Below are 144,179 nucleotides of genomic sequence, written 5' to 3'. Positions count from 1 at the left end.
TGTGGGAAGAAACCGGAGAACCCGGAGGAAACCCACACAAACACGGGGAGGACATACAAACTCCTTGCAGATGTGTTCCTTGGTGGGATTCGAACCCAGGACCCCAGCTCTGCAAGACTGCAGTGCTAACCACTGAGCCACCACAAGACTGAAGTGCTAACCACTGAGCCACCACAAGACTGCAGTGCTAACCACTGAGCCACCACAAGACTGCAGTGCTAACCACTGAGCCACCACAAGACTGCAGTGCTAACCACTGAGCCACCGTGCTGCCCTAGGCTTAAATATAAGCCCTACCATGAGAATAAGCCCTAGCAGGAATTTTTGGCCTTTTTGGAGTAAGGCTTAAATATAAGCCCTACCCCGAAAATAACCCCTGGCAGATTTTTCGGGGCAAAAAATTTTATAAGACAGTGTCTTATTTTCGGGGAAACCCAGTATGTGTAGGGAGCTCCCTCTAGTGGTCGTTTAAGGCAGCCAGAATTTTTGCATTTTACTTTTTGGCAGTACAAAGAGGATGTGGAGCTCTTGTAACAGATAAATGACTCCTGAACCACATAAATATATATTGTAAAATTAATCAGCAGAAAACTGTGAACCTACTTAGAAGCAGTCAGTGAGTGCGCAAGAGGCAGAATGCGGGAGAGGATAGCTGAGAATTGCAGCACTTGACATACTTAGTTATTACTAACTTTTTAATGCACATTTTTATATATATATATATATATATATATATATATATATATACACATACTGTATATGTATATATATATTTTTTTTTTTTTACTGGACCCATTAATATTTAATAATGTGTTGCCTATTAGAACTGCAGATCGCCCTAACAGTCTTTTATTTCTTTTCCCCAGGTTTGGCGCAGATGAAAGTAAGTTTTTATGTAGTTATAAACTTCATTTCTTATTTGCTGTAAGTTTCTTCACACTTTGGCAAATAAACGAGAGAAATCTATTTCCTTGCTGTCCGTTGCACATGGCTGGCTGCAGAATGAGTTACCTAAGAATCCATCAGTGAGCGCGTTCTGATTGGAGAGTTTGCAACTCTTTTGTCTGTCTTTTTGTGAAGTTCTGTGTTGATCTATCACTATAGACCACATCAAAATTGAATAGACCTTTGATGTGGTCATAAATCAGCTCCAAAAAACAAAGGGTTACCCCCCCCCCCCCTTTTGGGAATCCCCTGTGTGAATGGGGCCTAAAGGCCCCTTTACACACTGAGACTTTCAGCGATCCCACCAGCGATCCCAACCTGGCCGGGATCGCTACAAAGTCTCTGGTGAGCTGTCAAACAGGCAAACCTGGCCAACGACACAACAGCGATCCAGACCTGCAGAACGACCTAGCTAGTCAAACACTGGAAACGAGTGATGTGTCACAATATCTGTCAATCACTATTCTCCGTCAGTCGGTCTCTCCCTCTCGGTCTCTATTCTCTCTCTGTCGGTCCATCACTATCTCTGTCCCTCTCTCACAGTCTATCAGTCATTTTCCCCTCCTCTCTCATACTCACCGATCCCCGATTACCGGCGCTGCACGGCATTCACACTGCTGCGGCGGCTTTTACTATTTTGAAAAAGCCGGCCGCTCATGAAACAATCTCGTATTCCCTGCTTTACCCGCAGTGAGACACAGGTGTCTCACTGCAACCAATCACAGCAGCCGGTGGGCGTGTCTATACTGTGCAGTGAAATAAATAATTAAATAATTTAAAAAACCGGTGTGCGGTCCCCCCCAATTTTAATACCAGCCAGATAAAGCCATACGGCTGAAGGCTGGTATTCTCAGGATGGGGAGCCCCACGTTATGGGGAGCCTCCCAGCCTAACAATATCAGCCAGCAGCAGCCCGGAATTGCCGCATACATTATATGCGACAGTTCTGGGACTGTACCCGGCTCTTCCCGATTTGCCCTGGTGCGTTGGCAAATCGGGGTAATAAGGAGTTATTGGCAGCCCATAGCTGCCAATAAGTCCTAGATTAATCATGTCAGGCGTCTCCACGAGATACCTTCCATGATTAATCTGTAAGTGACATTTAAAAAACACACACACCTGAAAAATCCTTTATTAGAAATAAAAAACACTAACAAAGTCCCTCATCACCAATTTAATCAGCCCCAAAAAGCCCTCCATGTCCGGCGTAATCCACGGACCTCCAGCGTCGCTTCCAGCTCAGCTGCATGCAGGTGACAGGAGCAGCAGAAGACACCGCCACTCCTGTCAGCTCCACGCAACTAATGAAGACAGCCGCGCGATCAGCTGAGCTGTCACTGAGGTTACCCGCGGCCACCGCTGCATCCACCGCTGGATCCAGTGACAGCGGGTAACCTCAGTGACAGCTCAGCTGATCGCGCGGCTGTCTTCAATTGCTGTGTGGAGCTGACAGGAGCGGCTGTGTCTGCTGCAGCTCCTGTCACCTGCATGCAGCAGAGCTGGAAGCGACGCTGGAGGTCCGTGGATTGCGCCTGACATGGAGGGCTTTTTGGGGCTGATTAAATTGGTGATGAGGGAATTTGTTTGTGTTTTTTATTTCTAATAAATGATTTTTTCAGTTGTGTGTGTTTATTTACTGTAATTTACAGATTAATCATGGAAGGAATCTCGGGGAGACGCCTGACATGTTTAATCTAGGATTTAGTGGCAGTTATGGGCTGCCAATAACTCCTTATTACCCCGATTTGCCAACGCACCAGGGCAAATCGGGAAGAGCCGGGTACAGTCCCAGATCTGTCGCATCTAATGTATGCGGAAATTCTGGGCGGCTGCTGACTGATATTGTTAGGGTGGGGGGCTCCCCATAACGTGGAGCTCCCCATCCTGAGAATACCAGCCTTCAGCCGTATGGCTTTATCTGGCTGGTATTGAATTTGGGGGGAACCGCACGCCGTTTTTTTTAATTATTTATTTATTTCTATACTCCATAGTGACACGCCCACCGGCTGCTGTGATTGGGTGCAGTGAGACACCTGTCACTCAGTGTGGGGGCGTGTCTCACTGTAACCAATCATAGGCGCCGGTGGGCGGGGAAAGCAGGGAATATGAGATTGTTTAATGAGCGGCCGGCTTTTTCAAAATAGTAAAAGCCGCCGGAGCAGTGTGAATGCCGTGCAGCGCCGCGCCGGGGATCGGTGAGTATGAGAGAGGAGGGGGAAATGACCGACAGACTGTGAGAGAGGGACAGAGATAGTGACGGACCGACAGAGAGAGAATAGAGACCGAGAGGGAGAGACCGACTGACAGAGAATAGTGATTGACAGATATTGTGACACATCACTCGTTTCCAGTGTTTTAAGTCCCCTTTACACACTGAGACTTTGCTGCACAGCGGGAAACAAAGGACCAAAGAATGGTCCTGAACGATTTGTAGCGATCACAACTTCACAGCAGGGGCCAGGTCGCTGATGTGTTTCACACACTGCAATGTCGCTGGGGAGGTCGCTGTAACGTCACAAAACCGGTGACGTTACAGCGATGTCGTTTGAGATGTTGCAGTGTGTAAAGCCACCTTAAGGGATACCGAGCATGAAATGGATAACATTTCCTCAAAAGGGAAAAATAACGTTTTTTAATCTTTGATGGCCTATACTTAGGATAGAGCAATTTTTAAAAAAACTTCACCCTTGCCTGAATTGCATTATTTCCCCAATTTGTGTCAACCGAAATATACTCCAAAGCCTCCAGTTACTCTAAAAAGACTTGTGTATCCCCACTCTCCTTTCCTCACACACTAGTCTTCCTCACCATTGTGCTTCCTCATCCTCTCTCTATGGCTAAGCTGTGACGTCTTCTCACTATCCAGGATTCCACACAAATGGCCGCTGCATTCCCTGCCTCGGCTTTTATACAGGCTAAGATAGTCTTTCCTGAATGGTTACACTATACCATGCGATACGATTGCTGCAAAGCATTATGGGAAAATCCTTCTAAGGTCATGTGAGCCTTCTCTGGCAAAATGGCAGCCCCCTTATTTAGCCGATTCAAGTGAATTGCATACTGTTCAAAATTCAATTGGATCAGCAAAGTCTCATACAAGTCAATTTGCTCATCTCTGGTCCTCAGTATCAGATTGTGGGGGGCTGACACCGGGCACCCCCGTCCAATCAGCTGTTATTGTGTCCAGTGATGGCTGGGTTAGCACAGCGCCGTACACTGTGTTGTGGCCGTTTTCAGGTACTGCAGCTCAGTTCCCTTTGAATTGAACAGGATCTGAGCTGTAGTACCGCTGAACGGCCACTACCCAGTGTACGGCGCTGTAGAGCTCGAGTGTTCACAGCAAATAGCTGATCATAAGCAAACACCATCAATATGAAAGTCCTGGACAATCCCTTTAAAAAGTTGAATGGTCTATTTAAAGGTCTACTAGTTAAAATGATGAGTGATCCAGTGTTTGTATCCTTTAAACCTCCAGCATGCCGGCAGCGAGGGGGAGCTCTTCCCATCCACGACTTCTTTGCAGTCTTCGGACAGCATTTGCACTCTGGAGTCCTGTATCCTGGAGGCCACCGGGGAAGGTGACGGCTGCGAGGACGATCCCGAGGACTCGGCCTTCTGTTTACCAGAAGACGCTCTCTCTGGTAGTCTATCCATCACGGATGAAATCATGGAGCTGCTGAGTCAGAGAGGTCTCCGCTCCGAGCCGATCAATGGAGAAACCAAGGCTGCAGAGACGGAAGGGGCAAAGCCTGAGGATCAGCAGCAGGTATGTCTCCGGGCCTGAGCCTCCTGCTATCGCTGTGCAATAAGTAGCCATATTCAGTGGTTGTAAGTAAAAAGTAAAAGGGATCAGATCATTAAGAGCACAGCAGGGGGCGCTCAACCTGCCATTCTGTGGCCCCAACAGTCAGGACCCAGACACATTTGTCTATGTTGCAAAAAATCAAAAAGACTCGGCTGTCAGGTAACAGAAGCATCTGATACGGAGAACAGAGCGCCCCCACAAGATGGCAGACCTTTTCTATTATAAATAACTGTGCCAGGAAAGATTTATGTGAGCGCCCTCTAGTGGAGGATGCTGTCATGAACATGGACAGATAAAAACCACTGCGTGGTTGGCACTGGTATAAGGACACAATGTAGTGGGTACTGGTGTAAGAGCACAGTGAGGTGGGCACTGGTGTGAGGGAAATATGTGAGGGCACAGTGTGGTGGGCACTGGTGTGTGGGCACTGGTGTGAGGGCACAGTGTGGTGGGCACTGGTGTGTGGGCACTGGTGTGAGGGCACAGTGTGGTGGGCACTGGTGTGAGGGCACAGTGTGGTGGGCACTGGTGTGTGGGCACTGGTGTAAGAGCACAGTGAGGTGGGCACTGGTGTGAGGGAAATATGTGAGGGCACAGTGTGGTGGGCACTGGTGTGAGGGCACAGTGTGGTGGGCACTGGTGTGTGGGCACTGGTGTGAGGGCACAGTGTGGTGGGCACTGGTGTGTGGGCACTGGTGTGAGGGCACAGTGTGGTGGGCACTGGTGTGAGGGCACAGTGTGGTGGGCACTGGTGTGAGGGCACAGTGTGGTGGGCACTGGTGTGAGGCCACAGTGTAGTTGGCACTGGTGTGAGAGCACAGTGTGGTGGGCACTGGTGTGAGAGCACAGTGTGGTGGGCACTGGTGTGAGGGCACAGTGTGGTGGGCACTGGTGTGAGGGCACAGTGTGGTGGGCACTGGTGTGAGGGCACAGTGTGGTGTGCACTGGTGTGACGACACAGTGTGGTGGGCACTGGTGTGAGGGCACAGTGTGGTGGGCACTGGTGTGAGGCCACAGTGTGGTTGGCACTGGTGTGACAACACAGTGTGGTGGGCACTGGTGTGAGGGCACAGTGTGGTGGGCACTGGTGTGAGGCCACAGTGTGGTTGGCACTGGTGTGACAACACAGTGTGGTGGGCACTGGTGTGAGGGCACAGTGTGGTGGGCACTGGTGTGAGAGCACAGTGTGGTGTGCACTGGTGTGACGACACAGTGTGGTCGGCACTGGTGTGAGAGCACAGTGTGGTGGGCACTGGTGTGAGAGCACAGTGTGGTGGGCACTGGTGTGAGAGCACAGTGTGGTGGGCACTGGTGTGAGTAGCACAGTGTGGTGGGCACTAGTGTGAGGGCACAGTGTGATGTGTAGTGGTGTGAGAGCACAGTGTGGTAGGCACTGTTATCAGGGGCACTGGTGTGTGGGCACAGTGTGGTGTCCAGTGGTTTGAGGGCACAGTGTAGTGGGCACTGGTGTGAGGGCACAGTGTGGTGTGCAGTGGTGTGAGGACACAATGTGGTAGGCACTGTTATCAGGGGCACTGGTGTGTGGGCACAGTGTGGTGTGCAGTGGTGTGAGGGCACAGTGTGGTGGGCACTGGTGTGAGGGTACTGTATGGTGGGCACTGGTGTGAGGGTACTGTATGGTGGGCACTGGTGTGAGGGCACTGTATGATGGGCACTGGTGTGAGGGCACAGTGTGGTGGGCACTGGTGTGAGGGTACTGTATGGTGGGCACTGGTGTGAGGGTACTGTATGGTGGGCACTGGTGTGAGGGTACTGTATGGTGGGCACTAATTTCTAATCATTAATCATTCTAATTGTCTGATAATAAGAGTGCTCAAAAGTCTTCTGTACAGAACAGGAAGTATGACTCTTGTCTAAGGGCTCATGGCCAATAAATAACTTGCAAGATTTCTGGTATTTTTTAGTTAAAACCTTTTGAAAACTGAAAAAAAAACTATCGTAAAAAAATTAAATATAGAAACCATAAAATTAGATTCAGATAATAGGTGATTTTCTGATGACACATCCCCCTTTTACTGCAGCCTTTGACTATGGTACGATTTGTGGTCCTCACCATCAGAAATTGTTGTACATGTCTGCCGCAAGCAGTTAAAAACGTCACCTAACCGTCTAAATAACATTTGTTTCTCAAATAAATAAAAATAATATATTCTTACTTCTTCTAGGAATCTGAAACCCGAGATCTGAGACAATCCAGATCCACAGAAGATCTAGCTGAGACTGAGAAAGCCAGTTCTGCCTCACTTGGTGAGACACCAGAAGTATGCTCGAGTGGGGCGTTTGCTTCCTTGGATTCTGCGAATGAGTCAAGATATTTGGAGCCAAGTCAAGATGGCCCCAAGGTTCCTTCAGACAAAGACTTGCAGAATAAAGAGAATGGAGAATCTCCTGTGGAGGAGAATAAACCACTGGAAATGCCCAGGCAAGCAGGTGGTGAAACCATCGTCTGCAGAACAGATGACACTAAACTTGAGAAGGTTCAGCTCTCGTTGTTGCCCGGTGAAGATGAGGGTGAATCGTCCAAGACTAAAGAGAAGGACGAAGGAAAGGAAGTTACTGAACTGCAAGATAAAGCGAAGATTGTTCCGGAAAAGAAAGAAAAAAGCATGAAGGTCAAAAGAGATTCCACCCTGACCCCGGATGATCGACTATTGATTGAAAGGATCAAAAACTACTATGAGACTGCAGATGCCGGAGCGTCGTACCTGAGTAAAGAGGAAAGCATTTCCTACATTCCCACCGGTGTGGTTAAAGACTCGATCCTGAGATTCAACTACATTCTACAACAAGAGGTCAAGAAAGACCGTGAAAAGAGCAAATGCAAGACAAACGGGTGTGCCACTGAGTCAAAGCAAGCCAACTGCCAAAGGAAACCGCCATCCCAAGCTTCTGAAGTGTCCAGAATCAAAGCAGAACCCAACAAAGAAGGATCGGAGCAGGAATCAGAGTACAAATCCTGTGCCGAAATACGAAAGGCCTGGAAAGAAAAGGAGAAGCCGACCAATGCGGAAATAGAAAGAGTGCTGAAAAGAGGGAAACTGAGGAGGAAAGATGCGGAAGAACCCGGCGGTGAGCTGGTTATTGTTGAAGAATCGGATTTAGAAACTGGGGGCCAATCGCCAAGAGATAATCCTCCGAGGAGAGAATCGGTGAAGGAACCACAGAAGGTCACCTTGGCAGAAAATATCAACAAACTTGACTCTCAGGCAAAGACCGGATGCGACAACTTGCCTGCGGACACCAATAAGGCAACTTTCTGTTCTTCCGGTATTGGCCTCTATGACGCGGATGATATATGCCTCATTGAAAACTCAGAGAAAATTATTAACAAAGTGCAACTGCTGGCCAAGATGTACAGCGAGAAGATCGGCAGGATGAAGACTCAGAAGAAGAACGGGGGCACCAAGACACCGGAGACACAGAAAAAAGCGACAGTAAAGACCCAACCTCAGGTCATGGAGGAACATACTGGTGAAAGAAGAGTGACAGGTAGGAACAATAGGAGGGTTGTGATATACAGAGGGATGTGAAAAAGGACAATATCCACGGGCAGCATGAAGTAGTGTCAGACGCCCTAATTACATCAGGGAATGTCATTTTTTCAAGTAACAATAGTTTTAAAGGGACTATTTGAGTGGGAGGTCAGACCCCTGAAAAGCTCAGTTACACATTTACTGTCCAAGAAGAGTGCATCATTACTAGTGATGAGTGGGCACTACCATGCTCAGGTGCTCAGTACTCGTAACTAGTGATGAGTGGGCACTACCATGCTTAGGTGCTCAGTACTCGTAACTAGTGATGAGCGGGCACTACCATGCTCAGGTGCTCAGTACTCGTAACTAGTGATGAGCGGGCACTACCATGCTCAGGTGCTCAGTACTCGTAACTAGTGATGAGTGAGCACTACCATGCTCGGGTGCTCGGTACTCGTAACTAGTGATAAGCAGGCACTACTATGCTTGGGTGCTCGGAACTAGTAACTAGTGATGAGCGAGCACTACCATGCTCGGGTGCTCAGTACTCGTAACTAGTGATGAGTGGGCACTACCATGCTCAGCTGTTCAGTACTCGTAACTAGTGATGAGCGGGCACTACCATGCTCTGGTGCTTGGTACTTGTAAAAAGCAGTTGGCTGCTCAGATGGGTGCAACTTGATTACATGAGTATAATAGTGTCATGGCTCCACTCTGGGGTCCGAGCCGGTGATCTCTGGTTATTGGTCAGTTTCCCTCTTGGTTGGACCTGCTGAAGGATCTCTTGCCTTTCTCTCTTATTCTCTGTCTTCCTATCTCCCATCTATTCAGGTGTGGGCATTTTCTCATTTGGTTTTCCCAATCACATTTTGGGAGGGGCTATTTGTACTCACTACTCATATATATATATATATATATTCACATATAATATTTCTGTGTGGATGATTGACTGGAGTCCCAGCTCCCCAGTTAAGGTTTCCTTACTGATCCATTGCTATTCCCTGCAGTTTTTTTGTGTGATTCCCTTCCCAGTTATCTCCTATTTTGTATCACTTTGGATTGGGAGGGTTTCCACGTATTCTGTTATTGTTTTTGGTTTCCTTTATTCCATCATTCCTGTATGACTGGGTTTGCACGTTACCAGCCCTGTGTCTCATCCTCTGCTTGTGTGCACTTAATTTATGTTTATTGTTATTTTTGTGTTAACTTAGTTAATAGGTTAGGGTGCAGCTAAGGACACTCGGGGTCAGCCGTCAACCAGTGGGGGCACTATTATATCACCTTAAGGTGCCTACCCCCACTGTCAGGTAGGGACAAATTAGGGTCAGGTCTGGAGCAAGTTTTGGAACTTGTGGATTTCTGGTTTTCATCTTCCCTAGGGCTCAATCATATCCATAGAAGTCCATGGAAACCTTGAGCATTTTTCCAAAAGTTTTTCAGGAAATATGCTTGCCTTCCCCATTGACTTCCATGATACTTGGCTACTCGAGTCACGCACATCTGAGAATCCAACTGCTCGTTACGAGAATTAAGCACCCAAGCATGGTAGGGCTCGCTCACCACTAATTATTACATATTGGTCATTCAGATAAATGGTCATCTATGTAATGCATTGTAGCTTTCCATTGTGGCACATTGAAGTTGGGAATTCTTCTTGTCCTCTTCTTTGTGCCTCATAGGTCATGTGGACAGGGTTTCTATGTATAGAACAACCCTTTAACACTATCGAGTGCTAGGCTCGGGGACAAGTGTCCACTAGGCGGCTCCCCACTAACTTCTCTTTGCCTGGATGATCACGATTGACTGGTCTCTCCCATGGAGAAGCCAAAAAGGGGGCACCACTGGATGTTTTTTCCTGAGGTTGTCTCTTACTAAAACTATAATTCCTCAAAAACAAATATAACCGATAGAGCAGAGCCATTTGAACTTCCTTCTACCTACTGGCATCTCCGGCATCTCATGATTAATAGGACGTCATCAATGCACGCATGATCACATTCCCCCTAAACCGAAGACGCGCCAAGGATGCCAACAAGTCGGAGGAAGTTCATAGGCTCCGATCCAGCAACCACAGACTACCAAGTTTTGTCCTCCAAACCTTTTTGCTAAACTATATATTTTGTTTTCATGCATGTTTTCTTTTCTTCATGTAGAGCCCAAGATGTATGGACATCTGATGATTCATGAAACTTTGCTTCATATTAATTGTGTCCAAGAAAATGGTGTTATCCATCCTGCAATTCGAGAGAGTGCTTTGGATCTTCTCAAGAAAGAGTCATTAATGACTCCGTACCCTGAAAAGGAACAAGCCCCATTACTAAAACCACCTGAAATAGATGAAGTCGTTTTACCAACACAGGAGATATCTCCTACAGAAATAGACGAATGTTGGGAGTTTTCGATTGTTGAGGGTAATCGGGGAGAAGAACTCCCAGTGAATTATGACTCTGCTCCTCACCCAACATCAACATCTGAAGAAAGCGTTTCAGACAACTTCAGTGCATCTAAAACATACTTTGTAGACGATAAGGAGACTCCTGTGATCTGTGAAGATTGTGAGGAAAGGGAAACTTGTGTCTTAGAGATTAAGGTGCCTGAGAAAGTCAACCTCTTAATGGCACCAAGTACACTTCATGTTGAACCAACGTCGACCATTCCAAAAATCTCTGAAGAAAAGGAGATCGAATTATTGACCTCTGAGGGATCCAATGCTCTTTACCCTACAACTAAGATAAGTGAAACTTCTGATGATGTCCCACAGACAATAGGTATCATAAATACGAGGAACCATGACGATATACCGCAAAAAACTAAAGCCACAAGTGATGAACCACAAACAGATCTACCAATTACTAATTCATGTGAAACAAATTCCCCTGCTCCCATATACACCCCAGAGACTAATAACCATTTCAGCTCGGACTGTAACAGTGTTGCGTCATACAACACACCTGAAAGTAACACCTCCGACTCCCAAAAAGTCCAGAAAGCCAAAGGAGTGTCCTCAGCAGTTATGGACGTGATGCAGCGTCTGCAGCTCGACTCCTCACTTTCTACTCCATCCCCCAAGAACATAAACAGCTCAAAGAAACTAAATATGGCTACTCGTTCATCATCCTTTAAGGGAAACACATCGACGGCCAAAGAATTTCAAGCCATAGCCAAGCCAAAGTCTCAAAATAAGAAACAGCAGGCAGTTGTAGCAACCCCTGGCCTTTTATCTCCTTCCATTTTGCATAGAAAATTGTCTAGAGCAGTAGCAATGTCCAAAAATAACCCTGAGCCTCAGCAGGCCCTTCCAAGAAGACCCCTCATGACAAAGTCTAGAAGTTCCGACAGCGACACACATACTCCGGTCATAAAGTCCCAACCCTCTGTTCCTGGCCCATCACCATACAGAAATTCTCTTTATTCTGGACTTTTACTTAGTGATCCAAAACCCAGAGTTCTTAAGAATACAGTTTTGGCAGAGAACCAAAAAGATGGTGAGGCGAATCAATTAAATTCCAAAATAACACAAAGTATTTTATCAAATGAAGGATCACTCAAGCCTTTATTGTCAGGCTACAAAAAGGGAAGTAATACAGATAGACCGGTTTGTCTTTCTCCAGGTTCACCAGTCCTCATTGCAATTCCTTGTCCTCCACCCATTAGACAAACTCCAGCATCCACAGTTTCTGAACCAAATTCACGGGTCCAGTCCCCTCTGACATTACGCTCTAGAATGTTTTCTCCTCCCCCAAGTCAAAACCCGGTGTGCCCTAAATCTCGAGCCCCTTCCTTCTCTAAGACAAGATCATGTTCCTTCACTCCACTCTCCTTTAGTAATTTAGAGCGTTCATCTTCATCATCTGCAAACTCTACTCCAACGTGCACAAGTCCTCCACCTCGACCCTGGTCTCCTGGATTCCCTACCCATTCCAGAAGATCCTGTGGTAGCAGCACCGGAGAAAATCCTATCAGCCCAAGGGCACTGTATTCACCAATCGGGTCCTCGAACGAAGAAAATAAATTTTGGTGTTCGAGCAGATCACCTCCATGTTTGGCTTCTGATTCGAATTCCCATACCACCGGAATCAGTTCTCACGAGTTAACTAGCATCCACTGGCCCGATGTCCGAGAACTACGCACAAAGTATGGGCCCTTCAAAACGCAGAAATCGTCAAATCTTGAGAAGACGTATGATCTGAAGTCTTCATCTTCATTCAGGCAATGCAAGTCTCTGGATGAAGGACCAAACCTATTCTTCAACAATTCGAGTGCTTTGAATTTCGCAGCTTCGCATTCCCCGACGGTAGAGCCTAGCGAAATCATGGCGCTTTATGAAAGTACAGAGAAGTTGGACTCTTCTGACCCAAAAGAAAAATCCACCTTCAAAGCAAGTTATTCTACCACCGTTAACATACAAATCGGTGGGAGTGGCAGAATCGCGTCTTTTAGTAATGCTCAGGTGAGTCTAACGCACCCCCTGCTGCAAGCTCCAGAGACACTTTCTTCAAGGAAGATAAACATTAACGGAAGCACCTTAGAGCATAAAAATGTGAATTACAGAAAAAAATGAGGTGGGAGGGGGGTCTTCAGTATAAGACCCAGAGAAGAACAATGATAGATGCCAAAGATAAGTCACAATATTTTACCAGTCTGCACTTTCTTCGTAGAGCTTTGTTATCATGTGCCAATATGGTGGACCACAGGTCTGTCGAACAGAAGGACTTTATAGTAGTAGGTTCATTGACGTTGCACTTAACGATCTGTCTGAAGGTCTTCGTTTTGCCGAATGTACCCGAACGAAAACATGCGTTAACCCTTGGTACATACCCTACATCCACCCTACCAACGTGGACGCGAGACAACCTTTTACAACAGTCATTTTATTGCGTTGTGTTGAGAATATAATGGATACCCTTATGGGAAACACACTGTAGAAATCACTGATCATACACATAAACATGTACCATCTACAAAAACAAAAATATTCACAATTGGAAGAAATGCTTGTTGCGATTTTGTTCTTACTCCTGGTGAATGTTCCTGTTTCACCGGATCCATGTTGGACTCCTCTTGCACCAAAGTTGGTTCCACCTAAGTTCTTCTGCTGGACCTTCTAGGTGCTGGTGTACAAATGTCAGCGCTTTGGACATCCAGGGGAACCACTTGACTTCTCTTCTGGTGGGTGGGTCTGACACTTGTACACAAAGGGTATTTTCATTCGTCAACATCAGTTTTGTGTCGTCCATCGTTTTTGCCATGACATCCTGAGTTTACGTGAAATGACATCAGGGATTTTTTTACTGATACAGGTCACACCATCAGTATATAAAGCGATGATTTTGTCATACAGGAAGGATTCAGGGTTTACTCCCATGAAAAAATACTTACTGAAAGGTCTGTAAATTCTTTAGTCTTAAAGAAAGAACATCCTCAACTGCGTTTGCTACAAGGAAAGAAGTGAGCCATTAGGGAACAAAGTGAGCCCATTGTCTGTAGACAAAGCCATTCAAATTTTCACCATATGCGCCCCGTCAACTGCATACGTGCCCCGTCAACTGCATACGTGCCCCGTCAACTCCATTCGTGCCCCGTCAACTCCATACGTGCCCCGTCAACTCCATACGTGCCCCGTCAACTCCATACGTGCCCCGTCAACTCCATACGTGCCCCGTCAACTCCATACGTGCCCCGTCAACTCCATACGTGCCCCGTCAACTCCATACGTGCCCCGTCAACTCCATACGTGCCCTGTCAACTCCATACGTGCCCTGTCAACTGCATACGCGCCCCGTCAACTGCATACGCGCCCCGTCAACTGCATACGCGCCCCGTCAACTGCATACGCGCCCCGTCAACTGCATACGCGCCCCGTCAACGGCATACGCATCCCGTCAGTTGCATACGCATCCCGTCAACTGCATATGCATGCCGTCAACTGCATACGTGCCCCGCCAACTGCATACGTGCCCCGCCAACTGCATACGTGCCCCGCCAACTGCATACGTGCCCCGCCAACTGCATACGTGCCCCGCCAACTGCATACGTGCCCCGCCAACTGCATACGTGCCCCGCCAACTGCATACGCGCCCCGCCAACTGCATACGCGCCCCGTCAACTGCATACGCGCCCCGTCAACTGCATACGCGCCCCGTCAACTGCATACGCATCCCGTCAACTGCATACGCATCCCGTCAACTGCATATGCTTATCTTCAACTGCATACGCATCCCGTCAAGGGCATACGCATCCTGTCAACGGCATACGCATCCCGTCAAATGCATACGCATCCCGTCAACTGCATGCGTAACCCGTGAACTGCACACGCATCCCGTCAACTGCACACGCATCCCGTCAACTGCACACGCATCCCGTCAACTGCACACGCATCCCGTCAACTGCACACGCATCCCGTCAACTGCACACGCATCCCGTCAACTGCACACGCATCCCGTCAACTACATACGCATCCCGTCAACTACATACGCATCATCCTGTCAACTGCATACGCATCCCGTCAACTGCATACGCATCCCGTCAACTGCATACGCATCCCGTCAACTGCATACGCATCCCGTCAACTGCATACGCATCCCGTCAACTGCATACGCATCCCGTCAACTGTAGAGCCCCATAACCAGCATACCCCGACATGTTTAACCAGAGGACAATGGCAGAGTGTGGTCACATCTAAGCTGTCTACACACATTAGATTTATGTCAATCAATCCAATTTCTAAAACACAGCGTCTGGAAATAAATTCTTCAATTTAGGATGAAAAAGTTTGTAGATGTGTTACATTCTCGAGCTGCATTTACAGTTCTAGGAACTTCACAGCTGACATCAGCTATTGAAGTTTTTGGACATCTTTTCCACCATTTTACAGTAACTAGATGGATAATTTACTGTACAAGGAAATCTGGGACAGACGTTGCTTCCTCCATATTTTGGGCACTTACCTCATTTTTTAGCCGATCTTTTTTAGGCAGTCATACTTTCATTTCGCACTTCACAAAGGGAAGTCATATCTCTACCAAAGAAACAGCTATAAATCAAACAAAAAATGACAACTCAATGTTTACAGGTCCTCGTCCTCGGGAGAATCTCAGGACTCTTCTTCTTAGCCGATACCTCCAATAAGCTGCGGTGTGCAAAGGGAACCACAGTTGTACGTAAATTCTTGATGAGGACAAATGCAAATAGCGGCTCTACAGTGAAGATGGACACTCGCTGCCAAGTTTCCCCCACAGGTTGTAGCTGATCTCCGGGGGTCCTAGGAATAGATGTAGATAAGTCCCATAACAGAACCTCTTTGAGATTGTTTTTTAGAAAAGGTGAAAAAGTTGGTTGCAAGTTTAGAGAATGTAGAGAGCGTGTGATGTAAGGTAAGGTATGTGTAGAAGAAGGTGAGTGTGCTCCGTCCTGGGGTTATTACCTATCCACAGGATACATAATAAATGTGTAATCATTGGGGTCCGGCTGCTGGGACCCTCCACTAATGCCAAGAACTGGGGGTGGGGAACCAAAGGTCACTAGATGAATGGAGGAGCAAGTGAGCATGTGCAACCACAACTCCTATAGACAGTGGCGCTATGGTGGTCGCACGTGCTCACTGATGGTCTGGTCACACAGGGGCTATGGGACTCTCATTTTCCCGTAATCGGTTTCTCAGAGTCAATATATTTATTACTTATCCTTAAAAGGGATGTCCAGGACTGTACCACTGATGGCCTCTCCTTCGGATGGGTCATCATGGTCTGGTAAGGGTGCCATACACAACATCCCCACTTATTCGATATTGTTGGTGCCGCCGGCACCGGCCAGGACTACTCCATCACAGCTCCAACAATTGTATAGTGGCCATAGGTGGGTACTGCATATTCGCCCCCTAGTCGCATTAATAGGGGCAGATGTGCAGTACCCAGCCGCAGCCACTATTCCATCGTGCAGCTCCGCAACCAAAAAGTTATGGCCAGCGGTGGTGGCACTGGGAACAACGGATAGGTGGGAGTGTTGGGTATGGCTCCCCCACCGATCAGACAATGACCTATCCTAAGGAGAGGTTATCAATGTTAAGGTCCGGACAACCCCTTTAAGAGTCTTTAGGACCTATCAAACCAAAAGCTCTAGTAGACTATCTGGAGAAAAGTTATTTATTGGGGAAAATCCTTATAATTTAGGATGAAAAACTCTGGCAATGTATGTGTTATATTCCTGAGCTGTATTTGCAATTCTACAGACTTCAGAGCCGACATCTCCCAGCATACCCAGCTGACTCCGTACGGGACAAAAATGTAGACAAAAGTAACTGTTCCTCCGCCCCTTCATTAGGCTCTCAAATGACCTGTCAGCAGAACTATGAATGCAGCTCTGGATTATATAATACAGGTTAGGACTTGGGATCAGCTCAAGTTGAAGAAGTAATGAGCACATTTTTACACCTCTGGCCACTTTTTGGAGGCAGCAATGAAAGTGTGTGAAGGTCAGCATGCGGAGGAGGGCAGTGTGCGCCTCTTCATACATCCGACATAATGCAGCATACATTGCAGTATAAAACACCAATATTAATAAATTCTCCCCTATATTGGGACATTAGCACTAGTGAATGTACAATCCTGATCTTATCAAACCCACCCGCTGAAACAAATATATCTTAGTGGTGTAGATGTCTCTTGAGAAAGCCTTTGCAATTTTGTTGGGGGAAATCTCAAACTAATAGATCCTCATGACTCAATTCTGTCATAGAGGGGCGCCCTAGGCAGAGGAACCCCGGAAGATGTCTTAACAAAACAACCCCTTTCACTATTCATCTGTAACTCTAAAATTCTGTGTCCTGACACTGAATCACACAGCTCCACCTGCCTCTCTCACTCATCCAGTGATTATTATAGCCTTATATATCACAGGCTTCAAAGGCCCCATCCACATTATACTAAAGTTATCTGAACCCACCGATAATGGTGAGATTGGAAAACAGTCCGATGTGTATGGAGGCCTCTGGGTAGATGATGGAGAAACGGAGCCAGCTGGTTAATTTTCTACAGTCCGGTTGGTATTTTACCAGCCTGTAAGTTTTCTACCAGCCGGTTGGTGTTCTACCAGTTGCTTGGTGTTCTACCATCCAGATGGTGTCCTCCAGTCGGTAGGTTTTCTACCAGCTTGTTGGTTTTCTACTAGCCTGTTGGTTTCCTACCAGATGGATGGTTTTCTATCAGCCGGTTGGTTTTCTCCAGCCGGTTGGTTTTCTCCAGCCGGTTGGTTTTCTACCAGCTTGTAGGTTTTCTCCAGCCTGTTGGTTTTCTCCAGCCTGTTGGTTTTCTACCAGTCGGTTGGTGTTCTGCCAGATGGATGGTTTTCTATCAGCCGGTTGGTTTTCTCCAGCCGGTTGGTTTTCTACGAGTCGGTAGGCTTTCTACCAGCTTGTAGGTTTTCTCCAGCCTGTTGGTTTTCTCCAGCCTGTTGGTTTTCTACCAGTCGGTTGGTGTTCTCCCAGATGGATGGTTTTCTATCAGCCGGTTGGTTTTCTACCAGTCGGTAGGTTTTCTACCAGCTTGTTGGTTTTCTACCAGTCGGTAGGTTTTCTACCAGCTTGTTGGTTTTCTACCAGTCGGTAGGTTTTCTACCAGCTTGTAGGTTTTCTACCAGCTTGTAGGTTTTCTACCAGCTTGTAGGTTTTCTCCAGCTTGTTGGTTTTCTCCAGCTTGTTGGTTTTCTACCAGTTGGTAGGTTTTCTAACAGCGTGTTGGTTTTCTCCAGGTTGTTGGTTTTCTCCAGCCGGTTGGTTTTCTACCACTCAGTAGGTATTCTACCAGACGATCCTTTTGTTCTTCGGGAGATGAGTTGCCACTAGAATAGTCAGACACCGGCTCTCAGACGACACAGGGGTGCTCAGCCGAGTATTCAAGCGTACGTGGGAGTGATAGTTGTCAGCTATCTAATATGTATGGGGGGTTTCATGCTTTAGTACTTCAATAATAATAAGCACTTTCCCATGTAAATCCATATTGTGTTACCCCTCAGATTGCAATATAGTCAAATAGAGGCGCAAAAATGCACAATACAGACAATATAATGCAATAGTGAAGGATTAGAAAAATATCTCTGGCTCCTTCCAAAAACAACATCACCCTTCTTACAGCGTCACAACCTGTCTGTGTTTTTTTTGGTAGATGGCACCCCAGTATTTCTAAGCTAGGACAACCCCATTAATCTGTAGTAACCCTCATTTTCAGGTGCATGTGTCGGTATCATCCATGCTGATAGCTCCAGGACTGTCGGTATCACCCATGCTGATAGATCCAGGACTGTCGGTATCACCCATGCTGATAGATCCAGGACTGTCGGTATCACCCATGCTGATAGATCCAGGACTGTCGGTATCACCCATGCTGATAGATCCAGGACTGTCGGTATCACCCATGCTGATAGATCCAGGACTGTCGGTATCACCCATGCTGATAGATCCAGGACTGTCGGTATCACCCATGCTGATAGATCCAGGACTGTCGGTATCACCCATGCTGATAGATCCAGGACTGTCGGTATCACCCATGCTGATAGATCCAGGAATGTCGGTATCACCCATGCTGATAGATCCAGGACTGTCGGTATCACCCATGCTGATAGATCCAGGACTGTCAGTATCATCCATGCTGATAGATCCAGGACTGTCGGTATCATCCATGCTGATAGATCCAGGACTGTCGGTATCACCCATGCTGATAGATCCAGGACTGTCGGTATCATCCATGCTGATAGATCCAGGACTGTCGGTATCACCCATGCTGATAGATCCAGGACTGTCGGTATCATCCATGCTGATAGATCCAGGACTGTCGGTATCACCCATGCTGATAGATCCAGGACTGTCGGACCAACCCTGATGTCATATATTATTTTTAGGCTTTTGTATTAAAAGCCAAACTTTAAATATGGAGAGTCTCTTTTACATAACCAGACCAAATCAATCCGCGCTCTACAAGCAGGTCTGGGTTGTAATTTGGGGAGCGGGTGACGAGTGCTCACCCTATAGGGTTATGGCGGGGGACACAATCTCACCACTATAGAGTATTTGAGGACCAATACTACTCCACTTCCAAACGGTACGCAGTGATAGTGTGTTGTGAATGCACATATTCTCGCCCTCCATTGTGGTCTCAGACTGTGCTGAGGGCTGCACCCCTGGGTGTGTATACAGGGCCGGTGTAATATAAACTCACCCGTGTAAATACATATGAGCAGATATTAATCCTCATTACTTGCTGGCTCATTTTATATACGTGTACATTACATTTCTGTAATCGTTTTGTATTGTCCATTAAAGAAGCTCTTACCATTACCAAAACGCTCTGTGCTCATTTATTCAATGGACCTTCTAAAAAGGGACCATGCACACCGCCGGGACCGGGAAACGAGCCCCATACAGTACCAGAGTGCCCATAGTGACAATACCCCTCTACAGATGTCATCAGCAGCAGCAGGGGGGCAAGGACCGGGAAACGTGCCCCATACATTACCAGAGACCCCATAGTGACAATACCCCTCTACAGATGTCATCAGCAGCAGCAGGGGGGCCAGGACCGGGAAACGTGCCCCATACATTACTAGAGACCCCATAGTGACAATACCCCTCTACAGATGTCATCAGCAGCAGCAGGGGGGCCGGGACCGGGAAACGTGCCCCATACAGTACCAGAGTGCCCATAGTGACAATACCCCTCTACAGATGTCATCAGCAGCAGCAGGGGGCCCAGGACCGGGAAACGTGCCCCATACAGTACCAGAGTGCCCATAGTGACAATACCCCTCTACAGATGTCATCAGCAGCACCAGGGGGCCCAGGACCGGGAAACGTGCCCCATACAGTACCAGAGTGCCCATAGTGACAATACCCCTCTACAGATGTCATCAGCAGCAGCAGGGGGCCCAGGACCGGGAAACGTGCCCCATACATTACCAGAGACCCCATAGTGACAATACCCCTCTACAGATGTCATCAGCAGCAGCAGGGTGGCCAGGACCGGGAAACGTGCCCCATACATTACCAGAGACCCCATAGTGACAATACCCCTCTACAGATGTCATCAGCAGCAGCAGGGGGGCCAGGACCGGGAAACATGCCCCATACATTACCAGAGACCCCATAGTGACAATACCCCTCTACAGATGTCATCAGCAGCAGGGGGCGTACCCCGGTCCACCGCCAGCTCCCTGCTGCTCCTGTCTCTATGTTTTGGATGCAGTGATGACATCATCACCTCACCACTGCAGCCAATCATTGAGATCAGCGGCTCTGCTGATGTAACTGACACAAGCGCCAAGCTCAGTGATTTGCTACAGTGGTTCTGCAGTTGTGACATCACTGCTGCAGCCAATCACTGAGATCAGTGGCTCTGCTGATGTAGAGGACACAAGCACCAAGTTCAGTGATTTGCTGCAGTGCTTCTTCAGTTGTCACATCACCACTGCAGCCAATCACATAGATCAGTGGCTCTGCTGATGTAGATGGCACAAGTGACAAGCACAGTGTTTGGCTGCAGTTGTGACATCAGTGCTGCAGCCAAACACTGACATTAGCGGCTTTGCTAATGTATACAGTACAAGCTCCCAAGCTCAGCGATTGGCTGCAGTGGTGCTGCAGGTGTGAAATCACCACAACCGAACACAGTGGCTCTGCTGATAAAGATGGCACAAGCTGCCAAGCTCAGTGATTGGCTGCAGCAGTGCTGTAATTGTGAAATGACCACTACAGACAATCACTGAGATCAGCGGCTCTGCTCAAATAGATGGCACAAGCTTCCAAGCTCAATGATTGGCTGAAGTGGTGCTGTGTGGTATATTAGTAATTACCACTGCAGCCAATCACTGATGCTACAAGCTCAGCGATTATCAGCAGTGGTGATGTAGTTGAGAAATCACCGCTGCAGCCAAACACTGAGATAAGCCACTTTGCTGATGTAGATGTCACAAGCCAATAAGGTGAGTGATTGGCTGCAGTGGTGTTGTGAGCTGGAGTTGTGACATCACTACTACAGGCAAACACAGAGATCAGCGACTCTGCTGATGTAGATAGCGCAAGCCGCTAACTTCAGTAATTGGCTGCAGTGGTGCAGTGCACTGTAATTGTGACATCACCACTGCAGCCAAACACAGAAACTGGAGCAGCAGCAGGGGAGCTGAATCAGATAATGGTGAGGACTATTTGGTTTTAATTTTTTAAAAGTATCCAGTCATTTGGAGGCGGGTCTTTATCTCTCCACAGGAAGTAGAGGCGGGACTTAGGAATTGGGGTGGGGGGGGGGGGTTATCTTTACAGGAAGTGAGAGCAGGGCTTTTTCTCTACACCTAGGGTGGGTTTTGTCTCACTGCTACTATTGCTCTATTGTCTGTCTAATGCAAATGACATAACAAAGAGGCAACATTCAGTTCAGGGGAAGCCAACTAACTGCATGGACGATTCCCTCATTAATCCCTCAATTAAGCAGATAAAAGGTCTGGAGCTGATTCCAGGTGTGGCATTTTCATTTGGAAGCTGTTGCTGTGAACCCACAACATGCGGTCAAAGGAAGAGAAACTGACCATCATTAGGCTGAAAAAGAAATCCATTTTTTACCATGTTTACTATATGGCAAAACGGACCTCGCATTAAGATTCTTCAGATCGGAAGGAGTACGTAGATAACAAACATTTAAACATTTTTGTATTTAATTGGTGAAAACAATTAAAAAAAATTGTAACACAAAATCAAAATAAATTTGTTTTTGTCGCCATTTTCTGAGACGCACAACATTTTAATATTTCAGGATCTGGGGCTCAGTGACGGCCCAAAAAACATAACATTGGCCTTTCAATTTTTTTTCCTGTTACGCCGCTTACTGATCAGATTAAACTATTTCATATTTTGATACGTCGGACATTTATGGATGCGGCAATATCAAATAGGTTTTTTGGTTTTTTTTAAATTGGGCAAAAGGGGTGTGATTTTAGTTTTTGTGTTTTTTTCAGCTTTTTTTGAACTTTGTACTGTGTTTGATAGCCAACTCAGCTGCAATCGTCCGATCACTTGTGCTATACACAGCATCAGCATCAGTACCAGTCACAGCACCAGCATCAGTATAAGCACCAGCAACAGCACCAGTATTAGCACAGGCATCAGCACCAGTGTTAGCATCAGCACCATCATTTCCACCACCATCATTACCAGTGTTAGCATCAGAAACACCAACAGCATAGCACCAGCATCAGCATTAGCATCAGTACCAGCATTAGCACTAGAACCAGCAACAGCATCAGTATTAGCAACAGCACCAGTATTAGCACCAGCATTAGCATTGGCCCCAGCATCAGCACCAGTGTCAGCATCAGAACTATCATTACCACCAGCATTATTACCAGCGTTAGCATCATAATAGCATGAGCATCAGTACCAGCAGTAGCATCAGTACCAACATTAGCACCAGACCCAGCAACAGCTTCAGTACCAGGAATAAAACCAGCATCAGTTTTAGCATTAGTACCAGCACCAGGATTAGCACCAGTACCAACAACAGCAACAGCATTAGTACCAGCACCACCACAAGCATTAGCAACGGCACCAGTACCAGCATCTGTACCAGCACCAGTATTAGCACCAACAACAGTACCAGCAACAACACCAGCATTAGCACCAGTATCAGCACCAACATCAGCATTTTATCATTACCACCAGCATCAGTACCAGCATTAGCATCAGCACTAGCATAGCACAAGCATCAGTATCAGCCTAAGCCACACGGCGAGAAAATCGGTGCGAGTGGAGTGCGATAAAACATCGCATTCCCCTCGGACCAATTCTAGCCTGTGTGACAGCACACATGAGCGATTATTTTCTCAGCCCTAATCGGACCGAGAAAACAATCGCAGCATGCTGCGATTGTAATCCGAGACTCTTTCTCTCGCACCCATTCAAGTGAATGGGGCGAGAGAAAAATCGCACTGCACTCGCGGTACACCGGTGTACCGTGCGTGCAGAGCGAGAATGTCTATAGCCGGCTACACAGGCGAGAGGGAGAGAAATCCCTCCCTCCCCTCCTGAGTGCCGGCCCGCCCCCCGCAGCTGAGGTCTGCTCGCACGAACGGACCTCAGTTGCAAGGACACAAGCATGAGACTCGGCTCTGCTGTACTGCCAGCACGAGCCGAGTCTCATGCAAGGGGATCGCAGTAGTCCCCGTGTGGCCCCAGCCTTGCTAAGCCACACGGCGAGAAAATCGGTGCGAGTGGAGTGCGATAAAACATCGCATTCCCCTCGGACCAATTCTAGCCTGTGTGACAGCACACATGAGCGATTATTTTCTCAGCCCTAATCGGACTGAGAAAACAATCGCAGCATGCTGCGATTGTAAGCTGAGTCTCTTTCTCTCGCACCCATTCAAGTGAATGGGGCGAGAGAAAAATCGCACTGCACTCGCGGTACACTGGTGTACTGCTAGTGCAGTGCGAGAATGGCAATAGCCGGCTACGCAGTAGAGAGGGAGAGAAATCCCTCCCTCCCCTCCTGAGTGCCGGCCCGCCCACCGCAGCTGAGGTCTGCTCGCACGAACGGACCTCAGTTGCAAAGACACAGGCATGACACTCGGCTCTGCTGTACTGCCAGCACGAGCCGAGTCTCATGCAAGTGGATCGCAGTAGTGCCCGTGTGGCCCTACCAGCAAAAGTATTAGCAACAGTACCAGCAACAACACCAGTATTTGCACCAGCATCAGCACTAGCCTCAGCATTAGCACCAGCACCACTGTAAGCACCAGCAATAGCACCAGCATCAGCCCTGCCCTCTACAGCAAAATCATCTCCATCTCCTATGATGGTCGCTCACTGACAGTGTTCACAGGAGAATCATATTGCCAGGCACAGGGGGCTTCAGGTGACCCCCATTTGTCATGATAACCCATCGGTGCCCCCCGATCACGTCATAGCAGTGCTGATGGGAGCAGGGAATGCCACGCTCCCCACCGCCGCATTTTAGATCCCGCTGTCAACCTCTGACAGCCGCCAGATTATCTCCGATCCACCTACAGCTCTTAAATGTAACAGGTCACCAGTTTTTTCACTATTAAACTAAAAGTCTCCCCTTCTGCAGCCCCCTGACAAAGGCTTCATCGCCGAAACGGCCGTCGGGTTGTACATAGGCTCCGTTTGATCACTGTATCTCTCCAAGTAACAATGACAATTTGATTTGAATTGGTTGTGTCTCTTCTGGCGTTTGGGGCGCCAGGGTCCCTTTCTCACTCCTGCACCTTACACATTGTGCAACCTTCTATAATGCCAATATTTAATATGCATCTCATATGGTTGCTATGATCCTCACAGGAGGTAATTTGTGTAGATTGTGACCCTAATACATTGATGCTTAAGAGTTTTTTTGTTCTTCCTGGAGGACTGCTGACTTCTCTATTATACACAAACTATGTTTCATATGTTATTGTATATTACATGTATGGATTGTCAATGATCTGTCAGCAGTTGGGTAAGATCCCTAACATTTAGTGATCACCTGCCTATGTTCACACTTGGTTTGTGCCGCTCTGCACCTATCCATCAAATAAAGTTTTTTCACTTTTTGTACCTTGGACTTTGGTCGTAATTTCTCTTGTTTGTACTCTTTGACAGTCTGTCTCTCTCTCTGTCTCTTTCCCTGTGTGCGTGTGTCTGTCTGTCTCTTTCCCTGTCTGCTCTTACTCTGTCTGTCTCTCAGTCTGTGACTCATGGAAGAAGGGAAGGAAAAAATGAAGGCACAAAAAGGAGCAATCGCTCAGCCCTTATAAGGGTAACTGTCTATAATATTTTTTACACATAAACAAAATAGAGTCTGGTATAAGGGGCGTGAAATTCATGGCACTTGTTACAAGCCAAAAAAAAACTGTCCAAAAAACCCTATTTACCAAGCCTGCCCTTGTGGCCAATAACAACCAATGAGAACACAGCTTTTATATTTCCAAACCATGTTTAACACTAGAACTACTGGACTCGTGACACCTATATAGAAATACATGGTGCAAAGTAGTCAAAATGACTACCTCAGTAGTTCTAGTGTTAAGGATGAAAGCTGCGCTCTGATTGGTTCCTAGCCACAAAAAGCTTTTAGAAACCTTTTTTGCTCCAAGGACCCTCAGCATTAATGCAAATTTACCATTAGCTCACAAAAAAGCAGCCTAAAAATGTGTGCACATCACACTTACACTTGTGCTGCCAATAATGCAAGGAGTGAGAAGAACAATATCCTAAAAAATATTTTCCCCTCTTTTGAATGTGGACAGAGTTAAAATGAAACAATCCCGCACCTTCTCCAACTTCCGTTATTCAGCGACTACTTTGCAACAGGGTCTATGCTCTTCTTCTCTGATTGGTTGTCTCGTTCCACGTGGTAGACTAGTGTTCTTACGTCACATCCGGCGCGCCGCGCTCACTGAGTCGACTCGAGATCACTTCCTGTTTCTGCGCGCCGCTGATTACGTCACTTCCGCTCTAGTAGACGCTGGTCTGGATGTAGTGCGGCTGGCGAGCTTTCTGTACGGCGGGAAAACTGTCGGTTCTGAGCGGTGAGTTTTGTGTACGGCGCCGTGTGTGCGGGAGTATGGCGGTCTGTGGTAATGTACCGGGCCAGGAACCGAGAGTGTACGTGCTCTGTGTGCCTCTAACCGGACTGCCATCTACTGCAGCCGCTCTGCAGGGCCTCACCAGGCGAATCTCCATGTGTGACGAGTCCTCAGCTGTGTACTGCTCCCTGGTCACGTGTCCTCACTGCTGTATACTGTTCTGATGACGGAGGCGGCGGATAGCAGTATTATAGGTGTATTATAGGGGGGTGCGCTATACTGTGCTGCTCCCCCTGTCACTGCGCTGCTATACACTGTACTGCTCCCCCTGTCACTGTGCTGCTATACTGTACTGCTCCCCCTGTCACTGCGCTGCTATACACTGTACTGCTCCCCGTCACTGCGCTGCTATACACTGTACTGCTCCCCGTCACTGCGCTGCTATACACTGTACTGCTCCCCCTGTCACTGTGCTGCTATACTGTACTGCTCCCCCTGTCACTGCGCTGCTATACACTGTACTGCTCCCCCTGTCACTGCGCTGCTATACTGTGCTGCTCCCCCTGTCACTGCGCTGCTATACACTGTACTGCTCCCCCTGTCACTGCGCTGCTATACTGTGCTGCTCCCCCTGTCACTGCGCTGCTATACACTGTACTGCTCCCCCTGTCACTGTGCTGCTATACTGTACTGCTCCCCCTGTCACTGCGCTGCTATACACTGTACTGCTCCCCCTGTCACTGCGCTGCTATACACTGTACTGCTCCCCCTGTCACTGCGCTGCTATACACTGTACTGCTCCCCCTGTCACTGCGCTGCTATACTGTACTGCTCCCCCTGTCACTGCGCTGCTATACACTGTACTGCTCCCCCTGTCACTGCGCTGCTATACACTGTACTGCTCCCCCTGTCACTGCGCTGCTATACTGTACTGCTCCCCCTGTCACTGCGCTGCTATACACTGTACTGCTCCCCCTGTCACTGCGCTGCTATACACTGTACTGCTCCCCCTGTCACTGCGCTGCTATACACTGTACTGCTCCCCCTGTCACTGCGCTGCTATACACTGTACTGCTCCCCCTGTCACTGCGCTGCTATACACTGTACTGCTCCCCCTGTCACTGTGCTGCTATACTGTACTGCTCCCCCTGTCACTGCGCTGCTATACACTGTACTGCTCCCCCTGTCACTGCGCTGCTATACACTGTACTGCTCCCCCTGTCACTGCGCTGCTATACTGTACTGCTCCCCCTGTCACTGCGCTGCTATACACTGTACTGCTCCCCCTGTCACTGCGCTGCTATACTGTGCTGCTCCCCCTGTCACTGCGCTGCTATACTGTGCTGCTCCCCCTGTCACTGCGCTGCTATACTGTACTGCTCCCCCTGTCACTGCGCTGCTATACACTGTACTGCTCCCCCTGTCACTGCGCTGCTATACACTGTACTGCTCCCCCTGTCACTACGCTGCTATACACTGTACTGCTCCCCCTGTCACTGTGCTGCTATACACTGTGCTGCTCCCCCTGTCACTGCGCTGCTATACTGTACTGCTCCCCCTGTCACTGCGCTGCTATACACTGTACTGCTCCCCCTGTCACTACGCTGCTATACACTGTACTGCTCCCCCTGTCACTGCGCTGCTATACACTGTACTGCTCCCCGTCACTGCGCTGCTATACACTGTACTGCTCCCCCTGTCACTGCGCTGCTATACACTGTACTGCTCCCCGTCACTGCGCTGCTATACACTGTACTGCTCCCCCTGTCACTGCGCTGCTATACACTGTACTGCTCCCCCTGTCACTGCGCTGCTATACACTGTACTGCTCCCCCTGTCACTGCGCTGCTATACACTGTACTGCTCCCCCTGTCACTGCGCTGCTATACACTGTACTGCTCCCCCTGTCACTGCGCTGCTATACACTGTACTGCTCCCCCTGTCACTGCGCTGCTATACACTGTACTGCTCCCCCTGTCACTGCGCTGCTATACACTGTACTGCTCCCCGTCACTGCGCTGCTATACACTGTACTGCTCCCCCTGTCACTGCGCTGCTATACACTGTACTGCTCCCCCTGTCACTGCGCTGCTATACACTGTACTGCTCCCCCTGTCACTGCGCTGCTATACACTGTACTGCTCCCCCTGTCACTGCGCTGCTATACACTGTACTGCTCCCCCTGTCACTGCGCTGCTATACACTGTACTGCTCCCCCTGTCACTGCGCTGCTATACACTGTACTGCTCCCCCTGTCACTGCGCTGCTATACACTGTACTGCTCCCCCTGTCACTGCGCTGCTATACACTGTACTGCTCCCCCTGTCACTGCGCTGCTATACACTGTACTGCTCCCCCTGTCACTGCGCTGCTATACACTGTACTGCTCCCCCTGTCACTGCGCTGCTATACACTGTACTGCTCCCCCTGTCACTGCGCTGCTATACACTGTACTGTTCCCCCTGTCACTGCGCTGCTATACACTGTACTGCTCCCCCTGTCACTGCGCTGCTATACACTGTACTGCTCCCCCTGTCACTGCGCTGCTATACACTGTACTGCTCCCCCTGTCACTGCGCTGCTATACACTGTACTGCTCCCCCTGTCACTGCGCTGCTATACACTGTACTGCTCCCCCTGTCACTGCGCTGCTATACACTGTACTGCTCCCCCTGTCACTGCGCTGCTATACACTGTACTGCTCCCCCTGTCACTGCGCTGCTATACACTGTACTGCTCCCCCTGTCACTGCGCTGCTATACACTGTACTGCTCCCCCTGTCACTGCGCTGCTATACACTGTACTGCTCCCCCTGTCACTGCGCTGCTATACACTGTACTGCTCCCCCTGTGTCACCGTGCTGCTATACACTGTACTGCTCCCCCTGTGTCACCGTGCTGCTATACACTGTACTGCTCCCCCTGTGTCACCGTGCTGCTATGCACTGTACTGCTCCCCCTGTGTCACCGTGCTGCTATGCACTGTACTGCTCCCCCTGTGTCACCGTGCTGCTATACACTGTACTGCTCCCCCTGTGTCACCGTGCTGCTATACACTGTACTGCTCCCCCTGTGTCACCGTGCTGCTATACACTGTACTGCTCCCCCTGTGTCACTGTACTGCTCCCCCTGTGTCACCGTGCTGCTATACACTACTGCTCCCCCTGTGTCACCGTGCTGCTATACACTGTACTGCTCCCCCTGTGTCACCGTGCTGCTATACACTGTACTGCTCCCCCTGTGTCACCGTGCTGCTATACACTGTACTGCTCCCCCTGTGTCACCGTGCTGCTATACACTGTACTGCTCCCCCTGTGTCACCGTGCTGCTATACACTGTGTACTGCTCCCCCTGTGTCACCGTGCTTCTATACACTGTACTGCTCCCCCTGTCACCGTGCTGCTATACACTGTACTGCTCCCCCTGTCACTGCGCTGCTATACACTGTACTGCTCCCCCTGTCACTGCGCTGCTATACACTGTACTGCTCCCCCTGTGTCACCGTGCTTCTATACACTGTGTACTGCTCCCCCTGTGTCACCGTGCTGCTATATACTGTACTGCTCCCCCTGTCACCGTGCTGCTATACACTGTACTGCTCCCCCTGTCACTGCGCTGCTATACACTGTACTGCTCCCCCTGTCACTGCGCTGCTATACACTGTACTGCTCCCCCTGTGTCACCGTGCTTCTATACACTGTGTACTGCTCCCCCTGTGTCACCGTGCTGCTATATACTGTACTGCTCCCCCTGTGTCACCGTGCTGCTATACACTGTACTGCTCCCCCTATGTCACCGTGCTGCTATACACTGTGTACTGCTCCCCCTGTGTCACCGTGCTGCTATACACTGTGTACTGCTCCCCCTGTGTCACCGTGCTTCTATACACTGTGTACTGCTCCCCCTGTGTCACCGTGCTTCTATACACTGTACTGCTCCCCCTGTCACCGTGCTGCTATACACTGTACTGCTCCCCCTGTCACTGCGCTGCTATACACTGTACTGCTCCCCCTGTGTCACCGTGCTGCTATACACTGTACTGCTCCCCCTGTGTCACCGTGCTGCTACACACTGTACTGCTCCCCCTGTGTCACCGTGCTGCTACACACTGTACTGCTCCCCCTGTGTCACCGTGCTGCTATACACTGTACTGCTCCCCCTGTCACTGCGCTGCTATACACTGTACTGCTCCCCCTGTGTCACCGTGCTGCTATACACTGTACTGCTCCCCCTGTGTCACCGTGCTGCTATACACTGTACTGCTCCCCCTGTGTCACCGTGCTGCTATACACTGTACTGCTCCCCCTGTGTCACCGTGCTGCTATACACTGTACTGCTCCCCCTGTGTCACTGTACTGCTCCCCCTGTGTCACCGTGCTGCTATAAATTACTGCTCCCCCTGTGTCACCGTGCTGCTGTACACTGTACTGCTCCCCCTGTGTCACCGTGCTTCTATACACTGTACTGCTCCCCCTGTCACCGTGCTGCTATACACTGTACTGCTCCCCCTGTCACCGCGCTGCTATACACTGTACTGCTCCCCCTGTCACTGCGCTGCTATACACTGTACTGCTCCCCCTGTGTCACCGTGCTGCTATACACTGTACTGCTCCCCCTGTGTCACCGTGCTGCTATACACTGTACTGCTCCCCCTGTGTCACCGTGCTGCTATACACTGTACTGCTCCCCCTGTGTCACCGTGCTGCTATACACTGTACTGCTCCCCCTGTGTCACCGTGCTGCTATACACTGTACTGCTCCCCCTGTGTCACCGTGCTGCTATACACTGTACTGCTCCCCCTGTCACTGCGCTGCTATACACTGTACTGCTCCCCCTGTCACTGCGCTGCTATACACTGTACTGCTCCCCCTGTCACTGCGCTGCTATACACTGTACTGCTCCCCCTGTGTCACCGTGCTGCTATACACTGTACTGCTCCCCCTGTGTCACCGTGCTGCTATACACTGTACTGCTCCCCCTGTGTCACCGTGCTGCTATACACTGTACTGCTCCCCCTGTGTCACCGTGCTGCTATACACTGTACTGCTCCCCCTGTCACTGCGCTGCTATACACTGTACTGCTCCCCCTGTGTCACCGTGCTGCTATACACTGTACTGCTCCCCCTGTGTCACCGTGCTGCTATACACTGTACTGCTCCCCCTGTGTCACCGTGCTGCTATACACTGTACTGCTCCCCCTGTGTCACCGTGCTGCTATACACTGTACTGCTCCCCCTGTGTCACCGTGCTGCTATACACTGTACTGCTCCCCCTGTGTCACTGTACTGCTCCCCCTGTGTCACCGTGCTGCTATAAATTACTGCTCCCCCTGTGTCACCGTGCTGCTGTACACTGTACTGCTCCCCCTGTGTCACCGTGCTTCTATACACTGTACTGCTCCCCCTGTCACCGTGCTGCTATACACTGTACTGCTCCCCCTGTCACCGCGCTGCTATACACTGTACTGCTCCCCCTGTCACTGCGCTGCTATACACTGTACTGCTCCCCCTGTGTCACCGTGCTGCTATACACTGTACTGCTCCCCCTGTGTCACCGTGCTGCTATACACTGTACTGCTCCCCCTGTGTCACCGTGCTGCTATACACTGTACTGCTCCCCCTGTGTCACCGTGCTGCTATACACTGTACTGCTCCCCCTGTGTCACCGTGCTGCTATACACTGTACTGCTCCCCCTGTGTCACCGTGCTGCTATACACTGTACTGCTCCCCCTGTCACTGCGCTGCTATACACTGTACTGCTCCCCCTGTCACTGCGCTGCTATACACTGTACTGCTCCCCCTGTCACTGCGCTGCTATACACTGTACTGCTCCCCCTGTGTCACCGTGCTGCTATACACTGTACTGCTCCCCCTGTGTCACCGTGCTGCTATACACTGTACTGCTCCCCCTGTGTCACCGTGCTGCTATACACTGTACTGCTCCCCCTGTGTCACCGTGCTGCTATACACTGTACTGCTCCCCCTGTGTCACTGTACTGCTCCCCCTGTGTCACCGTGCTGCTATAAATTACTGCTCCCCCTGTGTCACCGTGCTGCTGTACACTGTACTGCTCCCCCTGTGTCACCGTGCTGCTATACACTGTACTGCTCCCCCTGTGTCACCGTGCTTCTATACACTGTGTACTGCTCCCCCTGTGTCACCGTGCTTCTATACACTGTGTACTGCTCCCCCTGTTTCACCGTGCTTCTATACGCTGTACTGCTCCCCGTGTCACCGTGCTGCTATACGCTGTACTGCTCCCCCTGTCACCGTGCTGCTATACACTGTACTGCTCCCCCTGTGTCACCGTGCTACTATACACTGTACTGCTCCCCCTGTCACTGCGCTGCTATACACTGTACTGCTCCCCGTCACTGCGCTGCTATACACTGTACTGCTCCCCCTGTCACTGCGCTGCTATACACTGTACTGCTCCCCCTGTCACTGCGCTGCTATACTGTACTGCTCCCCCTGTCACTGCGCTGCTATACACTGTACTGCTCCCCCTGTCACTGCGCTGCTATACACTGTACTGCTCCCCGTCACTGCGCTGCTATACACTGTACTGCTCCCCCTGTCACTGCGCTGCTATACACTGTACTGCTCCCCGTCACTGCGCTGCCATACACTGTACTGCTCCCCCTGTCACTGCGCTGCTATACACTGTACTGCTCCCCCTGTCACTGCGCTGCTATACACTGTACTGCTCCCCCTGTCACTGCGCTGCTATACACTGTACTGCTCCCCCTGTCACTGCGCTGCTATACACTGTACTGCTCCCCCTGTCACTGCGCTGCTATACACTGTACTGCTCCCCCTGTCACTGCGCTGCTATACACTGTACTGCTCCCCCTGTCACTGCGCTGCTATACACTGTACTGCTCCCCCTGTCACTGCGCTGCTATATACTGTACTGCTCCCCCTGTCACTGCGCTGCTATACACTGTACTGCTCCCCCTGTCACTGCGCTGCTATACACTGTACTGCTCCCCCTGTCACTGCGCTGCTATACACTGTACTGCTCCCCCTGTCACTGCGCTGCTATACACTGTACTGCTCCCCCTGTCACTGCGCTGCTATACACTGTACTGCTCCCCCTGTCACTGCGCTGCTATACTGTACTGCTCCCCCTGTCACTGCGCTGCTATACACTATACTGCTCCCCGTCACTGCGCTGCTATACACTGTACTGCTCCCCCTGTGTCACCGTGCTGCTATACACTGTACTGCTCCCCCTGTGTCACCGTGCTGCTATACACTGTACTGCTCCCCCTGTGTCACCGTGCTGCTATGCACTGTACTGCTCCCCCTGTGTCACCGTGCTGCTATACACTGTACTTCTCCCCCTGTGTCACCGTGCTGCTATACACTGTACTGCTCCCCCTGTGTCACCGTGCTGCTATACACTGTACTGCTCCCCCTGTGTCACTGTACTGCTCCCCCTGTGTCACCGTGCTGCTATACACTACTGCTCCCCCTGTGTCACCGTGCTGCTATACACTGTACTGCTCCCCCTGTCACCGTGCTGCTATACACTGTACTGCTCCCCCTGTGTCACCGTGCTGCTATACACTGTACTGCTCCCCCTGTGTCACCGTGCTGCTATACACTGTGTACTGCTCCCCCTGTGTCACCGTGCTGCTATACACTGTGTACTGCTCCCCCTGTGTCACCGTGCTTCTATACACTGTGTACTGCTCCCCCTGTGTCACCGTGCTTCTATACACTGTACTGCTCCCCCTGTCACCGTGCTGCTATACACTGTACTGCTCCCCCTGTCACTGCGCTGCTATACACTGTACTGCTCCCCCTGTCACTGCGCTGCTATACACTGTACTGCTCCCCCTGTGTCACCGTGCTTCTATACACTGTGTACTGCTCCCCCTGTGTCACCGTGCTGCTATATACTGTACTGCTCCCCCTGTGTCACCGTGCTGCTATACACTGTACTGCTCCCCCTGTGTTACCGTGCTGCTATACACTGTGTACTGCTCCCCCTGTGTCACCGTGCTTCTATACACTGTGTACTGCTCCCCCTGTCACCGTGCTGCTATACACTGTACTGCTCCCCCTGTCACTGCGCTGCTATACACTGTACTGCTCCCCCTGTGTCACCGTGCTGCTATACACTGTACTGCTCCCCCTGTGTCACCGTGCTGCTATACACTGTACTGCTCCCCCTGTGTCACCGTGCTGCTATACACTGTACTGCTCCCCCTGTGTCACCGTGCTGCTATACACTGTACTGCTCCCCCTGTGTCACCGTGCTGCTATACACTGTACTGCTCCCCCTGTCACTGCGCTGCTATACACTGTACTGCTCCCCCTGTCACTGCGCTGCTATACACTGTACTGCTCCCCCTGTGTCACCGTGCTGCTATACACTGTACTGCTCCCCCTGTGTCACCGTGCTGCTATACACTGTACTGCTCCCCCTGTGTCACCGTGCTGCTATACACTGTACTGCTCCCCCTGTGTCACTGTACTGCTCCCCCTGTGTCACCGTGCTGCTATAAATTACTGCTCCCCCTGTGTCACCGTGCTGCTGTACACTGTACTGCTCCCCCTGTGTCACCGTGCTGCTATACACTGTACTGCTCCCCCTGTGTCACCGTGCTGCTATACACTGTACTGCTCCCCCTGTGTCACCGTGCTTCTATACACTGTGTACTGCTCCCCCTGTTTCACCGTGCTTCTATACGCTGTACTGCTCCCCGTGTCACCGTGCTGCTATACGCTGTACTGCTCCCCCTGTCACCGTGCTGCTATACACTGTACTGCTCCCCCTGTGTCACCGTGCTGCTATACGCTGTACTGCTCCCCCTGTGTCACCGTGCTGTTATACACTGTACTGCTCCCCCTGTGTCACCGTGCTGCTATACGCTGTACTGCCCCCCCTGTGTCACCGTGCTGCTATACGCTGTACTGCTCCCCCTGTGTCACCGTGCTGCTATACGCTGTACTGCTCCCCCTGTGTCACCGTGCTGCTATACGCTGTACTGCTCCCCCTGTGTCACCGTGCTGTTATACACTGTACTGCTCCCCCTGTGTCACCGTGCTGCTATACGCTGTACTGCTCCCCCTGTGTCACCGTGCTACTATACACTGTACTGCTCCCCCTGTGTCACCATGCTGCTATACACTGTACTGCTCCCCCTGTGTCACCGTGCTGCTATATACTGTACTGCTCCCCCTGTGTCACCGTGCTGCTATACACTGTACTGCTCCCCCTGTGTCACCGTGCTGCTATACACTGTACTGCTCCCCCTGTGTCACTGTGCTGCTATCTACTGTACTGCACAAATTGTTGTATCACCATATGTTGTACCACACTTCCCCTCCCCCCAGCATCTTGCATGATATCACTGCTCTTCCTCATACTGTTTGCTCCTCTGTACAGCCTGTGACATGTTGTACCGTCCATGTTTTCCACTGCGTAAAAAAAGAAAAAACTGCAACCTCCCCCCTCTTCCCCAGAAATCATCAGCCTCTCCTCCCAGAATGCAGGGGCTTTCATGCTTTCACCCCCCCGCTCTCTGCCTTACTGGTTCTAGTCGTATGGACTGAGTGTGGAGCCTTAGCTGAGCTGTTCGGCGTCTCTTCATGCCGGTGTCATTTGTTTCCTTTCACAGCACGTAACACATTGCAATGTCAGACAGCGAGGACAGTAACTTCTCCGAGGAGGAGAGCGATAGGAGCAGCGAGGCTGAAGAGGTGGAGGATGTGGAGGTGAGTTGTCAGCCGGGTGCTTATGTCAGATTGTGTGTGGGGGTGGGGGGTCCCCTCATTTGGATCATCCCTACGTGTCAAACAGGTCACTGCACCATCGGTAGGATTCTCTGCAGGACACCGGACATGTGCTTTAACCCTTTCAGCTCCCAGGGCGTTTTTCGTTTTTTTTTTTTTGCTCCCCTTCTTCCGGGAGCCGTAACTTTTTTTTTTTATTTTTCCGTCAATTTTGCCATGTAAGGGCTTATTTTTGCGGGAAGAGTTGTACTTTTAAATGAAACAATAAGTTTTACTATATAGTATACTGGAAACCAGCAAAAAAAATTCCAAGTGCGGAAAAACTGCAAAAAAAAGTGTGATCGTACAATAGTTTTTGGGATATTTTATTCACCGTGTTCACTATATAGTAAAACCGATGTGTCATTGTGATGCCTGAGGTCGGTGCGAGTTTGTAGACACCAAACATGTATAGTTTTACTTGTATCTAAGGGGTTAAAAAAATTCACAAGCGTGTCCAAAAAAGTGGCGCATGTTTTGCGCAGTTTTCCGAAACCCGCAGCATTTTCATTTTTCTGGATCTATGGCTCGGTGACGGCTTATTTTTTGCGTCTCGAGCTGACGTTTCTAATGGTACCATATTTGCGCTGATGCTACGTTTTGATCGCCTGTTATGGCATTTTGCGCAAAACTTGCGGCAACCAAAAAAACTGAATTGTGCCGTTTGGAATTTTTTTGCCGCTACGCCGTTTGCCAATCAGATTAATTGATTTTACATTTTGATAGATCGGGCATTTCTGAATGCAGCGATACCAAATATGTGTATATTTTTTATTTACACTTTAATTTTCAATGGGGCAAAAGGGGGGTGATTTGAACTTTTAGGAGTTTTTTTTTTATTATTTGTTAAAACTTTTTTCTTTGTCGCTCCATTGGGAGACCCAGACAATTGGGTGTATAGCTATGCCTCCGGAGGCCACACAAAGCATTACACTAAAAGTGTAAAGCCCCTCCCCTTCTGCCTATACACCCCCCGTGCTCACGGGCTCCTCAGTTTCATTGCTTTGTGCGAAGGAGGCAGACATCCACGCATAGCTCCACAGCTTAGTCAGCAGCAGCTGCTGACTATGTCGGATGGAAGAAAAGAGGGCCATAACAGGGCCCCCAGCATGCTCCCTTCTCACCCCACTCTTGTCGGCGGTGTTGTTAAGGTTGAGGTATCCATTGCGGGTACGGAGGCTGGAGCCCACATGCTGTTTTCCTTCCCCATCCCCTTTAGGGCTCTGGGTGAAGTGGGATCCTAATCGGTCTCCAGGCACTGGGACCGGCCTCCATCCACAGCCCCTGGGATTCTGCTGGACAAGGAGCCGAGTATCGTCAGGGACAAGGCCCTGCTACTTTGAGGTACTCTGTGTCCCCGTGGGGACCGCGCAGCGCTGGTGCCATACACATTACAGCACTGCTGGGTGTGTTAGTGCGCCGGGCATGGAGCGCTTGTGCCAGACACTTTCCAGCTCTGCTGGGTGTGTTAGTGCGCCAGACATGGAGCGTTTGTGCCACACACTTCCAGCTCTGCTGGGTGTGTTAGTGCGCCGGACATTGAGTGCTTGTGCCAGACACTTTCCAGCACTGCTGGGTCTGTTAGTGCGCCGGGCATGGAGCGCTTGGGCCAGACACTTTCCAGCACGGCTGGGTGTGTTAGTGCGCCGGACATTAGTGCCAGACACTTTCCGGCACTGCTGGAGGTGTTAGTGCTGGGGGACCACCGCGCGGCCGCGCTTATTGCCGGCCGCGCTTATAACTTTAGTCCCCGGCTTCTGCGGCCTAGTGTCGTTCTTTCCCGCCCACAGGCCTGCCAGTCAGGGGAGGGGCGGGACGCTGCACGGATCGTCAGAGGAGGGCTGGAGCATACATTAGTATCCTCCGCCCTCCTCAATCAGTACAGTGGGGCACTGGATTCCCGCACTTTTCTTGGGCACGCCCACGGTCTCCTCCTTCCCACAGAACGCCGGCAGCCATTCCTGTCGGCGATTCAGACGCTGGAGAGGAGAGACAACACAGGGAGACCCAGGCAGGGAATCTGGTGACCACACAACCGCTCTGAGCGGTCGGTAAGCAGCACCTGTGGTGCTGGCCCCACTGAGTACCGAAGTGTGTGTATATATATATATATATATATATATATATATAGGCTTATAGGCTATACATTGCACTGTGCGGTCGCTCTGCTTGATTTTTGGCTATATACCCTCCTGGTTGTTCTCAGAGGAGACAACATGTCATCTGCAAAAAGCACGGGTGCCAAAGCACAGACGTACTTTGCAAACTGTACCTCATGTACAGCTGTACTACCGGCAGGTTCCACTGACCCTCATTGTGTGCAATGCTCGGCCCCTGGGGCACTTGCTCAGCCGGAGCCTCTGCTGCAGGTGGCCCAGGTGGATCCACCTGCTACCACTGTCCAGGTGACAGGGACGGAGTTTGCAGCCTTTGCTGACAAACTGTCTGAGACTATGGATAAATGGTCTGCTAAAATACTGGAAGCATTGCAGTCCAGACCGGTGATTCAGGCCCCAGACACTGTCCAATCCTTGACCCCAGGTCCCCCTCGATTGGAACAGCAATGTGCCCCGGGGGTAACCCACAGGTTCCAGAGTGAGGTTTCTGACACGGACCGCAGTCCCCGGCCGCCCAAGCGGGGTCGCTGGGAAATTCCCTCCACTTCATCACACTGTTCAGGGTTCCAGCAGGGGGACTCTCTGGAGGATGAAGCGGAGGTATCAGATCAGGAATAGCGACCATCAATCAGGTGTTGGATATTTCTCCCCCAGCTCCTCCAATTGAGGAGTCTGCTTCTCAGGAGAAATTCCGTTTCAGGTTTCCAAAGCGTACATTAAATATGTTTCTGGATCACTCTGACTTCAGAGAGGCAATCCAGAAAAACCGAGACTGTCCAGACAAGCGTTTTTCCAAGCGCCTTAAGGACACACGTTATCCCTTCCCCCCCCCGAGGTTGTCAAGGGCTGGACTCAGTGTCCTAAGGTGGATCCTCCAATCTCCAGACTGGCGGCTAGATCCATAGTTGCAGTGGAAGATGGGGCTTCACTCAAAGATGCCACTGACAGACAGATGGAACTATGGTTGAAATCCATCTATGAAGCTATCGGCGCGTCTTTTGCTCCAGCATTCGCAGCCGTATGGGCACTCCAAGCTATCTCAGCTTGTCAGGCGCAGATTAATGCTGTAACACGTACATCTGCCCCGCAAGTGGTGTCCTTCACCAATCAGGCGTCGGCGTTTGCGTTCTACGCCATTAATGCTATCCTGGACTCTGCGAGCCGTACGGCGGTGGCATCCGCCAACTCGGTGGTACTCCGCAGGGCCATGTGGCTACGTGAATGGAAGGCAGATTCTGCTTCCAAAAAGTTCTTAACCGGTTTACCATTGGCTGGCGACCGCTTGTTTGGTGAGCGATTGGATGAAATCATTAAACAATCCAAGGGAAAGGATTCATCCTTACCCCAGTCCAAACCAAACAGACCTCAACCACGGAAGGTACAATCGAGGTTTCGGTCCTTTCGGACCGCGGGCAGATCTCAATTTTCCTCGTCCAAAAGGCCTCAGAAAGATCAGAGGAACTCCGATGCATGGCGGTCTAAGTCACGTCCTAAAAAGACCGCCGGAGGAACCGCTCCTAAAGCGGCCTCCTCATGACTTTCGGCCCCCTCAAACCGTATCCTCGGTCGGTGGCAGGCTCTCCCGCTTTTGCGACACCTGGCTGCCACAAGTAAAAGACCGATGGGTGAGAGACATTCTATCTCACGGTTACAGGATAGAGTTCAACTCTCGTCCTCCGACTCGTTTCTTCAGAACATCTCCACCCCCCGACAGAGCCGAGGCTCTTATGCAGGCGGTGGGCACTCTGAAGGCGGAAGGAGTGGTGATCCCGGTTCCTCTTCAGCAACGGGGTCACGGTTTTTACTCCAACTTGTTCGTGGTGCCAAAAAACGACGGATCCTTCCGTCCCGTTCTGGACCTAAAGCTGCTCAACAAGCATGTGAAAACCAGGCGGTTCCGGATGGAATCGCTTCGCTCCGTCATCGCCTCCATGTCCCAAGGAGATTTCCTGGCATCAATAGACATCAAAGATGCTTATCTCCACGTACCGATTGCACCAGAGCATCAGCGCTTCCTGCGTTTCGCCATAGGGGACGAACACCTTCAGTTCGTGGCACTACCTTTTGGCCTGGCAACAGCCCCACGGGTCTTCACCAAGGTCATGGCAACAGTGGTGGCAATTCTACACTCTCAGGGACACTCAGTGATCCCTTACTTAGACGATCTACTTGTCAAGGCACCCTCTCAAGTGGCATGCCAACACAGCCTGGACATTGCTCTGGAAACTCTCCAGAGTTTCGGGTGGATCATCAATTTTCCAAAGTCAAATCTGACACCGGCCCAATCACTGACATATCTTGGCATGGAGTTTCATACTCTCTCAGCGATAGTGAAGCTTCCGCTGAACAAACAGCGTTCATTACAGACAGGGGTGCAATCTCTCCTTCATGGTCAGTCACACCCCCTGAGGCGCCTCATGCACTTCCTAGGGAAGATGGTGGCAGCAATGGAGGCAGTTCCTTTTGCGCAGTTTCATCTGCGCCCACTTCAATGGGACATTCTCCGCAAATGGGACAGGAAGTCGACGTCCCTCGACAGGAACGTCTCCCTTTCTCGGGCAGCCAAAGCTTCCCTTCAGTGGTGGCTTCTTCCCACTTCTCTGTCGAAGGGAAAATCCTTCCTGCCCCCATCCTGGGCTGTGGTCACGACGGACGCGAGCCTGTCAGGGTGGGGAGCGGTCTTTCTCCACCACAGGGCTCAGGGGACTTGGACTCAGACAGAGTCCTCCCTTCAGATCAATGTTCTGGAGATAAGGGCAGTGTATCTTGCCCTAAAGGCGTTCCAGCCGTGGCTGGAAGGCAAGCAGATCCGAATTCAGTCGGACAACTCCACAGCGGTGGCATACATCAACCACCAAGGCGGGACACGCAGTCGGCAAGCCTTCCAGGAAGTTCGGCGGATTCTGCTGTGGGTGGAAGCCACAGCCTCCACCATATCCGCAGTTCACATCCCGGGCGTGGAAAACTGGGAAGCAGACTTTCTCAGTCGCCAGGGCATGGACGCAGGGGAATGGTCCCTTCACCCGGACGTGTTTCAGGAGATCTGTTGCCGCTGGGGCATGCCGGACGTCGACCTAATGGCGTCCCGGCACAACAACAAGGTCCCGACATTCATGGCACGGTCTCAAGATCACAGAGCTCTGGCGGCAGACGCCTTAGTTCAGGATTGGTCGCAGTTTCAACTCCCTTATGTGTTTCCTCCTCTGGCACTGTTGCCCAGAGTGTTACGCAAGATCAGGGCCGACTGCCGTCGCGCCATCCTCGTCGCTCCAGACTGGCCGAGGAGGTCGTGGTACCCGGATCTGTGGCATCTCACGGTCGGCCAACCGTGGGCACTCCCAGACCGACCAGACTTGCTGTCTCAAGGGCCGTTTTTCCATCTGAATTCTGCGGCCCTGAACCTGACTGTGTGGCCATTGAGTCCTGGATCCTAGCGTCTTCAGGATTATCTCAAGAGGTCATTGCCACCATGAGACAGGCTAGGAAACCAACGTTCGCCAAGATCTACCACAGGACGTGGAAAATATTCCTGTCGTGGTGCTCTGCTCAGGGTGTTTCTCCCTGGCCGTTTACTTTGCCCACTTTTCTGTCCTTCCTTCAATCCGGATTAGAAAAGGGTTTGTCACTGGGCTCTCTTAAGGGACAAGTCTCCGCGCTCTCTGTCTTTTTTCAGAAGCGCCTAGCCAGACTTCCACAGGTACGCACGTTCCTGCAGGGGGTTTGTCACATCGTCCCTCCTTACAAGCGTCCGTTAGAACCCTGGGATCTGAACAGGGTGCTGATGGTTCTTCAGAAACCACCGTTCGAGCCAATGAGGGATGTCTCTCTCTCACGCCTTTCACAGAAGGTGGTCTTCCTAGTGGCAGTCACATCACTTCGGAGAGTGTCTGAGCTAGCAGCGCTGTCATGCAAAGCCCCTTTCCTGGTTTTTCACCAGGACAAGGTGGTTCTGCGTCCGGTTCCGGAATTTCTCCCTAAGGTGGTATCCCCCTTTCATCTCAATCAGAATATCTCCTTACCCTCTTTTTGTCCTCATCCAGTTCACCAATGTGAAAAGGATTTGCACTTGTTAGATCTTGTGAGAGCACTCAGAATCTACATTTCTCGTACGGCGCCCCTGCGCCGCTCGGATGCACTCTTTGTCCTTGTCGCTGGCCAGCGTAAAGGGACACAAGCTTCCAAATCAACCCTGGCTCGCTGGATCAAGGAACCAATTCTCGAGGCTTATCGTTCCTCCGGGTTTCCGGTTCCCTCAGGGCTGAAGGCCCATTCTACCAGGGCCGTGGGAGCGTCCTGGGCTTTGCGGCACCAGGCTACGGCTCAGCAGGTGTGTCAGGCGGCTACCTGGTCGAGCCTGCACACTTTCACGAAACACTATCAGGTGCATACCTATGCTTCGGCAGATGCCAGCCTAGGTAGGCGAGTCCTTCAGGCGGCGGTTGCCCACCTGTAGGACGGAGCCGGTTGCGGCTCTATTCTGAGGTATTATTTACCCACCCAGGGACTGCTTTTGGACGTCCCAATTGTCTGGGTCTCCCAATGGAGCGACAAAGAAGGGAATTTTGTTTACTTACCGTAAATTCCTTTTCTTCTAGCTCCAATTGGGAGACCCAGCACCCGCCCCTGTTTTTTGTGTACACATGTTGTTCATGTTGAATGGTTTCAGTTCTCCGATATTCCTTCGGATTGAATTTACTTTAAACCAATTATAATTTTTAGCCTCCTTCTTGCTTTTGCACCAAAACTGAGGAGCCCTTGAGCACGGGGGGTGTATAGGCAGAAGGGGAGGGGCTTTACACTTTTAGTGTAATGCTTTGTGTGGCCTTCGGAGGCATAGCTATACAACCCAATTGTCTGGGTCTCCCAATTGGAGCTAGAAGAAAAGGAATTTACGGTAAGTAAACAAAATTCCCTTCTTTTCTTTGTCGCTCCATTGGGAGACCCAGACAATTGGGTGTATAGCTTCTGCCTCCGGAGGCCACACAAAGTATTACACTTTAAAAAGTGTAACCCCTCCCCTCTGCCTATACACCCTCCCGTGGATCACGGGCTCCTCAGTTTTATGCTTTGTGTGGAAGGAGGCACACATCCACTCATGCATTCTCATATTAGTTATGTCGGTTGGAAGAAAAGAGGGCCCCCACGGCGCCCCCAGCATGTTCCCTTCTCACCCCACTACGTCGGCGGTGTGGTTAAGGTTGAAGTACCCATTGCGGGTACAAAGGCCGGAGCCTCATGCCGTCTCCTTCACCATCCCTTAGCGGCTCTGGGAGAAGTGGGATCCTGTGGGATCCAGTTGCTGGGACCGTGCTCCCTCCGCAGCCCCTGTGGGAATCTGCCGGACCGGAGTCTATTCAACCTCAGGGACCGGGCCCTGCAACTCTAAGGTACTCTGTGTCCCCATTGGGGACTGTGCAGGAGCGCACCTTCTTCCCGGACGCTGCGGCAGCTGCTGAATTGAGAAGACCGACCGTGCCTGCTTGTTGGGCGCGGTCTCAAATTTAGTCCCCGGCTTCATCGCGGCCTAGTCGCAAAAATCCCGCCCCCGGGCCTTCCTGTCAGGGGTAAGGGCGGGACTGCCGACCTGACGTCGGATGTGAGGGCTGGAGCATCCTGCATGTTTCCTCCCCCCTCACTGATCACTGTGGGGACCCCAGACTCCCGCACTTTCCTGGCGCCGCACACTCCTCCCCTGAGATCTCCGGCAGGCATTTTTTGGGCATTCTGCCGGTGGAGGATTCTCAGGAACAGCTCTGCAGCTCCGGGGAACCTAAGACTGGGAATCTGGAGGCTCACACTCCGCTTGTTAGCGGTCGGTAAGCCACACCCGTCACCCGGTGCTGGTCCCCCCTAGGGTGCCGGAATAGATACGTATTTATGTATATATACTTCTGTTCGGTCGGGCTGTATACCCTGTTTTTGCCCATATACCCTCAGTGATCATTCTCCTAGGAGGCAACAGCATGTCGTCCACAAGGAACAAAGCTGTTAAGGCACAGGGTTTTTTTGCGGCCTGTACCTCTTGTGGGGCTATGTTACCTGCGGGTTCCACCTACCCTCACTGTGAGCAATGCTCGACCCCTGTTTCACTTGCTCAGCCGGAGCCTCGGTCACTAGTGGGCCCCTCGGCTCATGTAGACCCCCCTGCTCCCCCTGTCCAGGCGGCAGGGACAGAGTTCTCCTTTTTTGCTGAGAAACTGAGTCACTTTCACAATCCATGGCTCAGTCTATGGACAAATGGTCTGCCAAGCTGCTAGAAGCTTTGCAGTCCAGACCGGTCCTTACACAGGCCCCGGCCCCTGTTGGATCGTCACCTCCAGGCCCCTCTCGGTCCGAGCCGCAGCGCGCCCCCAGGTTGGGCCCTAGGTCCCACGCGGAGGACTCCTGCCAGGACCACAGTCCTAGACAGGCTAAGCGGGCTCGCTGGGAATCTTCCCCGACTTCTTCACGCTGCTCGGGTTCCCAGCTTGAGGACTCTCTGGAGGACGAGGCGGACGTCGCAGCTCAGGGTTCTGACCCTGACGTCGCCCTTAACCTCGATACACCTGAGGGGGACGCATTAGTGAATGATCTTATCTCGTCCATCATCCAGGTGCTGGTTCGCTCTCCTCCGCCTCCTACTGTGGAGGAGTCGGCGTCTCAGCAGGAGAAACACCAGTTTCGGTTCCCCAAACGTACACGTAGTGCGTTCTTCGATCACTCTAACTTCAGAGACGCTGTCCAGAAGCCCAGAGCAGTTCCGGACAAGCGCTTTACTAAGCGCCTCACTGACACGCGTTACCCCTTCCCCGCTGAAGTCGTTAAGGGGTGGGCTCAATGTCCCAAGGTGGATCCTCCAGTCTCTAGATTGGCGGCTAGATCTGTGGTATCGGTGGCAGATGGCGCATCGCTAAAGGATGCCACTGACAGGCAGATAGAGCTCCTGGTGAAGTCCATCTATGAGGCCACGGGCGCGTCTTTTGCCCCGGCCTTTGCAGCCGTGTGGGCACTCCAAGCTATCTCGGCTTGTCTGACCGAGATTAATGCTGTCACACGTAATTCTGCTCCGCAAGTTGCGTCTTTGACTTCTCAAGCGTCAGCTTTTTCTTCCTACGCCATGAACGCAGTCTTAGACTCGGCTAGCCGTACAGCTGTGGCATCCGCTAACTCTGTGGCAGTCCGCAGGGCCATGTGGCTGCGCGAATGGAAGGCAGACTCGGCCTCCAAGAGGTTCTTAACCGGTTTGCCGTTTTCTGGCGAACGCTTGTTTGGCGAACGATTGGATGAGATTATTAAGGAATCCAAGGGAAAGGACTCCTCCTTACCCCAGTCCAGACCTAAGAGACCTCAACAACGGAAAATACAATCGAGGTTTCGGTCCTTTTCGTCCCTCCGCCAAGCCCCAATCCTCTTCGTCCAGCAGGCAGGAGAAAGGCCAGAGGAACTCCTATGCGTGACGGTCCAAGTCACGCCCCCAAAAGGCCGCAGGAGGCACTGCCTCCAAGGCGGCCTCCTCATGACTCTCGGCATCCCCTAACCGCATCCTCGGTCGGTGGCAGGCTCTCCCGCTTTGGGGACGCCTGGTGGCCACATTTTCAAGACCGATGGGTGAGAGACATTCTGTCTCACGGTTACAGGATAGAGTTCAGCTCCCGTCCTGCGGCTCGTTTCTTCAGAACCTCTCCACCCCCCGCTCAGGCCGACGCACTTTTTCAGGCGGTGGACGCTCTGAAGACAGAAGGAGTTGTGACCCCCGTTCCCCTTCAGGAACGTGGTCGCGGCTTTTACTCCAACTTGTTCGTGGTGCCAAAAAAGGACGGATCATTCCGTCCCGTTCTGGACCTCAAACTGCTCAACAGACACGTGAGGACCAGACTGTTTCGGATGGAATCTCTCCGCTCGGTCATCGCCTCGATGTCACAAGGAGACTTCCTAGCATCGATCGACATCAAAGATGCTTATCTCCACGTGCCGATCGCACCCGAACATCAACGCTTCTTGCGTTTCGCCATCAGGGACGAACACCTTCAGTTCGTGGCATTACCTTTCGGCCTGGCGACAGCCCCACGGGTTTTCACCAAAGTCATGGCATCCGTCGTGGCGGTCCTACACTCTCGGGGCCACTCGGTGATTCCCTACCTAGACGATCTCCTAGTCAGCGCCCCTTCTCGGGTGGCGTGTCAACACAGCCTTACAGTCGCTCTGACGACTCTCCAGCAGTTCGGGTGGATCATCAACTTCCCGAAATCCAAGTTGACACCGACCCAATCACTGACTTACCTCGGGATGGAGTTTCATACACAGTCAGCGGTAGTCAAGCTACCGCGGGTCAAACAGCTTTCTCTGCAGGCAGGGGTGCAATCACTTCTTCGGAATCAGTCACACCCCTTAAGGCGCCTCATGCACTTCCTGGGGAAGATGGTGGCAGCGATGGAGGCAGTGCCGTTCGCGCAATTCCATCTACGGCAGCTCCAATGGGACATTCTCCGCAAATGGGACAGGAGGTCGGCTTCCCTCGACAGGACTGTCTCTCTTTCCCTTGCAACCAAGACATCACTTCAGTGGTGGCTCCTTCCCAATTCTCTATCGCAGGGAAAATCCTTCCTACCCCCAACCTGGGCTGTGGTCACCACGGACGCGAGCCTGTCAGGGTGGGGAGCGGTTTTTCTCCACCACAGGGCTCAGGGAACCTGGACTCCGATAGTCTTCCCTTCAGATCAATGTTCTGGAAATAAGGGCAGTGTATCTAGCCCTATTGGCTTTTCAGCGGTGGCTGGAGGGCAGGCAGATCCGTATCCAGTCGGACAACGCCACTGCCGTTGCATACATCAACCACCAAGGCGGCACTCGCAGTCGTCAAGCCTTCCAGGAAGTCCGGCGGATTCTGCAGTGGGTGGAAGCCACAGCCTCCACCATCTCCGCAGTTCACATCCCGGGCGTAGAAAACTGGGAAGCAGATTTTCTCAGTCGTCAGGGCATGGATGCGGGGGAATGGTCTCTGCACCCAGAAGTGTTTCGAGAGATCTGTCGCCGCTGGGGAACGCCGGATGTCGATCTCATGGCGTCACGGCACAACAACAAAGTCCCGGCATTCATGGCACGGTCTCAGGATCACAGAGCTCTGGCGGTGGACGCGTTAGTTCAGGACTGGTCGCAGTTCCGACTGCCTTATGTGTTTCCTCCTCTGGCGATGCTGCCCAGAGTGTTACGCAAGATCAGGTCCGACTGCCGTCGCGCCATTCTCGTCGCTCCAGACTGGCCGAGGCGATCGTGGTACCCGGATCTGTGGCATCTCACGGTGGGTCAGCCGTGGGCGCTTCCAGACCGCCCAGACTTGCTGTCTCAAGGGCCATTTTTCCATCTGAATTCTGTGGCCCTCAACCTGACTGTGTGGCCATTGAGTCCTGGCTCCTAGCGTCTTCAGGATTATCTCAGGATGTCATTGCCACTATGAGACAGGCCAGGAAACCAACGTCCGCCAAGATCTATTACAGGTCTTGGCAAATCTTCTTATCCTGGTGCTCTGATAACGGTTTCTCTCCATGGCCGTTTGCCTTACCCACTTTTCTTTCATTCCTCCAATCCGGAATGGTCAAGGGTTTGTCACTCGGCTCTCTCAAGGGCCAAGTATCGGCGCTCTCCGTATTTTTTCAAAAGCGTCTAGCCAGGCTTCCGCAGGTCCGCACGTTCCTGCAGGGAGTTTGCCACATAGTCCCACCTTACAAGCGTCCGCTGGAACCCTGGGATCTTAACAGGGTGCTAATGGCTCTTCAGAAACCACCTTTCGAGCCGCTGCGGGATGTCTCTTTATCACGTCTTTCGCAAAAGGTGGCCTTTCTAGTGGCAGTTACATCACTCCGAAGAGTGTCTGAGCTAGCAGCGCTGTCATGCAAAGCCCCCTTCCTGGTGTTTCACCAGGATAAGGTGGTTCTGCGTCCGGTTCCGTTATTTCTCCCTAAGGTGGTATCTCCTTTTCATCTCAATCAGGATATCTCTTTACCTTCATTTTGCCCTAATCCAATTCACCAATGTGAAAAGGATTTGCACTCTTTGGATCTGGTGAGAGCACTCCGGTTCTACGTGTCTCGCACGGCGCCCCTGCGTCGTTCAGATGCGCTCTTTGTCCTTGTCGCTGGCCAGCGTAAGGGTTCGCAGGCTTCCAAGTCAACCTTGGCTCGGTGGATCAAGGAACCGATTCTCGAAGCCTACCGCTCTTCTGGGCTTCCGCTTCCTTCAGGGCTGAAAGCCCATTCTACCAGAGCCGTGGGTGCGTCCTGGCCATTGCGGCACCGGGCTACGGCTCAGCAGGTGTGTCAGGCAGCTACGTGGTCTAGTCTGCACACTTTCACGAAACACTATCAAGTGCATACCTATGCTTCGGCAGATGCCAGCCTAGGTAGGCGAGTCCTTCAGGCGGCGGTTGCCCACCTGTAAGAGGGGGCCGTTGTCGGCTCTTTTTATCGGGGTATTCTTTTACCCACCCAGGGACTGCTTTTGGACGTCCCAATTGTCTGGGTCTCCCAATGGAGCGACAAAGAAGAAGGGAATTTTGTTTACTTACCGTAAATTCCTTTTCTTCTAGCTCCTATTGGGAGACCCAGCACCCGCCCCTGTTCCCTTCGGGCTGTTTGTTCTTTTGTGTACACATGTTGTTCATGTTGAATCGTTTCTTTTGGCTCATGGTTTTCAGTTCTCCGAACATCCTTCGGATTGAATTTACCTTAGACCAATTTATAAGTTTCCTCCTTCCTGCTTTTGCACCAAAACTGAGGAGCCCGTGATGCACGGGAGGGTGTATAGGCAGAGGGGAGGGGTTACACTTTTTAAAGTGTAATACTTTGTGTGGCCTCCGGAGGCAGAAGCTATACACCCAATTGTCTGGGTCTCCCAATAGGAGCTAGAAGAAAAGGAATTTACGGTAAGTAAACAAAATTCCCTTCTTTTATTTTATTTTACTAGTCCCCTAGGGAGCTATAGGGATCAGCAATCCGATCACTCTACTATATATGTAGATCTGAGCTACACAGCCGAGATCTGCAGATATGCTGCTTTACTCTCCGTGCTGGCACTATGCCGACATTGAAAGTGATTCATGTTAGCTACAGGCGTTATCACATGACCCTGTGCTACCATGGCAACCACCAGAAGTCACGTGATCACGCACGTTTCTTCCGGTGGGGGTGGCGATAAGTAAAAGTAATGGCTGCGCGCATATATCTCGCTGTCAGATTTTGGCAGCGAGATGTATGGGGTTAAAAGTTGCGGGTGGAAAGCGATTCTACCCATAACTTGCAGGCACACATGTCAGCTGTTGAAGTCAGCTGATATGTGCGCGGATCGCCGCGGCCTTCCTACGGCAGGGGGCGGGAATTAACCTCACACAATCCATGACGGATATTTGTGTCATGGTTTGTGAAGGGGTTAAGATTCACAGGACCAGTGGTCATGTCATTCAGTCTGCGGCTGCCGCTCCAGGGTCCTGCCCTCCTTCTCGTGATTGTGACCACCAGCCGTGCCACTCGCCAGAGCTGTCCATCTTAAGGAGCGCATCTGAAGATATGAGACAACCCTTTTAACTCTTTTACTGCCTTTTTCATTTTTACACTTTTGACATCACTTAAATATAACTCTCATTAATTGTCCCCTCCACCCCTCCGTAATACCCATATAATTTTTTGTGAGTAGACGCCTGACCCATTTACAATCCTGGGTGCCTTCATGCAGTTTTACATTAAAAATAAGACCTAAAAATAAGAGATCAGGATGTGGCCAGTTCATTCACGTCTTCTCATCAATACTTATCTTTTACACCTTCAGGAAGTCGATGAGAGGGCTAGCCCAGCCGGAAGCGAGAAAGGCGAAGAGGCAGAGGAAGAAGAGGTAGAAGAAGACGAGGATGAGTACGATGAAGAGGAAGAAGAGGACGACGATGACCGTCCAAGAAAGAAACCGAGTCATGGGGGATTTATCCTGGATGAAGCCGGTATGACTGAAGTTGCACCTCCAGCCTCGGCAGCCTGACCTGTACCTGTTGGAGACTGACCAGGCGCTTTCTTTCTCCACAGATGTTGATGATGAGTATGAAGACGAAGATCAGTGGGAAGATGGAGCAGAAGACATTCTGGAGAAAGGTACTTTTGGGGCTTTCTGCTCAGTTCTCTGCTGGATTGTGCACACAGTCGCGCATTGTGCGCACTTGAGTTTGCTGAATGTGGTGTATAAAGGCTGAATGCATAGTCACGGATTACACCGGATGCCACGGGAGTGACTGGAGAGTCTGTGGGGGAAAGCGTGTCCTGTCTGCGTGTCTCATGGGGACGTCTTCTCAGTCCAGTGATGGCGACCTACACGGAAGTGATGCTCTGGTTTGGGGCAACGTCACTGATTATCTTGGAGAATTTACAATCCAGCTATTCTCTGGTATAATATCAGATTCTTCCCAGGTGTGACCGAATATAAGGCACAATATGGCAGCCTGTCCTAACAGTGTCTCCCAGGGCGTTCTCCAATCAGAAATCTTTAACCCCTTCACGACCGATGATGTATAGTTAAGTCATTGGCCGTGTCCCCTGCCTTTGCATGCTCACACGCCGAGCCCGCATCTTTCCTGTCAGTTGACAGCTGATTTAATCACCCAATAAAGTGCCTCTAACAGCCACAGGTGGTTAACCAGTTAAATCCCGCTGACAATCTGATAGTAACATTGAATGAACACTTGCTGACAGAAAGCGTGTCACAGATCTCGCTTATCGGCACCCGCATCATGTGATCCCGGACCACCGATGGGCTGTTATGGCAGCCAGGGGGTCAGCTGATGACCCCTGTGTCTGTGATGACGATCCTCCTGTGAACGCCGGCTGCGAGCCACATTCATAGGAGCCATCTGATGAATAATTCTTTTAAGAAGTTTTTCTTTGTCGCTCCATTGGGAGACCCAGACAATTGGGTGTATAGCTTCTGCCTCCGGAGGCCACACAAAGTATTACACTTAAAAGTGTAAGGCCCCTCCCCTTCTGCCTATACACCCCCCGTGCATCACGGGTTCCTCAGTTTTCATACTTTGTGCGAAGGAGGCAGACATCCACGCATAGCTCCACAGCTTAGTCAGCAGCAGCTGCTGACTATGTCGGATGGAAGAAAAGAGGGCCCATAACAGGGCCCCCAGCATGCTCCCTTCTCACCCCACTCTTGTCGGCGGTGTTGTTAAGGTTGAGGTATCCATTGCGGGTACTGAGGCTGGAGCCCACATGCTGTTTTCCTTCCCCATCCCCTTTAGGGCTCTGGGTGAAGTGGGATCCTAATCGGTCTCCAGGCACTGAGACCGTGCTCCATCCACAGCTCCTGGGATTCTGCTGGACAAGGAGCCGAGTATCGTCAGGGACAAGGCCCTGCTACTTTGAGGTACTCTGTGTCCCCGTGGGGACCGCGCACAGAAACACTCCAGCATTGCTGGGTGTGTTAGTGCGCCGGGGACCGCAGCGCTGACCGCGCTTGTGCCATCACACACTGCAGCGTGGCTGGGTGTGTTAGTTTACTGGGGACTACCGCGCTGACCGCGCGCTGCAATTTCACACTGCAGCGCGGCTGGGAGTGTTAGTACGCCGGGGACTACCGCGCCGACCGCGCTTATACGCCGGCCGCGCTTATAACTTTAGTCCCCGGCTTTTGCGGCCTAGTCTCACTCTTTTCCCGCCCCCAGGCCTGCCAGTCAGGGGAAGGGCGGGACGCTGTACAGGACGTCAGCACTGAGGGCTGGAACATGCTTTGCATACTCAACCCCCCTCACTGTGCACAGTGGGGCACCAGATTCCCGCACTTTCTAGGGCACGCCCACGGCCCCCTCCTCTCCTCAGGACGCCGGCAGCCATTCCTGTCAGCTCTTCTGACGCTGGAGAGGGGAGACAAGATCTGGGAGACCCAGGCAGGGATTCTGGTGACCACACAACCGCTTTGAGCGGGCGGTAAGCAGCACCTGAGGTGCTGGCCCCACTAGTGCAGAAGTGTACTTATAGATTATATGATTATAGGCTATACTTTACACTGTATGGTGCACGGTTGATTTTTGGCTATATACCCTCCTGGATTGCTCAGAGGAGACAACAGCATGTCGTCCACAAGAAGCAAGGGTGCCAAAGCACAGGCTTACTATGCTGCCTGCGCCGCATGTACGGCTATACTACCGGCAGGTTCCACTGACCCTCATTGTGTGCAATGCTCGGCCCCTGTGGCACTTACTCAGCCGGAGCCTCTGCTAAGGGTGGCCCAGGGGGAACCACCTGCTACCACTGTCCAGGTGACGGGGTCGGAGTTTGCAGTTTTTACTGATAGACTTTCTGAGACTATGGCTAAGATACTAGAAGCCTTGCAGTCCAGACCGGTATCTCAGACCATGGGCACTGTGGAATCATTGCACCCTGGTCCCCCTCAGTTGGAACAACAATGTCCTCCCGGGGTGTCTCATAGATCCCAGGGTGAGGTCTCTGACACGGACCGCAGCCCCAGACCGCCTAAGCGAGCTCGCTGGGAAATTCCCTCGACATCATCACATTGTTCAGGGTCTCAGCGGGAGGACTCTCTGTATGATGAAGCGGAGGTAGCTGATCAGGATTCTGATCCTGAGGCCGCTCTCAACCTTGATACTCCTGATGGGGACGCCATAGTGAATGATCTTATCGCGTCCATCAATCAAATGTTGGATATTTCTCCCTCAGCTCCTCCAGTGGAAGTCAGCTTCTCAGCAGGAGAAATTCCGTTTCAGGTTTCCCAAGCGTACAACGAGTATGTTTCTGGACCACTCTGACTTCAGAGAGGCAGTCCAGAAACACCGAGCTTGTCCAGATAAGCGTTTTTCCAAGCGCCTTAAGGATACACGTTATCCCTTCCCCCCTGACGTGGTCAAGGGCTGGACTCAGTGTCCCAAGGTGGATCCTCCAATCTCCAGACTGGCAGCTAGATCCATACTTGCAGTGGAAGATGGGGCTTCACTCAAGGATGCCACTGACAGACAGATGGAGCTCTGGTTGAAATCCATCTATGAAGCTATCGGCGTGTCTTTTGCTCCAGCATTCGCAGCCGTATGGGCACTCCAAGCTATCTCAGCGGGTCAAGCGCAAATTGACGCAGTCACACGTACGTCTGCGCCGCAAGTGGCGTCCATAACCTCTCAAACGTCGGCATTTGCGTCCTACGCTATTAATGCTGTCATGGACTCTGCGAGCCGTACGGCGGTTGCAGCCGACAATTCGGTGGCAATACGCAGGGCTTTGTGGTTACGGGAATGGAAGGCAGATTCGGCTTCAAAAAGTGCTTAACCAGTTTGCCAATTTCTGGCGGACCGTTTGTTTGGTGAGAGATTGGATGAAATCATCAAATAATCCAAGGGAAAGGAAACATCCTTACCCCAGGCCAAACCAAACATACCCCAACAGAGGAGGGGACAGTCGAGGTTTCGGTCCTTTCAGGGTGCGGGCAGGTCCCAATTCTCCTCGTCCAAAAGGCCTCAGAAGGATCAGAGGAACTCCGATTCATGGCGGTCTAAGTCACGTCCTAAAAAGACCGCCGGAGGTGCCGCTACCAAGGCGGCTTCCTCATGACTTACGGCCTCCTCACACCGCATCCTCGGTCGGTGGCAGGCTTTCCCGCTTTTGCGACATTTGGCTGCCACAGGTAAAAGACCGTTGGTGTGAGAGACATTCTGTCTCACGGTTACAGGATAGAGTTCAGCTCTCATCCTCCGACTCGATTCTTCAGAACATCTCCGCCTCCCGAGCGAGCCGATGCTCTTCTGCAGGCGGGTGGGCACTCTGAAGGCAGAAGGAGTGGTGATCCCTGTTCCTCTTCAGCAACAGGGTCACGGTTTTTACTCCAACCTGTTTGTGGTTCCAAAGAAGGACGGGTCTTTCCGTCCTGTCCTGGACCTAAAACTGCTCAACAAACACGTAAAGACCAGGCGGTTCCGGATGGAATCCCTCCGCTCCGTCATCGCCTCAATGTCCCAAGGAGATTTCCTTGCATCGATCGATATCAAAGATGCTTATCTCCACGTACCGATTGCTCCAGAGCATCAGCGCTTTCTGCGCTTTGCCATAGGAGACGAACACCTTCAGTTCGCGGCACTGCCGTTCGGCCTGGCGACAGCCCCACGGGTTTTCACCAAGGTCATGGCTACAGTAGTTGCGGTCCTCCACTCTCAGGGTCACTCGGTGATCCCTTACTTAGACGATCTGCTGGTCAAGGCACCCTCTCAAGAGGCATGCCAACACAGCCTCAACGCTACTCTGGAGACTCTCCAGAGTTTCGGGTGCATCATCAATTTTCCAAAGTCAAATCTGACACCGGCCCAATCGCTGACATATCTTGGCATGGAGTTTCATACCCTCTCAGCGATGGTGATGCTCCCGCTGAACAAACAGCGGTCACTACAGACGGGGGTGCAATCTCTCCTTCAAGGTCAGTCACACCCCTTGAGGCGCCTCATGCACTTCCTAGGGAAGATGGTGGCAGCAATGGAGGCAGTCCCTTTCGCGCAGTTTCACCTGCGTCCTCTTCAATGGGACATCCTATGCAAATGGGACAGGAAGTCGACGTCCCTCGACAGGAACGTCTCCCTCTCTCAGGCAGCCAAAGCTTCCCTTCGGTGGTGGCTTCTTCCCACTTCATTATCGAAGGGGAAATCCTTCCTACCCCCATCCTGGGCGGTGGTCACGACGGACGCGAGTCTGTCAGGGTGGGGAGCGGTCTTTCTCCACCACAGGGCTCAGGGTACGTGGACTCAGCAAGAGTCCTCCCTTCAGATCAATGTTCTGGAGATCAGGGCAGTGTATCTTGCCCTAAAAGCGTTCCAGCAGTGGCTGGAAGGCAAGCAGATCCGAATTCAGTCGGACAACTCCACAGTGGTGGCTTACATCAACCACCAAGGCGGAACACGCAGTCGGCAAGCCTTCCAGGAAGTCCGGCGGATTTTGATGTGGGTGGAAGCCACGGCCTCCACCATCTCCGCAGTTCACATCCCGGGCGTAGAAAACTGGGAAGCAGACTTTCTCAGTCGCCAGGGCATGGACGCAGGGGAATGGTCCCTTCACCCGGACGTGTTTCAGGAGATCTGTTGCCGCTGGGGGATGCCGGACGTCGACCTAATGGCGTCCCGGCACAACAACAAGGTCACGGCATTCATGGCACGATCTCACGATCACAGAGCTCTGGCGGCAGACGCCTTAGTTCAGGATTGGTCGCAGTTTCAACTCCCTTATGTGTTTCCACCTCTGGCACTGTTGCCCAGAGTGTTACGCAAGATCAGGGGCCGACTGCCGCCGCGCCATCCTCGTCGCTCCAGACTGGCCGAGGAGGTCGTGGTACCCGGATCTGTGGCATCTCACGGTGGGCCAACCGTGGGCACTACCAGACCGTCCAGACTTGCTGTCTCAAGGGCCGTTTTTCCATCTGAATTCTGCGGCCCTCAACCTGACTGTGTGGCCATTGAGTCCTGGATCCTAGCGTCTTCAGGGTTATCTCAAGAGGTCATTGCCACTATGAGACAGGCTAGGAAACCAACGTCTGCCAAGATCTACCACAGGACGTGGAAGATATTCTTATCTTGGTGCTCTGATCAGGGGTTTTCTCCCTGGCCATTTGCATTGCCCACTTTTCTTTCCTTTCTTCAATCAGGATTGGAAAAAGGTTTGTCGCTCGGCTCCCTTAAGGGACAAGTCTCAGCGCTCTCTGTGTTCTTTCAGAAGCGTCTGGCCAGGCTTTCTCAGGTACGCACGTTCCTGCAGGGGGTTTGTCACATCGTCCCTCCTTACAGACGGCCGTTAGAACCCTGGGATCTGAACAGGGTTCTGATGGCCCTTCAGAAGGCACCTTTTGAGCCTTTGAAGGATATTTCTCTTTCTCGCCTTTCGCAGAAGGTGGTCTTCCTAGTAGCAGTCACATCACTTCGGAGAGTGTCTGAGCTAGCAGCGTTGTCATGCAAGGCTCCTTTCCTGGTGTTTCACCAGGATAAGGTGGTGCTGCGCCCGGTTCCGGAATTCCTTCCTAAGGTGGTATCCACCTTTCATCTCAATCAGGATATCTCCTTACCTTCTTTTTGTCCTCATCCAGTTCATCAATGTGAAAGGGATTTGCATTTGTTAGATCTGGTGAGAGCGCTCAGAATCTACATTTCCCGTACGGCGCCCCTGCGCCGCTCGGAGGCACTCTTTGTCCTTGTCGCTGGTCAGCGTAAGGGGTCACAGGCTTCCAAATCCACCCTGGCTCGGTGGATCAAGGAACCAATTCTCGAAGCTTACCGTTCTTCTGGACTTCCGGTTCCCTCAGGGCTAAAGGCCCATTCTACCAGAGCCGTGGGTGCGTCCTGGGCTTTACGGCACCAGGCTACGGCTCAGCAGGTGTGCCAGGCGGCTACCTGGTCGAGCCTGCACACTTTCACCAAACACTATCAGGTGCATACCTATGCTTCGGCGGATGCCAGCCTAGGTAGGCGAGTCCTTCAGGCGGCGGTTGCCCACCTGTAGGAACGGGACGTTTTACGGCTCTATTACGAGGTATTATTTTACCCACCCAGGGACAGCTTTTGGACGTCCCAATTGTCTGGGTCTCCCAATGGAGCGACAAAGAAGAAGGGAATTTTGTTTACTTTCCGTAAATTCCTTTTCTTCTAGCTCCAATTGGGAGACCCAGCACCCGCCCTGTTCCCTTCGGGCTGTTGTTCTTTGTGTACACATGTTGTTCATGTTGAATGGTTTCAGTTCTCCGAAATTTCTTCGGATTGAAGTTACTTTAAACCAATTTATTTGCTTTCCTCCTTCTTGCTTTTGCACTAAAACTGAGGAACCCGTGATGCACGGGGGGTGTATAGGCAGAAGGGGAGGGGCTTTACACTTTTTAAAGTGTAATACTTTGTGTGGCCTCCGGAGGCAGAAGCTATACACCCAATTGTCTGGGTCTCCCAATTGGAGCTAGAAGAAAAGGAATTTACGGTAAGTAAACAAAATTCCCTTCTTTTTTTTTTTTTTTGTTTTTTTTTTTACAAGTTCAAATCACCCTAATTTTCTGCCCCATTAAAAAACATATATTTTTTTTATTTCATATAAATATTTGGTATCACCTCATTTAGAAATGCCCAATCTATCAAAATATAAAATAAATGAATCCGATCGGTAACAATGATTTTGTAAAGTGAAAAAAATCCAAACACCAATATTACGGGTTTTTTTTCTCTGTCGCGTCATTGGGGGACACAGCACATGGTTTCCTGTGTCCCCCAATGAAGACTCCGAGGAAGAGATTTTACAGTGAGTACCCAAAATCTTATTTTTTTGTGTCACTGCAATAATGCAATAACAAGCGATCAAAACATCACATCTACTCAAAAATGGCATAATTAAAATATCATCTCAGGGTGGAAAAAATAAGCAGTTACTGAGCCCCAGATCCCGAAATATGAGAACGTTTATGGGTCTCGCAAAGTGGCATCAAAAAACCCTTTTTTTTTTTTTTTCCAAATTTCTGAAATTATTTTTCACGCCATAAAAAAAATAAATAAAGCTAAACATGTTTGATATTTGCAAACTTGTACTGCCGTTTGGAATCGTTTTGCCAGGTCAGTTTTACCATATAGTGAATGGGGTAAACAAAAATAATACTTGTGGAATTTTAATTTTATTTATTTATTTATTTTTTTTTCTTCGGCGCTCCATTGGGAGACCCAGACGATTGGGTGTATAGCTACTGCCTCCGGAGGCCACACAAAGCATTACACTAAAAAGTGTAAGGCCCCTCCCCTTCTGGCTATACACCCCCCGTGGGATCACGGGCTGCTCAGTTTTCAAGCTTTGTGCGAAGGAGGTCAGACATCCACGCATAGCTCCACTGTTTAGTCAGCAGTAGCTGCTGACTATATCGGATGGAAGAAAAGAGGGCCCATGCTAAAGGGCCCCCAGCATGCTCCCTTCTCACCCCACTCTTGTTGGCGGTGTTTGTTAAGGTTGAGGTACCCATTGCGGGTACGGAGGCTGGAGCCCACATGCTGTTTTCCTTCCCCATCCCCCTGAGGGCTCTGGTGAAGTGGGATCTTACCGGCCTCCAGGCTCTGAGGCCGGGCTCCATCCACAGACCCGGAGATCCTGCTGGATACGGAGCTGGGTACCGTCAGGGACAAGGCCCTGCAACATTCAGGTACTCTGTGTCCCCGTACAGACAGGCACAGACACACTCCAGCGTTGCTGGGTGTTCTAGTGCGCCGGGGACAGTAGCGCTGCGCGCTTGGGTTATACTCACTGCAGCTTAGCTGAGTGAGTTTATGTGTGGGGAACTACCGCGCCGGCCGCCCCCGGAGACTGCGGCGCGGCTGTGACTTGTGGTGCGCCGGGGACTTCGCGCCGACCGTGCTTTTACGACGGCAGCGCTTATAAATCTAGTCCCCGGCTTCTGCGGCCTAGTTACGTTTCGTTCCCGCCCCCAGCCCTGTCAGTCAGGGAAGGGGAGAGACGCTGTACAATAGTCAGCGCCGAGGGCTGGAGTCTTATTTACATACTCCAGCTCTCTCACTGGGCACAGTGGGACGCCAGTTTCCCGCTCTTTGTCTGCAGCACGCCCACGGCCCGCCCCTCTTCACAGGACGCCGGCAGCCATTCCTGCACGCAGTCTGAGCTGGAGAACGGACATAGCCCTGGGAGACCCAGACAGGGGATTCTGGCGACCACACACCCGCTGTTAAGCGGGCGGTAAGCAGCACCTAGGTGCTGACCCCACTAGTGCCACAGTGTTGTTTTGTGTACTTTCTTTTTCGCTCCTAATTGGGAGACCCAGACAGTGGGTGTATAGCTACTGCCTCTGGAGGCCGCACAAAGAACTACACTTAAAAGTGTAAGGCCCCTCCCCTTCTGGCTATACACCCTCCCGTAGGAGTACGGATTCCTCAGTTTTAGCTTTGTGCGCAGGAGGTCAGACACGCACGCATAGCTCCATTGTTTTTAGTCAGCAGCAGCTGCTGACTATGTCGGATGGAAGAAAAGAGGGCCCATACAGGGCTCCCAGCATGCTCCCTTCTCACCCCACTGTATGTCGGAGGTGTTTGTAAGGTTGAGGTACCCATTGCGGGTACGGCGGCAGGAGCCCACATGCTGATTCCTTCCCCATCCCTTTTTACAGGGCTCTGGGTGAAGTGGGATTTACTGGTCTCCAGGCACTGAGACCGTGCTCCATCTACAGCCCCTGGAGAAGATGCTGGATGGAGCGGAGTACATCAGGGACATGGCCCTGCTTCCTCAAGGTACTCTGTGTCCCCGTGCATTTGGCGCTCACACCGCAGCATGCTGGGTGTTGTAGTGCGCCGGGGGACATCAGCGCTACGGCGCTTGTGCCATGGCCTCATTCAGCTTCGCTGAAGCAGGCACACTTCTAGGAATCGGTCGCGCCGGCCGCTGGGACTGCGGCGCGGCTGGCACTTGTGGTGCGCCGGGGACTTCAGCGCGGCCGCCGTAAAAGCGCGGGCCGCGCTGAAGTCCCCGGCGCACCACAAGTGCCAGCCGCGCCGCAGTCCCAGCGGCCGGCGCGACCGATAACTCGAGTCCCCGGCTTTTGCGGCCTGCTTCCGTTCGTTCCCGCCCCCAGACCTGCCAGTCAGGAGAGGGGCGGGACGCTGGCCACTTCTGGGAACGGTCAGCATGCTGGGTGTTGTAGTGCGCCGGGGGACATCAGCGCTACGGCGCTTGTGCCATGGCCTCATTCAGCTTCGCTGAAGCAGGCACACTTCTAGGAATCGGTCACGCCGGCCGCTGGGACTGCGGCGCGGCTGGCACTTGTGGTGCGCCGGGGACTTCAGCGCGGCCCGCGCTTTTACGGCGGCCGCGCTGATAACTCGAGTCCCCGGCTTTTGCGGCCTGCTTCCGTTCGTTCCCGCCCCCAGACCTGCCAGTCAGGAGAGGGGCGGGACGCTGGTCAGTGCATCAGCGCTGAGGGCTGGAGTCGTTTTTACATACTCCAGCCCTCACAATAGGCACAGAGGGGACACTGTTTCCCGCACTTTTGTTTGGGAACTCCCACGGACCGCCCCTCTCCACAGACGCCGGCAGCCATTCCTGCTGACACGCTGAGCTGCAGAGGGGAGCCGGGGAGACCCAGACAAGGAATTCTGCATCTTACCCGCTATTCAGCGGGCGGTAAGCAGCCCTCAGGGCTCACCCCCTCTTGTGCCAGTAGTATTTTTAGTATTTTGTTTCTACAAATACTTGGTATTACATAGCGCTGGTCGCCCTTTGGCTATAGACTCTCTCACATTGCAGAGAGCCAGCAGCATGTCGTCCGTAAAACGCAAGGGTGCCAAGGCACAGACATTATATGCTTCCTGCACCGCATGTGGGACTTTTCTACCGGCAGGCTCCACGGACCCCCATTGTGTGCAGTGCTCGGCCCCTGCGGCGCTTGCACAGTCGGGACCTCTGCTGGACGTGACCCAGGGTGTACCACCTGTGAATGCTGTCCAGGTGACAGGAACTGAGTTTGCAGCTTTTGCTGACAGAATGTCTCTCACTATGTCACAAATTCTTGACACATTGCGAGCTAGGCCTGTACTTCAGGTCACGGACACTGTGCAATCATTGCCCCCTGGTCCCCCTCAGCTCCAAGCTCCGGGACGGGCATATACACCTCAGGGTGAAGACTCTGACTCGGACGATGGCCCCGGTCAGCCTAAGCGGGCTCGCTATGACGGGCCTTCACATTCATCTCAATGGTCAGGATCCCAGCGAGATGAATCTATGGGTGATGAGGCGGACGTAACTGATCAGGATTCTGATCCTGGGACCGCTCTCAATCTAGATACACCAGATGGTGACGCCATAGTTAATGATCTTATATTTAACATCAATAAGATGTTAAATATTTCCCCACCAGCTCCTCTTGTAGAGGAGTCAGCTTCGCAGCACGAGAGAATCCATTTCAGATACCCTAAGCGTACATTAAGCACTTTTCTGGACCACGCTGACTTTAGAGACGCAATCCAGAAACCCCACGCTTATCCTGAAAGGCGTTTTCCTAAACGGCTTAAAGATACACGCTACCCTTTTCCCCCTGAGGTGGTCAAGGGTTGGACCCAGTGTCCAAAAGTGGATCCTCCAATTTCCAGGCTTGCAGCTAGATCCTTGGTTGCAGTTGAAGATGGAGCGGCACTTAAAGATGCCACTGACAGGCAGATGGAGCTCTGGCTGAAATCCATCTATGAAGCGATTGGAGCGTCATTAGCGCCTTCTTTTGCGGCCGTATGGGCACTCCAAGCTATCTCAGCCGGGCTTGCGCGAGTCGACTCAGTCACACGTGCATTTGCCCCGCAGGTAGCACCATTGACCTCGCAAATGGCGGCATTCGCGTCGTACGCGATTAATGCTGTTCTTGACGCTACAAGCCGCACGGCAGTGGCGTCAGCCAACTCCGTTGTTTTGCGTAGGGCCCTGTGGTTGAGACATTGGAAAGCAGATTCTCATTCCAAGAAGTGCTTAACCAATTTGCCTTTTTCTCGTGACCGATTGTTTGGAGAGCGTTTGGATGAAATCATCAAACACTCCAAGGGTAAGGACTCATCCTTACCGCAACACAGACAAAACAAACCCCAACAGAGGAAGGGTCAGTCTGGTTATCGGTCCTTTCGAGGACCGGGCAGGTCCCAATTCGCCTCGTCAAAAAAGACTCAAAAAGACCAGAGACGCTCAGATTCTTGGAGGTCTCAGTCACGCCCAAAAAGGACAGCCGGAGGAACCGTTGCCAAGACGGCGTCCTCCTGACTTGCGGTCTCCGATTCCCACACCCGCGGTCGGTGGGAGGCTTTCCCACTTTGGCGACATTTGGCTGTCACGCGTCAAAGACCGTTGGGTGAGGGATATTCTGTCTCACGGGTACAGGATAGAGTTCAGTTCTCGTCCGCCAACTCGTTTCTTCAGAACTTCTCCACCACCAGACCGAGCCGATGCTCTGTTGCAGGCGGTGGCCGCTCTAAAGGCGGAAGGAGTGGTGACCTCCGTCCCTCTTCAGGAACAAGGTCACGGTTTTTACTCCAATCTGTTTGTGGTCCCAAAAAAGGACGGATCGTATCGACCCGTCCTGGATCTAAAGTTGCTCAACAGACACGTAAAAGTCAGGAGGTTCCGGATGGAATCCCTACGCTCCGTCATAGCCTCAATGTCTCAAGGAGATTTTCTAGCATCAATAGATATCAAAGATGCGTATCTCCACGTGCCGATTGCACCAGAGCATCAGCGTTTCCTACGCTTCGTCATACACGACGAACACCTACAGTTCGTAGCGTTACCTTTCGGTCTGGCAACAGCCCCCCGAGTCTTCACCAAAGTCATGGCAGCAGTAGTAGCTGTTCTGCACTCGCAGGGTCACTCGGTCATCCCGTATCTAGACGACCTGCTTATAAAGGCACCCTCTCAAGAGGCATGCCAACACAGTCTGAAGGTGGCACTAAACACTCTCCAGAGTTTCGGGTGGATTATCAACTTTCCAAAGTCTCATCTAACCCCGACCCAATCTCTGACTTATCTTGGCATGGAGTTTCATACTCTCTCAGCGATAGTGAGGCTTCCACTGGACAAGCAGTGCTCGCTACGGACTGGAGTGCAATCTCTCCTTCAGAGCCAGTCGCACTCACTGAGGCGCCTCATGCATTTCCTAGGAAAGATGGTAGCAGCAATGGAGGCAGTCCCGTTCGCGCAGTTTCATCTGCGCCCTCTACAATGGGACATTCTACGCCAATGGGATGGGAAATCGACGTCCCTCGACAGGACTGTCTCCCTCTCTCAGACTGCCAAGGACTCTCTGCGTTGGTGGCTTCTCCCCACCTCATTGTCACAGGGAAAGTCGTTCCTTCCCCCGTCCTGGGCAGTGGTCACGACGGATGCGAGCCTATCAGGGTGGGGAGCGGTGTTTCTCCACCACAGGGCTCAGGGGACGTGGACTCAGGAAGAGTCCACCCTGCAGATCAATGTTCTGGAAATCAGAGCAATCTATCTTGCCCTGCGAGCCTTCCAACAATGGCTGGAAGGCAAGCAGATTCGGATTCAGTCGGACAATTCCACGGCGGTGGCGTACATCAACCACCAAGGGGGAACACGCAGTCGCCAAGCTTTTCAAGAAGTCCAGCGGATTTTGACGTGGGTGGAAAGCAGAGCGTCCACCATATCCGCAGTTCACATCCCAGGCGTGGAAAACTGGGAAGCAGACTTTCTCAGTCGCCAGGGCATGGACGCAGGAGAATGGTCCCTTCACCCGGACGTGTTTCAGCAGATCTGTTGCCGCTGGGGGACGCCGGACGTCGATCTGATGGCGTCACGGCACAACAACAAGGTCCCAGTTTTCATGGCACGGTCTCACGATCACCGAGCGCTGGCGGCAGACGCCTTGGTTCAGGATTGGTCGCAATTCCGACTCCCCTATGTGTTCCCACCTCTAGCATTGTTACCCAGAGTTCTCCGGAAAATCAAGTCCGACTGCCATCGAGCCATACTCGTCGCTCCAGATTGGCCAAGAAGGTCGTGGTACCCGGATCTGTGGCATCTCACGGTAGGCCAACCGTGGACACTACCAAACCGTCCAGATTTGCTGTCTCAAGGGCCGTTTTTCCATCTGAATTCTGCGGCCCTGAACCTGACTGTGTGGCCATTGAGTCCTGGATCCTAGCGGCCTCAGGTTTATCTCATGAAGTTGTTGCCACAATGAGACAGGCTAGAAAACCATCCTCAGCTAAGATCTATCACAGGACGTGGAAGATATTCTTAGCGTGGTGCTTGGCTCAAGGGTTTTCTCCCTGGCCATTTGCATTGCCAATTTTTCTTTCCTTCCTGCAGTCTGGGTTGGAAAAAGGTTTGTCGCTTAGCTCGCTTAAGGGTCAAGTCTCCGCGCTATCCGTATTCTTTCAGAAGCGCTTGGCACGGCTTTCTAAAGTACGCACGTTTCTCCAAGGAGTTTGTCATATCGTTCCTCCTTACAGACGGCCATTGGAACCCTGGGATCTGAACAAGGTTCTCATTGCTCTCCAGAAGCCGCCTTTCGAGCCTTTGAAAGAGGTTCCCCTTTCTCGGCTTTCACAAAAGGTAGTTTTTCTTGTGGCGGTCACGTCTCTTCGAAGAGTGTCCGAGCTAGCGGCGTTATCTTGCAAATCTCCCTTCCTGGTGTTTCACCAAGACAAGGTAGTACTGCGTCCAATTCCAGAGTTTTCTCCCAAGGTGGTTTCTTCCTTTCATCTCAATCAGGATATCACTTTGCCATCTTTGTGTCCGCATCCAGTTCACCAATTTGAAAAGGGTTTACATCTGTTGGACCTGGTGAGAGCACTCAGGATTTACATTTCTCGCACGCCGTTCTGATGCGCTCTTTGTCCTAGTCGCTGGTCAGCATAAGGGATCGCAAGCTTCCAAATCCACCCTGGCGCGGTGGATCAAGGAACCAATTCTTCACACATACCGTTCTGCTGGGCTTCCGATTCCATCTGGACTGAAGGCCCATTCTACCAGAGCCGTGGGTGCGTCCTGGGCATTGCGGCATCAGGCTACGGCTCAGCAAGTGTGCCAGGCGGCTACCTGGTCGAGTCTGCACACGTTTACCAAACACTATCAAGTGCATACCTACGCTTCGGCAGATGCCAGCCTAGGTAGACAGGTCCTTCAGGCGGCGGTGGCCCACCTGTAGGAAGAGGCTGTCTGACAGCCCGTTCATGTGGTATCTTTTTACCCACCCAGGGACTGCTTTTGGACGTCCCACTGTCTGGGTCTCCCAATTAGGAGCGAAAAAGAAGAAGGGAATTTTGTTTACTTACCGTAAATTCCTTTTCTTCTAGCTCCAATTGGGAGACCCAGCACCCGCCCTATTTGTTCTTAGGGTTTTGTTTTTCGGGTGCACATGTTGTTCATGTTGTTTCTTAAGTTCTCCGATCTTGTTATCGGATTGAATTTGTTTTTGAAACTGTTATTGGCTTTCCTCCTTCTTGCTTTGGTACTAAAACTGAGGAATCCGTACTCCTACGGGAGGGTGTATAGCCAGAAGGGGAGGGGCCTTACACTTTTAAGTGTAGTTCTTTGTGCGGCCTCCAGAGGCAGTAGCTATACACCCACTGTCTGGGTCTCCCAATTGGAGCTAGAAGAAAAGGAATTTACGGTAAGTAAACAAAATTCCCTTCTTTGTCTGTACCTATATATTGCACTAAAATGCAAGAGAACGAGAGTAAAGTGCAAATATAATTACTTTTTATTGAATACACAACAAGGAATAAGACTTAAAAAGTATACACTACAAGGGTATTTTACTCAGGGATAGGTTGTATACTCTACCCAGAAAATTCATAATAGCCGTCCAATTAACCATAAGTTAGACATATAAACATCTATATAAAGTATGGGCTACGAATTTAGAGGGTAAGAGGATTAGATGTTCCAAAGCAGGAGGGGCTGCCTTAAATTGAAGGTACAAGTTTACATCAAACCGTGGTTCCCCACCATATAATGGTAGGAAGTCATGGTGATCAAGCATGGAGCACCGCAAAGGGTTAAATAATGTTGAAAGCCCACTACAAAAGCACTAATAAAACAAACAACCGCAATGTGCAGGGCAAGGAAGTTCTCTTACCTAAAGTGCTGAGTGCAATGTAGTGCAACAAGAGGTTGCGGTGCGACCGGCATAAAAGGAGGCAGTCCCAGTGGTGGTAAAGAAGTATCCCTAAGAGTAGCCAAAGGTCTCCATCCGACGCGCGTTTCGCGGCAATTTGGTAGCTTTATCAAGGTGGAAAACCAGAGTAATGAGCCTAGGATCTGTTAGACTCTTATATATCCCTCCCAGTGTGGAAAAGACAGCTGTATGGCTGAGCGTGACACGTGACCGGAAGTGACCGATGTAATGTGGCCGTGAGGGGTTATCTAACCTGCATAGAAACAATCGCAGTATGTTAAATAAATTAATTATTAGTGCCTGTGCGTCAATCGCTATTAAGTCGCTACATTTAAATAACTCCAAATATCTCAGGCCGGGTAAGCAGGCATACTGTCAGTCCACGGCCCGATTTACATGGTAACTAAGGACGCACTTCCTGGTGGGAACCGGAAGTCGTCATAGGTGCCGGAATCACGTCTCCCAATCATCAAATGATTGATGTAACGTTAGGCCAATGGGGATTCAGATCGGAGCTAATGCAGGTTATCTCACCCGACAGGAAGGCCCCACGTGACCGCTGGGGACGCGTCAGCCCCGCGAGCACGCCCCACCATTCCCGATCGGCTTAGACATACCTACATACATACATATATATTGCACTGTACGGTCGCTTCTTGGCTTATACCCCTATATTGCTCTGAGGAGACAACAGCATGTCATCCGCAAAAAGCAAGGGTGCCAAGGCACAGGCTTTATATGCTGCCTGTACCGCATGTGGGGCTGATCTACCGGCAGGTTCCACTGACCCCCATTGTGTGCAATGTTCGGTCCCTGTGCCACTTCGTCAGCCGGAGTCTATGCTAGTAGTGGCCCAGGCAGAGACGCCTGTGAACCCTGCCCCGGTGACGGGGACAGATTTTGCAGTTTTTGCTGATAAGATGTCTGTGACTATGACAAAAATTCTAGAAACTTTGCAGTCCAGGCCGGTCACTCAGACCATGGGCACTGCTGATTCAATGTTCCCCGGTCCCCCTCAGTTGGAACTAATCCGTGCTCCAAGGGGGTCCCAGGCATCACAGGCTGAAGGCTCTGACTCGGACGACAGTCCCAGGCAGCCTAAGCGAGCTCGCTGGGAGAGACCCTCGGCGTCATCACGCTGGTCAGGGTCTCAGCGAGAGGATTCTCTGTATGATGAGACAGAGCGAGGTGATCAGGAGTCTAATCCTGAGACCGCTCTCAACCTGGATACCCCTGATGGTGACGCCATGGTGAATGATCTTATAGCGGCCATCAATAGACTGCTGGATATTTCTCCTCCAGCGGAGGAGGCAGCAGCACAGCAGGAGAAATTCCATTTCAGGTATCCCAAGCGTAAATTGAGTACTTTTCTGGACCACTCTGACTTCAGAGAAGCAGTCCAGAAACACCATGCTTATCCAGATAAGCGTTTCTCCAAACGTCTTAAGGATACACGTTATCCCTTTCCCCCTGACGTGGTCAAACGCTGGACCCAGTGTCCAAAGGTGGACCCCCCAATCTCCAGGCTTGCGGCTAGATCCATAGTTGCAGTGGAAGATGGGGCTTCACTTAAAGATGCCAATGACAGACAGATGGACCTTTGGTTGAAATCTGTCTATGAAGCTATCGGCGCGTCGTTTGCTCCAGCATTCGCAGCCGTGTGGGCACTCCAAGCTATTTCAGCTGGTCTGGCGCAGGTGGACTCTGTCATACGTCCATCAGTGCCGCACGTGGCGTCCTTGACCTCGCAAATGTCTGCGTTTGCGACTTACGCTATCAATGCGGTCTTGGACTCTACCAGCCGTACGTCAATGGCGTCCGCCAACTCTGTGGTTTTACGCAGAGCCTTATGGTTAAAGGAATGGAAAGCAGATTCTGCTTCCAAAAAATGCTTAACCAGTTTGCCATTATCTCAAGACAGACTGTTTGGTGAGCAATTGGCTGAAATCATTAAACAGTCCAAGGGTAAGGACTCTTCCTTACCCCAGCCCAGATCAAGCAAACCTCAACAGTGGAGGGGACAGTCGAGGTTTCGGTCCTTTCGAGGCTCGGGCAGGGCCCAATTCTCCTCGTCCAAAAGGACTCAGAAGGAGCAGAGGAGCTCAGATTCCTGGCGGGCTCACTCACGCCCAAAGAAAGCAGCCGGAGGAACCGCTTCCAAGCCGGCTGCCTCATGACTTTCGGCCTCCTCTCTCCGCATCCTTGGTCGGTGGCAGGCTCTCCCGCTTTTGCGACATTTGGCTGCCACAGGTCAAAGACCGGTGGGTAACAGACATTTTGTCTCACGGGTACCGGATAGAGTTCAGTTCTCGTCCTCCGCCTCGGTTCTTCAGAACTTCCCCACATCCCGACCGAGCCGATGCTCTTCTGCAGGCGGTGTGCTCTCTAAGGGCAGAAGGAGTGGTGATCCCTGTTCCTCTTCAGGAACGAGGTCACGGTTTTTACTCCAATCTGTTTGTGGTGCCAAAAAAGGACGGCTCTTTCCGTCCTGTTCTGGACCTAAAACTGCTCAACAAGCACGTGAAAACCAGGCGGTTCCGGATGGAATCTCTCCGCTCCGTCATTGCCTCGATGTCTCAAGGAGATTTCCTAGCATCAATAGACATCAAAGATGCTTATCTCCACGTGCCGATTGCTCCAGAGCACCAGCGTTTTCTACGCTTCGTTATAGGAGACGAACACCTTCAGTTCGTAGCCCTGCAATTTGGTCTGGCGACAGCCCCACGGGTTTTCACCAAGGTCATGGCAGCAGTGGTAGCAGTCTTGCACTCTCAGGGACACTCGGTGATCCCTTACTTGGGATCTACTTGTCAAGGCACCCTCTCAAGAGGCATGCCTACACAGCCTGAACGTTGCGCTGGAGACTCTCCAGACTTTCGGGTGGATCATCAACTTTTCAAAGTCAAATCTGTCACCGACCCAATCACTAACATATCTTGGCAAGGAGTTTCATACTCTCTCAGCGATAGTGAAGCTTCCGATGGACAAGCAGCGTTCACTACAGACAGGGGTGCACTCTCTCCTTCAAGGCCAGTCGCACCCCTTAAGACGCCTCATGCACTTCCTGGGGAAGATGGTGGCAGCAATGGAGGCAGTCCCGTTTGCGCAGTTTCATCTGCGCCCACTTCAATGGGACATTCTCCGCCAATGGGACGGGAAGTCGACGTCCTTAGACAGGAAAGTCTCCCTTTCCCAGACGGCCAAGGACTCTCTTCAATGGTGGCTTCTTCCCACCTCATTATCACAAGGAAGGTCCTTCCTACCCCCATCCTGGGCGGTGGTCACGACAGACGCGAGTCTGTCAGGGTGGGGAGCAGTTTTTCTCCACCACAGGGCTCAGGGTACGTGGACTCAGCAGGAGTCCACCCTTCAGATCAATGTTCTGGAAATCAGGGCAGTGTATCTTGCCCTACAAGCCTTCCAGCAGTGGCTGGAAGGAAAGCAGATCCGAATTCAGTCGGACAACTCCACAGCGGTGGCATACATCAACCACCAAGGCGGGACACGCAGTCGGCAAGCCTTCCAGGAAGTCCGGCGGATTCTGATGTGGGTGGAAGCCACGGCCTCCACCATATCCGCAGTTCACATCCCCGGCGTAGAAAACTGGGAAGCAGACTTCCTCAGTCGCCAGGGTATGGACGCAGGGGAATGGTCCCTTCACCCGGACGTGTTTCAGGAAATCTGTCGCCGCTGGGGAAGGCCGGACGTCGACCTAATGGCGTCCCGGCACAACAACAAGGTCCCAACTTTCATGGCACGGTCTCGCGATCACAGAGCTCTGGCGGCAGACGCCTTAGTGCAAGATTGGTCGCAGTTCCAGCTGCCCTATGTGTTTCCCCCTCTGGCACTCTTGCCCAGAGTGCTACGCAAGATCAGGTCCGATTGCCGCCGCGTCTTGCTCGTCGCCCCAGACTGGCCGAGGAGGTCGTGGTATCCGGATCTGTGGCATCTCACGGACGGCCAACCGTGGGCGCTACCAGACCGGCCAGACTTACTGTCACAAGGGCCGTTTTTCCATCTGAATTCTACGGCCCTGAACCTGACTGTGTGGCCATTGAGTCCTGGATACTAGCATCTTCAGGATTATCTCAAGGGGTCGTGGCCACCATGAGACAGGCTAGGAAGCCCACGTCTGCTAAGATCTACCACAGAACGTGGAAGATTTTCTTATCCTGGTGCTCGGCACAGGGAGTGTCCCCCTGGCCATTTGCATTGCCTACTTTTCTTTCCTTCCTGCAATCTGGTTTGGAAAAAGGCTTATCGCTCGGCTCCCTTAAAGGGCAAGTCTCAGCGCTATCGGTATTTTTTCAAAAGCGTCTAGCACAACTTCCTCAGGTACGCACGTTCCTGCAGGGGGTTTGTCACATCGTCCCTCCGTACAAACGGCCGTTAGATCCATGGGATCTGAACAGGGTACTAGTTGCTCTCCAGAAGCCGCCCTTCGAGCCTCTGAGGGATGTTTCACTTTCTCGACTCTCACAGAAAGTGGCCTTTCTGGTAGCGGTCACGTCTCTTCGGAGGGTATCCGAGCTGGCAGCGCTGTCATCCAAAGCTCCCTTCCTGGTTTTTCACCAGAACAAGGTAGTGCTGCGCCCGATTCAGGAGTTTCTCCCTAAGGTGGTATCCTCTTTTCATCTCAATCAGGATATCTCCTTACCTTCCTTTTGTCCTCATCCAGTTCATCGGTATGAAAAGGATTTGCATTTGTTGGATCTGGTGAGAGCACTCAGAATCTACATTTCCCGCACGGCGCCCCTGCGCCGCTCGGATGCACTCTTTGTCCTTGTCGCTGGTAAGCGCAAAGGATCGCAGGCTTCCAAATCCACCCTGGCTCGATGGATCAAGGAACCAATTCTTGAAGCCTACCGTTCTGCTGGGCTTCCGGTTCCATCAGGGCTGAAGGCCCATTCTACCAGAGCCGTGGGTGCGTCCTGGGCATTACGACACCAGGCTACGGCTCAACAGGTGTGCCAGGCAGCTACCTGGTCGAGTCTGCACACTTTCACCAAACATTATCAGGTGCATACCTACGCTTCGGCGGACGCCAGCCTAGGTAGAAGAGTCCTGCAGGCGGCGGTTGCCTCCTCGTAGGGGAGGGCTGTTTTGCAGCTCTAACTTGAGGTATTGATTTACCCACCCAGGGACTGCTTTTGGACGTCCCAATCGTCTGGGTCTCCCAATGGAGCGCCGAAGAAGAAGGGAATTTTGTTACTTACCGTAAATTCCTTTTCTTCTAGCTCCAATTGGGAGACCCAGCACCCGCCCTGTTTCCTTCGGGATTTTTGTTTTTTTCGGGTACACATGTTGTTCATGTTGAACGGTTTCAGTTCTCCGATGTTACTTCGGATTGAATTTGTTTAAACCAGTTATTGGCTTTCCTCCTTCTTGCTTTAGCACTAAAACTGAGCAGCCCGTGATCCCACGGGGGGTGTATAGCCAGAAGGGGAGGGGCCTTACACTTTTTAGTGTAATGCTTTGTGTGGCCTCCGGAGGCAGTAGCTATACACCCAATCGTCTGGGTCTCCCAATTGGAGCTAGAAGAAAAGGAATTTACGGTAAGTAACAAAATTCCCTTCTTTGCAATTTCACCTCTTGGAATTTTTTTTCTCATTTTCCAGTACAATATGGGGCAGAATGAACGGTGTCGTTCAAAAGTGCAACACGTCCTGCAAAATAACAAGTCCTCATGCGGCTATATTGACGGAAAAATAAAAAAAAGTTGGGAATTGTAGGGAATAAAAAAGTTTTGGCTCCGGTAGAACGGAAGGGAAAAAAAATGCAAAATTGCTGGGTGGTAAAGGAGTAAAAGGGGTTGTCCGATGAACTACAAGTCATCACCTGTCCATAGGATTGATGATCACTTGCTGATCGGAGGGGTCTGGCCTCTGGGACCCGCACTTTTAACTTCCAGCTCTCCATTTGCTTGTCAACAACAGATCCTAGTAAGGCCGTACGGCATGCTGGGAGTTGTAGTTCTGCAATATCTGGAGAGCCATAGGTTTACTCAGTACACGTGTGCAGGGTGCCACGATCTGTGCCCTTGTACATCTGGCAGAGCTTAGTGACCACCCGGCTCTTTAGTGAGCTGCAGTGTCTTGTCTCCGTGATGACTGACTGATGGCGGGGAGTGTCTGACTTTCTGGACTTGGCTCAGTTGCATATTTTATTTTTTTTTTCTACCTTTTTTATTTTGTTTGTTAGGCCTTTTTATCACTCAGTTTATCTTCTAATTCCTTGCATGCCTTCTCTCAGTGTCTGGTAATGATTCTCTCTCTTCTTGTGTGTCGTGTTGTATCATGTAGTGTGCGCGCCCCGTGATGTGTCCTCCCTGCATTGTATTCATGCTGGAAAAGTCTGTGCACCCTGCGGAGGGCGCAGACCCAGGCGTTCTAATAATGGAGAGCCCCACCAAACATCTGACTGTTGAGCTTCATTGGCGTTTATTTTTTTTTTCTTTTCTTTTTCCCCAAATTTTTCTATTGGCATATATGTGGGGGGGCTCCGGCATTGACCCATGTCCATTATTAAAGGATTATTATGACGTTTTTGTAAAAATAAGCACCTCAGTCACAGGACGTCTCCCTCCTTCCCCATCGGAAAAGGAGGCAAAGTGACACAGGCAGTGGTAGGTATCTGTTGTTTGAGCCCCCCCCATTGGAAAAGGAGGCAAAGCGACACAGGCAGTGGTAGGTATTGTTTTTTTTTGTTTTTTTGAGACCCTCCCTCATTGGTCCATCTTTAATATGATCCAGATTACACTGACCTGTCAGTAGAGGCGTCAGATCCTCATATCATTGGCCACGCCCTGAAGTTACCTTTTCAGGTTTTGGTGGGGGCTCTCCTTTACACCGGCGCCGTCTTATTCCTGTGTGTGAGATCAGTGACGCGCGCTGTCCCCTCACCCGCTGCGTGGCGTCCATTGAGCTGCCTGTGATCCGTGCTGGTCCTTGTGTGTCCTGTGTGTGTCCGCGCCGTGTGAGGTTTCTGTGCAGTCAGTGGGTGTCGTGGTCGGCAGAGTCGCGTGGCGTAATGCCGCCATACCGTGGTAACTGGTCTTGTATGTTATTACCCAGGCTACAGCATTGTTCCTGATTGCATGTGATATCGTTTTATCAATGTCTCCCATTGCTTTCGCTTCCACCCTCCATATTGTGTCCCACCTCGTCCATGCTGCAGCTTCCGCCACATATTTTATAATTTTTCCCTTTCCCCTCCCCATTTTTTCGGTCCTTCATCTCCGCATCGTGGTTGATTTTGCCGCTATGTTTTGCTCCATTAATGTCTTGGCTTCATCATCGGTCACAGCAGAAGAAATTGAAGGTAAGCGTTCACACCATGGTCACCAACCATTCTCTCCAATCAGCCTCTTTAGGGGATGACTGTGGCGGATTAATTGGGGGGACAGTGGGTGGGGCGGGTGTTAGTTTTACATCTTAAGGGGGTTTTCCAGTCATAAGATATTCATGACCTATTCTCGTGGGATAGGTCATCAATAACAGATTGTTCACGGTCCGACACCTCCAATGCTCAGCTGTCGTTACAACCCCATGTACACGCCAAGACACTCGCACGTGTCCTATTCTAATAAGGAGGACACCGCACCCTACAATATCTGTCAGTCATGCAGGTGCGTGAGGCTGTAAAGTCATTGGCACCACACTCTTCAAGTGCGGATCGGGATAACCCCTTTAAGTTCCTAATAAACATTCAGTAGGTTAGCGAGAAGCAGAGGACAAAGTGTAGGGAATATGACGGCAGGATCTGACCACACAGAGGTTTTCTTTTACCACGGACACTTAGAATCTGTGGACACTAAAGAATCAGACCTTTTTTTTTTCCCTCACCCTATGACGGCACCACGATATAAGAATACCGTCATGGGTTCGTAAAAAACACATTACCGGTAAGTAATTACGTGTTTTTCCCTCACCTTATGACGGCCTCACGATATAATGGTACCGTCATGGGTTCGGAAAAAACACATTACCAGTAAGTAATTACGTATTTTTCCCTCACCCTATGACTGCATCACGATATAAGGGTACAGTCATGGGTTCGGAAAAAACACATTACCAGTAAGTAATTACGTATTTTTCCCTCACCCTATGACTGCATCACGATATAAGGGTACAGTCATGGGTTCGGAAAAAACACATGATCGGTAAGTAATTACGTATTTTAAAGGCCTAATGAAAAGTTGCAAGATTTTTTTTTGGTTTTTGTTTTTGATTTGAGCTTGATCTAAAATGAGGATTTTGGGTTGGGTCCTTTTTTTTTTTTTTTTTTTTTATATTTCTCTGCAACAGTTAAGGGTGATTTGTTGCATGATCCTCAAATGTTCATCCTCAGCCGCTTATCCACTCTGGCTCAGAATGAGGATTTTTGGGGGGGGGGATCCTTTGTTCTCGGCAACAGTTTAGGATGAAATTTAAGATTTGTTGATGATTTTTCTTTTTATTTGGGTAGATTGGGCAATTTGTGGGTGTATTCTGTGTCTTATATTATAATTTTACAGTAAACCTTGTCTTCCTGCAGCTTCAAATATCGACAATGTCGTCCTGGATGAGGATCGCTCCGGTGCCCGACGTCTCCAAAATCTGTGGAGGTGCGTGGTCCCTTTTGTCTCTACGCTTTTTCGGCAATACATGATATTTGGTTTTCTCATGTAAAACTGTGAAAATATCTCTCTCTCCACAGGGACCAGAGGGAAGAGGAGCTGGGGAATATTACATGAAGAAATACGCCAAGTCCTCTGTGGGGGAGCAGTGAGTTGTCGCTTCCTTATCTTACACATCTAGCAATGAGGTGTCCCTACTCCATGCACACATCTCTCATTCTCGTCATTCTCCCCCAGTATATATGGCGGCTCGGATGAACTTTCAGATGACATCACCCAACAGCAGCTGCTTCCTGGAGTCAAGTAAGTTGCACACAAACCTCCTCTGTGGTCCGAAGGGGGGAGGGGTCGTCCTTTTCTGCCCTATTTATCATTTATACCCGTGGCCTCCATATTAGTTGACTGGGTAAGGTGGGAGTTGTAGTGTGGCTACAGTTTAGTGACCAATGAACTATACAACGATTGGTGAGCAGATAATTGTCATTTATGCTGTGTTGGGGAGACCTCTAGGGGGTCTCTCAGGGTCTCGGAGGAGGATTCCAAATTAGAACTGCGCAGATGTATATGGATCAGGAAAAATGACCACAGAGACGTATCTCTATCTGGGAGAAACTCAATGCTCTTCTAACCCCATATATTGTAAAACAATCACAGTTATACAATTTATTCAGTACATTCGTATTTCTGTTGACCAATTATCTAACTTGATTTCACTTCAGGCACCGTCACACATAACGAGATCGCTAGCGAGATCGCTGCTGAGTCACGGTTTTCTGTGACGCAGTAGCGATCCCGTTAGCGATCTTGTTATGTGTGACACCTACCAGCGATCAGGCCCCTGCTGTGAGATCTCTAGTCGTTGCCGAATGGTCCAGGCCATTTTCTTCAAAGGCGATGTCCTGTTGGGCAGGAAGCATCGCTGTGTTTGACACTGTGTGACAGGGTCACAGTGACTGCTGAGATCTTTATGTAGGGTCGCTACTGCGACCTGCATCATTCCTGCATCGCTGGTAAGATCTGACTGTGTGGACATCTCACCAGTGACCTCCCAGCGACTTACCTGCGATCCCTATCAGGTCGCATTGTTTTCGGGATCGCTGGTAAGTCGTTGTGCATGACTAGGCCTTTACTCCCTTATTTGGCTAGAGTTTCCTACAAGACTATACTGTCCTTGATAAGGCACCTGGAGATAAGCAAAAGTCTATGCGCGTATGCAGCAGCTTGTTACTGACATTCAAGAGACCAAGAATCTAAACTAGCCTCCTGAATGCCTGCTTTGTTCTATTTAGCATGATTAGTTCCAATAATACATTCCAGGATGTGCACCCATGTGCATACATGATAGCATTTAAGCAATGGTTATACAAAGACAGATTATCTTATTATATGGACAATTGATTCATGGCCTGGGCCCTCACAATGCTTCTTACTTTTTTTTCTTTTCCAGAGATCCCAATTTGTGGACGGGTGAAATGTAAGGTGAGTCTTGTGGAAGGATTAGCTCTTGGTTGGGAGTCAATAATACTAAGGACGAGGGGGCACTCACTGCGAGTGGAAGAAAAGAGATTCCGGCAGCTCAATAGGAAGGGTTCTTTACAGTTAGAGCAGTCAGACTGTGGAATACCGACCACAAGAGGTAGTAATGGCAGATACTATAACAGCTTCTACAAAAGGGCTGGATGATTTCCTCAGTACACACAACATTGTTGGTTATAAATGACTAAGACTGCTTTCACACTACGTTTTTTTAACATGTCATGAACGTTTTTTTTAACGCAAAAACTGATCCAGTGCAAATGCGTTTTCATTTCAATGCATTTGCACTGGACTCGCGTCAACATGTGTTCACATGCGTTATAGTGAGGAATTTTTTAACTCTTTTCAAAAACGCTACTTGTAGCGTTTTTGAGCTGCGTCCAAATATTGTTTTTCACTGGATCCTGACTATACTGCATGTAAACGCTGGCATGCTAATTGACAGGATCCTGCTTGCTCTACTGAGCATGCCCAGAAACCAGCCTGGCGTGATCAGTCTCTCTCTCCCCCCTCCCTCTCTCCTCCCCTCCCTCTCTCCTCCCCCTCCTCTCTCCTCCCCCTCCCTCTCTCCTCCCCCTCCCTCTCTCCTCCCCCTCCCTCTCCCCTCCCCCTCCCTCTCCCCTCCCCCTCCCTCTCCCCTCCCCCTCCCTCTCTCCTCCCCCTCCCCCTCTCCTCCCCCTCCCTCTCTCCTCCCCCTCCCTCTCTCCTCCCCCTCCCTCTCTCCCTCCCTCTCTCCCCCCCTCCCTCTCTCTCCTCTCCCCCCCTCTCTCCCCCCCTCTCTCCCTCCCTCTCTCCCCCCCCCTCCCTCTCTCCCCCCCCTCCCTCTCTCCCCCCCCTCCCTCTCTCCTCCCCCTCCCTCTCTCCTCCCCCTCCCTCTCTCCTCCCCCTCCCTCTCTCCTCCCCCTCCCTCTCTCCTCCCCCTCCCTCTCTCCTCCCCCTCCCTCTCTCCTCCCCCTCCCTCTCTCCTCCCCCTCTCTCCCTCCCTCTCTCCCCCCCTCCCTCTCTCCTCCCCCTCCCTCTCTCCACCCCCTCCCTCTCTCCTCCCCCTCCTCTTTCCTCCCCCTCCCTCTCTCCTCCCCCTCTCTCCCTCTCTCTCCCTCTCCCCCCTCCCCCTCCCCCCCCCCCTCCCTCTCTGCCCCCTCCCTCCCTCTCTCCTCCCCCTCCCCTCCCTCTCCCCCCCTCCCTCCCTCTCCCCCCCCTCCCTCCCTCTCCCCCCCCTCCCTCTCCCCCCTTCCCTCCCTCCCTCTCCCTCCCTCTCCCTCTCCCCCACCCCCCCTCTCTCCCTCCCTCTCCCCCCCCTCCCCCTCTCCCCCCCCCCTCCCTCTCTGCCCCCCTCCCTCCCTCTCTCCTCCCCCTCCCTCCCTCTCCCCCCCTCCCTCCCTCTCCACCCCCTCCCTCCCTCTCCCCCCTTCCCTCCTCCCCCTCCCTCCCTCTCCCTCTCCCCCACCCCCCCTCTCTCCCTCCCTCTCCACCCCCTCCCTCTCTCTCCCACCCTCTCTCTCCCCCCTCCCTCGATCGGCAAACATTGGTAACCAAGCAAAGCACTTCGCTTAGTTACCCGATGATTACCTTGGTTACCAGCGTTCTCAGCTTTCAGATGCCGGCTCCCAGTCTGTCACGTCCAGTTCCCCTCACTCCCGATCACATGACTCCAATGCCCGCCCATAAACTTCAAGTGGCAGGATCCTGCAAAATAACACATGCGTTTTTCTTTGTAAAAACAGGATCCACTTTTACAGCAAAAAAAGTTCATGACGCATGCTAAAAAAACATAGTGTGAAAGCAGCCTTAGGGACAAAATGTAGATCTGGTGGAGGAAGGGTGACCTAGATGGACCTAGGGCTTTTTTTCAAACTATGTAACTATTAAAAATCCTAGATAATTAAGCATTTACTGGATTTTCTTTTGTCCTGAGGGGAAATTGGCATTAAATTGGTGTTTGCATTAGTCGTCAATACAGATGAGCAAATCAATCACATCAGTGGTGTTGGGCTCACTAATCAGAAAAGATGGCGGTGGGTAGGAGGTCGGATCTCAAGGCTCCCGTCCAGCACCGCGGACTACAAAAGTGGCCGCTGAAGCAGAGTCCTGCAAATCTATTTGCCCATCTCCAGTCATTGGTTTTATTGCAGACAATATTCAGGGGAGATTTTTATTGCAGTCGCTTTGGGTCCAACTTTCGGGGTCTTATTAGCTGCTGCGCACAGCGATGATGCCCACTATGGACGGATTTTACATCATGCAAGTAGATGGGACGGTTGTTTTTTGTAATCTTGCACAGTGGACGACCGAGAGTATCACTGTGAAGTATCCACAACCCCTTACATTGTAGCAATGGTGGGGATCCCAGAGATAAGACATCAACGCTGATTAGAGCATCATTTATTTGGGATCACTGTATGCAACATTTTCAGCTAAATACTTTTTTCCTTTTTTTGAAGATTGGAGAAGAACGTGCCACCGCCATCGCGCTGATGAGGAAATTCATTGCATACCAGTTCACAGATGCGGTAAGTGTGTTCATTAGTATGCACTCACCTCTTCGTTATCTTACTCTCTCATCTCCTTCAGTCGCCCTTCACTAATTTTTTTATCTTTTTTTCCTCTTTGTCTACAGCCTCTTCAGATCAAGTCTGTGGTCGCCCCGGAGCACGTGAAGGGTTACATCTACGTCGAGGCGTACAAACAGACTCATGTCAAGCAAGCCATTGAGGGAGTGGGAAACCTGCGGATGGCTACTGGAACCAGCAGATGGTGCCCATCAAAGAAATGACCGACGTCCTAAAGGTGGTGAAAGAAGTGACAAACCTCAAGCCCAAATCTTGGGTTCGGCTCAAGAGGGGCATCTACAAGGATGATATCGCTCAGGTACGAGCAAACATAACACTAAACCTGCTCGCAAAGGTTAGAAAAGGAGCGAGTCCAAAGAAAAACCCACGTCTGTAGCATTGTATGCCTGCATATATATATATCTAATATATAACTGTGTGTGTGTGTGTGTGTGTGTGTCCGGGATTGGCATCTGCACCGTCGCAGCTACAGCCACAAAATTTTGCACACTCACACGTCTGGACCCCGATAGCGTCATAGGCTATGTTGTGAGGTGAAATTTCAACCCCGCGCGTTCCCATTTACCAATCAATTTTGCCCCTATCTACATAATGGGGGGAAAAAGTGAAACGAAAAGTGTATCCGCACCGTCGCATTTACAATCACGAAATTTTGCACAGACACCTCATGTGACCCAGGGAAGGTCGTAGACTATGTGTTGACAGGAAAATTTAACCCCACACTTTACAGTTACTTTCCAAAAAAACATGCCTCCATTAAAGTAAATGGAGCCTGGAACTACAGGTTATTAGTAGGAGCTGTGATTGGTTGCTATAGGAACAAAAGACATTCATAGTATAAAAAGCTTATATGTGAGGTAATAAGATGTCGGTGGGGAGACGGATGGAGAGAGACACAGACAGAGAGACAGACAGGGAAAGAAACAGAGAGATAGAGACAGACAGGGAAAGAGACAGACAGAGACAGACGGTGAAAAAGACAGACAGAGATAGACCGGGGGAAAGAGACAGACCGGGGGAAAGAGACAGACCGGGGGAAAGAGACAGACCGGGGGAAAGAGACAGACCGGGGGAAAGAGACAGACCGGGGGAAAGAGACAGACCGGGGGAAAGAGACAGACCGGGGAAAGAGACAGACCGGGGGAAAGAGACAGACCGGGGGAAAGAGACAGACCGGGGGAAAGAGACAGACAACATTACTTGGCCAATTTAGTTAAATCTGTGTGGAATATCTGTGGTGTTGAAATATATGTTGTGAAATGCTTCTATTAGCTTAGTTTTTGGCTTTTTTTTTAAATTCTTTATTTATTTAGAAACCGTCATAACAAAACAAATACAGGTCCATGGACCTAACGGCCCGTCTGCAAAAATCAGTCTGCTCCGGATAGAGAGTACATTGAAACCATTCTTATGCACAACTAGGTAGGGTGTAGCAGACGTACATCCCCTCCCGAACATCTAACTATGCAAGGTTCCCGTAAGGTTTTTCTTTATTCTTTATTTAAGTGAAGACGTCCATTGTGCCTTAAGATATTAAGAAACTCAAGTTTGAAAGAAGAAAAGAAAAAGAAGATAAGATAGAAAAAGAGAGAGAATTTAGAAGAGGCATAAGAGGATGAGCCGGGAAGAGATGGGACGGGAGGAGGTGAGGTAGAAGGGTAGGGGGATGGGGGGGGGGGAGAGGGAGAGTCGGCGGACATTCATACCCGCCGCCTATCAGCACACTCACAGGATTGCGGATTTGTTGGTTCCCGTGCCGTCTCCCACCAACTCTATATAGTCCCCTGTTTGTTGGAAGTCCATCCACCCCCGCCAGGTGGCCCAGAATTTCACATATGAGTCATGCAATGAGCAGGTCAGATCCTCCATATGCATTAGGTCATTGACCTTAGTGATCCATTGTGCCACCGAGGGGGGGGGGGGGGTCCGAGATCTCCATCTCTCCGGGATACATAGTCTCGCTGCCATTATGAGGAACTTCCTCAGGGATGCTTTATATGTTTTTAATGGGGTCTCGCAATGATGCAACAGGAAGATGGCTGGACCCATTTCCTCAGTGGTTCCTGTAACCAACCGGAGGATGTCAGACACACCTTTCCAGAATGGCTGGATCGCCTCGCACTCACAAAACACGTGGAAGAGAGTGCCCTCCTCCCCACCACATCTCCAGCAAGTAGGATCCACCTCTGGAAAAATGGCATGAATTCCAGATGGCACCCTGTACCATCTGGACAGCAATTTGTAACTGGCTTCCTGGAATCTAGAGCTAATGGATGAGCTGTGTGCAAGCGAACAGATGCGTTCCCATTGGTCAGAGGAGAGGCTCACGCCGAGGTCCCTCTCCCACTTCACTACAAATGACGGAGGAGGTTGGTCTGAAGGCGAGGATAACAGAGAATATACCGCCGATAACGAGTGTCGAGTCGGGCCTGTGCCCCCACAGATAAGTTCAAATCGTGTCTTGGGCTGTTGGAAATAGGCTCTATTTGGAATTTTACTGAGAAAATGTGCCAGCTGTAAACATCTCCAGCGTCCCTACGGGGCTGGGGTTTGTCTAGCCTCCAGATTGGCAATCGAGGGCCAACCCTCTCGGTCTCCCAAGTCTTCTACCTGATCCATCCCATTGTGTATCCACAACTGAAATATGGGGTCCGTTCTTCCTGGCTCAAAAGAGGGATGGCTCAAGATAGGCATCATGCGGGAGTGAAGGGGGATCAAATCTGCACGCACCAGACCCGTATTGCAGTAAGTCACCGTAGGACCAATAGTTGGATGTACCTTCAGCCCCACAGGAGCCTCCGGGAGCACCCAAGGCAGTTTATTTAAAGGTATTTGAGAAAAAGACTGTTCAATTTGGACCCACACCTTCTGTGTACCGTTCCTACACCAATCAATTATCCTGGTGAGATGGCCCGCTAAATGGTAACGTTTCATATCCGGCAGCCCGATCCCGCCTCTGCATTTGGGTCTAAATAGGGTGGTTCTCTTTAAGCGTACTGGTTTGCCCGCCCATATAAAAAATGACTGAATTGACTCGAGTGTTTGGAAGAATGCAGCCGGAATTTTAATTGGGAGAGCTTGGAAAATGTATAAGAGCTTGGGCAGTATATTCATCTTAAAGATTTGATTTCTACCAAACCATGAGAACAGGGATTTTCCCCACGGTCACAGTCTTTCCTAATGGATGCTAGCAAGGGTGGAAAATTGTGGACATAGAGGAGGCTCAAGTCACTGTAAGACGTATTCCCAGGTAATTAAGAAACTGAACTGCCCACCGAAAACTAAAGGACGATTTCAACTCCTCCACTTCCCTGTAGGACAGATTGATGTTAAGGACCTCTGACTTTGAGAAGTTAATTTTGAAGTTTGCTAATTTAGAATTTATCTGAAACTCTTTCATCAAGTTAGGGAGAGACACTTTGGGGGCCGAGACAAAAAACAGGAGATCGTCCGCATATGCTGTGATTTTATGCACGGCCCGGCGTACCGCCACACCCGCAATATCACTATTAGCTCGTACATGTCTAAGGAAAGGTTCTAACGTTAGGATGAATATTAGAGGGGATAGCGGGCATCCCTGACGGGTGCCATTTGAAATGGTGAAAGGATCCCATTCACACGCACCCTCGCTGATGGTACAGTGTAAAGAGACAATATCCATCCCAACATACCGTCACCCAACCCCAGACTTCTGAGCGTAACCTCCATAAATGTCCAGTCCACTCTATCAAATGCCTTTTCGGCATCGGTCGACAATAGCAAGGACGGAATTCCTCCTGTTTTTGCTGCATGTATTAAGTTAATGGCCTTAATTGTGTTGTCTCGTGCCTCACGACCTGCCATAAACCCCGCCTGATCTGGATGGATAATTCGTGGAAGCAGAGGTGCCAGTATGGTCGCCAGTATTTTAGCAAAAAGTTTCGTCTACATTTAACCCCTTCAGCCCCCAGCCTGTTTTCACCTTAAAGACCCGGCCATTTTTTGCAATTTTGACCAGTGTCACTTTGACAGGTTATAACTTTGGAAGACTTCAACGGATCCTGGCGATTCTGAGATTGTTTTTTCGTGACATATTGTACTTCATGTCAGTGGTAAATTTAGGCCGATATGTTTTGCGTTTATTTGTGAACATTTCGGAAATTTGGCGAAAATTTTGAAAATTTTGCAATTTTCAAAATTTGAAATTTTATGCCCATAAATCTGAGAGATATTTCACACAAAATAGTTACTAAATAACATTTCCCACTTGTCTGCTTTACACCAGTGCAATTTTTGGAAAAAAAAAAATTTCTTTGTCGCTCCATTGGGAGACCCAGACAATTGGTGTATAGCTACTGCCTCCGGAGGCCACACAAAGTATTACACTTTAAAAAGTGTAACCCCTCCCCTCTGCCTATACACCCTCCCGTGCATCACGGGCCCATCAGTTTTATGCTTTGTGTTGAAGGAGGCTGACACACACACAATGCTCCACATTTTAGTCAGCAGCAGCTGCTGATTATATCGGATGGAAGAAAAGAGGGCCCCTAACAGGGCCCCCGGCATGCTCCCTTCTCACCCCACTGAGTCGGCGGTGCTGTTAAGGTTGAGGTACCCATTGCGGGTACACAGGCTGGAGCCACATGCCGTTTTCCTTCCCCATCCCTTAGGGGCTCTGGGTGAAGTGGGATCCTAACCGGTCATCCAGGCACTGGGACCGGGCTCCCTCCGCAGCCCCTGGTGGTATCTGCCGGACAGGAGATGGAGTATCGTCAGGGACATGGCCCTGCATCTACAGGTACTCTGTGTCCCCTTTGGGACGGTGCATGAAGCACCTTGGCCTCAGACGCTGCAGCGACTGCGGTGTGATTTTTTTGACCGGGACTACCGCGCCGGCCGTGCCTGTTTGCCGGCCGCGGTTTTTACTTTAGTCCCCGGCTTTTGCGGCCTAGTGTATTGAACTCCCGCCCCTGGGCCTGCCAGTCAGGGGGAGGGGCGGGACGGTCGGTATGACGCCGACGGTGAGGGCTGGAGCACACTTCGCTGTCCTCCTCCCCCCTCACTGTTCACTATGGGGCGCAGATTCCCGCACTTTTTGTGGTTCCGCCCTCGGCTCCCTCCTCCCCTCGGAACCCCGGCAGCCATTGTTATATGGCATGATTCTGCCGGTGGAGATCTCAGAATGTGCTCACTGTTCGGCAGCACTGCAGCTCTAGGAGAGGGGGTTCATAACCGGTCGCCATGCGCTGGGACCGGTCTCCATCCGCAGCCCCTGGGGGATTCTGACGGACAGGAGACAGGACCTCATCAGGGACAGAGCCCTGCATCCATAAGGTACTCTGTGTCCCCTTTGGGGGACGCTGCATACAGCACCTGGGTTACAAACGCTGCAGCGGTTGCTGTGTGGTTTGTGAGTCCGGGACTACCGCGCCGACCGCGCCTGTTTGCCGGCCGTGTCTTTAACTTTAGTCCCCGGCTCTTGCGGCCTAGTACCATATACTCCCGTTCCCGGGCCTGCCAGTCAGGGGTAACGACGGGACGGCCGACGGGACGTCGGCAGTGAGGGCTGGAGCATACTTGGTATCCTCCTCCCCCCTCACTGTGCACTGTGGGGCACCAGTTTCCCAATCGGGTGCTGGCCCCCCTTAGGTGCCGAAGTGTTTATATATATATATATATATATATATATATATATATATATATATATATGTATATATATATATATATATATATATATATATATATATATATATATATATATATATATATATATATATGTATATATATATATATATATATATATATTTATATGGTATATGGTATATGATTTCACTGTTCGGCAGCACTATTTGCTTTTGGCTATGTACCCTCGCTGATTACTAAGAGGTGACATCAGCAGGTCGTCCGCAAACAGTAAGGGTGCCAAGGCACAGGCTTTCTTTGCAACCTGTACCTCTTGTGCGGCTATATTGCCGGCAGGTTCCACCTATCATTGCAAATGCTTGGCCCCTGGGGTACTCACTCAGCCGGAGCCTCTGGCACGGGTGGGACCCTCGGCTTAGGTGGTACCACCGGCTTCCACTGCACAGATGGCAGGGACAGAGTTTGCACGTTTGACTGAGCAACTCTGAGTCATTCCATGGCCCAGTCTATGAACAGGGGGGCTGCTAAGCTGGAAGCTTTGCAGTCCAGAACGGTAACACAGGGCCAGGGAGCTGTGAGTTCACGCCCCCAGGCCCCTCTGGGTCGGTTTAACAAGGGGCTCCTGGGGTAACACCCAGATCCCACGGTGAGAACTCCGACATGGACCGCGGCCTCACACAGGCTAACCGGGCTCGCTGAGAACCTTCCACGACTTCACTGTCGTAGTTAAGGATGAAGCGGAGGTAGCAGCTCAGGGCTCTGAACCTAACGTTGCGCTCAATCTGGATACACCTGAAGGGGACGCCATAGTAAACGACCTTATAGCGTCCGTCAACCAGGTGCTAGACCTCTCTTCCCCATCTTCTCCTATGGAGGAGTCGGCTTCACAGCGGGAGAAACACCAGTTTAGGTTTCCCAAATGTACACGTAGTGCGTTTTTTTCGATCACTCTAACTTCAGAGAGGCTGTCCAGAAGCACAGAACTTTCCGGACAAGCGCTTTACTAAGCGCCTTAATGACACACGTTACCCTTTTCCCCCCTGACGTAGTTAAGGGTTGGGCTCAGTGTCACAGGGTGGATCCTCCAGTCTCCAGACTGGCGGCTAGATCCGTAGTATTAGTGGCAGATGGTTCATCTCTCATGGATGCCACTGACAGGCAAATAAAGCTTATGATGAAATCCATCTTTGAAGCCATAGGCGCATCTTTTGCTCCGGCCTTCGCAGCCGTGAGGGCTCTCCAAGCTATCTCAGCTTCTCTGGCTGAGATTAATGCGGTCGCACGTATCTCTGCCCCGCAGGTTGTGTCCTTGGCTTCTCAAGCGTCCCAGCCCTCCTCGTCCAACAGGCCACAGAAGAGCCAGAGGAACTCTTCTCCACGGCGGTCTAAGTCACGTCCTCCAAAGACCACCGGAGGCACCGTCTCCAAGGCGGCCTCCTCATGACTTTCGGCCGCCCCAACCGCATCCTCGGTCGGTGGCAGGCTCTCCCGCTTTTGCGACGCCTGGGGCCACATGTCCAAGACCGAGGGGTGAGAGACATCTGTCTCACGGTTTCAGGATAAGGGTGCAGCTCTCGTCCTCCGACTCGTTTTTTTCAGAACATCTCCGCCCCCCGAACGGACCGTTGCGCTTTTCAGGCGGTGGACACTCTGACAACAGAAGGAGGGGTGATCCCCGTTCCCCTCAGGAACGCGGTCGCGGTTTTTACTCCAATCTGTTCGTGGTGCCAAAAAAGGACGGCTCATTCCGTTCCGTTTTGGACCTCAAATTGCTCAACAAACATGTGACAACCAGGCGGTTTCGCATGGAATCCCTCCGATCTGTCATCGCTTCGATGTCCCAAGGAGACTTCCTAGCATCAATCGACATCACAGGGTGGCTTGTTAACACAGTCTGACCGTTGCTCTGGAGACTCTCCAGAGGTTTCGGGTGGATCATCAATTTTCCAAAGTCAAAATTGTCTCCGACCCTGTCACTGACGTACCTCAGGATGGAGTTTCATACTCTCTCAGAGATGGCCAAGCTGCCGCTAGACAAACAGCGGTCGCTGCAGACAGGGGTGCAATCCCTTCTTCGGGCCCAGTCGCACCCCTTGAGGCGCCTCATGCACTTCCTGGGGAAGATGGTGGCAGCAATGGAGGCAGTTCCATTTGCGCAATTTCATCTGCGTCCTCTACAATAGGACATTCTCAGCAAATGGGACAAGAGGCCGACGTCCTTAGACAGGAACGTCTCTCTGTCTCTGGAAGCCAAGACCTCACTTCAGTGGTGGCTTCTCCCCACTTCTCTGTCGAAAGAAAAATCCTTTCTGCCCCCATCCTGGGCTGTGGTCACGACGGACGCGAGCCTGTCAGGATGGGGAACGTTTTTTCTCCACCACAAGGCTCAGGGAACCTGGACTCTGACAGAGTCCTCCCTTCAGATCAATGTTCTGGAGATAAGGGCAGTGTATCTAGCCCTCAAGGCGTTCCACCATCTCCGTGGTTCACATTCCGGGCGTAGAAAACTGGGAAGCAGACTTCCTCAGTCGCCAGGGCATGGACGCGGGGGAATGGTCTCTCCACCCGGACGTGTTTCAAGAGATCGGTTGCCGTTGGGGAACGCCGGACGTCGATCTCATGGCGTCTCGGCACAACAACAAGGTCCCGGCATTCATGGCACGGTCTCAGGACCACAGAGCTCTGGCTGCGGACGCCTTAGCTCAGGATTGGTCGCAGTTTCAACTGCCTTATGTATTCCCTCCTCGGGCAATGCTGCCCAGAGTGTTGCGCAAGATCAGGTCCGACTGCCGCCGCGCCATTCTTGTCGCTCCAGATTGGCCGAGGCGGTCGTGGTACCCCGATCTGTGGCATCTCACGGTGGGGCAACCGTGGGCGTTCCCAGACCGACCAGACTTGCTATCTCAAGGGCCATTTTTCCATCTGAATTCTGCGGCCCTCAACCTGACTGTGTGGACACTATGAGACAGGCCAGGAAACCAACGTCAGCCAAGATCTGTCACAGAACTTGGAGGATCTTCTTAGCCTGGTGCTCTGAGAGGGGGTTTACCACCTGGCCGTTTGCCTTACCCAGTTTTCTTTCCTTCCTTCAATCGGGATTGGACAAGGGTTGTCTCTCGGCTCTCTCTAAGGTCAAGTCTCGGCGCCTTCCGTGTTTTTTCAAAAGCGTCTAGCCAGGCTTCCGCAGGTCCGCACGTTCCTGCAGGGAGTTTGCCACATAGTCCCACCTTACAAGCGTCCGCTGGAACCCTGGGATCTCAACATGGTTCTACAGGCTCATCAAAAACCACCTTTTGAGCCGCTGTGGGATGTCTCTCTATCACGTCTTTCGCAGAAGGTGGCATTTCTAGTGGCGGTTACTTCACTCCGTAGAGTGTCAGAGCTTGCAGCGCTGTCATGTAAAGGCCTTTTCCTGGTATTTTCACCAGGATAAGGTGGTTCTGCGTCCGGTCCCGGACTTTCTCCCTAAGGTGGTGTCCACTTTTCATCTCAATCAGGATATCTCCTTATCCTTCATTTCTTTGTCGCTCCATTGGGAGACCCAGACAATTGGGTGTATAGGCTATGCCTCCGGAGGCCGCACAAAGTATTACACTTAAGTGTTAAGCCCCTCCCCTTCTGCCTATACACCCCCCGTGCTCCCACGGGCTCCTCAGTTTTTTGCTTTGTGCGAAGGAGGTCAGACACGCACGCACAGCTCCACAGATTGGTCAGCAGCAGCTACTGACTATATCGGATGGAAGAAAAGTGGGCCCATATAGGGCCCCCAGCATAATCCCTTCTCACCCCACTCTTGTCGGCGGTGTAGTTAAGGTTGAGGTATCCATTGCGGGTACGGAGGCTGGAGCCCACATGCTGCTTTCCTTCCCCATCCCCCTCAGGGCTCTGGTGAAGTGGGATCCTATCGGTCTCCAGGCACTGAGACCGTGCTTCATCCACAACTCCTGGGAGACTGCTGGATAGGAGCCGGGTATCGTTCAGGGACATGGCCCTGCTACTTGGAGGTACTCTGTGTCCCCGTGGGGACCGCGCACAGCAACACTCCAGCATTGCTGGGTGTGCTAGTGCACCGGGGACCGCGGCGCTGACCGGGTTAATATGTGCCATTACACACTCAGCGCTGCTGAGTGTGTTTATGTATAGGGACTGCCGCACTAACCGCCGCTGCCAGGGAAACACTGCGGCGCGGCTGGGACTTGTAGTGCGCCGGGGACTTTCGCGCCGGCCGCGCTTTTACGGCGGCCGCGTTTATTACTAGAGTCCCCGGCTTTTTGCGGCCTAGTTTCCTTTCCTCCCGCCCACAGCCCTGACAGGCAGGGGAAGGGCGGGACGCTGCACAGAACGAGCAGCACTGAGGGCTGGAGCATGCTTTGCATACTCCACTCCCCTCACTGTGCACAGTGCAGGCACCAGCTCCCGCACTTTCTGAGCCACGCCCACGGCTCCCACCTCTCCTCAGGACGCCGGCAGCCATTCCTGTCAGCTCCTTGGACGCTACAGAGGGGGACAAAGTCTGGGAGACTCAGGCAGGGACTCTGGTGGCCTCACAACCGCTTTAGGCGGGTGGTAAGCAGCACCTGTGGTGCTAGCCCCATTGTGCAGTAGTGTAACATTATATGTTTATGGTATACATATTTTACACTGTATGGTGCACAGTTGATTTCTGGCTATATACCCTATTGTGTTACTCAGGGAAGATAATAGCATGGCGCCCACGAAAGGCAGGGGTGCCAAAACACAGGCTTATTATGCTGCCTGCGCCGCATGTATGACCCAGCTACCGGCAGGTTCCACTGACCCTCATTGTGTGCACTGTTCGGCCCCTGTGGCACTTACTCAGCTAGAGCCTCTGCTAAGGGGGGCCCAGGGGGAGCCACCTGCTGACACTGTTCAGGTGACGGGGACAGAGTTTGCAAAACTCTCTGAGACTATGGCTAAGATACTAGAAGCCTTGCAGTCCAGGCCGGTATCTCAGCACAGGGACTCTGTTGAATCTTTGTCCCCTGGCCCACCTCAGTTGGACCAACAATGTCCTCCTGGGGTGTCTCATGGATCCCAGGCTGAGGGTTCTGACACAGACCCCGGCCCCAGACCGACTAAGCGAGCTCGCTTGACAATTCCCTTGACATCCTCATATTGTTCAGGGTCTCAGCGGGGGGAATCTCTAGTTGATGATGCGGACACAGCTGATCAGGATTCTGATCCTGAGGCCGCTCTCAATCTTGATACTCCGGACGGGGACGCCATAGTGAACGACCTTATTGTGTCCATCAATCGTATGTTGGATATTTCTCCCTCAGCTCCTCCGGTGGAGGAGTCAGCTTCACAGCAGGAGAAATTCCGTTTCAGGTTTCCCAAGCGTACACCAAGTATGTTTCTGGACCACTCTGATTTCAGAGAGGCAGTCCAGAATCACCAGGCTTGTCCAGATAAGTGTTTTTCTAAGCGCCTTAAGGATACACGTTATCCCTTTCCCCCTGACGTGGTCAAAAGTTGGGCTCAGTGTCCCAAAGTGGATCCTCCAATCTCCAGACTGGCAGCTAGATCCATACTTGCAGTGGAAGACGGGGCTTCACTCAAAGATGCCACTGACAGGCAGATGGAGCTCTGGTTGAAATCCATCTATGAAGCTATCGGCGCTTCTTTTGCCCCAGCATTCGCAGCCGTATGGGCGCTGCAAGCTATCTCAGCAGGTCAAGCGCAAATCGACGCAGCCACACGCACGTCCGCGCCACAGGTGGCGTCCATAACCACACAGACTTCGGCATTTGCGTCTTACGCTATTAATGCTGTTCTGGACTCTGCGAGCCGTACGGCGGTTGCAGCCGCCAATTCGGTGGTACTCCGCAGGGCCTTGTGGCTACGGGAATGGAAGGCAGATTCTGTTTCCAAAAAGCGCTTAACCAGTTTGCCAATTTCTGCCAACCGATTGTTTGGCGAGCGTTTGGATGAAATCATCAAACAATCCAAGGGAAAGGATACATCCTTACCCCAGCCCAAACCGAAAATACCCCAACAGAGGAGAGGGCAGTCGAGTTTTCGGTCCTTTCGGGGCGCGGGCAGGTCCCAATTCTCCTCGTCCACAAGGCCTCAAAGATCAAAGGAACTCTGATGCATGGCGGTCTAAGTCACGTCCTAAAAAGGCCACCGGAGGTGCCGCTACCAAAGCGGCTTCCTCATGACTTTCGGCCTCCCCACTCCGCATCTTCGGTCGGTGGCAGGCTCTCCCGCTTTTGCGACACCTGGCTGCCACGGGTAAAAGACCGTTGGGTGTGAGACATTCTGTCTCACGGTTACAAGATAGAGTTCACCTCTCGTCCCCCGACTCGATTCTTCAGGTCATCCCCGCCTCCCGAGCGAGCCGAGGCTCTTCTGCAGGCGCTGGGCACTCTGAAGGCAGAAGGAGTGGTGGTCCCTGTTCCTATTCAGCAACAGGGTCACGGTTTTTACTCCAACTTGTTTGTGGTCCCAAAGAAGGACGGGTCTTTCCGTCCTGTCCTGGACCTGAAACTTCTCAACAAACACGTAAAGACCAGGCGGTTCCGGATGGAATCCCTCCGCTCCGTCATCGCCTCAATGTCCCAAGGAGATTTCCTTGCATCGATCGATATCAAGGATGCATATCTCCACGTACCGATTGCTCCAGAGCACCAGCGCTTCTTGCGCTTCGCCATAGAAAACGAACACCTGCAGTTCGTGGCACTGCCGTTCGTCCTGGCAACAGCCCCACGGGTTTTCACCAAAGTTATAGCTACTGTAGTAGCGGTCCTCCACTCTCAGGGTCACTCGGTGATCCCGTACTTGGACGATCTGTTGATCAAGGCACCCTCTCTAGAGGCATGCCAACACAGCCTCGACGCTACCCTGGAGACTCTCCAGAGTTTCGGGTGGATCATCAATTTTCCAAAGTCAAATCTGACATCGGCCCAATCGCTGACATATCTTGGCATGGAGTTTCATACCCTCTCAGCGATAGTGAAGCTTCCACTGATCAAGCAGCGGTCACTACAGACAGGGGTACAATCTCTCCTTCAAGGCCAGTCACACCCCTTGAGGCGCCTCATGCACTTCCTGGGGAAGATGGTGGCAGCAATGGAGGCAGTTCCGTTCGCGCAGTTTCACCTGCGTCCACTTCAATGGGACATCCTACGCAAATGGGACAGGAAGCCGACGTCCCTCGACAGGAACGTCTCCCTCTCTCAGGCGACCAAAGCTTCCCTTCGGTGGTGGCTTCTTCCCACTTCATTATCGAAGGGGAAATCCTTCCTACCCCCATCCTGGGAGGTGGTCACGACGGACGCGAGTCTGTCATGGTGGGGAGCGGTTTTTCTCCACCACAGGGCTCAGGGTACGTGGACCCAGCAAGAGTCCTCGCTTCAGATCAATGTTCTGGAAATACGGGCAGTGTATCTTGCCCTGAAGGCGTTCCAGCAGTGGCTGGAAGGCAAGCAGATCAGAATTCAGTCGGACAATTCCACAGCGGTGGCATACATCAATCACCAAGGCGGCACACGCAGTCGGCAAGCCTTCCAGGAAGTCCGGCGGATTTTGATGTGGGTGGAAGCCACGGCCTCCACCATCTCTGCAGTTCACATTCCAGGCGTGGAAAACTGGGAAGCAGACTATCTCAGTCGCCAGGGCATGGACGCAGGGGAATGGTCCCTTCACCCGGACGTGTTTCAGGAGATCTGTTGCCGCTGGGGGGTGCCGGACGTCGACCTCATGGCGTCCCGGCACAACAACAAGGTACCGGTGTTCATGGCACGGTCTCAAGATCCCAGAGCTCTGGCGGCAGACGCCTTAGTTCAGGATTGGTCGCAGTTTCAGCTCCCTTATGTGTTTCCTCCGCTGGCACTGTTGCCCAGAGTGTTACGCAAGATCAGGGCCGACTGCCGCCGCGTCATCCTCGTCGCTCCAGACTGGCCGAGGCGGTCGTGGTACCCGGATCTGTGGCATCTCACGGTCGGCCAACCGTGGGCACTACCAGACCGACCAGACTTGCTATCTCAAGGGCCGTTTTTCCATCTGAATTCTGCGGCCCTCAACCTGACTGTGTGGCCATTGAGTCCTGGATCCTAGCGTCTTCAGGGTTATCTCAAGACGTCATTGCCACTATGAGACAGGCTAGGACACCAACGTCCGCCAAGATCTACCACAGGACGTGGAAAATTTTCCTGTCGTGGTGCTCTGCTCAGGGTTTTTCTCCCTGGCCTTTTGCCTTGCCCACTTTTCTGTCCTTCCTTCAATCTGGACTGGAAAAGGGTTTGTCGCTCGGCTCCCTTAAGGGACAAGTCTCAGCGCTCTCTGTGTTTTTCCAGAAGCGCCTAGCCAGACTTCCACAGGTACGCACGTTCCTGCAGGGGGTTTGTCACATCGTTCCTCCTTACAAGCGGCCGTTAGAACCCCGGGATCTGAACAGGGTGCTGCTGGTTCTTCAGAAACCACCATTCGAGCCAATGAGAGATATTTCTCTCTCACGCCTTTCGCAGAAAGTGGTTTTTCTAGTAGCAGTCACTTCACTTCGGAGAGTGTCTGAGCTAGCAGCGCTGTCATGCAAAGCCCCTTTCCTGGTTTTTCACCAGGACAAGGTGGTTCTGCGTCCGGTTCCGGAATTTCTCCCTAAGGTGGTATCCCCCTTTCATCTCAATCAGGATATCTCCTTACCTTCTTTTTGTCCTCATCCAGTTCACCAATGTGAAAAGGATTTGCACTTGTTAGATCTGGTGAGAGCACTCAGACTCTACATTTCTCGTACGGCGCCCCTGCGCCGCTCGGAGGCACTCTTTGTCCTTGTCGCTGGCCAGCGTAAAGGGTCACAGGCTTCCAAATCAACCTTGGCTCGGTGGATCAAGGAGCCAATTTTCGAAGCCTACCGTTCGGCTGGGCTTCCGGTTCCCTCAGGGCTGAAGGCCCATTCTACCAGAGCCGTGGGCGCGTCCTGGGCTTTGAGGCACCAGGCTACGGCTCAGCAGGTGTGTCAGGCGGCTACCTGGTCGAGCCTGCACACTTTCACGAAACACTATCAGGTGCATACCTATGCTTCGGCGGATGCCAGCCTAGGTAGACGAGTCCTTCAGGCGGCGGTTGCCCACCTGTAGGAAGAGGCCGTTTTACGGCTCTCTTACAAGGTATTATTTTACCCACCCAGGGACTGCTTTTGGACGTCCCAATTGTCTGGGTCTCCCAATGGAGCGACAAAGAAGAAGGGAATTTTGTTTAGTTACCGTAAATTCCTTTTCTTCTAGCTCCTATTGGGAGACCCAGCGCCCTCCCCTGTTTTTTTGTGTACACATGTTGTTCATGTTGAATGGTTTCAGTTCTCCGATATTCCTTCGGATTGAAGTTTCTTTAAACCAGTTTTTAATTCTTTTTCCTCCTTCTTGCTTTTGCACCAAAACTGAGGAGCCCGTGGGAGCACGGGGGGTGTATAGGCAGAAGGGGAGGGGCTTAACACTTTTAAGTGTAATACTTTGTGCGGCCTCCGGAGGCATAGCCTATACACCCAATTGTCTGGGTCTCCCAATTGGAGCTAGAAGAAAAGGAATTTACGGTAAGTAAACAAAATTCCCTTCTTTGCTCTCATCCAATTCACCAATATGAAAAAATTTGCATTTGTTAGATCTAGTGAGAGAACTCCGGATCTACGTGTCTCGCACAGCGCCATTGCGCCGCTCTGATGCGCTCTTTGTCCTTGTCGCTGGCCAGCGTAAGGGGTCGCAGGCTTCCAAGTCATCCTTGGCTCGGTGGATCAAGGAACCGATTTTTGAAGCCTGCCGTTTTTCTGGGCTTCCGATTCCTTCAGGGCTGAAAGCCCATTCTACCGGAGCCGTGGGTGCGTCCTGGGCATTGCGGCACCAGGCTACGGCTCAGTAGGTGTGTCAGGCGGCTACCTGGTCGAGTCTGCACACTTTCACGAAACACTATCAGGTGCATGCCTATGCTTCGGCAGATGCCAGTCTAGGTAGGCGAGTCCTTCAGGTGGCGGTTGCCCACCTGTAAGAGGGGGCCGTTGTTTCGGCTCTTTTTATCGAGGTATTCTTTTTCCCACCCAGGGACTGCTTTTGGACGTCCCAATTGTCTGGGTCTCCCAATGGAGCGACAAAGAAGAAGGGAATTTTGTTTACTTACCGTAAATTCCTTTTCTTCTAGCTCCTATTGGGAGACCCAGCACCCGCCCCTGTTCCCTTCGGGCTGTTTGTTCTTTTGTGTACACATGTTGTTCATGTTGAATTGTTCTTTTGGTTCATGGTTTCAGTTCTCCGAACATCCTTCGGATTGAATTTACCTTAGACCAATTTATAAGTTTCCTCCTTCCTGCTTTGGCACCAAAACTGATGGGCCCGTGATGCACGGGAGGGTGTATAGGCAGAGGGGAGGGGTTACACTTTTTAAAGTGTAATACTTTGTGTGGCCTCCGGAGGCAGTAGCTATACACCAATTGTCTGGGTCTCCCAATAGGAGCTAGAAGAAAAGGAATTTACAGTAAGTAAACAAAATTCCCTTCTTCCGTTAGGAAGTTAGAAGGGTTCAAAGTTCATCAGCAATTTCTCATTTTTCCAACAAAATTTACAAAAAATTTTTAGGTACCACATCACATTTGGAGTGATTTGAGAAACCTAGGTGAAAGAAAATACCCAAAAGTGACCCCATTCTAAAATCTGCACCCCTCACTCTCCTCAAAACCACATCCAAGAAGTTTATTAACCCTTTAGGAGCTTCACAGCAACCAAAGCAATGTAGACGAAAAAATGAAAATTTTACTTTTTTAACACAAAAATGTTACTTTAGCCATAAAAATTAGTATTTTCACAAGGGTATCAGGAAAAATGCATCATAAAATGTATCGTGCATTTTCTCCTGAATGCACACATACCTCATATGTGGTGGAAATCAAATGTTTGGGCACACGGCAGGACTCGGAAGGCAAGGAGCGCCATTTGAATTTTTGAGCGCAAAATTAGCTGCACTCATTAGCGGACGCCATGTCGGGTTTGAAGACTCCCTGAGGTGCCTAAACAATGGAGCTCCCCCATAAGTGACCCCATTTTGGAAACTAGAGCCCTCAAATATTTTTTCTAGATGTTTGATGTGCACTTTGAACTCCTGGGGGCTTCATAGAAGTTTATAACGTTGAGCCGTGAAAAGAAAAAAAAATTTTTTTACAACAAAACTGTTGCTTCAACCAGGTAGCTTTTCTTTATCGTTCCTATGGGAGACCCAGACCATGGGTGTTTAGCTTCTGCCTCCGGAGGACACACAAAGTACTACACTTAAAAGTGTAGCTCCTCCCTCTGAGCTTATACACCCCCTGGAGAACCAGATCTAGCCAGTTTATCGCTTTGTGTTCAGGAGGCATACATCCACACATGCATTCTCATCTGATTTTTTTTGATTTTTGGAAAGAGTTTGAAGAAAAGCGGGTCCATGTCTGGACTCCCGGCATGTCCCTTCTCACCCCACTGTGTCGGCGGTGTTGTTAAGGTTGATTTCCAGGGCTGGAGCCTTACATGCCGTGCTCCTTCACCATCCCTCCGGGGCTCTGGCTTGAAGTGGGAGCCAGCACGGTCTCCATGCTTGGCAGGAGACCGGTCTCCATCCGCAGCCCTTCAGGACCCTGCTGGACCGGAGCACTCATCCCCAGGGACTTGGAACCCTGCGTCTCAGCAAGCTAAGTACCTGAGACGTTTATATATTGGGGGTGCCTGTACTTTATTGTTGTGGGAGAGTGTGCTGAGTGTGTTTTATGACATTTCCGGCGGGTTCTCTGGCTGTCGCCTGAGAACCGCGCCGATGGTGCCTGCGCGCCGGCCGCGCCGCTCAAATTTAGGCCCCGGCTTCGCCGTAGGCCTAGTTTCAGTTTCACTGCCCTCGCATGTCACTCATGCAGAGGGACAGGCTCGGCTCCGCCCGGCGGCCGATCAGCACAGGGGAGGGATACTCCCCACTGCTGGGGCGTCCCTCCTCCCCTGCAGGTCTCTATAGCCCTCCAGTTCCCGCTCCTCAGACAAGTCCCGCCCCTTCTCTTCGCTCCGGCGGCCATTTTCTCAGCGTTCTCTCTGCAAGCGCTGGTCTGCAGCATCTCTGCTGAGTTGCTGTGCTTGGGGGTCCGGGCTTCGGGATCTGGAGGGCACACAACACCGCTCCAGCGGTCTGGTAAGCCACAACGGTCTCTGGTTGTGGACCTCTGATTATACTCTCTGGGGTTCATTCTCTGGCAGAGCCCCCACTCCAGCAGCATGTCTCACACGAGGAGCAAGGCTCCAAAGCTGTATTCAGTATGCACTGCATGTAACCTCGTGCTGCCTGAACCGAGCACATATCCACATTGTGACGCCTGCTCTAACCTGGCGGTGCCTCAGCCTGGAGTCTCACTCCCAGTGGTCTCTCAGGCTGCTCCTGCTCCTGTGGCTGAACCCCCGGCTTGGGTAGAATCATTTTCTAGGTCTATCTCCCAGTCTTTTGCTGACTCCATGGGACTTCTGTCCAGGACTTTGAACATGCATCAGCCCCTTTCACAGGGTGCCTCTGCTGCTAGGGGTCTCTCAGGTCCGGAGCTCACAGAGGATTCATCATCTGGTCCCAGACCCCGTCCTTCTAAGAAGAGACGCAGGGTTCCCTCTCCTTCCTCGTCCCGCGGCTCTGATTCAAGCTGACTCGCAGGACGAGGAGGATGCCTTTACGGGGGGCTCGGAGGTTAACTCCATGTACCCCATTGATCTGTCCGAAAGTGACTCAGATGTTAGTGATTTGATTGCGTCCATTAATTCTGTACTGGATCTCAATCCGCCAGTATCGGAGGATCAACCCTCTCTGGCAGAAAAGCACCAGTTTACCTCGCCTAAGAGAGCAAAGAGTGTGTTCTTTAACCACTCCAGTTTTCAGGCCGCTGTGACCAAGCCCAGGGCCTGTCCTGACAAACGCTTCCCAAAGCGTGGTTCTGATGACCGCTTTCCCTTTCCACCTGAGGTGGTCAAGGAGTGGGCTCACTCCCCAAATTTAGACCCACCGGTGTCTAGACTCTCAGCCCGGACCGTTGTATCGGTGGCTGATGGCACCTCTCTTAAGGATTCCACTGACCGCCAGATTGACCTTCTGGCCAAATCCGTATATGAAGCGGCGGGGGCTTCGTTCTCCCCGACTTTTGCAGCAGTGTGGGCTCTCAAAGCCATCTCTGCTTCTCTAGAGGAGATGCATTCCCTCGCCAGTGAATCTATGCCCGAAATGGTTACCTTAACTTCCCAAGCTTCAGCTTTTTCATCCTATGCCATGTCTGCCATGCTGAAAGCTTCTCACCGCACTGCGGTGGCTTCGGCTAATTCTTTCGCTATCCGCAGGATCTTGTGGCTTCGAGAGTGGAAGGCAGATGCTTCTTCAAAGAAGTACCTTGCTGGACTCCCTTTTGCTGGGTCCCGGCTGTTCGGTGAACAGCTGGATGAAATTATCAAGGAAGCTACTGGCGGGAAGAGTACTTCCATGCCACAAACCAAAACCAGGAAACCTGTCCAGGGCAGGAATCAGTCGAGGTTTCGTTCCTTTCGGTCCTCCAACTGGTCCTCCTCTAAGCCCTCGGCCTCGTCCACTAACTCAGCCAAGGACCAGAAATCCAACTGGCGCCCAAAAGCGCGTCCACAAAAGACCGCAGGAGGTGCTGCCACCAAGGCACCCTCCTCGTGACTATCTGTCCGCGCCAGCAACGTCCTTAGTCGGTGGCAGGCTCTTCCACTTTGGCGACGCGTGGTTTCAACACGTCTACGATCAGTGAGTAAGGCTATGTGCCCACGCTGCGGATTTGCCGCGGATTTTGCCGCGGATTTCCCGAAAATCTGCAGCAGCGGCACTTCCAAGCCATTTCAATGGCATTTTGGAAATGCTGTGTCCATGCTGCGGATTTTTCTGCTGCGGATTTGCCGCGGATTTTGATGCGGAAAAATCTGCAGCATGTCAATTGTTTGTTGCGGATTTTGGTGCGGATTTGGGTATAGAATGGGGGAAAAAAAAAATCCACATCAAAATCCGCGGCAAATCCGCGGGTGCGGATTTGCCGCGAAAGTCACGGATTTTCATGCAGAAAAATCCGCAGGTACATTCTACCGTGGACACATAGCCTAAGGGATATCATCTCCCACGGCTACAGGATAGAATTCTCTTCCAGCCCGCCAAACAGATTTTTCTCTCAACTCCCCCCTGCTCCAAGGCCGCCGCCTTCTCACAGGCTGTGGCATCCTTGCAGGCCAACGGAGTAATTGTACCGGTTCCCGCCCGGGAACGGTTCAGAGGTTTCTACTCAAATCTCTTCCTAGTCCCCAAAAAGGACGGTTCCTTCCGGCCCATCCTGGATCTCAAGCTTCTCAACAAGCATGTTCACATGTTCAGGTGCGGCATTTTCGCATGGAGTCTCTGCGATCAGTCATTGCCTCAATGACCCAAGGGGATTTCCTAGCATCCATCGACATCAGAGATGCCTATCTGCATGTGCCAATTGCAGTTTCACACCAGCGTTGGCTACGTTTTGCAATCGGAGAGGAACATTTCCAATTCGTGGCTCTCCCCTTAGGGTTGGCCACAGCTCCTCGGGTATTCACCAAGGTCATGGCAGCAGTGATAGCGGTCCTGCACCTACAGGGGTTGGCAGTGATCCCTTACCTGGACGACCTTCTGGTAAAGGCTTCATCCAGCGTGGATTGTCAGCGGAGTGTCTCGCTCACTCTCGCCACTCTAGCCCAATTCGGGTGGCTTGTCAATCTTCCCAAGTCCACTCTGACTCCGACCCAGAGTCTCGCGTACTTAGGGATGCAGTTTGAGACTTTGCCGGCACTTGTGAAGTTGCCCTTAGTCAAACAGCAGTCCCTCCAACTGGCGGTGCACTCTCTGCTGAGGCCCCGCCGTTATTCCCTCAGGCGCCTAATGCAGGTGCTGGGTCAAATGGTGGTGTCAATGGAGGCTGTTCCCTTTGCCCAGTTCCATCTGCGTCCCCTGCAGCTGGACATTCTCCGCTGCTGGGACAAGCGGCCTTCCTCCTTGCACAGGTTAGTGGCTCTGTCACCACAGACCAGGAGCTCTCTTCAGTGGTGGCTTCGGCCCCTCTCTCTGTCCCAGGGGCGCTCCTTTCTGGCCCCTTCTTGGGTGATCCTCACCACGGATGCCAGTCTATCCGGCTGGGGAGCGGTATGTCTCCACCACCGAGCGCAGGGCACTTGGACTCCATCCGAATCAGCCCTTTCGATCAATGTGCTGGAAACCAGAGCCATGCTTCTGGCTCTCCTAGCTTTTCACCATCTGCTGGCGGGCAGGCACATCCAAGTCCAGTCGGACAACGCGACAGCGGTTGCCTGCATCAATCACCAAGGCGGGACACGCAGCCGCCTGGCAATGTTGGAGGTACAACGCATCCTTTAATGGGCGGAGGACTCCAAGTCCACCATATCCGCAGTCCACATCCCAGGCGTGGAAAACTGGGAGGCAGATTATCTCAGCCGTCAAACCGTGGACAGTGGCGAGTGGTCCCTGCACCCGGCAGTTTTTCAGTCAATCTGCCGCAAATGAGGCACTCCGGACGTGGACCTAATGGCATCCCGTCACAACAACAAAGTTCCCGTTTACGTGGCTCGCTCCCACGATCCTTAGGCATTCGCCGCGGACGCTCTGGTCCAAGACTGGTCCCAGTTTCGTCTGTCCTACGTGTTTCCCCCTCTAGCCCTCTTTCCCAGAGTCCTGCGCAAGATCAGAATGGAGGGCCGTCGAGTCATTCTCATTGCTCCGGACTGGCCCAGGCGAGCTTGGTATCCAGACCTGCTCCATCTGTCCGTAGAGGTGCCGTGGCATCTCCCGGACCGTCCAGACCTTCTCTCACAAGGTCCGTTTTTCCTCCAGAATTCTGCGGCTCTCAGATTGACGGCGTGGCTCTTGAGTCCTGGATCTTCACGGCTTCTGGTATCCCTCCTGAAGTCATCTTCACTATGACTCGGGCCCGTAAGTCTTCCTCCGCCAAGATCTATCACAGGACTTGGAAAATTTTCCTCTCCTGGTGTCGCTCTTCCGGCCATCCTCCTTGGCCATTTTCCTTGCCGACCCTTCTGTCCTTTCTACAGTCCGGTCTGCAGCTGGGACTGTCCCTCAACTCTCTCAAGAGACAATTCTCAGCTCTGTCAGTGCTGTTCCAGCTGCGTCTCGCCCGGCTGGCTCAGGTCCGCACCTTCATGCAGGGCGCGTCTCACATCATTCCGCCTTACCGGCGGCCCTTGGATCCCTGGGACCTCAATTTGGTTCTCACGGTTTTGCAGAAACCCCTCTTTAAGCCTCTTAGGGAGGTTTCTTTGTTTCGGCTTTCACAGAAAGTGGTCTTTCTAGTGGCCATAACTTCCCTCAGGAGAGTCTCCGATTTGGTTGCGCTCTCTTCGGAGTCACCTTTTTTGGTTTTTCATCAAGACAAGGTGGTTCTCCGTCCGACTCCGGACTTTCTTCCTAAGGTGGTCTCTCCTTTCCACCTTAACCAGGACATTACTCTACCTTCCTTTTGTCCGGCTCCTGTTCATGGCTTTGAAAAAGCGTTGCATACTCTGGATCTGGTGCGTGCTCTCCGGATCTATCTGTCTTGCACCGCTGCTCTTAGGCGGTGCACTTCTCTTTTTTTGCTAACCACAGGTCGGCGCAAGGGTCTCTCTGCTTCTAAGCCGACCTTAGCCCGTTGGATTAGGTCAACCATTTCGGACGCCTACCAGTGTTCTCAGGTGCCTTCCCCGCCGGGGATCAAGGCACACTCGACCAGAGCTGTCGGTGCCTCTTGGGCTTTCAGGCACCAGGCTACGGCTCAACAAGTCTGTCAGGCTGCCACTTGGACTAGCCTGCATACCTTTTCGAAGCACTACCAAGTGCATGCTCATGCTTCGGCAGATGCGAGCTTGGGCAGACGCATCCTTCAGGCGGCTGTCGCCCATTTGTGAAGTTAGGTTCTGCCTACTTCTTAGTTTTTCTGTTTATTTCCCACCCATGGACTGCTTTGAGACGTCCCATGGTCTGGGTCTCCCATAGGAACGATAAAGAAAAAGAGAATTTTGTTTACTTACCGTAAATTCTTTTTCTTATAGTTCCGTATTGGGAGACCCAGCTCCCTCCCTGTTGCCTGTTGGCAATTTCTTGTTCCGCGTGTTTTCACCGGCTGTTTGTTGTTGACAGAGTCTCCGGTTGTTCCGGTTTTTGCTCTGTTTTTACTTGTGGGTGGCTATTCTCCTTCAGCTTTTGCACTAAACTGGCTAGATCTGGTTCTCCAGGGGGTGTATCAGCTCAGAGGGAGGAGCTACACTTTTAAGTGTAGTACTTTGTGTGTCCTCCGGAGGCAGAAGCTAAACACCCATGGTCTGGGTCTCCCAATACGGAACTATAAGAAAAAGAATTTACGGTAAGTAAACAAAGTTCTCTTTTTTTTATCACAAGGGTATCAGGAAAAAATGCACCATAAAATGTATTGTGCATTTTCTCCTGAGTACGCAGATACCTCATATGTGGTGGAAATCAAATGTTTGGGCACACGGCAGGACTCGGAAGGCAAGGAGCGCCATTTCACAACAAAATTGGTTGGAATTATTAGCGGACGCCATGTTGCGTTTGGAGACCCCCCTGAAGTGCCTAAACAATGGAGCTCCCCCATAATTGACCCCATTTTGGAAACTAGACCCCTCATGGAATTTATCTAGCTGTTTAGTGAGCACTTTGAACCCCTGGAGGCTTCACAAACGTTTGTAATGTTCAGCCGTGAAAATATTTTATTCTTTTTTTTACCACAATTGTTTTTTAAAACAGGTAGCTTTTTTTTCCACAAGGGTATCAGGAAAAAATGCACCATAAAATGTATTGTGTAATTTCTCCTCAGTACACAGGTACCTCATATGTGGTGGAAATCAATTGTTTGGGCGTACGGCGGGGCTCAGAAGAGAAGGAGCGCCATTTCGCCATGTTTCATTTGGAGACCCCCTGAGGTGCCTAAACAATGGAGCTCCCCCACATGTGATCCCATTTTGGAAACTAGACCCCCCCCCTCCCATACAAAAAAATTAGTTTGGCGAAATAAAAAATACAGACATCAGTAAAAAAAAAAAATGAGCGCCTGCCACTAAGACCAGTGCCAAACGTGAGAGCAATGCACGAGTCTCGCATCGCATCATCCACTGCAGTCTGGAAGCGAGCAACTGCGCTGGATAATGCGATGCGAGAGGGCGGGGTGGCAGATGAGAAAGGGCGCAGCGGGTGGAGGAGCGGCAGAGGATGGGAAAGGGCGCAGCGGATGGATGATGGGAAATGGCGCAGCGGGTGGAGGAGCGGCAGAGGATGGGAAAGGGCGCAGCGGATGGATGATGGGAAATGGCGCAGCGGATGGAGTAGCGGCAGAGGATGGGAAAGCGCGCAGCGGATGGATGATGGGAAATGGCGCAGCGGATGGAGGAGCGGCAGAGGATGGGGGGGGGAGGTGAGATGGGGATACCTACCTTACAGGATGGATCTAGGCAGCAGGATAACAGCAGACAGAAGAGGCAGCAGATGAAGGAGGCAACAGATTGAGGAGGGTGAGAGGGGGCAGTAGATGAAGATGATGGGAGAGAGCAGGCAGCAGGTCGGGGAGGGGGGCAGAGTCTGATGGGAGAGAGAGATGGCACATGGAGGAGGGGGGGCCCCGGGGGGAGGGTGGCTTGCAGCACATGTGGGGGGAGGGTGGCTTGCAGCACATGTGGGGGGGAGGGTGGCTTGCAGCACATGTGGGGGGGAGGGTGGCTTGCAGCACATGTGGCGGCGGGGACAGTGGCGGGGACAGTGGCGAGCGTGGCGGCGGGGACAGTGGCGGCGGGGACAGCGGTGGATCGGGAGCAGTGGCGATCGGAGCCGTGGCGGGCGGGGCGATCGGAGACAGCGGCAGTGGCGGGCGGGGCGATCGGAGACAGCGGCGGGGCTGGCAGGGAGATCGGGGACAGGGGCGGGCGGCAACTTACCGATGGGCACCCGCAGAGACCGTTCTCCTCGGCTTCCAGGGACGGTCACAGGCCGCAGATCCACATTGATTGGAGAGAGCGGTCACAAGACCGGTCTCTCCAATCAGAGCTGGGGGTGGGTGAAGGACCGATCACCCAGCTCCAGTCAATGGCCAGTGCTACAGCAGCACTGATCAGGGCTGGATTTAAATGTTCCAGCCATTTTCAATGGCTGGAACATTACAGTGACTGTAATTGGCTGAGCGGCGTTTGTCAGCCAATCACAGCCTCTGTAGGTTCGGAGAGGAGGCACCACCCCTCCTGAGGTCAGGCAGAGGTCCCCTCCTTCCCAAATCTACCGTTTAATCAAAGAAATTGGACTCCCCGGGGCTCCGGGACCGCGATTTCGCCATAACGTACTGGGTACGTCATGGGTCGTTTAGCACCATGTCACCGTGACGTACCCAGTACGTCAAAGGTCGTTAAGGGGTTAATAATGATATTGGGCGATAGCTAGCACACTGCGTTGGATCTTTCCCTGCTTTAGGTATGACTGTGATGTGTGCTCTCAAAGCGTCAACGTTAGGATTTGAGTCCCTCTGGGCACTGGAATTAAAGGTACGCAGAAGGTGCGGTGTTAGTAATTCTTTAAGTTTTTTATAATACACCAGGGGCAGGCCATCAGGGCCTGGAGCTTTTCCTGTTTTGGAAGAAGCAATAGTTTTTGCCTTTTAATAATTACATTTCTATTTGTTTTCTTTGTCGCTCCATTGGGAGACCCAGACAATTGGGTGTATAGCTACTGCCTCCGGAGGCCACACAAAGTATTACACTTTAAAAAGTGTAACCCCTCCCCTCTGCCTATACACCCTCCCGTGCATCACGGGCCCATCAGTTTTTATGCTTTGTGTTGAAGGAGGCACACATGCACACAAGCTCCACATTTTAGTCAGCAGCAGCTGCTGATTGTATCGGATGGAAGAAAAGAGGGCCCCCCACAGGGCCCCCGGCATGCTCCCTTCTCACCCCACTGAGTCGGCGGTGCTGTTAAGGTTGAGGTACCCATTGCGGGTACAGAGGCTGGAGCCCACATGCCGTTTTCCTTCCCCATCCCTTAGGGGCTCTGGGAGAAGTGGGATCCTAACCGGTCATCCAGGCACTGGGACCGGGCTCCATCCGCAGCCCCTGGGGGAATCTGACGGACAGGAGACTGGATATCATCAGGGACAGGGCCCTGCATCCATAAGGTACTCTGTGTCCCCTTAGGGACGGTACATGCAGCGCCTGTGTTACAGACGCAGCAGCGGCTCCTGTGTGGTTTGTGAGACCGGGACTACCGCGCCGACCGCGCCTGTTTGCCGGCTGCGTTTTTAACTTTAGTCCCCGGCTTTTGCGGCCTAGTACCATATACTCCCGCCCCCGGGCCTGCCAGTCAGGGGTAAGGGCGGGACGGCCGACTGGACGTCGGCAGTGAGGGCTGGAGCATACTTTGGTATCCTCCTCCCCCCTCACTGAACACTGTGGGGCACCAGTTTCCCGCACTTTATTAGGCACGCCCACGGCTCCATCCTCCCCTCAGAACGCTGGCAGCCATTGTTATATTCAATACTGCCGGTGGGGGATTTCAGAACGGACTCCGCAGTTCTGACAGAAGTGGGATCCTAACCGGTCGCCGGTCACTGGGACCGGGCTCCTTCCGCAGCCCCTGGGGGAATCTGACGGACAGGAGGCTGGATACCATCAGGGACAGGGCCCTGCATCCACCAGGTACTCTGTGTCCCCTTAGGGACAGCGCATGCAGCGCCTGTGTTACAGACGCCGCAGCGGCTGCTCTGTGGTTTGTGAGCCAGGACTACCGCGCCGACCGCGCCTGTTGGCCGGCCGCGCTTTTAACTTTAGTCCCCGGCTTTTGCGGCCTAGTACATGTACTCCCGCCCCCGGGCCTGCCAGTCAGGGGTAAAAGCGGGACGGCCGACTGAACGTCGGCAGTAAGGGCTGGAGCATGCTTGGTATCCTCCTCCCCCCTCACTGAGCACTGTGAATCATTTCTGCCGGTGGGGGATTTCAGAACGGGCTCCGCAGTTCTGGGAAAAGTGGGATCCTAACCGGTCGCCGGTCACTGGGACCGGGCTCCCTCCGCAGCCCCTGGGGGAATCTGACGGACAGGAGGCTGGATATCATCAGGGACAGATTCCTGCACCCATGAGGTACTCTGTGTCCCCTTAGGGACGGTGCATGCAGCGCCTGTGTTACAGACGCCGCAGCGGCTGCTGTGTGTTTTGTGAGCCGGGACTACCGCGCCGACCGCGCCTGTTGGCCGGCCGCGCTTTTAACTTTAGTCCCAGGCTTTTGCGGCCTAGTACAGGTACTCCCGCCCCCGGGCTGGCCAGTCAGTCACTTCTGCCGGTGGGGGATTTCAGAAGGAGCTCTGCAGCTCTGAGAGTCCCTGGCAGGGAATCTGGTGGCACACCACCGCTTGGGGCGGTTGGTAAGCCACACCAGTTGTCAGGTGCTGGACCCCCCTGGGTCCCGTAGTGTGTGTGTGTATGTATGTATGTATGTATGTATGTATGTATGTATATGTATGTATATGTATATGTATATGTGTATATATATATATATATATATATATATATATATATATATATATATATATATATATATATATATATATAATTATCGTATACATTTTCTCTATTCGTCAGCATTATTTGCTTTTGACTCCCTCAGGCGGAGCCTCCGGCACTGGTGGGACCCTCGGCTCAGGAGGTACCGCCGGTTTCCACTGCACAGATGGAAGGGACAGAGTTTACAATTTTGACTGAGAAACTCTCTGAGTCGCTTCACATTCCATGGCTCAGTCTATGGACAGATGGTCTGCTAAGATACTAGAAGCTTGGCAGTCCAGACCGGTAACACAGGGCCAGGGCACTGTGAGTTCATCGTCCCCAGGCCCTGTCGGTCGGTACAGCAAAGGGCTCCTGGGGTGGCACCCAGATCCCACGGTGAGAACTCCGACACGGACCGCAGCCTCAGACAGGCTAAGCGGGCTTGCTGGGAACCTTCCCCGGCGGCATCACGCGGTTCGGGGTCTCAGCATGAGGACCCTCTGGAGGATGAAGCGGAGGTCGCAGCTCAGGGCTCGGATCCTGACGTTGCTCTCAATCTGGATACACCTGAAGGGGACGCCATAGTAAATGACCTTATAACGTCCATCAACCAGGTGCTAGTCCTTCTCCCCCAACTCCACCTATAGAGGAGTCGGCTTCACAGTAGGAGAAACACCAGTGTAGGTTTCCCAAACGTACCCGGAGTGCGTTTTTCGATCACTCTAACTTCGGAGATGCTGTCCAGAAGCACAGAGCACTTCCGGACAAGCGCTTTACTCAGCGCCTTAATGACACACGTTACCCTTTCCCCCCTGACGTAGTTAAGGGTTGGGCTCAGTGTCCCAAGGTGGATCCTCCAGTCTCCAGACTGGCGGCTAGTTCCGTAGTATGAGTGGCAGATGGTTCATCGCTCAAGGATGCCACTGACAGGCAAATAGAGCTCATGATGAAATCCATCTATGAAGCCATAGGCGCGTCTTTTGCTCCGGCCTTCGCAGTCGAGCGGGCACTCCAAGCTATCTCAGCTTGTCTGTCTGAGACTAATGTGGTCGCACGTACTTCTGCTCCGCAGGTTGTGTCTTTGACTTCTCAGGCGTCGGCTTTTTCGTCCTACGCCATGAACACCGTCCTGGACTCTGCGAGCCGTACAGCGGTAGCATCCGCCAATTCGATGGCAGTCCGCAGGGCCATGTGGCTACGCGAATGGAAGGCAGACTCTGCTTCCAAGAAATTCTTAACCGGTTTGCCATTTTCTGGCGACCGTTTGTTTGGCGAGCAATTGGATGAAAAACCGATGGGTGAAAGACATTCCGTCTCACGGTTACAGGATAGAGCTCAGCTCTCGTCCTCCGACTCGTTTCTGCAGATGGAGTTGTGATCCCCGTTCCGCTTCAAGAACGTGGTCGCGGTTTTTACTCCAACTTGTTCGGGGTACCAAAAAAGGACGGATCATTCCGGTCCGTTTCCGGGCCTCATTCTGCTCAACAGACACGTGAGAACCAGATGGTTTCGGATGGAATCTCTCCGCTCAGTCATCGCTTCGATGTCCCAGGGAGTCTTCCTAGCATCAATCGACATCAGGGATGCTTATCTCCATGTGCCGATTACACCAGACCATCAACGCTCCCGGTGTGTCGCCATCCGGGTCGAACGCTTTCAGCTCGTGACTCTGCCTTTCGGCCTGGCGACAGTCCCACGGGTCTTCACCAAGGTCATGGCATCAGTGGCGATGGGCCTACACTCTCAGGGACACTCGATGATCCCTTACTTAGACGATCTCCTAAGTCAAGGCACCCTCCCGGGTGCCACGTCGACATAGCCTGAACATTTTTTTTGGAGACTCTCCAGAGGTTCGGGTGGATCATCAATTCCCAAGTAAAAATTGACACCGACCCAATCACTGACTAACCTCGGGATGGAGTTCATCCTCTCTCTGAGATAGTGAAGCTACCGCTGGACAAACAGCATTCGCTGCAGACAGGGGTGCACTTTCTCCTTCGGGCCCAGTCTCACCCCTTGAGGCGCCTCACGCGCTTCCTAGGGAAGATGGTGGCAGCAATGGAGGCAGTTTCCCGTGCGCAGTTTCATCTGCGTCCACTCAACGGCACATTCTCCGCAAATGGGACAGAAGGTCGACGTCCCTAGACAGGAACGTCTCTCTTTCACTGGCAGACAAAACCTCTCCTCAGCGGTGGCTTCTTCCCACTTTTTGGTCGAAAGAAATGTCCTTCCTGCTACCATCCTGGGCTATGGTCACGACGGACATGAGTTTGTCAGGGTGGACAGCGGTCTTCCTCCACCACAGGGCTCAGGGAACCTGGACTCTGACAGAGTCCTCCCTTCAGATCAATGTTCTGGAGATAAGGCCAGTGTAGCTAGCCCTGAAGTCGTTCCAGCGGTGGCTGGACGGCAGGCAGATCCGGATACAGTCGGACGACGCCACGGCGGTCGCGTACATCAACCGCCAGCACAGAGCGCTGGCGGCGGATGCATCAGTTCAGGTCTAGTCGCAATTTCGACTGCCTTATGTATTTCCTCCTCTGGCGCTGCTGCCCAGAGTGTTACTCAAGATCGGGTCCGACTGCAGCCGCGCCATCCTCGTCGCTCCAGACTGGCCGAGGAGGTCGTGATACCTGGATCTGTGGCACCTCACGGTGGGTCGACCGTGGGCACTCCCGGACCGACCAGACTTGCTGTCTCAAGGGCCATTGTCCATCTGAATTCTGCGGTCTTCAACCTGACTGGGTGGCCATTGAGTTCTGGCTCTTAGCGTTCTCAGAGTTTTCTCTATCACGCCTTTCGCAGAAGGTGGTCTTCCTAGTGGCAGGCACATCACTTCGGAGAGTGTCTGAGCTAGCAGCGCTGTCATGCAAGCCCCCTTCCTGGTGTTTCGCCAGGATGAAGTGGTTCTGCGTCCGATCCCGGAATTCCTACTTAAGGTGGTATCCTCCTTTTCTTCTCAATCAGGATATCTCCTTACCTTCTTTTGGCTCTCATCCAGTTCACAATTGTGAAAAGGATTGCACTTGTTAGATCTCGGGAGAACACTCCGGCTCTTCTTTCGCGCACTGCACCCCTGCGCCGTTCTGATGCGCTCTTTGTCCTGGTCACTGGCCAGCGTAAGGGGTCGCAGGCTTCCAAGTCAACCTTGGCTCGGTGGATCAAGGAACTGACCCTTGAAGCCTACCGTTCTTCTGGGCTTCCGATTCCTTTAGAGCTGAAAGCCAATTCTACCAGAGCCGCAGAGGCATCCTGGGCATTGCGTCACCAGGCTACGGCTCAGCAGGTGTGTCAGGCGGCTACCTGGTCGAGTCTGCACATTTTCACGAAACACTATCAGGTTCATGCCTATGCTGTGGCAGATGCCAGCCTAGGTAGGCGAGTCCTTCAGGAGTCGGTTGCTCACCTGTAAGAGAGGGCCGTTTTTTCGGCTCGTTTCATCGAGGTATTCTTTTACCCACCCAGGGACTGCTTTTGGACATCCCAATTGTCTGGGTCTCCCAATGGAGCGACAAAGAAGAAGGGAATTTTGTTTACTTACCGTAAATTCCTTTTCTTCTAGCTCCTATTGGGAGACCCAGCACCCGTCCCTGTTCCCTTCGGGCTGTTGTTCTTTTGTGTACACATGTTGAAGGGTTCCTTTGGTTAATGGTTTCAGTTCTCCGAACATCCTTCGGATTGAATTTACCTTAGACCAATTTATAAGTTTCCTCCTTCCTGCTTTGGCACCAAAACTGATGGGCCCGTGATGCACGGGAGGGTGTATAGGCAGAGGGGAGGGGTTACACTTTTTAAAGTGTAATACTTTGTGTGGCCTCCGGAGGCAGTAGCTATACACCCAATTGTCTGGGTCTCCCAATAGGAGCTAGAAGAAAAGGAATTTACGGTAAGTAAACAAAATTCCCTTCTTTGTGTGCAGAATACATTTTTGTTAATACTTTCTATTTTGTTAACAGTTATTAACCCGGGCGAAGCCGGGCAGTACAGCTAGTATATAAATAAAGCTGAGTGTATGTATGTGTGTGTGTATGTATGTGTGTGTATGTCCACTAAAGGAATTTGCACCATCGCATTTACAATCACAAAATTTTGCACAGACACTCCTTGTGACCCAGGGAACGTCATAGACTGTTTTGATGGGAAAATTTAACCCCGTGCTTTAGTTATACTCCAAAAAAAACCTGCCTCAGTTAAAGTCAATGGAGCTGTGAGCTATTAGGTTATTAATAGGAGCGGTGATTGGTTGCTATAGGAACAAAATAAATTGTTAGTATTAAAAGCTTATGTGTGAAGGTAATAAGATGTCTGTGGGGAGACGGATAGAGAGAGACAGACTGAGAGAGACAGTGAAAGAGGCAGACAGACAAGGAAAAAAAAGAGACAGAGAAAGAGACCGAAACAAGGAAAGACAGGGAAAGAGACCGAAACAAGGAAAGATAGGGAAAGAGACCGAAACAAGGAAAGACAGGGAAAGAGACCGAAACAAGGAAAGACAGGGAAAGAGACCGAAACAAGGAAAGACAGGGAAAGAGACCGAAACAAGGAAAGACAGGGAAAGAGACCGAAACAAGGAAAGACAGGGAAAGAGACCGAAACAAGGAAAGACAGGGAAAGAGACCGAAACAAGGAAAGACAGGGAAAGAGACCGAAACAAGGAAAGACAGGGAAAGAGACCGAAACAAGGAAAGACAGGGAAAGAGACCGAAACAAGGAAAGACAGGGAAAGAGACCGAAACAAGGAAAGACAGGGAAAGAGACCGAAACAAGGAAAGACAGGGAAAGAGACCGAAACAAGGAAAGACAGGGAAAGAGACCGAAACAAGGAAAGACAGGGAAAGAGACCGAAACAAGGAAAGACAGGGAAAGAGACCGAAACAAGGAAAGACAGGGAAAGAGACCGAAACAAGGAAAGACAGGGAAAGAGACCGAAACAAGGAAAGACAGGGAAAGAGACCGAAACAAGGAAAGACCGGGAAAGAGACCGAAACAAGGAAAGACAGGGAAAGAGACCGAAACAAGGAAAGACAGGGAAAGAGACCGAAACAAGGAAAGACAGGGAAAGAGACCGAAACAAGGAAAGACAGGGAAAGAGACCGAAACAAGGAAAGACAGGGAAAGAGACCGAAACAAGGAAAGACAGGGAAAGAGACCGAAACAAGGAAAGACAGAAAAAGAGACCGAAACAAGGAAAGACAGGGAAAGAGACCGAAACAAGGAAAGACAGGGAAAGAGACCGAAACAAGGAAAGATAGGGAAAGAGACCGAAACAAGGAAAGACAGGGAAAGAGACCGAAACAAGGAAAGACCGGGAAAGAGACCGAAACAAGGAAAGACCGGGAAAGAGACCGAAACAAGGAAAGACAGGGAAAGAGACCGAAACAAGGAAAGACAGGGAAAGAGACCGAAACAAGGAAAGACAGGGAAAGAGACCGAAACAAGGAAAGACAGGGAAAGAGACCGAAACAAGGAAAGACCGGGAAAGAGACCGAAACAAGGAAAGACAGGGAAAGAGACCGAAACAAGGAAAGACAGGGAAAGAGACCGAAACAAGGAAAGACAGGGAAAGAGACCGAAACAAGGAAAGACAGGGAAAGAGACCGAAACAAGGAAAGACAGGGAAAGAGACCGAAACAAGGAAAGACAGGGAAAGAGACCGAAACAAGGAAAGACAGGGAAAGAGACCGAAACAAGGAAAGACAGGGAAAGAGACCGAAACAAGGAAAGACAGGGAAAGAGACCGAAACAAGGAAAGACAGGGAAAGAGACCGAAACAAGGAAAGACAGGGAAAGAGACCGAAACAAGGAAAGACAGGGAAAGAGACCGAAACAAGGAAAGACAGGGAAAGAGACCGAAACAAGGAAAGACAGGGAAAGAGACCGAAACAAGGAAAGACAGGGAAAGAGACCGAAACAAGGAAAGACAGGGAAAGAGACCGAAACAAGGAAAGAGACAGGGAAAGGGACCGAGACAGGGAAAGGGACCGAGACAGGGAAAGGGACTGTTACTATCCTGGGCAACTCCTGGGTACTACAGCTAGTGTGTGTGTATATTTCATATATATATATATATATATATATATATATATATATATATATATATATATATATATATATATATAAAATATAATCTCCCTTTGTAGCAACGTTCCCAACACCCCTTTTCAGTGAACCCCATTAATATGTAATTTATGATTGTCCCTCGCTCTATGCTGATACTTGAAAATGGTCCAATGGGTGTCTCCAAATTGTGCTCCGATCCCCTCTGTGCCTACAGGTGGCATCTTCTTCTTTTGATTGATGTGTATGAGGTCTCCTATGTCATGAAATAGCCTGTCCGTTGCATAGTCGAGAGAAATACGCTTGCACAGGAGCTGGATTTAGGAGGGGAGGTGACTATGGGGGCCGAGGGTGCACGAGCACAGGCTGGTTTTGCACCTCAGACCCCTCGGCAGCCATTCACATTCAGCGTGGGAGAATTACAAAAGTCCTTATATGAGGGGTGCAGGGCAAGTTGCTTTATACATAGAGAGATGGAGATTGGGTCAATTCATTACATGCGTCTTCGGTCTCACAAATTGTATAACGCTAGTTTGGTCCGTTGCATGTAAAGCTGAATCGCCCCTTTCTTTCTAGGTGGATTATGTGGAGCCCAGTCAGAACACAATCTCTCTCAAAATGATCCCCAGAATTGACTACGACCGGATCAAGGAACGGATGAGTCTGGTATGTGATGGCGGCCATCAATGTCTGTAATCCCCACCACCTTCTCATGCTGTCCAGTCATATTTCTCTTTTGTTCCCTCCCTTAAAAACTCTCCTACAATGTATCTGTTTCTCTCCAAAATATAGAAAGACTGGTTTGCCAAGAGGAAGAGGTTTCGTAGACCTCCGCAGAGGCTTTTCGATACAGAAAAGATCAGGTGGGATCTTCTCGCACGGAGTAACGTTTTAGTTCTGTGCTTGTGATATTCCCCAGCGCTGACCAGTGCTCCCCTCATCCGTACAGGTCTCTCGGGGGAGATGTTTCATCCGATGGAGATTTCCTCATTTTCGAGGGTAATCGTTACAGTCGCAAAGGTTTCCTCTTCAAGAGCTTTGCGATGTCCGCTGTGGTAAGTCGCCGGTCCTGTACGAGAGGCTTACGACCATAGATTGGAAATGTATGTAGGCGGATAGGACTTATGTTTCATGCTTTTTAGATCACAGACGGCGTGAAGCCAACTCTGTCTGAATTGGAAAAGTTTGAAGATCAGCCAGAAGGGGTCGACCTGGAGGTGGTGACGGAGTCTACAGGTAAGGACGCAGCACAGCTCTCCACTTTTTCAGTCCCATAGTGTTTGATAGGAGCGGCGGCGGCGTGTGTACGTGACCACCTACTTCCTTTAAACTGAGGGCCCCTTTCTTGGAAAAAGCAATCATACCCATATTCTGTAGAACATACCCTGGGATATGGAGTGTTATAAAATTTGCTTTAGGACCGCTTCATGTACAGTGGAACCTCGGGTTACGAGTAACTTGGTGTGCGAGTATTTCGCTATACGAGCAAAGCTTGCTGTAAATTTGTAACGCAGGTTACAAGCAAATACTGCATACACTTCCGGTTCCGTACTTTCACCGCGCTCTGACCCGCTCTTGCAGTCTGCACACACACTCATACACACACACACACACACACACACACACACACACACACACACACACACACACACACACACACACACACACACATTATGCTCACCTTACCTTCTGTTCCATCGCCAGCCTCCTTGTTCTTGTAATTTGCCGGTACAGGATGTGTATCGGGTAACCATTGCAACGATGGAGGAACTTCCGCTGCCAGCCACTTCTCAAAGGCAGCGCGCTGACCAATCAGAGGCAAAACAAGGAAAACTCCACAAATAAATATATAAAAGAAGATATCTTTATTGAATAACAAAAAAAACTTATTAAAAACATATAAAAGGAGAAATTGACACAAGATTCACCTTGGTCCAAGTGGTATCAAAGTGTGAAATTCACAATCATTACTCCATGGGAAAACACAAATAAAAAATAAGTCTAATCAATAAATATAAAGTGCAGTACTTTCACATATCCACTAGGTGGCAGTAAAACAAATAGATTTAATAATAAATATAAAGTGCAATACTTTCATATGTCCACAAGGTGGCAGTAAGACACAGGTAAGTTATTATTATTATTATTATTATTATTATTATTATTATTTATTATTATAGCGCCATTTATTCCATGGCGCTTTACAAGTGAAAGAGGGTATACGTACAACAATCATTAACAGTACAAGACAGACTGGTATAGGAGGAAAGAGGACCCTGCCCGCGAGGGCTCACAGTCTACAGAAGTTGAATATTACTGTGAATAGAAAATGCATATATGTGACTCTTCAGATTTTGTGTTATACCATGCCTGATGAAGAGACCTGAGTAGTCTGGAAAGCTTGCTATTATTACCATCTTTTCAGTTAGCCATTAAAAGGTATCAACCACTGAGGACTTCGGTTCTTTTAAACAATTTTTTTAGAAAATGCAATACTTTCACAAATCCACACGGTGGCAGTAACACCAAGCAGAAAGTCAAAGTATAATCTTAGGTAGATTGAACCCTCGTAAAGTATAGGTCACTCCAACAAGGAGTATGAGTCCTAGGATACTAGTCTACACAATAAGATCAATGGCAGAACGTGAGTATTTACCGCAAGGACCGCCCCTTAAGGGTTCTGCCATTGATCTTCTTATTGTGTAGACTAGTATCCTAGGACTCGTACTGATTGTTGGAGTGACCTATACTTTACGAGGGTTCTATCTACCTAAGATTATCATTTTGACTTTCTGCTTGGTGTTACTGCCACCGTGTGGATTTGTGAAAGTATTGCATTTTCTATTGAGCTGAATATGGATCCCATTTTCCGTAGTCATCGTCATTATTACCATTTTATGGCACCAATGGGTCCCATTGTCTTACAGGAAAGGAACGTGAACACAGTCTGCAGCCCGGAGACAACGTGGAAGTGTGCGAGGGAGAGTTGATAAACCTGCAGGGTAAAATCCTCAGTGTGGACGGGAACAAGATCACCATCCTGCCCAAGCACGAGGACCTCAAGGTGACTTCTCCTTTAAGAGCTGGTACAGTTTTATGTATAGGATTGATCCCATTCAACCCAAACACTTGGGAGTTACATGACCCAGAATTTATTAAACCACCATATTTCAGTATAATCACTCAAAAACTGATAATTTATTACAAATTTTATTTATTGCATTAAAAATTATCACAATATGGGGTTAAAGATATTAGCGCATTAATCACACCATTAATTTTAGTCCATAGAAAACAAGACAAATGTGAGGACACCAATAAAAGCCCTATAGGATACAACTCAACATCTGAGCCTGCACACACCCAAATTGTGTATAGGTGAGTAGTGGTGAACAGCTAAATATATCTCACACACTGGAGCACGGGTAGGTATAGAATATCCAATTATATTGACCCGAACTATCCACATGGCCTCCGAGGAATAATACATCGAAACGTGCGTCGGGCTTGGGACATAACCCGGCGTCTGTGCTGCACACTTGCACGTTATGGGTGAGCCTGGAGGTAGGTGGTTGAAGCATACAGTTACACGGAAGTGTGAATAGGTTTTTAGCATGCTACTAGAGCGGCCATGGTGAGTAGTGGTGAACAGCTAAATATATCTCACACACTGGAGCACGGGTAGGTATATAATATCCAATAATATTGACCCGAACTATCCACATGGCCGCTCTAGTAGCATGCTAAAAACCTATTCACACTTCCGTGTGACTGTTTGTTTCAACCACCCTTCTCCAGACTCACCCATAACGTGCAAGTGTGCAGCACAGACGCCGGGTTACGTCCCAAGCCCGACGCACGTTTCGATGTATTCTTCCTCGGGGGCCATGTGGATAGTTCGGGTCAATATAATTGGATTTTCTATACCCACCCGTGCTCCAGTGTGTGAGATATATTTAGCTGTTCACCACTATAGACAATTTGGGTGTGTGCAGGCTCAGATGTTGAGTTATATCCTATAGGACTTTTATTGGTGTCCTCACATTTGTCTTGTTTTATATGAAATAAAATTAATGGTGTGATTAATGCACTAATATCTTTAACCCCATATTGTGATACTTTTTAATGCAATAAACTGTTTATATTTTTTTTCTAAATAAAATTTGTAATAAATTATCAGTTTTTGAGTGATTATACTGAAATATGGTGGTTTAATAAATTCTGGGTCACGTAACTCCCAAGTGTTTGGGTTGAATGGGATCAAGTTTATATATGGGAGTGACCCGATGATTTACAATAAATATCCATTGCTCCCTTGTTTTTGCTTTCGTTAATTATGTACAGGATTGCACTGAAGCCGGCCGGGCCTTGCCGCCTTGAGACCGGGGGAATCCGTGCTGCTTTTGGCACGTTACTGACATTGTGCTTTCTATTGCCTGATCTTGGACAGTAAAGGGCAGTCATAACCGGGAATGTTTCATCCTTCTCATAGGACATGTTGGAGTTCCCAGCTAATGAGTTGAGGAAATATTTCCGAATGGGGGACCACGTCAAAGTCATCGCAGGACGCTACGAGGGGGACACGGGTCTGGTGGTTCGGGTTGAAGAAAACTTCGTCATTCTCTTCTCTGATCTTACCATGCACGAGGTGAGGAATATTTTGGCCACATTTTATGGATGTTGGTTTTGACTGCACATGCTCAGTCCGTTCACCTTTTCTTACCTCCCATTACAGTTAAAGGTCCTGCCTCGAGACTTGCAGCTTTGTTCAGAGACTGCTTCAGGAGTGGATGTTGGTGGACAGCACGAATGGGGGGAGCTGGTGCAGCTGGACCCCCAGACGGTGGGGGTTATCGTACGTCTGGAGAGGGAAACCTTTCAGGTGAGCGACCCCCAGACTGAAGCTTCTTCCTGGACTTGATATATGGTGCAAAAAAATCCACACCTTTTGTGTGACTCCGTGCTATTGTGATATCCATCAGCCATAGTCTAATCCAGACTTTTTATTTTTGAAGGTCTTGAACATGCACGGTAAGGTGATTACAGTCCGGCACCAGGCCGTCAACCGGAAGAAGGACAATCGCTTTGCTGTTGCTCTCGACTCAGAAGAGAATAACATTCATGTGAAAGATATAGTGAAGGTCATTGATGGACCGCATTCGGTGAGGAAAATGAATTCTCTTCTTCTCAATGACTTTTATCCCTTTCCTGACATGTCACACATAAGGTGAGGAGGTATAGAGCTGACTCGGGAGATGCTGCCAGCTGTGTTTTACAGCCAGCATCTCCCTGTAATTGCTCGCTCCTATCGCCACCATGTTTGTATGCCCATGAAGCCCAGACAGAATACTTCCCAATGACTTTAATCCCTTTCCTGACCTGTCACACATAGGGTGCGGATGTATAGAGCTGACTCAGGACATGGTGCCAGCTGTTGTTTTACAGCCACCAGCTGTGTTTTACAGCCAATGTCAAGGGAGGAACTAGCTCAGTTGGTAGAGCATGAGACTCTTAATCTCAGGGTCGTGGGTTCGAGCCCCACGTTGGGCGCCAACTGTCAAGGGAGGAATTTGGGTGAAGACTGCTAATGGAGTCTTCGTTTGGGATAGCAGAGACGGTGCCGTATTAGCTGTATATCAGTGCCAATATATCAATGTATAAGACAATGAACACAGACATGTTCTCCTTGAGCTAGCGTCATCAACTGACCCGTGTATTGGATAGATCAATTATACAATTTGCATGAGTAACCTTGAAGCTAAACAGGGAGTTTTCCACTCCTTAATTTCTCACAGCACATTGTTTGTTTCTTGTACATTCTTTCTGTGTGAAGCTACGAGACTTTTACTCATCATTAAGAGACTTTCATCGGTTGTACATCTGTTCTCATTCTTGGTAACCCCTTCATGACTATACAACTTTAAATTATATTATGGGTCTATGCGATGGCTACATAGACACATAATTATGCAACTACATCTACATTTTGATTATTTATATACACAGATATTCGTATTACGTTTGAACAAACAAGCTATAGCTCAGACGACCTCCACACCAGCACCTGCCTGTAACTGCTCGCTCCTGTCGCCACCATGTTTGTACGCCCATGAAGCCCAGACAGAATACTTCCCAATGACTTTTGTCCCTTTCCTGACATGTCACACTTAGGCTGTGGGATGTATAGAGCTGACTCAGGACATGGTGCCAGCTGTGTTTTACAGCCAGCACCTGCCTGTAAACTGCTTGCGCCAGTCACCACCATAAAGCCCAGACCGAATACTGAAGTAATGCACCAAATAGCGCAAATGTTCGAAAATAACTAATGTAATTTAAAACTACAACTCGTTCTGTAATAAACAAGCCCTCATGCGGCTGTGGGGGTAACAAAAATAAACTAAAAATATGCCTCTTGGAAGAAGGCGAAGGAAAAAAATGGAAGCAAAAAAGTGAAATAAAAATTGGTGTCTGATGAGAGGGAAGCATCCGTCGTTGCCATTTTTCCTACATATGTCAGTGTCTTACTCATTTCTCATCTCTCTTCTCCCTTTTTTTTCCATTTTAGGGGCGTGAGGGCGAGATCCGTCACTTATTCCGGAATTTCGCCTTCCTTCACTGTAAGAAGCTGGTGGAGAACGGAGGCATGTTTGTCTGCAAAGCGCGGTACTTGGTCCTAGCTGGAGGCTCTAAGGTAAACTTCTTCTCATCCGCCGATCATGGTCTGATGTCTTGTCCTCTTGGTAATTCTGCTTTTCTTCCCCCATAGCCCAGAGATGTGACAAACTTCACTATCGGAGGATTTGCGCCAATGAGCCCGCGAATCAATAGCCCAGCGCACCCTAGTGGGGGAGGTAAGATGGCTCAGGTCTAGTTAATTTTTCTCCTGCCGCTCACCCAGTAATGATCTAATCATGTTTCACCACTTTATTCCAGGACAGAGAGGGAATATGGCCGGTGGAGGAGGACAGGGCAGAGGAAGGGGCCGCAGAGACAACGACCTGATTGGTCAGACTGTGCGCATTTCTCAAGGTCCCTATAAGGGTACGTAATATCCTGTGTGTGTATATACCGCTAATAACATGGCCTTATTATATAGTACTGGATTGTCACCGCCACGTCTTCTCTCTTTCAGGTTATATTGGAGTCGTCAAAGATGCCACGGAATCCACGGCGCGTGTTGAACTTCATTCCACTTGTCAGACGATCTCCGTGGACAGGCAGCGTCTCACCACCGTGTAAGTGATCAGGCTGTGCTTACTTTTTCTCCCTTAGTAAGGCTGGTTTCACACATCCGGTTTATGCCGTGAGGCACAATCTGGTAAAAACCGGAAAGAACGGATCTGGCATGTGTTGCCGCCGGAGCTGTTCTTTCCCCCATAGACTTGTATTAGCGCCGGATTGTGCTGCATGGCCTTGCGTTGCATCCGGCTTTTGCCGGATCCGGCGGACGAATGGAACGCTGCTTGCAGCGTTTTTTGTCTCCGGCGAAAAACTGTATGGCGCCGGATCCGGCACTGTGCGGCGTGAGTTACAATGAAAGCCTATGGGCGCCGGATCAGTCATCATCCGGAATATGACGGAATCAAACGATGGATCCGGTTTTTTGAACTGTGAATGTTTAGTGTCACAATGGATCCGTCAAAAAATGGAAGGAACGCATGGAAAAAAGCTGATGCAACGGATCCGTTTTGTTTTTTTTTGTCAGATCTGTAACATCAGGTTTTTTTGTCGGATTGTGCCGGACGGCAAAAAAACGGATGTGTGAAAGCAGCCTAAGGCTGGTTTCACACATACGTTTTTCGCCATCAGGCACGATACGGCCAAAAAACAGATCTGTTGCATCAGTTTTTTCTATGCGGTCCTTCCATTTTTTGACGGATCCGATGTAATACAGAGCATGCTCAGTTCAAGAAAACTGATCCGTCGTTGGATTCCGTCATATGCCGGATGATGACGGATCCGGCGCCCATAGGCTTCCACAATACAACATGCCGGATCCGGCGTGGTCCCGTTTTTTTGCCGCAGACAACGTTGCATGCTGCGTCCTTTCCGGCAGCCGGATGCAGAAATTTTGCCGGATCTGGCGGACACCGCATGCAATGCAAGGCCATCCGCCACAATCCGGCGCCGTCTCCGTTTTATCCGCATTTTGCCGGATTGTGTCTGACGGCAAAAAACGGATTTGTTGAAAGCAGCCTAAGAGGGATCTGATATTCACAGATATGGATCGTAGTTTACAGACCGGCCGCGTGTCTTCTGACCCGAGCTTGATTGCCTCAAGGCTGTTGAGTTTGCAAGAAGAGACCTACAACCAGTCCGGACACTGCGCTCTGTACTGGGAAACCGGCCTGAGTCTGACCAGAGGGATTATTTTTAATGCAAATATCTGATTAGTCTCTCTTCAGTCGCCGTTCATAGTGGATTGGTGTCGGCTGATCTAGTATTTAGCACTTGGCCACACCAGCCTATAAACATACAAGCTCGTCTTTTGCAGTGCATGCATGCATGTTTATCCAATAGAGAAGTGGGAAATTATCTCACAACTCTAAAACGCTGCTGTCGGGAGGCCCCCATAAATATCTAATGAATGTGGACAGATTTTGGCTGGCATTGTGAAGTAAGGCCATGGCAGCCATAAATCAAATGTTTAGGTTTCATGCCTCCAGTGTAATGATTTTCTGACTATCATATATATATATATATATATATATATATATATATATATATATATATATATATATATATACATACATATATATAAAATCTGCTATGGCCTTACTTCACAATGCCAGCCAAAATCTGTCCACAATATATATATATATATATATATATATATATATATATATATATATATATATATATATATATATATATATATATATATATATATATATATATATATATATATATGTATATATATATATATATATATGTATATATATATATATATATATGTATATATATATATATATATATATTTTTATTATTATTTTATATATATTTTAATAATATTATTATTTATATATATAAATATTATTATTATTTATATTAATAATATTAATTAATATATATATATATATATATATAATATATATATTATTTATTTATATATATTTATTTATATATCTCATTAACCTCTGTCCTCTTCTGTTACAGCGGTGCTCGTCGCCCAGGAGGAATGACCTCCACTCACGCCAGGACACCCATTTATGGCTCCCAGACCCCAATGTACGCTACTGGCTCCAGAACGCCGATGTACGGCTCCCAGACGCCGGTTCACGATGGTAGGTTTGCTGCCACACGGCTTACACTGATTTAGGGTCTGATGAATCGTTCCTCACCTGGGATCTTTTCTGTTTTTACAGGAAGCAGAACTCCTTACTACGGGTCTCAAACACCTCTCCATGATGGAAGCCGAACCCCTGCTCAAAGTGGGGCCTGGGACCCCAACAACCCAAACACCCCTTCAAGGTGTGATTTTTAGATGTTTGTTTAAAGGGGCGGCCCTATCATGGCACATGGATATTAGAGGGGCTGAACTGAAAGCCGCTCTGTACAAGTGCCGTCATGGACTTGGATGGATGCATCATTTTAATAATATTGTTTATTCTCTTGGTTGAAATTCGCAGGGCGGATGAAGAATACGAGTTCAGATATGATGATGAGCCGTCTCCATCTCCACAAGGCTACGGAGGAACACCAAATCCACAAACTCCAGGGTACCCCGATGTACCATCTCCGCAGGTCAATGCACCGTTTAATCCCCAGACACCGGGAACGCCTGCAATGTGAGTCTTCAGTGCGCCTACAGTATCCATTACTACTATCATTACTTGTGTACATTCTCCTTACAACCAAACCGTGAAAACAGGCTAAATGGATTGTGCACCTGATATATTAGGCAACGGCTTTTCAGGAGCTCATTGCTCTCCAGCCACCTGGCATTCTGCTTGCGGGGGAGTGGCGCGCTCCTGAAAATTGAGTTTGGACCAGCGGCATGATCACCCGGCTGTTGTGAGCGATCGGCTGATCACCCGGCTGTTGTGAGCGATCGGCTGATCACCCGGCTGTTGTGAGCGATCGGCTGATCACCCGGCTGTTGTGAGCGATCGGCTGATCACCCGGCTGTTGTGAGCGATCGGCTGATCACCCGGGTGTTGTGAGCGATCGGCTGATCACCCGGCTGTTGTGAGCGATCGGCTGATCACCCGGCTGTTGTGAGCGATCGGCTGATCACCCGGCTGTTGTGAGCGATCGGCTGATCACCCGGCTGTTGTGAGCGATCGGCTGATCACCCGGCTGTTGTGAGCGATCGGCTGATCACCCGGCTGTTGTGAGCGATCGGCTGATCACCCGGCTGTTGTGAGCGATCGGCTGATCACCCGGCTGTTGTGAGCGATCGGCTGATCACCCGGCTGTTGTGAGCGATCGGCTGATCACCCGGCTGTTGTGAGCGATCGGCTGATCACCCGGCTGTTGTGAGCGATCGGCTGATCGCTCTCATTAGCCGGCCCCCTGCAGATCATCTGTTCGCTCTCAAGAGCCGGCCGGCTATTGTGAACGATCAGCTGATCGCTCTCTTTTTCTTTTTCGCTCCTAATTGGGAGACCCAGACAATTGGGTGTATAGCTACTGCCTCCGGAGGCCGCACAAAGTACTACACTTAAAAGTGTAAGGCCCCTCCCCTTCTGGCTATACACCCCCCCGTGGGAGCACGGGTCCCTCAGTTTTTGCTTTGTGCGAAGGAGGTCAGACACGCACGCATAGCTCCACTATTTAGTCAGCAGCAGCTGCTGACTATGTCGGATGGAAGAAAAGAGGGCCCATACAGGGCCCCCAGCATGCTCCCTTCTCACCCCACTTTCTGTCGGTGGTGCTTGTTAAGGTTGAGGTACCCATTGCGGGTACGGAGGCTGGAGCCCACATGCTGATTCCTTCCCCATCCCCATTAGGGCTCTGGGCGAAGTGGGATTTTACCGGTCTCCAGGCACTGAGACCGTGCTCCATCCACAGCCCCTGGAGAAGCCGCTGGATATGGAGCTGAGTATCGTCAGGGACATGGCCCTGCTCCGTCAAGGTACTCTGTGTCCCCGTGCATACGCGCGCACACCGCAGCATTGCTGGGTGTGTTAGTGCGCCGGGGACAACAGCGCTGCTGCGCTTGTGCCATTTCCTCACTTCAGCTTAGCTGAGTGGGTAGACTCAGGGAGAACGGTCGCGCCGGCCGCTGGGACTGCGACGCGGCTGGGACTTGTGGTGCGCCGGGGACTTCCGCGCTGACCGTGCATATATCACGGCCGCGCTTATTACTACAGTCCCCGGCTTTTGCGGCCTAGTTCGTTCGTTCCCGCCTCCGCACCTGCCAGTCAGGAGGAGGGCGGGACGCTGTACAGAGCATCAGCGCTGAGGGCTGGAGTCTTTTTTACATACTCCAGCCCTCACACCAGGCACAGTAGGACGCAGTTTCCCGCACTTTGTCTGTGGCACGCCCACGGTCCGCCCCTCTTCACTGAACGCCGGCAGCCATTCCTGCCTGCACGCTGAGCTGCAGAGGGGAGACGGGGAGACCCAGACACGGGATTCTACGGCCTCATACCCGCTGTTCAGCGGGCGGTAAGCAGCCCTCAAGGGCTCACCCCCACTTGTGCCGTTTGTATACTGAGTATTTTGTGTTTGCAAATACTTTGTACTGTACGGTCGCTGGTGATTCTCGGCTATATACCCTCCTAGATTACAAGGAGGCAACAGCATGTCGTCCGCAAAATGCAAGGGTGCTAAGGCACAGACATTATATGCTGCCTGTACCGCATGTGGGGCTGCTCTACCGGCAGGTTCCACTGACCCCCATTGTGTGCAGTGCTCGGCCCCTGTGCAACTTGCACAGCCGGGGCCTCTGCTGGATGTGACCCAGAGTGTACCACCTGTGAATGCTGTCCAGGTGACAGGAACGGAGTTTGCAGCTTTTGCTGACAGATTGTCTATGACCATGTCAAAGATTCTTGAAACATTGCAGTCTAGACCAGTAACTCAGTCCATGGACACTGTGGCATCATTGCTCCCTGGTCCCCCTCAGCTGGAACACTTCCAAGCTCCGGGGGTGTCACATGCACCCCAGGGTGACGATTCTGACTCAGACAACAGTCCCAGACAACCTAAGCGGGCTCGTTATGAGGGGCCCTCAACTTCGTCTCACTGGTCAGGATCCCAGCGGGACGGATCTATGGGTGATGAGGCGGATGTAACTGATCAAGATTCTGATCCTGGGACCGCTCTCAATCTGGATAACCAGATGGTGACGCCATAGTGAATGATCTTATAGCGTCCATCAATAGGATGTTAGATATTTCCCCGCCAGCTCTTCCTGCGGAGGAGGCAGCTTCACAGCAGGAGAAATTCCATTTCAGATATCCCAAGCGTAAATTAAGCACTTTTCTGGACCACTCTGACTTTAGAGATGCAATCCAGAAACACCACGCTTATCCTGAGAAGCGGTTTTCTAAACGGCTTAAAGATACACGCTATCCTTTTCCCCCTGACGTGGTCAAGGGTTGGACCCAGTGTCCCAAGGTGGACCCTCCAATCTCCAGGCTTGCAGCTAGATCCTTAGTTGCAGTAGAAGATGGAGCGGCACTTAAAGATGCCACTGACAGGCAGATGGAGCTCTGGCTGAAATCCATCTATGAAGCTATTGGAGCGTCGTTGGCGCCAGCTTTTGCAGCCGTATGGGCACTCCAAGCCATTTCAGCTGGGCTTATACAAGTCGACTCGGTCACACGTACATCTGCCCCGCAGGTGGCACCATTGACCTCTCAAATGTCTGCATTCGCGTCTTACGCGATTAATGCTGTCCTGGACTCTACGAGCCGTACGGCGGTGGCGTCAGCCAACTCCGTGGTTTTGCGCAGAGCCCTGTGGTTGAGAGAATGGAAGGCAGATTCTGCTTCCAAGAAGTGCTTAACCAGTTTGCCTTTTTCTCGCGACCGATTGTTTGGGGAGCGTTTGGATGAAATCATTAAACACTCCAAGGGTAAGGACTCATCCTTACCTCAACACAGACAAAACAAGCCCCAACAAAGGAGGGGTCAGTCTGGTTTTCGGTCCTTTCGAGGCTCAGGCAGGTCCCAATTCTCCTCGTCCAAAAGGACTCAAAAGGATCAGAGAGGCTCAGATTCTTGGCGGACTCAGTCACGCCCAAAAAAGACAGCAGGAAGAACCGTTACCAAGACGGCTTCCTCATGACTTTCAGCCTCCTCTCTCCGCATCCTCGGTCGGTGGCAGGCTCTCCCGCTTTGGCGACATTTGGCTGTCACAGGTCAAAGACCGTTGGGTGAAGGACATTCTGTCTCACGGGTACAGGATAGAGTTCAGCTCTCGTCCTCCAACTCGTTTCTTCAGAACTTCCCCACCGCCCGACCGAGCCGATGCTCTGCTGCAGGCGGTGGCCGCTCTAAAGGCGGAAGGAGTGGTGACTTCCGTTCCTCTTCAGGAACAAGGTCACGGTTTTTACTCCAATCTGTTTGTGGTGCCAAAGAAGGACGGGTCCTTTCGGCCCGTCCTGGATCTAAAGTTGCTCAACAAACACGTAAAAACCAGGAGGTTCCGGATGGAATCTCTACGCTCCGTCATAGCCGCAATGTCTCAAGGAGATTTCTTAGCATCAATAGACATCAAAGATGCTTATCTTCACGTGCCGATTGCGCCAGAGCATCAGCGTTTTCTACGCTTCGTTATAGAAAGCGAACACCTGCAGTTCGTAGCGTTACCTTTCGGGCTGGCAACAGCCCCTCGGGTCTTCACCAAGGTCATGGCAGCAGTAGTAGCTGTCCTGCACTCGCAGGGTCACTCCGTGATCCCGTATTTGGACGATCTACTTATAAAGGCACCCTTTCAAGAGGCATGCCAACACAGTCTGGCCGTGGCACTGAAGACTCTCCAGAGTTTCGGGTGGATTATCAACTTTTCAAAGTCAAATCTAACCCCGACCCAATCACTAACATATCTTGGCATGGAGTTTCATACTCTCTCAGCGATAGTGAAGCTTCCACTGGACAAGCAGTGCTCTCTGCAGACAGGGGTGCAATCTCTCCTGCAGAACCAGTCCCACTCCTTGAGGCGCCTCATGCATTTCCTAGGGAAGATGGTGGCAGCAATGGAAGCAGTCCCTTTCGCGCAGTTTCATCTGCGCCCTCTACAATGGGACATTCTCCGCCAATGGGACGGGAAGTCGACGTCCCTCGACAGGGATGTCTCCCTCTCTCAGGCAGCCAAGGACTCTCTCCGATGGTGGCTTCTTCCCACCTCATTGTCAAAAGGAAAGTCGTTCCTACCCCCATCCTGGGCGGTGGTCATGACAGATGCGAGCCTATCAGGGTGGGGAGCAGTGTTTCTTCACCACAGGGCTCAGGGTACGTGGACTCAGAGAGAGTCCACCCTTCAGATCAATGTTCTGGAAATCAGAGCAGTCTATCTTGCTCTGCGAGCCTTCCAACAGTGGCTGGAGGGCAAGCAGATCCGGATTCAGTCGGACAATTCCACAGCGGTGGCGTACATCAACCACCAAGGGGGAACACGCAGTCGGCAAGCCTTTCAAGAAGTCCGGCGGATTCTGACGTGGGTGGAAAACACAGCATCCACCATATCCGCAGTTCACATCCCAGGCGTGGAAAACTGGGAAGCAGACTTTCTCAGTCGCCAGGGCATGGACGCAGGGGAATGGTCCCTTCACCCGGACGTGTTTCAGGAGATCTGTCGCCGCTGGGGGCTGCCGGACGTCGACCTGATGGCGTCACGGCACAACAACAAGGTCCCGGTTTTCATGGCACGGTCTCACGATCACCGAGCTCTGGCGGCAGACGCCTTAGTTCAGGATTGGTCGCAGTTCCGACTACCTTATGTGTTTCCACCTCTGGCATTGTTGCCCAGAGTGTTACGCAAGATCAGGTCCGACTGCCGCCGCGCCATTCTCGTCGCTCCAGACTGGCCAAGGAGGTCGTGGTACCCGGATCTGTGGCATCTTACGGTAGGACAACCGTGGGCGCTACCAGGCCGTCCAGACTTGCTGTCTCAAGGGCCGTTTTTCCATCTGAATTCTGCGGCCCTGAACCTGACTGTGTGGCCATTGAGTCCTGGATCCTAGGGACCTCAGGTTTATCTCATGATGTTGTTGCCACCATGAGACAGGCTAGGAAACCATCCTCCGCCAAGATCTACCACAGAACGTGGAAGATATTCTTATCTTGGTGCTCCGCTCAGGGAGTTTCTCCCTGGCCATTTGCATTGCCTATTTTTCTTTCCTTCCTGCAGTCTGGGTTGGAAAAAGGTTTGTCGCTTAGCTCCCTTAAAGGACAAGTCTCTGCGCTATCCGTATTCTTTCAGAAGCGCCTGGCGCGACTTCCTAAGGTACGCACGTTCCTGCAAGGGGTTTGTCATATCGTTCCCCCTTACAAGCGGCCATTGGAACCCTGGGATCTGAACAAGGTTCTAATTGCTCTCCAGAAGCCACCTTTCGAGCCTATGAAGGAGATTTCCTTTCTCGGCTTTCACAGAAAGTGGCTTTTCTAGTGGCGGTCACGTCTCTTCGGAGAGTGTCAGAGCTGGCAGCGTTATCTTGCAAATCTCCCTTCCTGGTGTTTCACCAAGACAAGGTAGTACTGCGTCCAATTCCAGAGTTTCTTCCCAAGGTGGTATCTTCCTTTCATCTCAATCAGGATATCACTTTACCATCTTTGTGTCCGCATCCAGTTCACCAATTTGAAAAGGGTTTGCATCTGTTGGACCTGGTGAGAGCACTCAGGATCTACATTTCCCGCACGGCGCCTCTGCGCCGTTCGGATGCACTCTTTATCCTGGTCGCTGGTCAGCATAAAGGGTCGCAAGCTTCCAAATCCACCCTTGCGCGGTGGATCAAGGAACCAATTCTTCACGCCTACCGTTCTGCTGGGCTTCCGACTCCTTCTGGACTGAAGGCCCATTCTACCAGAGCCGTGGGTGCGTCCTGGGCATTACGGCATCAGGCTACGGCTCAGCAGGTGTGCCAGGCGGCTACCTGGTCGAGTCTGCACACTTTTACCAAGCATTATCAGGTGCATACCTACGCTTCGGCGGATGCCAGCCTAGGTAGACAAGTCCTGCAGGCGGAGGTGGCCCACCTGTAAGAAAGGGCTGCCTGACAGCCCGATCACGAGGTATTCTTTTACCCACCCAGGGACTGCTTTTGGACGTCCCAATTGTCTGGGTCTCCCAATTAGGAGCGAAAAAGAAGGGAATTTTGTTTACTTACCGTAAATTCCTTTTCTTCTAGCTCCAATTGGGAGACCCAGCACCCGCCCTGTTTTTTCTTAGGGTATTTGTTTTTCGGGTGCACATGTTGTTCATGTTGATAAGTTACGTTCTCCGATATTGTTATCGGATTGAATTTGTTTTTGAAACAGTTATTGGCTTTCCTCCTTGCTTTTGCACTAAAACTGAGGGACCCGTGCTCCCACGGGGGGGTGTATAGCCAGAAGGGGAGGGGCCTTACACTTTTAAGTGTAGTACTTTGTGCGGCCTCCGGAGGCAGTAGCTATACACCCAATTGTCTGGGTCTCCCAATTGGAGCTAGAAGAAAAGGAATTTACGGTAAGTAAACAAAATTCCCTTCTTTTACAATGGAGTCCGACAATGAAAATTCATTCTTGTCATCCGTTGTACAACGCATCAGTCACAAGCATCAAGCAACGCATGTGACTGATGCAAAACAACGGAAATGTGAACCTAGCCTAATAGAAAAGTCTCCTCCATCAGCCGTGTCGCTCTGCATCATATTTGGTGCGGATTTTTACCATTTATCTATGGCACAAAAACCGCAGGTACCTGTGGAAAAGAAATGACAAGCACATTAATTCCGCAGCGGAAAATCCGCGGGTATAAAAAAACGCAGTGTGCGCACAGCATTTTTTTTAAAACCCAAAGGATTTGCTGGGGAATGACTGCAGCAAATCCGCGGTAAATCAACAACGTGCGCATGTAGCCTCAAGCTGCTACCTCATCCATTCTCCGGTCTGGTGCTGTGTAAAAGCTGATAGTTGTTAGTGCACATGGGCCCTTTGGTAATTAATGCGGCCGGTAATTCTCGACAGGTACAACACAGACCAGTTCTCGCCCTACGCCGCTCCTTCTCCACAAGGTTCCTACCAGCCTAGTCCCAGTCCACAAAGCTACCATCAAGTGGCTCCAAGTCCTGTCGGTTATCAGAATACGCACTCTCCGGCAAGTTACCATCCGACCCCATCACCCATGGCTTACCAGGTAAGTGCCGCTGTTATTTAGTTTACGTAGTAGTTCCTGTACCGGCAATACAAATACAAGTCAGTTTTTTTTTTTATCTTGTTTCTGCTTCCAGGCCAGTCCAAGCCCCAGTCCGATGGGTTATAGTCCAATGACCCCCGGGGCGCCCTCTCCTGGTGGCTACAACCCCCACACACCCGGCTCCTCTATAGAACAGATCTCCAGTGACTGGGTGACCACAGACATTCAAGTGAAAGTGAGAGACACCTTCACGGACAATCAAGTGGTGGGACAGATGGGGATCATCCGCAGCGTCACTGTAAGTGTCATCACCCATGGGAGCAGCATTACTCTCACATTGCTAAAATATAACCCCCGTTCGCTGCCTGCGCTCCTATATAATACTGTACATTTCTGGTGTCAATCTTCTGGAATTAGAAAAATCTCCCATTAATCACGTTACCTTGTCACTAAGAATTGGGAAGTCAGTAATGGGTGAGGTCTGACCTCATGCATTTACCTCTTATTTAAAATTCACTGTTTTCAATAAAGAAGGGAGTTTTATTGCCTAGGTTAGCGGCCACTTCTGCAGTCTATCAGTGGTGGTTGATCTAAGCAGCGCAGCGCTTACAGGATATAGAGTTTGCGAGTGCTGCTCTAAAGCCGGACGGATCGCTGGGTATAGCACCTGTGCTCCACCGATGGTGACAGAATGGCCCCCGGTGAGCGAGGAACGTTGCCTCCCTGAAGAACAAAAAATGCGAAGAACCCTGTAACACCTGTGTCTGAGACAGCTATTGGGGTGGTCTATATGGCATTATATGATACTAATACAATCTCTCCGTTGTGGTGGTCTTCTGGAGCCCCCCCACTCATATAAATCCTGGCTCTCGGTTAATGTCCCTCATCATGCTGCTGTTCCTCTTCCGCAGGGTGGACTGTGCTCGGTGCTGCTAAAAGACAGTGACAAAGTGATCAGCATCTCTGGGGACCACTTGGAACCAGTCACGCCCTCCAAAAATAGTCGGGTAAGCAAAAAAATATTAACCGCCCGCCATCTTAATAGTGGTGGTCAATTGGCAAGATATATACTTCAATAGAAGCTGAATGGCTGCCACACTGAGTGCGGAGTTGTGCTGTCCGGGGGCTGTCCGCTGCTTCCATTCAGCAGCTGATCAGTAGGGAGTGACGGGTGTCTGACCCCCATCCCCCCCCCCGTTATCGGATTTTGATGACCTACCCGATAGGTGATGGATATCCTAGTCCTGCACAAGCCTTTTATTGTCTGAACACTGCAATGATGAGACAGCGACGCTTATTTTAAGGTGTGACTATATTGGTCTTCACCAGTCACAACCCCGGTCATGTCTGACTCCCGTCCTTCTCACCTTTTACAGGTAAAAGTCATTTTAGGAGAAGATCGGGAGGCGATGGGCATCCTCCTCAGTATAGATAATGAAGACGGGATTGTGCGGATGGATCAGGACGGGCTACTTAAGATTCTCAACCTCCACTTCTTGGGGAAGCTCGAGTCGTGAATCCCACCGTGACGCGTCCAACAACAGGAGCCTCCATTTTATGTGAAACTATAACCCTTTATGGCGTGGTCAGTGCTCGGGATCACGCGCTCACAAGGGGATCTCTAGGAACAGATCTGAATATAGAAATAACGCAGATTCCTTTTCTTATGACCACAAACTACATTCAGGGCCCAAGTTACCCCTCGCGCCGTGTGAAATAAGGTTTTGCAGCCGTTCTATCTTTATTTCTTCTTTCAGCAGATTCGCCCGCAGATTTGTTTTTATTTTTAATGTCTTCAAATAGTGATATTTTATCTGGTGGAAGTCACACTGTGTAATATTTATATGGTGCAGTTAATAAACCAGGAGAACGGTGTCCATGTCATCGTGATGCTACTGAAGAATCCAGATATCATTCTGTACGCCGCGGGTCGCCTTATGGTCTCTCTCAATCTGTTTTGTTGAGCCATAGGACTCATGTTGTCGCAGCTGGGCTGTATAAGATGTCCAGCCGGGGCCGGGAGAGCTGCGCGGCGGGTCCAGCCGGGGCCGGGAGAGCTGCGCGGCGGGTCCAGCCGGGGCCGGGAGAGCTGCGCGGCGGGTCCAGCCGGGGCCGGGAGAGCTGCGCGGCGGGTCCAGCCGGGGCCGGGAGAGCTGCGCGGCGGGTCCAGCCGGGCTGGGAGAGATGCGCGGCAGACATGTGAAATCAATACTGGCAACATAAAGGATGAAGATCACAAGAGTCAAAATATTTGCATAATTTTTTGTGATTTGCTAAAACAGGTGAAAAGTTACCGTAATTGCTTTTTGTGTTCTTGGCTACTTCTGCTGCTAATGCAGGGGAAATGTTGCATTGCATGATGACCATTCAAACAAAGTGAGACCTGATCTGCCAATTGTGCAGGCTTCTTTTACAGACTTAAGACTGATAGAGTCTGATATGCTGGGGTAGAGCGTTCCAGAGTATGGGGGAGGCGCGGGAGAAATCTTGGATGCGATTGTGGGAAGAGGGGAAAAGAGAGAGATCTTGTGAGGATCTGAGGTTGCGTGCAGGTAGGTACCAGGAGACTAGGTCACAGATGTAGGGAGGAGACAGGTTGTGGATGGCTTTGTATGTCATGGTTAGTGTTTTGAACTGAAGTCTTTGGGTAATGGGAAGCCAGGGAAGGCATTGGCAGAGAGAAGAAGCTGGGGAATAGCGAGGGGAGAGGTGGATTAAGCGGGCGGCAGAGTTTAGGATAGATTGAAGGGGTGCAAGAGTGTTGGAAGGGAGGTTGCAGTAATCGAGGCGTGAGATGATGAGGGCATGCACTAGTGTTTTTGTTGATTCTTGGTTAAGGAAGGCACGATTATGTTATGGAAATTCCCTGGCTTGATTGAGAGTCATCCTCTAACGTAAAGGTTTCAAATGCAGTTTCGGATAATGGAGATCCTTTTGGGCTGGCAGTTCCTAGTCTTCTCCTTTTCATGGTTGAAGAAGCGTTAACCACAGACCCCTAGATGTCAGAAAAGAATTCTAATGTTCTCCTCTGGACAGTTTCCCCTTTTATCTTTTTCCAATTGTTGGTCAGGCAGCCCTGCAGGTGACACCCCTGAACACCTACTCAGGGAATCGGTGGTAAATTATCCCATGTGGGGGGAGATCAAGAAGATGATTGTGGGGGAATCGGCCACCAAGACATCTGTGCATGTGTGAAAAGGAAGTTTGCATCTTGTCTAGGGAGGGAATGGTTCTATTGAGACGGTGGATGCTTTTAAGGAACAAGATATGGATTATTGACCCTGAGGAACACCTTGACTGAGATTCAGTGCTCTCCTTATTAGCTGGATTAAAACGGAAACTTTTTGACTCTTGAGGCCCCTTTACACACTGAGACTTTCAGCGATCCCACCAGCGATACCAACCTGGCCGGGATCGCTACAAAGTCTCTGGTGAGCTGTCAAATAGGCAAACCTGGCCAACGACGCCACAGCGATCCGGACCTGCAGAACGACCTAGCTAGTCAAACACTGGAAACGAGTGATGTGTCACAATATCTGTCAATCACTATTCTCTGTCAGTCGGTCTCTCCCTCTCGGTCTCTATTCTCTCTGTCGGTCCGTCACTATCTCTGTCCCTCTCTCACAGTCTGTCGGTCATTTTCCCCTCCTCTCTCATACTCACCGATCCCCGGCCCGGCTCTGCACGGCATTCACACTGCTGCGGCGGCTTTTCCGCTTTTGAAAAAGCCGGCCGCTCATTAAACAATTTCGTATTCCCTACTTTCTTCAGCGCTCTATTGGGAGACCCAGACGATTGGGGTATAGCTACTGCCCTCCGGAGGCCACACAAAGCACTACACTAAAAAGTGCAAGGCCCCTCCCCCTCTGGCTATACCCCCCCGTGGTATCACGGGTTCTCCAGTTTTAGCTTTGTGTGCGAAGGAGGTCAGACATCCACGCATAGCTCCACAGATTTTAGTCAGCAGTAGCTGCTGACTATTTCGGATGGAAGAAAAGAGGACACATATAGTGTCCCCAGCATGCTCCCTTCTCACCCCTGGATGGTGTTGTAAGGTTGAGGTACCTATTGCTGGTACGGCGGCTGGAGCCCACATGCTGCTTTCCTTCCACATCCCCCTGAGGGGCTCTGAGGAAGTGGGATCCTGCCGGCCTCAAAGCTCTGACGCCGGGCTCCATCCACAGACCCATTTGAACCTGCTGGATACGGAGCTGGAGTACCGTTCAGGGACAGGCCCTGCATCATACAGGTACTCTGTGTCCCCGTACACACAGGCACAGCACACTCCAGACTTGCTGGGTGTGCTAGTGCGCCGGGGACAGTAAAGGGTTACAGTCACTGCAGCTTTGCTGAGTGACTTTGTGTTTTGGGAACTACCGCGCCGGACGCTCCGGGAGCGGCGGCGCGGCTGGGACTTGTAGTTCGCCGGGGACTGGGCGCCGACCGCGCTTTTACGGCGGCGGCGCTTATAACTCCAGTCCCCGGCTTCTGCGGCCTAGTGCCGCTTCGTTCCCGCCCCCTCCCTGTCACTCAGGGAAGGGGACAGGCGCTGAGCAATCAGCAGCGCCGAGGGCTGGAGCCTTTTTACATGCTCCAGCCCTCTCACTGCACTCTGTCGGACGCCGGATTCCCGCTCTGCCTTGGGGGCACGCCCACGGCCCGCCCCTACTCACACGAGCTGGGGAAGAAGCCGGCAGCCATTACTGCAGAGCTCGGACTTTCGGCTCCAAGGCAGGACGGTGGCGATCATACACCCGCTTATAGGCGGGCGGTAAGAGGCACACATAGTGCTGACCACGATATAACTGCAGTGTATACATGTGTTGTTTTTAACTACATAGGTCGCTATATGCCCGCTGGGGGAGCGACACATCAGCAGCAGGAAAGCAGGTGTGCTAAGGCACAGGCTTTCTAGGCTGCTTGTATTGCACGACTGAGGTGTTCATTTGTGTTTATGCTGATATGCTATACATTGCACTGTACAGTCGCTAGTCTTAGCTATATTCTTCTGGAATGGCTAGACTACAGCAGCAGAAAACCAAGGGTGCTGGGGCACAGGTTTTTTTCTATGCTGCTTGTATTGCATGGGCTGCAGTGTGCATTTGTACTTGTGCTTGTATGCTATACATTGCACTGTATGGTCACTCTTCTGGGCTATATTCCCCTAGATGACCAGTCTACAGCAGCAGAAGAGCAGAGGTGCCAGGGCACAGGCTTCTATGCTGCTTGGATTGCATGTGCTGCAGTGTTCATTTGTACTTGTGCTTGTATGCTATACATTGCACTGTAGGGTCACTCTTCTGGGCTATATTCCCCTAGATGACTAGTATACAGCAGCAGAAGAGCAGGGGTGCCAGGGCACAGGCTTCTATGCTGCTTGTATTGCTTGTGCTGCAGTGGTCATTTGTACTTTATGCCTGTATGCTATACATTGCAATGTACGGTCACCAATCTTGGCTATATACTTCTAGATAGCTAGTCGGCAGCGGCAAAAAAGCAACACAGATTTCAGTGCTGTTTTTACTACATGGGATGCTGTTCATGACACCGTCCCATTGTGTGCATGCTCCCCTGTAGCACGTCGTCTGCCGGGGTCTCTAGCACTTCGTCTGCCGGGGCTCTACTAGTTGTGGCCAAAGAAACCTCCTGTCAACCCTGTCCATGGACAGGGACGGAGTAGTCATAATATAGAGACTTGCACCCATGGGCAATCTACTTGACCAAAAGGCAGCTCTTCAGGGCTTTGATACTGACATCGCTCTCAATCCGGATACACCGGGTGGTAACGCCATACGGAATGATCCTATACCGTCCATCAATGGAAGGTTGGATCTTTCTCCCTCAGCTCCCCCAGTGGAGATAGGAGACGAACAGGAGAAGTTCCTTTTCAGTGTCTCACGCAGATATTGAGTATTTTTCTGGCCACGCTGACTTCAGAGAAGCAGTCCAGGAACACCACGCTTACCAGATAAGCGTCTTCTCCAAACGTTTTTAGGATACACGTTATCCCTTTTTTCCCCTGACGTGGTCAGCGCTGGACCCAGGGTCCAAAGGTGGATTCTCCAATCTCCAGGCTTGCATATAGAGCCATAGTTGCACTGGAGATGGGGCTTCACTTCAAGATGCCATTCACAGACAGATGGACTCTGGTTGAAATCTGTCTAGGAGGCTATCGGCGTGTCGGTTGCTCCGGCATCCACAGCCGTATTGGCAACCTAACCTTTTCTGCTGTTCTTGCGCAGCTGACCTTGAGCAGGGACATCTGTACCGCAGAGGCGTCCGTAACCCCGCAATGTCTGCACTGCGACTTACCCTGTTAATACTGTCCTAAAAGTACAGTCGAGGTTTCGGTCCTTCCCAAGCTCCGGCAGGTCCCAATTGTCCTCGTGCAAAAGGGCTACAAAACCTCAGACGGGCTCAGATTCCGGCCGGGCTCAATCTCGCCCAAGTAAGGCAGTCGGAGGAACCGCTACCAAGGCGGTCTCCTCAGGACTCTCAGCTCTCTCTCTCTCTCTCCGCATCCGCGGTTGATGGCAGTCTCCCCCGCCTTTGGCGACATTTAGCTGCCACAGGTCACTGACCGGTGGGTGACGGACATTGTGCTCACGTGCACAGGACAGTGTTCTGTTCTCGTCCTCCGACTCCATTCTTCAGAACGGCCCCACCGCTCCACCGAGCAGATGCCCTGCTGCAGGCGGTGGACGCTCTAAGAGCAGAAGGAGTGGTGATCCCTGTCCCCCCTCAGGAACGAGGGCGAGGGTTTGTACTCCAATCTCTTTGTGGCTCCAAAAATGGACGGTTCCTTCCGTCCTGTTCTGGTTCTGAAACTGCTCAACGAGCATGCGAACGCCAGGCGGTTCCGGATGGGATCCCTCCGATCCGTCATTGCCTCAATGTCTCGAGGAGACTTCCTTGCCTCAACAGACATCAAAGATGCCTATCTCCACGTGCCAATTGCTACGGAGCACCAACGTTTTCTACGTTTTGTGATAGGAGACGAACATCTTCTGTTCGTAGCTCTGCCATTCAGTCTGGCGACAGCCCCACGGGTGGGCACCAAGGTCATGGCAGCAGTGGTAGCAGTCTTGCACTCTCACGGACACCCGGTGATTCCGTACTTGGACGATCTACTCGTCAAAGCAACCTCCCTCGAGGCATGCCAACGCAGCCTGAATGTTACGCTGGAGACTCTCCAGACTTTCGAGTGGATCATCAATTTGGCAAGGTCAAATCTGTCTCCGACTCAATCACTAACGTATCTCGGCATGGAGTTTCATACTCTATCAGCCATAGTGAAGCTTCCGCTGAACCAGCAGCGTTCACTGCGGACAGAGGTGCAGTCTCTCCTTCAAGGCCAGTCGCACCCCTTAAGGCGCCTCATGCACTTCCTAAGGAAGATGGTGGCAGCCATCGAGGCAGTTCTCTTTGCGCAGTTTCATCTGCGCCAACGGCAATGGGACATTCTCCGCCAATGGGATGGGCAGTCAACCTCCCTGGACGGGAAGTCTCCCTTTCCCTGACGGCCGAGGACTCTCTGCAATAGTGGCTTATTCCCACCTCATTGCCATAGCCCCCATCCTGGGCAGTGGTCACGACAGATACGAGTCTGTCAGGGTGGGGAGCAGTTTGTCTCCGCCACATGGCTCAGGGGACGTGGACTCAGCAGGAGTCCACCCTTCAGTTCGATGTGCGGGAAATCGGGGCAGGGTATCTTACCCTATTAGCTTTCCAAAAGTGGATAGAAGGGAGCAGATCCGAATCCAGTCGGACATCTCCACAGCGGTGGCATACATCAACCACCAAGGAGGGACACGCAGTCAGCAGCCTTCCAGGAAGTCCGGCGAATCCTCATGTGGGTGGAGGACACAGCATCCACCATATCCGCAGTTCACATCCCGGGCGTAGAAAACTGGGAAGCAGACTTCCTCAGTCGCCAGGGCATGGACGCGGGGGAATGGTCCCTTCACCCGGACGTGTTTCAGGAAATCTGTTGCCGCTGGGGGGGGGCCGGACGTCGACCTAATGGCGTCTCGGCACACCAACAAGGTCCCGGCATTTATGGCACGATCGCGCGATCACAGAGCTCTGGCGGCAGACGCCTTAGTGCAAGATTGGTCGCAGTTCCGGCTCACATATGTGTTTCCACCTCTGGCACTCTTGCCCAGAGTACTGCGCAAAAATCAGATCCGATTGCAGCCGCGTCATACTCGTCGCACCAGACTGGCCGAGGAGATCGTGGTACCCGGATCTGTGGCATCTCACGGTTGGCCGATCGGGGTCACTACCAGACCGACCAGACTTACTGTCTCAATGGCCGTTTTCTCCATCGGAATTCTGCGGCCCTGAACCTGACTGTGTGGCTTGTGTGTCCTGGATCCTAGCGTCTTCAGGATTATCCCAAGGGGTCGTTGCCACCATGAGACAGGCTAGGAAGCCCACGTCTGCTAAGATCTACCACAGAACGTGGAAGATTTTCTTAATCTGGTGCTCTACTCAGGGAGTGTCTCCCTGGCCATTTGCATTGCCTATCTTTCTTTCCTTCCTACAATAGGAGTTAGAAAAGGGCTTGTCGCTAGACTCCCTCAAAGGGCAAGTCTCAGCACTATCCGTGTTTTTTCAGAAGCGTCTAGCACGTCTTTCTAAGGTGCGCACGTTCCCGCAGGGGGTTTGTCATATCGTACTCCCGTACAAGCGGCCGTTGGATCCATGGGATCTGAACAGGGTTCTAGTTGCTCTCCAGAAGCCGCCTTTCGAGCCTCTGAAGGAAGTTTCCTTTTCTCGCCTGTCACAGAAGGTGGCGTTTCTCGTTGCGATCACATCGCTTCGGCGAGTGTCTGAGCTGGCAGCTCTGTCATCCAAGGCTCCCTTCCTGGTGTTTCACCAGGACAAGGTAGTGCTGCGCATCATTCCGGAGTTTCTCCCTAAGGTAGTATCCTCGTTTCATCTTAATCAGGATATCTCCTTACCGTCCTTTTGCACTCATCCGGTTCACCGGTATGAGAATGATTTACGTTTGCTAGATCTGGTGAGAGCACTCAGAATCTACATTTCCCGCACGGCGCCCGTACGCCGTTCCGATGCCCTTGTCGCTGGTACGCGCAAGAGGTTGCAGGCTTCTAAAGCCACCCTGGCTCGATGGATCAAAGAACCAATTCTGGAAGCCTACCGTTTTGCAGGGCTTCCGGTTCTTTCAGGGCTGAAAGCCCATTCAACCAGAGCCGTGAGTGCGTCCTGGGCGCTACGACACCAGGCTTCGGCTCAACAGGTGTGCCAGGCAGCTACCTGGTCGAGTCTGCACACTTTCACCAAACATTATCAGGTGCATACCTATGCTTCGGCGGATGCCAGCTTAGGTAGAAGAGTCCTGCAGGCGGCAGTGACATCCCCGTAGGGGAGGGCTGTTTTGCAGCTCTAACATGAGGTATCTCTTTACCCACCCAGGGACAGCTTTTGGACGTCCCAATCGTCTGGGTCTCCCAATAGAGCGCTGAAGAAGAAGGGAATTTTGTTACTTACCGTAAATTCCTTTTCTTCTAGCTCTTATTGGGAGACCCAGCACCCGCCCTGTTGTCCTTCGGGATATCTTGGTTGTTTGCGGGTACACATGTTGTTCATGTTGAACGGTTTTTCAGTTCTCCGACGTTATTCGGAGTTAATTTGTTTAAACCAGTTATTGGCTTCCTCCTTCTTGCTTTGGCACTAAAACTGGAGAACCCGTGATACCACGGGGGGGTATAGCCAGAGGGGGAGGGGCCTTGCACTTTTTAGTGTAGTGCTTTGTGTGGCCTCCGGAGGGCAGTAGCTATACCCCAATCGTCTGGGTCTCCCAATAAGAGCTAGAAGAAAAGGAATTTACGGTAAGTAACAAAATTCCCTTCTTCCCCGCCCACAGGCGCCTATGATTGGTTGCAGTGAGACACGCCCCCACGCTGAGTGACAGGTGTCTCACTGCACCCAATCACAGCAGCCGGTGGGCGTGTCTATACTGTGCAGTGAAATAAATAATTAAAAAAAATTGGCGTGCGGTCCCCCCCAATTTTAATACCAGCCAGATAAAGCCATACGGCTAAAGGCTGGTATTCTCAGGATGGGGAGCTCCACGTTATGGGGAGCCCCCCACCCTAACAATATCAGTCAGCAGCCGCCCAGAATTGCCGCATACATTAGATGCGGCTGTTCTGGGACAGTACCCGGCTCTTCCCGATTTGCCCTGGTGCGTTGTCAAATCGGGGTAATAAGGAGTTATTGGCAGCCCATAGCTGCCAATAAGTCCTAGATTAATCATGTCAGGCGTCTCCCCGAGAAACCTTCCATGATTAATCTGTAAATTACAGTAAATAAACACACACAACTGAAAAAATCATTTTTCTTTGTCGCTCCATTGGGAGACCCAGACAATTGGGTGTATAGCTTCTGCCTCCGGAGGCCACACAAAGTATTACACTTTAAAAAGTGTAACCCCTCCCCTCTGCCTATACACCCTCCCGTGGACCACGGGCTCCTCAGTTTTATGCTTTGTGTGGAAGGAGGCACACATCCACTCATGCATTCTCATAACTTAGTTGTCGGTTGGAAGAAAAGAGGACCCCCACGGGGTCCCCGGCATGCTCCCTTCTCACCCCACTATGTCGGCGGTGTTGTTAAGGTTGAGGTACCCATTGCGGGTACAAAGGCTGGAGCCACATGCCGTCTCCTTCACCATCCCTTATGCGGCTCTGGGAGAAGGGGGATCCTGAACGGTCATCCATTTACTGGGACCGTGCTCCATCCGCAGCCCCTGGTGGGACCTGCCGGACCGGAGCCTTTTCAACCCCAGGGACCGGGCCCTGCTACTTAAAGGTACTCTGTGTCCCCATTGGGGACTGTACAGGGAGCGCACCTTCTTCCCGGAAGCCGCGGTAGTCGTATAACTGAGGAGGCAGATGGACTTCCGCGCAGACCGGGCCTGCTTGTCGGGCGCGGCCTCAACTTTAGCCCCCGGCTTCACCGCGGCCTAGTCGCGAAAATCCCGCCCCGGGGCCTGCCTGTCAAGGGTAAGGGCGGGATTACCGACATGATGTCGGATGTGACGGCTGGAGCATCCTGCATGTCTTCCTCCCCCCTCACTGGCCACTGTGGAGGCCCCAGACGGTACCCATTGCGGGTACGGAGGCTGGAGCCACAGGCCGTCTCCTTCACCATCCCTTATGCGGCTGGGAGAAGTGGGACCTGAGCGGTCATCCATTTGCTGGGACCGTGCTCCATCCGCAGCCCCTGGTGGAACCTGCCGGATCGGAGCCTCTTCAACCCCAGGGACCGGGCCCTGCTACTTGAAGGTACTCTGTGTCCCCATTGGGGACTGTACAGGGAGCGCACCTTCTTCCCGGAAGCCGTGGTAGTTGTAAAACTGAGGAGGCAGGTGGACTTCAAATTTAGTCCCCGGCTTCACCGCGGCCTAGTCGCAAAAATCCCACCCCCGGGCCTGCCTGTCAGGGCTAAGGGTGGTATTACCGACATGACGTCGGATGTGAGGGCTGGAACATCCTGCATGTCTTCCTCCCCCCTCACTGACCACTGTGGGGAACCCAGACTCCCGCTCTTTGCTGGCGCCGCCCTCGGCCCCGCTCCTCCCCTGAGAGCTCCGGCGGCCATTTTCTGGCATTCTGCCGGTGGGTGCTTCTCAGGGGAGCTCAGGGTGAACACAGCACCCAGTGCTGGTCCCCCTAGGGTGCCGGATACATATGTATATATTATATATATATTTCGGTTCGGACAGACTGTATACCTTTTTGTTCACATTTAACCTTCAGTGGTCACTCTCCTAGGAGTCAACAGGCACAGGTTTTTCTCGCGGTCTGTACCTCTTGTGGGGCTATGTTACCGGCGGGATACACCTACCCTCACTGTGAGCAATGCTCGACTCCTGCCTCGCTTGCTCAGCCGGAGCCTCGGGCACTGGTGGGCCCCTCGGCTCATGTAGACCCCCCTGCTCCCCCTGAGCAGGCTGCAGGGACAGAGTCACCGGTGTTGGCCCTCAGTCATTTTCATATGATCAAATGGTCTTCTAGGCTCCTTGAGGCATTGCAGTCCAGACCGGACCTTTCACATGCCCTGGCCCTGTTAGCTTGTCTCATCCAGGCCCCGCTTGGTTAGCGCCGCAGCGCGCTCCCAGGTTGAGCCCTAGGTCTCAGGCGGAGGACTCCTGCCCAGACCGCAGTCCAAGACCGGCTAAGCGGTCTCACTGGGACTCTTCCCCGACTTCCTCACGCTGCTAGGGATCCCAGCTTGAGGACTCTCAGGAAGACGAGGCGGACGGGGGAGCTCAGGGCTCTGGCCCTGACTTCACCCTTAACCTTGATACTCCTGAGGGGGACGCCTTAGTAAATGATCTCCATCATCCAGGTGCTGGTTCGCTCTCCTCCGCCCCCTCCTGTAGAGGAGTCGGCTTCTCAGCAGGAGAAACACCAGTTTCGGTTCCCCAAACGTACACGCAATACGTTTTTTGATCACTCTAACTTCAGGGATGCTGTCCAGAAACCCGGAGCGGTCCCGGACATGCGCTGGGTTAAACGTCACACTGACACGCGTTACCCCTTGCCATCTGAAGTCGTTAAGAGTTGGGCTCGTTCTCCCAAGATGGATCCTCCAGTCTCCAAATTGGCTGCTAGGTCCGTGGTGTCTGTTGCAAATGGCTCATCCCTGAAGGATGCCACTGACAGACAGAGCTCTTGGTGAAGTCCATCTATGAGGCCACGGGCACGTCTTTCGCCCCGGCCTTTGCAGCCGTGTGGGCTCTCCAAGCAATCTAGGCTTGTCTGAAGGAGTTTAATGCTGTCACATGGAATTTTGCTCCGCATGTTCCGTCTTTGACTCTCGGGCATCAGCCTTTTCGTCCTGCGCCATGAACGCCGTCCTGGACTCCACTAGCCGCACGGCTGTAGCATATGCTAACTCCGTGGCAGTTCGCAGGGCCATGTGGCTGCGCGAATGGGAACCAGACTCTGCTTCAAAAAGGTTCTTAACTGGTTTGCCTTTTTCTGGCGACCGTTTATTTGGCGAACGATTGGATGATATTATTAAGGAATCCAAGGGAAAGGACTCCTCCTTACCCCAGTCCAAACCTAAGAGACCTCAGCAAAGAAAAATCCAATCGAGGTTTCGGTCCTTTCGTCCCTCCGCCAAGCCACATTCTTCTTCGTCCAACAGGCCGGAGAAAGGCCAGAGGAACTCATATGCGAGGCGGCCCACGTCACGACCCCAAAAGGCCGCAGAGGGCACTGCCTCCAAAACGGCCTCCTCATGGCTCTCGGCCTACCCTAGCCGCATCCCCGGTCGGTGGCAGGCTCTCCCGCTTTGGCGGCGCCTGGTGGCCACAAGTTCAAGACCGATGGGTGAGAGACAGTCTGTCTCATGGTTACAGGATAGAGTTCAGTTCTCGTCCTGCGGCTCGTTTCTTCACCTCTGGGTCCCTTCTCAGGTGGCGTGTCAACAAAGCCTTGCCGTCGCTCTGGCGACTCTCCAGGGACAAACAGCTTTCTCTGCAAGCGGGAGTGCAATCACTACTTCGGAGTCAGTCACACCCCTTAAGGCGCCTCATGCACTTCCTGGGGAAGATGGTTGCAGCTATGGAGGCAGTGCCGTTCGCAAACCAAGGCGGCACTTGCAGTCGTCAAGCCTTCCAGGAAGTCCGGCGGATTCTGCAGTGGGTGGAAACCACAGGCTCCACCATCTCCGCAGTTCACATCCCGGGCGTAGAAAACTGGGAAGCAGATTTTCTCAGTCATCAGGGCATGGACGCGGGGGAATGGTCTCTGCACCCAGAAGTGCTTCGAGAGATCCATCGCCCCTGAGGAACGCAGGACGTCGATCTCTCAAGGTCCCGGCCTTCATGGCACGGTCTCAGGATCACAGACCTCTGGCAGCGGACGCTTTAGTCCAGGATTGGTCGCAGTTTCGACTGCCTTATGTGTTTCCCCCTCTGGCGATGCTGCCCAGGGTACTACGCAGGATCAGGTCCGACTGCCGTCGCACCATTCTCGTCGCTCCAGACTGGCTGAGACGGTCGTGGTATCCGGATCTGTGGCATCTCACGGTGGGTCAACCGTGGGCACTTCCAGACCGCCCGGACTTGCTGTCACAAGGCCCGTTTTTTCTATCTGAATTCTGTGGCCCTCAACTTGACTAGGTGGCCATTGGTCCCTGACTCCTAGAGTCTTCAGGGTTATCTCAGGATGTCATTGCCACCACGAGACAAGCCAGGAAGCCAACGTCCGCTAAGATCTATTACAGGTCTTGGCAAGTCTTTCTATCCTGGTGCGCTGATAACGGCTTTCCTCCATGGCCGTTTGCCTTACCCACATTCCTGTCATTCCTACAATTTGGAATGGACAAGGGTTTGTCCCTCGACTCTCTCTCTAGGGCCAAGTATCCACGCTCTTCGTGTTTTTCTTTCAAAAGCGTCTAGCCAGGCTTCCGCAGGTCCGCACGTTCCTGCAGGGGGTCTGCCACATGGTCCCACCTTGCAAACGTCTGTTGGAACCCTTGGATCTTAGCAGAGTCCTGACGGCTCTTCAAAAGCCGCCTTTTGTGCCGCTGCATGATGTCTCTCTCTCTCCCGTCTTTCGTAGAAGGTGGCCTTCCTGGTGACAGTCACATCTCTTCAGAGAGTGTCTGAGCTTGCAGCGCTGTCATGCAAGGCTCCCTTCCTGGTTTTCCACCAGGATAAGGTGGTTCTTCGTCCTGTCCCGGAATTTCTCTCTAAGGTGGTATCTCCTTTTCATCTAAATCAGGATATCTCCTGGCCTTCCTGTTGCCCTAATCCAATTCACCAGTGTGAAAAGGTTTTGCACTCTTTGGATCTAGTGAGAGCACTCCGGTTCTACGTGTCTCGCACGGCGCCCCTGCGCCGTTCAGATGCGCTTTTTGTCCTTGTCGCTGGCCAGCGTATGGACTCTCAGGCCTCCAAGTCGACCTTGGCTCGGTGGATCAAGGAACCGATTCTCGAGGCCTACCGTTCTTCTGGGCTTCCACTTCCTTCAGGGCTGAAAGGCCATTCTACCAGAACTGTAGGTGCGTCCTGGGCATTGCGGCACCGGGCAACGGTTCAGCAGGTGTGTCAGGCAGCTACGTGGTCTAGTCTGCACACTTTCACGAAGCACTATCAAGTGCATAACTATGCTTCGGCAGACGCCAGTCTAGGTAGGAGAGTCCTTCAGACGGCGGTTGTCCACCTGTAAGAGGGGGCCGTTTTCGGCTCTTCTTATTGAGGTTTTCTTTTACCCACCCATGGACTGCTCTTGGACGTCCCAATTGTCTGGGTCTCCCAATGGAGCGACAAAGAAGAAGGGAATTTTGTTTACTTACCGTAAATTCCTTTTCTTCTAGCTCCTATTGGGAGACCCAGCACCCACCCCTGTGCCCTTTGGGCTGGTTGCTCTTTTGGGTTATGGTCTTCAGTTCTCCGAACATCCTTCGGATTGAATTTACCCTAGACCAATTTATAAGTTTCCTCCTTCCTGCTTTTGCACCAAAACTGAGGAGCCCGTGGTCCACGGGAGGGTGTATAGGCAGAGGGGAGGGGTTACACGTTTTAAAGTGTAATACTTTG

General features: G+C 51.3%; 2 protein-coding genes across 2 annotated transcripts in view; both read left to right on the top strand.

Moving 5' to 3' along the window:
- The window catches only part of PLEKHG2 (pleckstrin homology and RhoGEF domain containing G2), a 97,543-nt gene extending 77,983 nt beyond the window's left edge, over nucleotides 1–19,560 (top strand). The window contains exons 17-20 of the mRNA XM_075323472.1: nucleotides 867–883; nucleotides 4,421–4,711; nucleotides 6,937–8,260; nucleotides 10,398–19,560. Of these exons, the coding sequence (XP_075179587.1) occupies nucleotides 867–883; nucleotides 4,421–4,711; nucleotides 6,937–8,260; nucleotides 10,398–12,805 (4,040 nt within the window). The 3' untranslated portion in view covers nucleotides 12,806–19,560. The remainder of the gene's footprint in view (nucleotides 1–866; nucleotides 884–4,420; nucleotides 4,712–6,936; nucleotides 8,261–10,397) is intronic.
- Nucleotides 19,561–25,716: 6,156 nt separating this feature from the next.
- Nucleotides 25,717–130,468, top strand: SUPT5H (SPT5 homolog, DSIF elongation factor subunit). Its single transcript, XM_075323471.1, is given in 33 exon segments — nucleotides 25,717–25,806; nucleotides 35,437–35,533; nucleotides 49,504–49,669; nucleotides 49,752–49,817; nucleotides 72,646–72,660; nucleotides 73,876–73,945; nucleotides 74,038–74,054; nucleotides 74,057–74,105; nucleotides 74,195–74,260; nucleotides 75,405–75,423; nucleotides 75,425–75,436; nucleotides 77,935–78,003; nucleotides 78,111–78,222; nucleotides 78,225–78,361; nucleotides 111,884–111,973; nucleotides 112,100–112,170; nucleotides 112,257–112,362; nucleotides 112,450–112,543; nucleotides 114,235–114,371; nucleotides 115,800–115,955; nucleotides 116,043–116,189; nucleotides 116,323–116,469; nucleotides 117,873–117,998; nucleotides 118,074–118,158; nucleotides 118,241–118,348; nucleotides 118,440–118,542; nucleotides 120,464–120,591; nucleotides 120,673–120,778; nucleotides 120,937–121,095; nucleotides 128,425–128,593; nucleotides 128,688–128,891; nucleotides 129,505–129,600; nucleotides 129,970–130,468. Coding segments are annotated over 32 exon segments (3,252 nt in total). The 5' UTR covers nucleotides 25,717–25,806; nucleotides 35,437–35,452; the 3' UTR covers nucleotides 130,111–130,468.
- The last annotated feature ends 13,711 nt before the right edge of the window (nucleotides 130,469–144,179 follow it).

Source organism: Anomaloglossus baeobatrachus, chromosome 9, assembly GCF_048569485.1.
Source record: "Anomaloglossus baeobatrachus isolate aAnoBae1 chromosome 9, aAnoBae1.hap1, whole genome shotgun sequence".
NCBI lineage: Eukaryota > Metazoa > Chordata > Amphibia > Anura > Aromobatidae > Anomaloglossus > Anomaloglossus baeobatrachus.
This window is presented reverse-complemented; position numbering and strand designations above follow the sequence as displayed.